Source organism: Chrysemys picta, chromosome 21 (genome assembly GCF_011386835.1).
Source record: "Chrysemys picta bellii isolate R12L10 chromosome 21, ASM1138683v2, whole genome shotgun sequence".
Taxonomy (NCBI): Eukaryota; Metazoa; Chordata; order Testudines; family Emydidae; genus Chrysemys; species Chrysemys picta.
The window spans coordinates 8,106-134,617 of NC_088811.1; the positions used below are offsets into that span (position 1 = coordinate 8,106).

At 46.6% G+C, this 126,512-nt stretch overlaps 1 protein-coding gene and 1 long non-coding RNA gene across 6 annotated transcripts; one reads left to right on the plus strand and one right to left on the minus strand.

The window, feature by feature from the left end:
• Positions 1 to 28,568: 28,568 nt before the first annotated feature.
• Positions 28,569 to 120,537, minus strand: SLC45A1 (solute carrier family 45 member 1). 5 transcript variants are annotated; one of them, XM_065575139.1, is made up of 11 exons: positions 120,480 to 120,537; positions 96,603 to 96,667; positions 95,239 to 95,393; positions 45,596 to 46,003; positions 44,176 to 44,268; positions 41,111 to 41,335; positions 38,454 to 39,163; positions 36,810 to 36,963; positions 35,023 to 35,199; positions 30,690 to 30,895; positions 28,569 to 28,927 (listed from the first exon to the last, which is right to left on the minus strand). In XM_065575139.1, exons 4-11 carry the CDS (start codon positions 45,990 to 45,992, stop codon positions 28,661 to 28,663), a joined length of 2,229 nt encoding a protein of 742 aa, XP_065431211.1. In that variant the 5' UTR covers positions 45,993 to 46,003; positions 95,239 to 95,393; positions 96,603 to 96,667; positions 120,480 to 120,537; the 3' UTR covers positions 28,569 to 28,660. The 5 variants fall into 5 exon arrangements, with proteins under 5 accessions (XP_065431211.1, XP_065431210.1, XP_065431209.1 ...); XM_065575138.1 differs by lacking the exons at positions 95,239 to 95,393; positions 96,603 to 96,667; positions 120,480 to 120,537 and adding an exon at positions 55,535 to 56,030; XM_065575137.1 differs by lacking the exons at positions 95,239 to 95,393; positions 96,603 to 96,667; positions 120,480 to 120,537 and adding an exon at positions 53,937 to 54,070.
• LOC135976963 (uncharacterized) lies at positions 53,934 to 60,909 on the plus strand. Its single transcript, XR_010594243.1, has 2 exons — positions 53,934 to 54,054; positions 59,361 to 60,909. It is a non-coding gene; the product is annotated as an uncharacterized LOC135976963 (long non-coding RNA).
• Positions 120,538 to 126,512: the final 5,975 nt, after the last annotated feature.

The following is a 126,512-nucleotide window of genomic DNA, read 5'->3' on the forward strand; positions in this document are numbered from 1 at the left end:
TTAAGCAAATTTCTATTTGTTCTGACTCCACAGATCACTGTCTGGTTTCCATCTCCCTGGATGGTCTCAGGGTGGCTGCTCCTTTTGCTCTCTGCCACAGGTTGGTCATTCTCTCATCTACCCAAAATCAATAGGAACTGAAAAGAGAGAGAGAGAGAAAACACTTGTAAGTTAGGCAAATACTGGTGCATGGAAGACTTAGACAGACAGACAGACACACACACACACATGTCACCTGGCTGCTGCTCATTGGACCCCCTTCCCTATACCTCTGCAGCCTACCCAGGGCCTAAAATGCTCATCACTCATAAGGAACTATAACCAACCAGGTCTCTCCACACCCTCAGTCCACGACACCCAGGCCTGCCCAGGATGCTCTGGTTCTCTGAAGAAAGGAACGGTTGAGTATGGAACTGGAGAACAATGTGGTCTCCAGTGACTCTCACCAGATGACATGGAAGGACAGACCAGAAACTACAGAACATCTCTACTTGCACGCAGGTCACCCTCCTTCACATTTAGTTATGGGGACAAGGGGGACACTTCTGCTATCTCCCATCATTGGATATGGGCAGGTAGAAATGGGGGATGCAGATTTGGGTGTCAATAGCTCTGTGCCTAGATGGGTCATGTTAGGTATAGATTTACAGGTGGAGAGGCATGAAAGGAAGTGACTTATTGTTGCTGCTGTCTCTAGTCTAGTGAATGCGATCTAGAGCTGACGGGACCTGTCTGCTTCCCTGAAATAATATATTAAGTGCTTGGGTAGTCAGAGCCCTCTGAGAGAGCAGTGAGAGGCCATTCACAGGGAACTGATCCCTGTGTGCAGGCCCTTGCAGGGGGAGGTAGCAGAGGCCTTGCACCTGTGGTGTACCCAACAGTGTAATGGGAAGGGGGATTGTGGTCAAGAGCCTTCACAGCACTGCAAACTCCAATAATAACTTTCATATTTCTGCCTGGGTTGTGTTTAGAACCAAGGGAAAAGAAGTTTGAGGGTCAGAGTCCAGCCCTGTTGTGAAATGGAAAGCACACCTGAGCCATGCTTCATGGGCCCCCCACTGCCTATCAAACTTCTCCATCAATCAGCAGGAGTGAATCTCTTCCTGTCTTGGGTGTGTTGAGTTCACAGAGGTTTTTTTGCTCCCTCGGGGTGGGGTGTGGTCTTTGGCTGAAGGTGACATGGTTTGGTAGCCTTGAGGATGCTATGTTACTCCTGGGGGAATTCTGTGCCACTGTACATGTTCATAATTAATAAGCTGCATATATTTTTTATTTTTTGCTCAGAAAAAAACTTCTGCTGGAAAGTTGCTGCAGTTCCCCCTCTCCCTCCGAGGGCTCTGTGGCACTAGACCAGAGCAGCAGCTTCCAGGAGAAAACTTCTGCAGTTCCACCTTTTGCCCACCAGAGGGCACTGTGGCGCTAGAACACAGTAGCCACTCCAGCCAGCCTTTTTCACAGCACCTGTTGGGGCAGGTCAGGAGACAGGGGCTATGGGGAGACAGACAGACGGTCTCATAAGGGCTAGTGGGGAGGACAGATGGGGGCAGCGGCTGAATGGGAGTGGAGGTGCAGGGCCACATGGGCAGAGGGGGAGGGAAGCGCAGAGCTGAGCTACAGGGGGAAGGGGTGGCTGAGCGGGTGCACAGACACACATGAGGACAGGGGGAGGAGGTGCAGGGCAGATGGGGGAGTGGATGTGAATGGGGGTGAGTGACACATGTGGACAGGGAGTGCAAGGACACATAGGGATGGGCGAGTGGGTGTCTGAGTGGGGGTGCACAGAAACATGGGGTGCAGGGGCAGATCTGCCTCACTGAATGGGAGAGGCTAGGGTCAGCCACAGTCTGCATGGGGGAAGCTCCTAATAGTTTCCCCCCAAAACAAACAAACAAACAAACAAACAAAAAACCAAAAAAACCAAACACACACCCTGTTCCATACTTTTTCCACACATACTCAACATCCCTCCAAGTTCACATCCAGGCTCCTTCCCAGCAATTACTTCCCTCTCCCTCAGCTCCTCCATTACTCCTGACTTCCCTATGCCTTTGCACTGCTTCTGAGGGATGCGGAAATACGGTTCCATATTGTAGTTTTTGTGACGTTATGAGTGTAATATCTCATTGAAAGATGACAGGGCCAGAAAAAGTTAATTACTCACCGACTGACCTGACCCATGGGTGAACTTTAGAGACTTGGCTAGGAAGATAGGTAAATGCATAGAGCTTTGAAATGTAAGTCTGTATTGTTTACAGGTAAAAGGGTAGATGTTTGCTCAGGGCTTGTGATGTAGGCAAACAAGTCTTGTCTATTGCTATAGTTTAATTCAAAGATCAAAAAAGAAATATTAACGTTTATAATGATACTTAAGTAAAATAGAATTATTGTCTATATGTCTCTTTGAAGGTTGTGGTAACCTATATCTAAACTGTTCAATGGATAAATGATCCTGTGCTAATTGCCATGATGTTTAGAAGAAAGAAAGTTGAGCCTATTGTTTTCTCAGGCCAAAAGGCTGCTGGAAATGTATAAAAACCTTGGGACACAATCCTTCTGCATCTCAGATCTGCTTTGGGTTTCAAGAGGGGGAACCTTAAGCCACAAGGATTGAGATCCCCAGTCACTGATTGGAGTCACCCTGAATATAAACATTAAACTATAACCTATGGACTATATCTAAAAGAACTTTTGGCAACTACAAGCTCACCTCTGCTATGTATCTGAACCTCAAGAATTAAATTCAAGTCTGTATGTATATTAATCTTTTAACCAACTCCTTTTTAAAAAAAAAATTAGTTTAGTTAATAAAAATTGGCTATAAGCATGTATTTTGGGTAAGATCTAAGTTATAATTAAACCTGGGTGTGTGGCTGATCCTTTGGGATTGGAAGAACCTTTTCTTTTATATGATAAGCTAAGATTTTCAGGAATTGTCATATCTGACGTGTGTGTCTGGACAGAGTCCTGAGGCTGAGTACTTTAAGGAAACTGCGTTGTTTGAACTTCTAAGTAACCAGTGAAGTACTATAAAAGCTGTTCTGTACTGGCTTGGTAAATCTAAGTATTGAAATATCCACCAGCGTTTGGGGTTTGTCTGCCCCGTTTTGTTTGCAGTTCATCCTGATCAAGTGACCTCAGCTGGCTCCCACCGGCAGCACCGTCACAGTGGCATAGTCATAATCTATGCAAGCAGTTTGCTACAACTGAAGGGTGTAAAAGTAATTTAATCAAGAAAGGTTTCAGAGTAACAGCCGTGTTAGTCTGTATCCGCAAAAAGAAGAACAGGAGTACTTGTGGCACCTTAGAGACTAACAAATTTATTAGAGCATAAGCTTTCGTGGACTACAGCCCACTTCTTCGGATGCATATAGAATGGAACATATATTGAGGAGATATATATACACACATACAGAGAGCATAAACAGGTGGGAGTTGTCTTACCAACTCTGAGAGGCCAATTAATTAAGAGAAAAAAAACTTTTGAAGTGATAATCAAGCTAGCCGAGTACAGACAGTTTGATAATAAGTGTGAGAGTACTTACAAGGGGAGATAGTCAATGTCTGTAATGGCTCAGCCATTCCCAGTCCTTATTCAAACCGGAGTTGATTGTGTCTAGTTTGCATATCAATTCTAGCTCACCAGTCTCTCTTTGGAGTCTGTTTTTGAAGTTTTTCTGTTGTAATATAGCCACCCGCAGGTCTGTCACTGAATGACCAGACAGGTTAAAGTGTTCTCCCACTGGTTTTTGAGTATTTTGATTCCTGATGTCAGATTTGTGTCCATTAATTCTTTTGCGTAGAGACTGTCCGGTTTGGCCAATGTACATGGCAGAGGGGCTTTGCTGGCACATGATGGCATATATCACATTGGTAGATGTGCAGGTGAACGAGCCCCTGATGGTATGGCTGATGTGATTAGGTCCTATGATGATGTCACTTGAATAGATATGTGGACAGAGTTGGCATCGGGGTTTGTTACAAGGATAGGTTCCTGGGTTAGTGGTTTTGTTCAGTGATGTGTGGTTGCTGGTGAGTATTTGCTTTAGGTTGGGGGGTTGTCTGTAAGCGAGGACAGGTCTGTCTCCCAAGATCTGTGAGAGTAAAGGATCATCTTTCAGGATAGGTTGTAGATCTCTGATGATGCGCTGGAGAGGTTTTAGTTGGTGAGCTAGAATTGATATGCAAACTAGACACAATCAACTCCGGTTTGAATAAGGACTGGGAATGGCTGAGCCATTACAGACATTGACTATCTCCCCTTGTAAGTACTCTCACACTTATTATCAAACTGTCTGTACTCGGCTAGCTTGATTATCACTTCAAAAGTTTTTTTTCTCTTAATTAATTGGCCTCTCAGAGTTGGTAAGACAACTCCCACCTGTTTATGCTCTCTGTATGTGTGTATATATATCTCCTCAATATATGTTCCATTCTATATGCATCCGAAGAAGTGGGCTGTAGTCCACGAAAGCTTATGCTCTAATAAATTTGTTAGTCTCTAAGGTGCCACAAGTACTCCTGTTCTTCTTTTTAATCAAGAAAGTATCAGTTCCTAGCAGCCAAAAATTTTCTTTTGTAAATGAATCCACTGACTTTCTTTTTAAAAGATCCAGTGTGGATAGCTTTAAAAAGGTCAGATAAAGTAAAAACTGTTAAGGAATTTAAACAGCCCTATAACCAAGTGGCTGGGTTTGGCCAGCTTGTTGGGAAGACAATGGTGTTGGGACAGGACTGTCTCCATGCTAATTCTTTAAGTAAGCAGTCTGTGCTTCAGGGTCTGAGGACAAACTTGGTTACTGGTGTTTCAAAGCAAAACAGTTTTATGGCTGAATGATTGAGGATGCAGGGGAAAGCAAGCAAACTCTCACCCTCAAACTCTTTGAATTTGTGTGGTATCTCTGTAAGATAGAGTCCAGCCATAAAATGGGTAGCAGCTAAAAATCTAAAAGCTTAGTGTCTGTGTTGATGCAAATTACTTGGATGTCAGGGAGAAAAAAACTTGCTAATAGCTGTTAGCAAAAAGAGCCCACCCCATCAGCCAGTAAATTCTGTTAAGCAAGAGAAATCAAGGTTTAATCCTTCAAAACAAAACAAAAAAACCCCCAAAGTTAATTTTGCAAAGGAAAGCCACAGGTTAACCCTAAAATGCCCAAACTCCAATGGTACTGAACCAAAGGTGTGGCATAACAAACATAACTGTAAATAAATACTTGCAATAAATTTGTTGTTGCTAATAATTTTTGTAACTAATGTGTTGCTATTACCAAAAACTGTAAAAATGTACAATGTGCCTAATCTTTGGAAAATCCCTTAAACATGTTAAAAGTAATACATAAGAACACACCTTATGTTAAAAGGCCTTGTAATGCTAATGTTGCACTGTTAATGCCTGTAAACAGTATTGAAACTTTTCACACACAAAAAACCATTCCAGACTTGATGTGCTGTACAAAAAGGAAAACTGAGGCACAGTACCATATTGCTTTCATGGCTAAATGCCAAAATTCCTGTACTATAAACATTAATATTTACATTAATGTAATGTTAATTGGGTTCCAAACATTTGCCAGAGCTTGTATAAATAAAGTAGCTAGTTTAGGGTTACCATACGTCCTCTTTTTCCCGGACACGTCCGGCTTTTCGGCACTCAAACCCCCGTCCGGGGAGAATTGCCAAAAAGCCGAACATGTCCGGGAAAATGGCGGCTTTGCTCCTCCCCCGACTCTTCGGCTCTGTTTAAGAGCCGAGCTGCCCGAGCGCTACCGGCTTCGGGCAGCCCCCATGCCTCCGGACCCTGCGCCCCCAGCCGGGCACTTCCCCTCCTGGGCTCCGGCGGCGCAGGGTCCGGAGGCATGGGGGCTGCCCGAAGCCGGTAGCGCTTAAACAGAGCCGAAGAGTCAGGGGAGGAGCAGAGCCTCCGGCCGCGGCGGCTCTGCTCCTCCCCGACTCTGTTTAAGAGCCGGGCTGCCCGAGCGCTACCGGCTTTGGGCAGCCCCCTTGCCTCCGGACCCCAGCCGCCTGCCGGGCACTTCCCCTCCCGGGCTCTGGCGGCGCAGGGTCCGGAGGCAGGGGGCCAGGCCGGCTTTAGCAAGAGCGGGGCCTGATTCCTGGGGGCGGGGCTTGCTGCGGGGGGGGGGGGGGGAAGACCCGAGCCGTGCCACGGGGGGGGGGGACGGGGGGAGACCCAAGCCACGCCGCGGGGGGGGACGGGACGGGGGGAGACCCGAGCCGCGCCGCGGGGGGGGGGACGGGGAGAGACCCGAGCCGGAGCCGACCCCAGCCGCAGGGGCCGGGCTGGAGCCAAGCCGGGCCAGAGTCGCTGGGGCCTGCGAGAACGGGCCGCGCCTCCCCGAGCCCTTCTCGCGCCCCCACCACCCCAGCTTACCTTGTGCTGCCGGCCTGCCCCTGCTTCTTTTCAGACTTACCCAGCGCTACCGGCTTCGGGCAGCCCCCATGCCTCCGGACCCTGCGCCGCCGGAGCCCAGGTGGGGAAGTGCCCAGCTGGGGGCGCAGGGTCCAGAGGCACGGGGGCTGCCCGAAGCCGGTAGCGCTCGGGCAGCCCGGCTCTTGAACAGAGCCGAAAAGTCAGGGAGGAGCAGAGCCGCCGCGGCTGGACTCTGCGCCGCTGGAGCCCGGGAGGGGAAGTGCCCGGCTGGGGGAGCAGGGTCCGGAGGCATAGGGGCTGCCCGAAGCCCAAGCGCTACCGGCTTCACGGTTTGCCGGGCAGCCTCCAGACTCTGCGCCCCCGGCTGGGCGCTTCCCCTCCCGGGCTCCAGCTGCGCTGGGGAAGTGCTGGCCGGGGGCGCAGGGTCTGGGGGCTGCCCGGCAAACCGTGAAGCCGGTAGCGCTCGGGCAGCCCTTTCCTCGTGGCTGGGAGTGGGAGGGAGGAGGGGGCGGAGTTAGGGCAGAGAAGGGGCGGGGCTGGGGTGGGGAAATGGGCGGGGCCAGGGCCCAAGGAGGGTCCTCTTTTTTTATTTGCTGGATATGGTAACCCTAAGCTAGTTTTTTTAGCTCTTGGCAAGATCACATCAAATATACAGAAACCATGCTGCAAGAGCAAATCCAATTCACTATGGTGCTAACCAAGTTTTACCTTAAGTTATGTGAGGAGGTTAGAGGGACCCCCCCGGCCAGAGTCTTGCTGCCCAAGGAAGGTGAGACCTGCAGCAGGCTTTGGAGCAGGGGGTTCAGCAGCAAGAAGACCGCATGCTTGTATATCCCTGAGCAGCAGGTTGGGCACTGCATGTAGCACCAGTGAAGCGGTGCGGGGTCAGGTTCTGCTGGGTGGATGGTGCAGGAAACAGGGGCCCGGAGGTGACAGGGCCAGAAGTGGGATAGCTCAGTGGTTGTCCCTTCCCCTTGCCTTTAACCCAAAGAGGTCTGTACCTAAACAGAATACTCACATCCTCTGAAGGAAGCTAGAGTCAGTACAGACAAGGAGCAGAGTGCAATGACTGATTATTCACACCCAGTGCTGTGGAAGGCAGAGAGTTGAGGCCTGAGCATCTCTGATTACAGGCAATTTGCCCTCTTGGAAGATAACCATAATTCAGGAAAACTAATACTTTCCCTTCCCTGGGCCATGACAACTCCCTGAGTGGGAAGCCAGGGCTCCCCCAACCTTCACATGCCCCAGTTAGATTCAAGGACTTTTTTCTCATGGACCCACCCCATGCTAACATGACACGTTTCTCTCCATAGACAAGAGTGTTTGCAGCACTCTTTCAATACTTAGCTTAAGCAAATTTCCATTTGCACCTACTCCACAGCTCGCTGTCTGGTTTCCATTCCTCTGAATGGGCTCAGGGTGGCTGCTTTTTCTCCTGGTCTCTCCTCCAGGTTGGCCATTCTCTCATCTTCCCAATGTCATTAGGAACTGAAAAGAGAACGTAGGCCAGCACTGGCGTGTGGAGGACAGACATGGGCAGGCAGGTCACCTGGCTTCTGCTTCCTGGAGCCCCCTTCCCTAGTTCCCTCCAGCCTAGCCAGTGCTTGAAGTGATCAGCTCTGGTAAGGGACTACAGTCCTGCAGGTCTCTCCCTACCACCATCCCAGCCCATGCCTGGCCAGGATGCTCAGGTCCTCTGAAGGACCAGAAGATGGTTTTCTTTGGCTGTACTCGATATTGTGTCCAGTGACTCACACCCAGTGACTTGGAAGGACAGACAAGAAATAACAGAGCGTCCCGAGTTGCAAGCAGGTTTTCCTCCTTCACATTCAGTCTTGGGGAGCAAGGTGATGCTCCTAGCCCATTAAGAGCCAAATGCAGGGCTCCAACCTCCCCAGGACCCATCCCATGCAAACAAGAATCATCTCTCTGCTCTCAGGGAGGCACCTTGCTACTCAGACACTGGATAGAGAGACATCATTTCAGAAAAATACACAGCTGTTCCTCCTCCATCACCAGACAGAACTCTTGGGCTTCTCAGCTCCTGCCAAGTTGGATGTCTGGGCTGCTCAAGTTCTCTTCTTTCAGCTCCTCATCTGGCTGGGCTGCTCCATTGGCCTGACAAGTCCTCTGCAAGCACAGCAAATAACCCAAGAGCCATCTCTGCCCAAACCTGTGCTGGGGTCTGAGCTTCTTCTTCCCTGTCTCATCCATGCTAGAGCAGACCTAGATTAAGAGAGAGTCAACAATGATTAAGGCTAAGATTATGTCACAGAGATCACAGAATTCATGACTTCCAGAGATCTCAGTGACATTTTCCGCCTCAGCCCTGGGGCAGTGAGACCAGAACTGTCAGCCGGTGGGGACCCCGTAGCTATCAGCCACCGGTGGCAGCAGGAGCCCCTTGCAGCCCCCAGCAGCCATGGGTGATGGGGGAGCTCCCACAGGCCTATGCCACAAAAGATGGAACCCACATCTCCCAGCTACTGTGAGCACTGGGGGCCCCCCAGAGCTCCCAGCCACCACATGTGACAGGGGGACCCTGGAGCTCCCAGCTGCCACAGGCAGCCCTCAGCCGCTGCAGGCAGCTGGGGGACAGGAAGACCCTGGAATTCCCAGCAGCCACGGGTGGCGGGAGGATCCCGTAGTAGACCCATGCCATTGCAGATGCCCCCCGTAGCTCCAGCCACTGCATGTGGCGGAGGGACCCCATTTGCTGGGGGGCGGGGTGCAGCTCCCAGCTGCCACAGCAGGCAGCGGGGGAACCCCGCAGCTCCCAGGCACCACGGGCAGACTCTGGAGTTCCGCAGCCCAGTGCCATTGCAGATGGACCCCATACCTCCCAGCCATCACAGGCGGACCCTAGAGCCCCCATTTGCCACATGTGGCAGAGGGACCCAGGAGCCCCCAGCCACTGTGGGCGGGTACCAAGGCCCCACAGCTTCAGCTGCTGCAGACAGCAGGGGAACCTCACAGCTCCCACAGGAAGACCCTGGGGTGACGGGGGAGCCCCCACAGGCCCACACTACTGCATATGGACCCTGCAGCTCCCAGCTGCTGCAAGTGGATCCCAGAGCTCACTGCCGCTGCGGGTGGACCCAGGAGTTCCAAACAGCCATTGATGGTTTGGGCACCCTGCAGCCCCGCGTCATTACACTAGACCCCGCAGCTTTTCAGACCCTGGAGCTCTCAGCAGCCATGGGTGGCTGGGGAGCCCCCAGAGGGCCATGCCACTGCGGATCGACCCCGCAGCTCCCCGCTGCTGCAGGCAGACCCCAGAGCTCCCAGACGCCACAGGCAGCCCTGAGCCGCTGCAGGCAACAGAGGGAGCCCCCAGCTCCCAGCCACTGCAGGCAGACCCCGGAGTTCCCAGTCACCAGGGGCGGCGGGAAAAGCCGCAGCCTCATGCCATTGCAGATGGACCCCGTAGCTCCCAGCCGCCACGGGCAGACGTCAGAGCTCCCAGCTGCCACATGTGGCATCGGAATGTTGTGAAGGCCAAGACTATAACCAGGGCCGGCTTTAGGCCGATTCAGCCGATTCGACTGAATTGGGCCCTGCGCCGCAGCTCTCCACCCTGTCCCCAGCTCACTTCCCCCTCCTCCCCTCCCCTGAATGCTCCACCCCCTGCTCCTCCCCCTCCCCTGCTTCCCGCGAATCAGAGGTTCGCGGGAAGTCTGAAAGGAAGCAGGGGCGGGCAGGCAGCACCAGATAACCCAGGGTGGTGGGGGGCGCGAGAAGGGCTCCGGGGAGGCACGGCCTAGTCCGGTCCCGGTTCCGGCCGAGGGCGCCGGCCTAACCCGCGGCGTGGCTTTGGCTCCGGCCCCCCGGCCCGGCCTGGCCCCCGCGGTGCGGCTTCGGCTCCGGCCCCCCGGCCCGGCCCCTGCGGCTCGGCTCCGGCCCCCGGCCCGGCCCCCGTGGCGCGGCTTCAGCTCTGGCCCCCGGCCCGGCCCCCGCGGCGCGGCTCCGGGTCCGGCCCCGGCCCGGTGTGGCCCCCGCGGCGTGGCTTCGGGTCCGGCTGCCCGGCCCGGCCCCCGCAGCGCAGCTCTGGCCCCCCGGCCCGGCCCCCGCAGCTCAGCTCGGCTCCGGCCGCCAAGGGGCTCTGGGCCGGACCCAAGCCCGGCGAACGCGGCCGGAGTGCGGCTTGATTCCTGGGGGCGGGGCTTGCAGCAAGCCCCGCCGCCAGGAATCGGGCCCCGCTCTTGCTAAAGCCGGCCCTGACTATAACAGGGTTCAAAAAAGAACTTGATAAATTAATGGAGGATAGGTCCATCAATGGCTATAAGCCAGGATGGGCAGGGATGCTGTCCCTAGCCTGTTTGCCAAAAGCTGGGAATGACTGACAGGGAATGGATCACTTTATGACAGGGGTTCTCAAACTGGGGGTCGAGACCCCTCAGGAAGTCACAAGGTTATTACATGGGGGGTCGTGAGGGGTCAGCCTCCACCCCAAACCCTGCTTTGCCTCCAGCATTTATAATAGTGTTAAATTAAAAACACTTTAAAACATATTTGTAAGGGGGTCGCACTCAGAGGCTTGCTATGTGAAAGGGGTCACCAGTACAAAAGTTTGAGAACCACTGATTTATGATTCCCTGTTCTGTTCATTCCCTTTGGGGCACCTGGCATTGGCCACTGTCAGTAGACAGGATACTGGGCTAGATGGACCTTTGGTCTGACCCAGGAAGTCCATTCCTGTGTTCTTAGGAACCCAGGAGCTCCCAGCCACCATGGGCAGCAGGGGGACCCCACACCTCCCAGCCATCACGGGCAGACCCTGCAGCTCCCAGCAGCCACAGAGGACTCTGGAGCCGCACCCACAGGTGATGGGGGAGCCCAGGAGCCACGGGAGCAGTTGGTAGATGCGCCCTGCTTCCCCATTTTGTCAGTTATTTTTAGTAAAAGTCAGGGACAGGCAGGGCCGTCCCTAGCTATTCTGGGGCCCTACACAAGCCGGTGAGGAGGGGTGAGGGGCCCCAGGCCTCCACGGGGGGTGAGGGGGTGAAGCGGGCCCCAGGCCTCCACGGGGGGGAAGTGGGGCTGGCTTGGGGGGCAGGGGGGAACCACCCCTCGGCACTCACCGGCAGTGCGGCTGGAGCCGGGTCTGCACTTCCCGCTGCTGGTGAGTGCAGGCCCGGCCCTGCTGCAGAGCTCAGAGGAGTGGGGCTGGGGCAGGGGCAGGGGCAGGGCAGAGCAGGGGCAGGGACAAGCCGGGGCTGGAGCAGCATGCAATTTTCATGGTGCCCTACGCAGCTCCGTATTTTGCATATGGGTATGGACAGCCCTGGGGATAGGTCAGGGCTTCCATCAATATTTGTTTAATGTCCCTGACCTGTCCATGACTTTTAATAAAAATAACATGAGAAAAATCTTAGCCTTAACAATGATGGGTCAACTAGCAACCCCCTTTCCCAACATTTTAGCCCCCTGTAGTAAACATGACCCTACCCCCTCTCTAGGGTGCTACTGACACTAAAACGACCTAAAAACCTCTACTTATAAATCACTATTGGTTGACACCCCATTGCCACCCGTACTTCTATGCTGCTGCTGGCCAAACCCTCCCCCCAAAATCTAAATCCCAACCCCAAATTTTAAACACCACCCCCTACCCGGAACCCAACTTGAACCAAAAATTGCTCACCCTTACCCTATAACCTGCTCCCCAACCCTAAACCCCTTAAGCAAAACTGTAGCCCAATCCTCTAACTCCAAAACTCTAGCTCTGAACCCAACCCCTCTACTCCAGACACCGAAGCCCAGTTCCCCACTCCCACACTGTGCAACCCCCACAGGAATCCTGCTTCGTACAGGCCGCCTGGCTACAGGGACTTCGCTCACACACACAGAAACGGATTCTGCAGCTACAAACACTGCGCGCGCGCCCGCCGCAGAGCAGGGAGTTCGGTTCAACCCCCGACTGCAGCACCATTGGCCTGCGGCTGGTTCGCTGCCCGCAGGATCCTCGCGCTTCAGCCTGGTGATTTCCCACCTCCCTTCAGCGACTCCAAACAGTCCCGGGGCTTTGAGATGTTTCTAAGCCGGGGCACTTGCAGCAGCGATCTCCGCCCCCAGGCAGTGACAGCCCATTGGCTGCCACCTTGGTCAGAAAACGTCACCTAGCGACAACCCATTGGCTGCCAAAAACACCAGCGCATGCAAGTGGGCGCGACCTGTGAACACCCCCCTGCGGGTTTTCGCCAGGCAGGATGACAGCACCCGCTGCTGGGGGTCTCCGTTCCTCCACCCAGGCAGCCGGAATCGGTGCCGCTCAGCCTTGTCCTGCTTCTTGCGTGTAGGGTGACCAGATCACCCAGGTCAAATATCGGGACGTGGCGGGGGGGCGTGACAAAAACAAAGGTGGCAGAGCAAAAACAAAAAAAAAACCCTCCTCCACAAGCGCTGGAGGGAGGCCCCGGAGACGCAGGGGGAGCGGGGTGCCGTGAGTGAGAGTCCGGCCTGGCCCCGAGCAGGTAGGACTCAGTCGGGCGGTAGGGAGAGTTGGGGGCGGCCCGCGGGGCCAGGCGGCAGCTGTTCTACCCGCCTGGGCAGTGGGACTCGGGAGCAGCTGCTGCTGCAACTCCCACTGCCGCGGGGGGAGGAAGCGGCCAATGGCCAACCTCAGCGACTGCGGCTCTGGCGTCCGGGCCCGAACCCCCCGAGCCCGAGCCTGCTGTGGCGACCCAGTGCGCACGCTGCGCCCAGCCCCTGGCCAGTCGCATCTGGGCTGCTGCCCAGCTGGTGCAATCCCGTGGCGGACCCGGAGTGGGGGGCAGCAGGCCCTAGCCCCCCCGTCCCGCTCGGGTCCTGCAGGGGAATGAACGGGGCTTGGCTGCCGATGCCTCTGCCCCGGGCCGCCGTGGGATTGCACCAGCTGGGAGAGCCAATGGGGGAAGGAGGGGCCGGAGTCGGGGGGGGGGGTGGGGCGACAAGCACTTCCAGGCTCCGGAGCATTTGCTTGTTTGTCCAGTGTCCCGACCTAACATCGGTCGGGAAGTGGGACAAACAAGCAAATATCGGGACAGTCCTGATAAAATTGGGACGTCTGGTCACCCTACTCGCAGGCGTTCGCTGAGCTCTGACTGGACAAGGCCCTGACAGCTCCGCCCAGCATTGCTTTCAGAAAGCGTCACCTGACAGCCCAATAGGAGATTAGCTCTGTCAGAAAACGTCACTTAGTGAGGGCCCTATTGGAGATCAGCTTTCAGAAAAACCTCACCTCACTAGGCCCAATGGGAGATCAGCTCTTTTAGAAAGCGGCACTTCACCCCTGCCATGTAGCCGCTCTTCTCACACTCACCAGCGGGCACTAAGCGGCCCCACGCTGCCTTCCAATCCAGGCACTGCCGCGCACCTCAACCGCTCTCCCATGTTCTTCCGTCCTGCGGTCAGTCACCCAGAGCCGCAGTCACAATAACGCACATAAGACACGGGCAATAACATCCCTCAACAGCTCATTTAAGACACAGAAGACACAATTTTAAAATAGCCCCAGTCTTGCAAAAACTCTCCTGTCCTGTGGAGTTGAAGAGCTCAGCGCTCCTTCTCCATGTCGGGCAACAGGCTTCCAGGTCAGGGTGACCAGACACCCAGTCAGGGGAACACTCTGCCTAGGCAGGCTCCCAATAAGCTATACTAAAAGTATGGGTCCCAACCCCAAAACTTACTCAAATTTTACCCCAATGTCCCCAAACTGCCGACTTTTAATATGCATATAAGATACTGCCGCGCTCAGTCAACTCCCTTTGCTTTCCAGCAGAAGCCTGCCGCCAGAGAACAATGTTGATATTTAAATGAGTTAGTACGTCGCTCAGTCAAGTCTCTCTGCTCTCCAGCAGGTGACATCAGAGAGCTCCGAGCTTTCTCACTTTCTTGCATCAGTTTAGGCCCCAGGGTTCACAAATGCATAAATCATGTGGGATTCTAGCAGAATATCACTTACTCACTTGGGTTAGCAGTTGAGGAATGTGGTGCTGCTCTGAGGGGACGTACTTGCATACTTGGGATATTATTGCAAAGATACAATTAGAATTTCTGTTAGACAATTTTAAGAGCAATTTATATTTGATAAAAACCTTATTTAGTGAAAGAAATGCTGCAGTGACAGCATGGTTACTGGGGCTACAAAACACTTTCCCTCCTGGGTGAAACAAGAAGTTAGAATTAGAAAATTACATAGTTTGTTCCAAAGCTGGTACAGGTTTAATTTCGCTTATGTGCAGGTTTTTTGACTGTTTTGGTTTTTTGTTTTTGTTTTTAGTTGAAGTGGAGCTTTTAATTGACGTTTGCGGGATTGGAATGTCTGACATGCAATACCGGTTTTGACATAGTTCTGCATATTTTTATACAGATTTGGCCAGTATTCAACTATTCAATTGCTTTATAGGTGGTTTTAATAGTAGGGCTTATTTATTTTGTTATTTTATCATCCTGCTGTAGCACTCTTTTTTGATATTTTATGGCATATGTTATTTTTTGTTTTTTAAAAACAAAATTAGCTTTTCTTAATGTTTGGGTTTTAAATTAAGCATTGGTTGCAGTTTCAAATTTTGCTTTAGATTTTTGGTTTCTGATGGGCTATTTAAGAGGATTTGGGATTTAATACTAAAATTTGGACAGATTTAGATTATTTAGATGGACTTGGAGTAAATCCTGTTTACTATTTTATTTTAATAAAGGTTATATTGCTGTAAACCCTGGCCGGGGGGAGAGGAGATGAGCTGGCCTTTAACAAGGAGCAGAGGCATTGCCACCATGACGGATGGAGCCAGGTCATGAAGAGCTCCCCAATTTTTTTTCTCCAGCCCACCTCACCCCCCACCCACCAAATGGCAAGAGACTGATGCCACACCTGCTGGCCACTCTGCATTACCCTGACTGGCCACTGGGTGCCACTGCTGCTCCAAGGGAGACATAGTCTCTGCATTACCCTGACTGGCCACCGGGTGCCACTGCTGCTCCAAGGGAGACATACTCTCTGCATTACCCTGACTGGCCACCGGGTGTCACTGCTGCTTCATGGGCGATCCACTCTGCATTACCCTGACTGGTTACCAGGTGCCACTGCTGCTCCAAGGCAGACACACACTCTCTGCATTACCCTGACTGGCCACTGGGTGTCACTGCTGCTCAAAGGAAAACACCTTCTGTGCATTACCCAGACTGGCCACCAGGTGTCACTGCTGTGCCATGGGAAACATGCTCTGTGCAAAAACAACAAGGAGTCTGGTGGCACCTTAAAGACTAACAGATGCTCTGTGCATTATCCCGACTGGCCACTGGGTGTCACTGCTGCTCCAAAGAAATGTGCTCAGTGCATTACCCTGACTGATCACCAGGTGTCACTGTCGCTGCAACGGAAAAACACACTGTGCATTACCCCAACTGGCCGCCGGGTGTCACTGCTCCTCCATGGGAGAGACACTTTTCATTAGCCATCCTGGCTAGCTCTCCGGCCGCCCAGCTCTGATGACAGTGCCACCAGCAGCGCAGAAGTCTTCACTGAACTATGCACTGCCCAAAGCAGGCAGAGGGTTCAGGGTGCCCCACAGCAACCCAACAGCCCCACTCTGCCCCAGGCTCCTGGGCCTGCTGCCCGTGGTTGATGCTCCCTGAGGGCTCTGCGAGAGCCAGGTTCCCCCACCCCGGTGGCTCTTGGGGGCTGCAAGCAGTCGAAGGGCGGCGGGAAGCGGAGGGGCAGCCGCAGCCCCAGGGCCAAGAGCAGCAGCAGGAGGAGGAGACAGGGGAGCACCCCAGCTGCCCATACCACGGCACAGCCAGCGCATCAGTCACCCCCCACTGGCCGGCTCCAGCCGCCAACCTGGCCAGGAGGAGGGCAAGTGGGGGGCGGGGCAGGAGGCAGGGCTGGCACTTAAGAGGAGCAGAGCCATAGAGATGGGTGGGGCCTTGAGGCAAGGGTGGGGTGCAGCCCCCCCCAATTTTCTGTCTAGCCCACCTCAGCCCCCCCGCCACTGGAAAGAGGATGGTGCCACCGATTGAGGGGGGAAATTGGGGTTTGAGGGTTTAGGGTTGGGATTACAGGGTCAGGGTCTAGGGGTTGGATTAGGGTGATGGTAAGGGGGAGTTAGGTTTAGGGTGTGGATTAGGTTTGGAAAGGGTTAGGGGTTGAGAGGGAGAGTTAGATTAGGGGAGGGGAGGGGTTAGGTTCTGGGAGGCAGGGTTGAGGGTTGTGTTTAACGCGAGGGTTAGGATTAGCTTTAGGAATTAGGTTGGGTAAGAGTTTGGGTTCAAAGGTGGGTTAGAGTTAAGGGGTTAGGGTTATGGTCAGGGTGGGGGTTATGATATAATAGGGTGATGGTCGGGGATCAGGGTTAGTTGAAGGGTTAGGGTGCAAGGGTCAGGGTTAGGTTGTCTAGGGTGAAGGGAGGGGTCAGGATTTAGGGTTGGGTTGTGGTGTGGGATAGGGTCAAAAGTTAGGGGGAGGAGTTGGGTTAGAGTACTGGGGAATAGGAGTTAGCATTTGGGATTAGGGTTAGCAGGTGAGGGCTCAGGGTTTGTCTGTTTTGCTCTTCTAATTGCTTGAATTGACCATTCTGTGTCATAATTTCCTGCAAATGTAGTTTAATTCCTTTTATTGACTTTTCAAAAACATTAGTTTCATTATTATTATTATAACACCACCTATGTTTTTATTGTGACGCAGTAAATTACAGGGTTTTTTTTAAATACTCAAGGTGTTTTTTTTTAATAATGTCAGAGTATTATTTGTAATCATATCATTTCAATGCTGCCTGATTTCCTTGGTTGCCTCAGCCCTGGTCCAGAAGTAGCAATTTGTGACGGATGGTGTCTGCCCTGTCACAGTTTCCTACCCCCAGGAAATCTCTATATTAAATTTGGACCTCAATAAAACAAATGTTTTCTAACTTAGAAAAATGTATTCACTTAGAAAACTCATTTCATGAGTGTCCCAATTTCAAATAGAGATTTCCCAGAAGTAGCACATTGTGACAAGGCATACCCCATCTGCCACAAATCGCTACTCCTAGACCTAGGGCTGGCAAATTGTGGGGGTGGCAAATTGTGGCAGGACAGCAAAAACGTGCTATGTAGATGTCAGTAATTGCAACTGGTAGGAAATTGGGACAGGGAGCAATTTGTAACAGTACGTCCTGACACTACAGAGGAGATGCTGGGATGTTTCCCCCCACTAGACATCAGGCTCATAGACTCATAGACTTTAAGGTCAGAAGGGACCATTATGATCATCTGGTCTGACCTCCCGCATGATGCAGGCCACAAAGCCGTCCCTACCCTTTTCCCTTGACTCTGCTGTTGAAGTCCCTAAATCCTGTGGCTTAGAGACTTCAATTAGCAGAGAATCCTTCTGCTAGCGGAGGAAGGCGAAAAACCTCCAGGGCCTCTGCCAATCTACCCTTGAGGAAAATTCCTTCCTGACCCCAAATATGGCGATCAGTAAAACCCCGAGCACGTAGGCAAGATTCTCCAGCCTGACCCTCATTAGCCATTATACTATTTACCTGCCATAGCACGCTGTTCCTTTGACTAAAATCACGGTATCCCATTAAACCATTCCCTCCATAAACTTATCTAGCTTAATCTTAAAACCAGACAGGTCCTTCGCCCCCACCGTTTCCCTCGGAAGGCTGTTCCAATATTTCACCCCTCTGACGGTCAGAAACCTTCGTCTAATTTCAAGCCTAAACTTCCCCACGGCCAGTTTATATCCATTCGTTCTCGTGTCCACATTAGTACTGAGCTGGAATAATTCCTCTCCCTCCCTGGTATTTATCCCTCTGATATATTTAAAGAGAGCAATCATATCCCCCCTCAGCCTTCGTTTGGTCAGGCTAAACAACCCAAGCTCCTCTAGTCTCCTTTCATACGACAGGTTTTCCATTCCTCTGATCATTCTAGTGGCCCTTCTCTGTACCCGTTCCAGTTTGAGTTCATCTTTTTTAAACATGGGAGACCAGAACTGCACACAGTACTCCAAATGAGGCCTCACCAGCGCCTTGTACAACGGAAGCAGCACCTCCTTATCCCTACTTGATATACCTCGCCTAATGCATCCCAAGACCGCATTGGCTTTTTTCACCGCCACGTCGCATTGTCGACTCATAGTCATCCTGCGGTCTACAAGGACCCCGAGGTCTTTCTCCTCCTCCGTTACTTCTAACCGATGCGTCCCCAGCTTGTAACTAAAATTGTTGTTAGTCATCCCTAAATGCATCACCTTACACTTTTCACTATTAAATTTCATCCTATTTCTGATACTCCAATTCACAAGGTCATTTAAGTCTCCCTGCAGAATATCCCTATCCTCCTCTGAATTGGCAACGCCTCCCACCTTCGTATCATCCGCAAACTTTATCAGCCCACTCCTACAATCGGTTCCGAGGTCAGTAATAAATAGATTAAATAAAATGGGTCCCAAAACCGAACCTTGAGGAACTCCACTGGTGACCTCCCTCCAACCTGACAGTTCACCCTTCAATACGACCCGCTGCAGTCTCCCCATTAACCAGTTCCTTATCCACCTCTGGATTTTCATATCGATCCCCATCTTTTCCAGTTTAACCAGTAATTCCTCGTGCGGTACAGTATCAAACGCTTTACTGAAATCAAGGTATATTAGGTCCACTGCATTTCCCTTATCTAATAAGTCCGTTACTTTCTCGAAGAAGGAGATCAGATTGGTTTGGCACGATCTGCCTTTGGTAAAACCATGTTGTAATCTGTCGCAATTGCCATTGACCTCAAGGCCCTCAACTACTTTCTCCTTCAGAATTTTCTCCAGGACCTTGCACACTACAGATGTTAAACTGACAGGCCTGTAGTTACGCGGGGTCACTTTTTTCACTCTCTTGAAAATAGGAACCACATTAGCTATTCTCCAGTCTAACGGAACAACCCCCGAGTTTACAGATTCATTAAAAATTATCGCTAAGGGGCCTGCTATTTCTTGCGCCAATTCCTTCAATATTCTCGGATGAAGATCATCCGGTCCGCCCGATTTAGTCCCATTAAGGTGTTCAAGTTTGGTTTCTACCTCGGATACGGTAATCCCCCCTCCTGTATCCCCCTCTGTCACACTGCTAATATTGCTAATCCCTTCATTGGCCTCATTGAAAACTGATGCAAAATATTCGTTTAGATATTGTGCCATGCCTAGATTATCCTTAATCTCCTCTCCAGCTATAGTCTTCAGCGGTCCCACTTCTTCTTTCTTTGCTTTCTTCCTATTTATATGGCTGTAAAACCTCTTACTATTGCTTTTGATTCCCCTCGCAAGGTTCAACTCTACACGGCTTTTGGCCTTTCTCACTCTATTCCTACATGCTCTGACCTCACTAAGGTAAGTTTCCTTACTGATCCCTCCCCTCTTCCACTCTTTGTACGCTTTCTGTTTTTTCCTAATCGCCCCTTTGAGACGGTCGCTCATCCAACTAGGTCTAAATCTCTTGCTTAATAACCTTTTTCCCTTTTTCGGGATACAGGCCTCCGACAGCTCATGCAGCTTTAACTTAAAATAATCCCAGGCTTCTTCTGCCTTTAGATCCATTAATATGTTTGCCCAATCCACTTCCCCTACCAGTTCTCTTAATTTGTTAAAATTAGCCTTTTTAAAATTATAAACCCTAGTCTTTGATTTAATTCTGTTACTCCTTCCATTTAGTTTAAACCGAATTAGCTCATGATCACTGGAGCCCAAGTTGTCCCCTACAACCACTTCCTCAACGAGGTCCTCACTACTCACCAAAACCAAATCCAAAATGGCCTCCCCCCTCGTCGGTTCAGTTACTACTTGATGGAGGAATTGATCAGCAAGCACATCTAGGAACATCTGAGCCCTATTATTGTTACTAGCGTTTGTTCCCCAATCTATATCCGGGAAGTTAAAGTCCCCCATAAAGCTCTTCACATTAGGGTCAGTGGCTACCAGGCCAGCTGAGCCCTGGGCTGGGGCTCCAGCTGGCCCATGTGCTTGTCCGTCCTGAGCAGCTGAGGAGCACAGTGTGCAGCTGGTCCTTGCACCTGCTGTAGCCACTGCTGTAGCGCTGCTCTGTGGCCAGACTCTGCTTGGTGGTGGCTGCAAGAGATGGGTCAGCGTCAGAAACAGCACAGCAAATGGGGAGCCAGGAGTTGCTATGGCAATCAGCCACCAGCCAAACCCACACCTGTCAGCCTGCAGCATCACTCCCGTCCTTAAACACTCTGTCTTTATTCAGGAGGTGTTTACATACGAGTGACACATCACCATACAGATGGTCACAACTTGGGCTAGGTCTACACTACCCGCCTGAATCGGCGGGTAGAAATCGACCTCTCGGGGATCGATTTATCGCGTCCCGTCGGGACGCGACAATCGATCCCCGAATCGACGCTCTTACTCCACCAGCGGAGGTGGGAGTAAGCGCCGTCGACAGGAAGCCGCAGAAGTCGATTTTGCCGCCGTCCTCACAGCGGGGTAAGTCGGCTGCGATACGTCGAATTCAGCTACGCTATTCACGTAGCTGAATTTGCGTATCTTAAATCGACTCCCCCCTGTAGTGTAGATGTAGCCTAAGTCTTCTCTGCTGTTCTGATTGCCTGAATTTGCCACCCTTTCCTGTAATCGCCTGTAAATGTAGTTTCACACCTTTTCATTCTTTACTTTTCAAAAAAAACCTTAGTCTCCTTACTCTTGTAACATTTCCTATGTTTTTATTGTGACTGTCATTTACTATTTTTAACACATTATTAAAAACACTCGATGAAGTCTATTCTTTATGATCATATGTTTTCAATGGTGCCTGAATTGCTGGTTGTCACAGATGGCTACCTCTGGACCGGGGAGGTGCTGAGAGTGACTCCTCCTGTCACAATTGGCTACTCCTCTGAAATCTTTTTTAAATTTGGATACAAGTAAAACAAGATTGTTCTAATTTTAAAAAATGTATTCAATTAGAAAAAATCTAATTTTATGAGTGTCCCAATTTAAAATAAAGATTTCACAGAAGTCGAAATTGTGACAAGGTCCAACCCATCTGCCACAAATCCCTACCCCTAGACCCAGGAATGGGAAATTGTGGGTGTAGCAGATGGTGACAGGACAGCAAAAAAAAAAAAAACAACAAAAAAACACAAAACAAAACAAAACTAGGTGTCAGTAACTGCTAGCGGTAGGAAATTGGTACGTCGAGCAGTTTGTGATGCTACATCCCTGTCCCAGCTTTGCCCACCCCATTGAGTCAGTTTTGTGCCCTGCAGGTATTCACTATGGTGTAACAGTGCCATGGTGCTACAGAGAAGATGGTGGCACATTCCCATTCCTGAGCCACCAGGGTCTCTACGTGTTTGGGTCGCTGGCTGCCAGGCTCAGCTGGGCCCCGGGCTGCGGCTCCAGCTGGAGGCTGGGTCGGGGCAGGGGGGCTTTGCTGGCCTCAGTCTCTGTGCTGAGCAGGCTCTGGCTGCAGGACGTGAGGGGGGATGAGGGACCCCCCCCAGCCAGGGTTTGCTCCTCTACGGCAGGCTTTGGAGGAGGTGGCTCAGCAGCTGGGAGCCTGCATCCTTGTCCATCCCCGAGCAGCAGGTTGTGCAATGGGTGTATGCACTGGAACTAGCACCAGTGTACTGCTGCAGAGCCAGGCTCTGCTGGGTGTGGGCTGCAAGAGTTAGAGGGAGAGGCAGAGATGATGCAGGAAATGGGGGCCAGGAGGTGACGGGCCAGCAGCCATGAGCTGAACCCAACAAGCTGCCGGACTGTGATGTCACCATCCATCCCTTCAGCTGTCTGGCCAACCCTTCAGCCCTCCATGCGTCCCGCTGTATGCCATAAACACCCCTGCACCCATCCGCATGCCTTACACACTCATCTAGCTCCATATGCATCCCTCTGTCTCTCTGATTGTCCGTGCAGTGCCGAGCACAATGAGAACTGGACCCTGAGTGAGGATTTTGGGTGCTGCAGTAAGGGAGCTGTGGGGTGATAGTGCGGGTCTAGGAATCTCTAGTCCCAGCCCCACTTCTTCTGAGCCCAAAGTTATGACCAGGAGTTCATCCTTGTTGATCCCAGACCTCACGGCCCCATAGACAAGCGACTGGCCACTCACACTGTGACCCAGTTACAGCAGTAAAGTCTCCCCAAACTCTCTATGAAGATGGAGGGTGGGCGGAATGGCTCCCTGAGCCTAGCAGGCCATATGGATCCTTTCCAGTATGGCAGGGACCATGGACATAGGCAGATAGATCTTGCTTAGGACATGGGAGACCAAAGGGGGGGGGGGGAGTGCAGGGGAGGAGGCTGCATGCCTCTGAACATGACAGGTGACATGGACCCTCCCCTGGGTGACATGGGGGGCACACAGAGCCTCTCCCAGAGCAGCTAGCTCCTGCCTGGAGCATGGGAGACTGCTTTTTAATTTAAAGAGCCGTTTTAAAGCCTCACATTGGGCATCAGTTAAATATAGGGTAATTATTGTTTGAAATGCATAAACAGAGACCTTTGGCTATTGCTTGAAAACAAGTTTAGTTTGAAAGGTATTTTATAAGCATTATTTGAAGCTTCCCTGAAAGTTTTTATTATTGAGCGGCATGAATATTTACCAATAAAACCCAATCTCTTCATTTTAATGTCAAGTGTTAGTTTCCATATTATTATCCTGATTCATGAGGATTTTTTGGCTGCTTTATATATATTTACTACAAAATAAGTGATTTGATGTTATGTAGCATTTATAAGCCATACCATAGGGATAAAAATTACTGAAATAAAAAATCAAAGCCAGTGAGGCAATGAAATTGCTGTGCACTCCATAAAGTCTCCATCACACACACCACCTACTAGCAAGTGGCTGTCGGAAAAAATCCTGTGCTTGTTTTCCCCACCTGTCATAGGCGCTAAGCGTTATTTTTCCTGGGGTGCTTCAACCCCGCTCCTCCCCAAGACCCTCCCTCCGCCTCTTCCTGGCCCCGGCTCCCAAGGCCACACCCTCACTCCATCTCTTCCCGCCCCAACCCCTCCCCCGAGGCCACTGCTGACCGCCACCCACTGCTCTCCACCCTCCCCCAAGCGCTTCCCCCAGCCGCCGAACAGCTGTGGCTAGTGGGTGCTGAGCACCCACTATTTTTTTCCATTGGTGTTTGGGCCCCGGAGCACCCACAGACTCACTACCCGAAGACACACTCCTTCCTTTGAATCTGTGAATGGAAAGACCTGCCTAGGAGCTAATCAAGCTACTCTGATTATGCTAACACATGACCCCCAGTTTCTCACAAACACCTTTGAAGGCTACTTATCTTGGTGCACTTAGAAGCATCATATATTAATTAGCATTTACTGGAAAATTTGTTTATGCTGCAGACCTTCTGTTCAGCAATTCAAAGAACCTTGATTTATAAAGGAAGAAATCTGACCTTTACACCTGGACCCATAAAGAGTTTGGCCCTGCTCCTGTGAACACATGCAGTCACTGGATGTTTCCAGGCCCAGGACCGGCGTTAAAGCGAGATGTTCACATGGGTACCTGGGGAGAGGCGAGGCAGGCTGCAGCTGGGGTCGGGGGCTAAGGTAACACTCCAGGGAGTGACTCTGGGCTGGAATCTGGAAAACCCAAAATAACCCAGTGCCCCCACTGGAGATCACCAGGAAGGTCACAAGGCACAACAGGGTGGGGACTGGAACACACAGGAGAATGGGACTACACTGCCCATGATGCAACAGGGCCCGTCAGAGCATGGCAGGCAGGACCATATTAATCTTTTGTCTTCACCCTCTCACTGTGAAATCAGTGTCTCCCAGTGCCAGTGCAGCTACGATCTTTGCCTAATAGCAGCACCAACCACTCAGGGCACAGCCTGTCACTGCAATCCCCACTTCCCTTCCTACTGGCCTACGGATTGGGAAACAGTGAGCAGAAGTTAAGTTACCCTAGTAAAAGCTCTAATGGTATTCAACTAGAACAGGGGGAGGTAACCTATGGCACGCGTGCCAAAGGCGGCACGTGAGCTGATTTTCAGTGGCACTCACACTGCCCGGATCCTGGCCACCGATCCAAGGGGCTCTGCATTTTAATGTAATTTTAAATGATGCTTCTTAAATATTTTAAAAACCTTATTTACTTTACATACAACAATAGTTTACTTATATATTATAGACTTATATAAAACCGTTAAAATGTATTACCTTAAATTAGAGTGAATAAATGAAGACTCGGCACACCACTTCTGAAAGGTTGCTGACCACTGAACTAGAACCACTAACAGGAAGTTATTTGTCCTGGTACTCACTGTAATAGTGTCTGACCAGAAACAGTGACTGGAAGCTACTTGCCCCAGTACGCTAACAGCATCCCACGGGGAACAGTGACCGGAAATAATTTACACGGGTGATCTCACCTGAGGTTCTAGGAGGTTGAATGTTACCTAAATTTTACCTGATTTTTTTGCCTCTGTCTTCACGCACAAGGTCAGCTCCCAGATTGCTGCACTGGGCAGTACAGCATGGGGAGAAGGTGATCAACCCTCTGTGGAGAAAGAAGTGGTTCGGGACTATTTAGAAAAACTGGACGTGCACAAGTCCATGGGGCCGGATGCGCTGCATCCGAGGGTGCTAAAGGAGTTGGCGGGTGAGATTGCAGAGCCATTAGCCATTATTTTTGAAAACTCATGGCGATCGGGGGAGGTCCCAGATGACTGAAAAAAGGCTAATGTAGTGCCCATCTTTAAAAAAGGGAAGGAGGAGGATCCGGGGAACTACAGGCCAGTCAGCCTCACCTCAGTCCCTGGAAAAATCATGGAGCAGGTCCTCAGGGAATCAATTCTGAAACACTTAGAGGAGAGGAAAGTGATCAGGAACAGTCAGCATGGATTCACGAAGGGGAAGTCGTGCCTGACTAACCTAATTGCCTTCTATGATGAGATAACTGGCTCTGTGGATGAGGGGAAAGCAGTGGATGTGTTATTCCTTGACTTTAGCAAAGCTTTTGATACGGTCTCCCACAGTATTCTTGCCGCCAAGTTAAAGAAGTATGGGCTGGATGAATGGACTGTAAGGTGGATAGAAAGCTGGCTAGATCGTCGGGCTCAATGGGTAGTGATCAATGGCTCCATGTCTAGTTGGCAGCCGGTTTCAAGCGGAGTGCCCCAAGGGTCCGTCCTGGGGCCGGTTTTGTTTAATATCTTTATTAATGATCTGGAGGATGGTGTGGACTGCACTCTCAGCAAGTTTGCAGATGACACTAAACTAGGAGGCGTGGTAGATACACTAGAGGGTAGGGATCGGATACAGAGGGACCTAGACAAATTAGAGGATTGGGCCGAAAAAAAACTGATGAGGTTCAACAAGGACAAGTGCAGAGTCCTGCACTTAGGACGGAAGAATCCCATGCACTGCTACAGACTAGGGACCGAATGGCTAGATAGCAGTTCTGCAGAAAAAGACCTAGGGGTCACAGTGGACGAGAAGCTGGATATGAGTCAACAGTGTGCTCTTGTTGCCAAGAAGGCTAATGGCATTTTGGGCTGTATAAGTAGGGGCATTGCCAGCAGATCGCGGAACGTGATCGTTCCCCTTTATTCGACATTGGTGAGGCCTCATCTGGAATACTGTGTCCAGTTTTGGGCCCCACACTACAAGAAGGATGTGGAAAAATTGGAAAGAGTCCAGCGGAGGGCAACAAAAATGATTAGGGGTCTGGAGCATATGACTTATGAGGAGAGGCTGAGGGAACTGGGATTGTTTAGTCTCCAGAAGAGAAGAATGAGGGGGGATTTGATAGCAGCCTTCAACTACCTGAAGAGGGGTTCCAAAGAGGATGGAGCTCGGCTGTTCTCAGTGGTGACAGATGACAGAACAAGGAGCAATGGTCTCAAGTTGCAGTGGGGGAGGTCCAGGTTGGATATCAGGAAAAACTATTTCACTAGGAGGGTGGTGAAACACTGGAATGCGTTACCTAGGGAGGTGGTGGAGTCTCCTTCCTTGGAGGTTTTTAAGGCCCGGCTTGACAAAGCCCTGGCTGGGATGATTTAGCTGGGAATTGGTCCTGCTTTGAGCAGGGGGTTGGACTAGATGACCTCTTGAGGTCCCTTCCAACTCTGATATTCTATGATTCTATGATTCTAAATCCCAGACCATAGCTCCTGATCCCCCGGGAAGTATTTTGGTTTTGGGGGCGGGGGCAGGGCAGGCGCAACCCATTAGGCGACCTAGGTGGTTGCCACGATTTGGGGGGCGGCGACCGCAGCGGTACTTCGGTGGCGGGACCTTCCGCTGCCTCTGTGGGGGGGGCGGCATTTCGGGGCAGGACCTTCCGCCGCCTAGGGTATCAGAAAAGTTGACGACGCTCCTGGGCGGGGGGGAATATGCTTTGAAACTTCAGGTCCCAGGATACCCTTGGCCAATGGGGATGGGGGAGGTGTGCAGAGGCTCATGAGAGGGAAAGAATCTACATCTTTTCTGATTTGGGGCAGGGGGTGGTGGAAGAAGTGAGGCAGGTCTTGCAACTAAGCTCCTGTGATTCCCTTGGGGTTTTCAAACTACAACTCTCAGATTCTCATCTCTGTCAACTAAGTCAGGGCCCCACCTTCCACATGCTCTGGAGTTTTAAAGCTAGAGTTATGGGCATATAGCCTTGATAAACTACCCTCTTCCTGGGGCTGCTGTAATGTGTCTCCACCAGTACAAGAGGCTCTGTTCACACAATCCCAGCCCCCTCCAGGGCCTACTCCATGCAGTATTTCGGGACTTGTTGCAATGGGGTGGCCCCTTGCTCTGTTGCTGGGAGTAGCAGGGGATTTATTGATGGTCTTTTGCCTCCTTCAGGTGCTGATAGAGGATACCATGGTACACCTCGGTAAGTGCAGACAGGGCTGGTTAAGTGTTGCACATACACCATGTTGCACTAACAAACCCCTAGTTTCTGCATCCCTCAATCACAGCTAGCGCAGAATACGTAGCCTTCTTTACTGAAGACCCTTAATGATGGTAGAGCAAAACTGACTTAAATAATGTAAATACATTGAGAAGGTCTTACAGCTATGTCATGGCAGAGTACAGACTTCGATTCCATCATAAAGAATCATCTATTGTTGCTGTGTAAGAGCAGGTCACTGCAGTTTTATTAAGTGAAACCAAAACTTTTCCCTGATGCCTTTGGAGTATTTGGCTAGACTTCTAAGCACATCTGAAAACTATTATGACAGGACGGTATGTGCTCTTTCCTTCAGCACATCTGCTCATGAACAATGATCACGGAGGGCATGAAGCTATCTGGCTTGCCTTTGGTGGCTGTGCCACAAACCCTACTTTTGTATAGTGGCTGCATAGAACAAACGAGCAGGGGACAGCAAGTATTTAGAGCAAGTGGGCTGCTATGACCCACTCCCAAACAGCTGCAATTTTTCATTGTTGGTTTGAACACGGAGGGACTCAAACACTGGATTGGTTGGAGCGAGTCACAAACCAGCTGAAAAACTTGTAGGTAACAACCAAGTAGTTTGCACTGAAACACATGTTCTCTGAAAAGACAGCAGGTTTTCTGTTGCGATCCCCAATATCCTTGGAGGACCGAAGCTCCTGTGTTCATGGTATGAATTCTGAAGACCCCCGCCCCGGGGCCACACGCCCGCAGCCGGCGGAGGGACCCAGCGGCGATTCGTGCCGGGCAGCGTCGGGAGCTCAGCCCCATTCTCTGGGCTCCCGCAGACTCACTCGACACCGGCGCCTGCGAAGTGCTACGAGAGGAGCCCGGACACTAGGGGCGGGGCTGGGGGCGGGCACTGCCGAACAGGACAACGGGAGGGAGGCGGAGAGACGGAGTAAGTGCGGCACCCCGCCCCCTTTGAGGGAGGGCTCGCAATCTCAGGAGCCAATCAGAGGTGACGTCACAACACTCTTGGAGTCTTGCATCTGAAGAAGTGAGGTTCTTACCCACGAAAGCTTATGCTCCCAATACTTCTGTTAGTCTCAAAGGTGCCACAGGACCCTCTGTTGCTTTTTACAGATTCAGACTAACACGGCTACCCCTCTGATACTCGGAGTCTATTGGCTACCAGCGAGTAATAGGCGGTGCTAATCAGTCGGGTCCGACGTGGCCTTCTCCCCCGACACCGGGCGACCTCTGGGACAGCCCCGCTCCGCCTCCCCCGCCCGCCTGCGCAGCGCCCCGGCGGGACCGCGGCACCTGCCGCCCGGAGGGATACGGAGGCACAAGCACTGTTCGTCTGAGTTGCTTTTATTGTAACGTGTCTCATACGATTAGTGCCGCTTCCCCGGCCCCCCGGCCCCTCGCTGCCGGCCGATCCTGCCCTTCACGCGCTCCGCACCAACGGCTGCTGCTCCTCCGCCAGCTCCTCGTTGGCTGGGATCTCGTATATGACACACAGGGAGGAAAACAAACAGCCAATGAAAGACACGAGGCTGGCAAAATACATCACCCCGTTAGCGCTGCCCACCATGGAAGTGATGGGTCCCATCACGATGGAAACGAGAAGCTGAGCTAGGAAATACTGGCAGCTCAGGAGAGAGAGATCCACGCCCATCCCCCGCTTGGTACCATCGATAGTCGAGCCTGCGAACTGTTCAAAGGGAAAGAAAACCATAGGAGAAAGAGAGAGAGTAGTTTAGCAAACCAGAGCAAAATACGCAAATTGTTAACGGTAAAGTTTAGTAAAGAGCAAGTTTAGATACCTACAAAGTTAGGCGGCAGCGGAGTAGGAGGTTGTGAATCGCAATTGTGCCTAAATTGTGGTGGAATCTCCATCCTTAGAGGTTTTTAAGGCCTGGCTTGACAAAGCCTTGGCTGGGATGATTTAGTTGGAGTTGCTTCTGTTTTGAGCAGGGGGTTGGACTAGATACCTCCTGAGGTCTCTTGCAACCCTAATATTCTATGATTCTAAAAAGGGGACTCAGGCATCGAAAAACAGGATCTAGGTGCATATGTATCTTTTTTGATCCCACCCTCACTCTTGACTGCTTGTGGTATTTCTAGCTCATCCATTCTGTTGTGCTCAGTGTGGCTTTGGAAATTCAATGTTGATAACTAATGAATGCATATTAGAAAAATAATCCCAACTATACATACAAAATGATGGGATCTAAATTAGCCGTTACTACTCGAGTGCGATCTTGAAGTCATCATGGATAGTTCTTTGAAAACATCTGCTCAATGTGCAGTGGCAGTCAAAAAATCTAACAATATTAGGAACCGTTAGGAAAGGGCTAACTAATCAGACAGAAAATATCTTTATGCCACTATATAAATCCATGGTACGCCCACACCTTGAATACTGTGTGCAGTTCTGGTTGCCCCATCCCAAAAAAGATGTATTATAACTGGAAAAAGTATTGAAAAGGGCAACCAAAATTATTAGGGGTATAGAACAGCTTTCATAAGAGGAGAGATTAAAAAAGTCTGGGACTGTTCAGCATAGAAAAGAGACAACTAAGGCAGGGATCTGATAGAGGTCTATAAAATCATAAGTGGTGAGAAAATGAATAAGGAAGTGTTATTTACCCCTTCACATAACACAAGAACCAGGGTTACCCAATGAAATTAATAGGCAGCAGGTTTAAAACAAACATAAGGAAGTACTTCACACAACGAATCAATAACCTGTGGAACTCCATGCCAAGCAATGTTCTGAAGGCCAAAAGTATAACTGAGTTATAAAAAAGTATTAGATAAGTTCATGGAGGATAGATCCTCAACGGTTGCTAGCCAAGATGGTCATGGATGCAACCCCATGCTCTGGGTGTCCTAAATTCTCTGACTGCCAGAAACTGGGACTGGACAACGGGACAGATCGCTCAATGATTGCCCTGTTCTGTTCATTCCCTCTGGCATCGGCCACTGTCGGAAGACAGGACACTGAGCTAGATGGACCATTGGTCTGACCCAGTATGGCTGTTCTTATGCTTCCTGATCAGATTCTGCCAAACACCAGTAAAGGAGCATTAATAGTGTCCAGGCCAGCACAGACTGAGCTATGAAAAAATAACTTAAAATAAATCTTCAGCTTCTCAGCAATATGCAGCAGAGGGAAAAGGAGAAGGAAAAAGAAGTAAGCATAAAGAGGCTGGGAAGGGGGGGAAGGGCAAAGGAAAATCAATAGAGATGAAGAAGATTCAGTTCCCTTTCTACCCATGGCTGTCCACATAGTAGAAAGAGATTTTTAAAACAAGTTAATTCTAACTGATTGTATGTGCAGCAGAAAAAGAAAAGGAGTGAAAATTTCTAGTTTAACATGATCTGTCTTGGCAGAAGGTTGTCTTAGCTATGGGTACTGTAGAAACTTCTGCACATTATGGTTTAAAAACATGTAGTAGTAGGAAACGTACCTTTTTACTCTGGTAGTAATCACACAACAGAGAATAAGGGAGTGTGCAGAGTGTTGAAAACAGAATACCATAAGTTATGCATAGAGATAAAATCACATAGATATTTCTGGAGAGTGTAGCCAGGCCTGTACCAAGTCCAAAAGCAAGATATGCAATGAAATACAGGGTGCGAATACTGAAGTATTCTTCCAGCTTTTCTAGTGCGGCTGTAAAATAGAATTTAAGAAAATAAATTGCACAGAAATATATAAACAGATGCTGTTTATTTTTTTAACCTTCTGTTGTGATTACATCCCAGTTGCCCTGGTCTTTAACCTTCTCAAAGCATTAGAATTATTGGTTTATTTAATTATGGAAAATAACTTTCCACAAACAATAAAGGAAACTTGTAAGATATTATATTTCTTTTTCTTAATCTGATGTCATAATTTTTATTTTTGCCAATTGTTTTGAAGTCTACTTTAATGCAAATACTTGTAAAGTTAGCATATGTGATACTGTATAAGGCTGGAGTGATCAGCTCCTGGTACGGTCAGCTTTTCAAGTCACGCAGAATAAGACCTTTCACACAGAGCATGTTAAGAAGGTAATTATGAACTGAAGAATGGCCTGTCTATCTTTCCTTTACCCACATTAAGGCTTTTAAGGTGTATATCCCCATGTTTTCTGAATCCTGTTTATTATTAATCTGTGGTTTATGGATACAACTTTAACAGGACTATGACTGAAATGTAAGATCTTTAGTGGAGAAATGATTGATAAATAAGGGCCAGATTCCACCATCTTTCTTCATGCTGAGTAATGCCTTACTTTGCAAGTAGTCCTGTTGAAATCAGTGGCACTTCTTGTGGGGTTAGGTGCTATCACTCCTCAGTTTGAAAAAGGTTGGCAGAATTGGGCTTTAAGAGATTATTTGAGAGGAATTAGTATCATGAATAGCACTTAATTTGAAATGTGCTATGTTGGACTATTTCTACTTGTAATAAGTGATGTACAGATCAATTATCTTATTTAATGGGACTGCGCATATAGGAAAGCTGTCCCAAAGTGTGCTTGGCTTTCCAAGCATGTGAATAACCAAAAAGTATACATATTTCACATGGTAAGTAATTTATAGGGCTAGATTACCCTTACTCAATGTCACAGGGTGGGAAGGCCCCTTTAAGGGAGTATGGACACAGCTCCACCTGTGTCTGGTTTTCCCCTGATGCATGGGACAGAAATGGTAGATGAAATCTAGACCATAGGAAGCATGTAAACAAGGTGAGATCACAGGCCTATGATCAGATGAATACAGATTGAAGTTCACCTGCTTTTTAAAAAGGGGGGGTTGCCTAGTCTTAGTTTAGGTGAGATTCAAGGTCAGGATATGATCTGGAGGGGAGTTCTCCCCATAGCCAGGTGGAAAGTCTGTGAGAGAACCCTAGAAAGAACAGGAAATGCTGGGAGATTTTCTGAGGGCTAGAAGGACAGTGGGAGCCTTGGGATGGGCAGATGGACTGATTTGTGAAACTCGGCTAGCTAGGGAAGGACTGATTGTGCTGTGGGTCGGCCAGTAAAAAGGTTGGTTTGGGCTAAACAAAGCAAACCCCAAGAGGGGAAACATTAACTGAATCACCTATTGTGCAATGGCTGAATAGCTCTGGGCACAGGAAAGGAAACTGTGACATAGTACTGTGTCAAGAGTGGTGAGAGAGCTGTGCCCTGTGACTCATATCAATTAGTAGCCTACACCAAATAGTCCCATTGACTTAAATGATATTACATGTGGTGTAACATACTACTGATTGTGAGAAAAGGATATCCAGCATATCCCATAGGAAATATGAAAGATCATTCACTAACAGTCTTAGGCAGGAAAGCATAATTACCTCCATTTTACAGAGGGGTTACTGAGACACACCAAGATTAAATGATGTGCCCAAAGATTACAGAGTAAATTAGCAGCAGAACCAGGATTGGAATACAGAGTTGCCTGTCTTCCAGTCCTGTGCAAAATCGCTAGATCACACGGCCTCCCACGTATGGACAGTATGAAAATTAATCGTCTTGGCTGATTCAAGCCTGCTGATCTGCCAGTATTGCCAAGTCTTGCAATAATGTAAAGCACTTTGCACATGTAAGACACCATATTAGTACTAGATCTTACCCTAAAAGTATGTGTTCTCATGGGTGAATTGAGAACATTTAATATGTGGCTTTTAGACTCAAGACAAGAGGATAATAAACATGAGTGTATTAAAAGAAACCAGTCTATATTCCTGCTTGCTTGTATATCTGTGGTAATGCAGAAGTGGCAAATCTTTACAAATTTATAAATTCTTCTTTCGTAGTCTTAGGGGTTTGGAACTGCACATTTCTTGAAGGACTGCCACTTCTAGAACAAAATAAGTTGTCATGTGGAAAAAAATGAATATATTTTAGGGGTACTGTATGTTTTCTTCTCAGTGTGTATGCATAACTTGTGCAGTGTTACTATTTGTCAAAAAACAGAATTCTACCCAGAAGAGGCTGCCTGTTAGTGGTGAGTGAAGGAATTGCACTATGGTTGCCTGAGCTTACAAAAGCATTACACTCAACCTGATACCATTTCTATTTGTGTCTGTCTGTCTGTCTGTAGCACAATAACCTTTGAATGCTACAGCTATTCAATTTCAGGAAACATTCAAGGCATCAATGGCCAGAACACTATTGCTTTTTGGGAAAATCAGGAAGCGGAAAGGAGGGAAATAGGGGCCACATGAAGCCCTGCCAGCTCTTTAGTACAGCCATAATTTTAAGCCCCCCAGCAATTGTTTTAGATCAAACAACTGACAGATGGTACCCATTAATGTCTTCCAGCATAACAGTAGTCCTAACTCATCTCTGTCTATCCTACCAATGGATAGAATTGTATAAATGGAGGGCTGGAAGGGACCACAAGAGGTCATCTAGTCCACCTCCCTGTGCTGAGGCAGAACCAAGCATACCTACACCATCTCGGGGAGGTGTTTGTCTAATGGGTCCTTAAAAACCTCTAATGATGGGAATTCCACACCTTCCTTAATAACGTATTCCAGTACTTAACTATCCTTTGTAGTTAAAAAGGTTTTACTAATATCTACTCTAAATCTCCCTTGCTGCAGATTTAACTGATCGCATTTCTTGCTCTACCTTCAGTGGACATTGAGAACAATTGACCACCATCCTCTTTACATATTTGAAAACTATTATTAGGTTCCCCCTCAGTCTTACATAAGGTACTCCTCTTAATGCACCCCACAATTATATTAGCCTATTTCACAACTGCACCACACAGTTGGCTTATATTAAACTTGTGACCTACTATAACTCCTAGGTCCTTTTCTGCAGCACTGCTGTCTAGACGGTTATTCCCAATTTTATATTTGTGCATTTGATATTACTTTCCTAAGTGCAGTAGTTTGCACTTGTTTTACTGAATTTAATCTTGTTGATTTCAGACCAGTTCCCCAATTTGTCATGGTCATTTTGAATTTTAATCTTGTCCTCCAAATTGTTTGCAACTCCTCCCAGCTTGATGTCACCTTGATAAGTATACTCTCCACTTCATTATCTAAGTCATTAATGAAAATATTAAATAGTACTGGACCTAGGACAGACCTCTGTGGAACCCCACTATTAATGTCCTCCCAGTTTGGCAGGAAACCATTGATAACTATTCTGAGTACAGTTTTTCAATCAGTTGTGTACACACGTTACAGTAATTTCATAGCCACATTTCCCACTTTGCATGTGGGACTGTGTCCCTGTGCATATGGGTGGAAGGATGAATTCTCCCTGTACATAGGGTGTGTGGGTGTGTGAATGCAGGGCACACAGAATCCTTAGCAGCTGCAGGGGAGTTACAGGAAGTCTCTGCAATAGAGGCACGTGGGATGGTAGCATACAGGGAGCTTATGTGGGAAAATTGAGGGAGGCAAGGAACCCTTGGTGCGTACAAAATGCTCAGCTTACACAAGCTATGAGGTGTGCAACTCCCCCATACCTCAGTTCACCTACCTCACAAGAGTCTTGTGAAGCTGTGGATTACTTTATGAACAGTGCTATACAATGACAACTTTTTTATTGTGACTAGACTGTTGGATGTCTGTGCTGTCAATGCTAACAAGTATTAACTAACAGAAATAGTATATAGACAGACAAGAACTGCTAATTAAAAAAAAAAAGATTTTAGGGCAGAAAAACCTTCAAGTAGCACACTAATCTGCAATATAAATGCCAAGCTCAAAACAACATTCTATACTGCAGAAGCAGCTTTTCAGAGGCAATTTGTTCTTCTCTCAGCAGTATGGGAGAAAGCTCTGCTTAGTACCTGAATAGAATGCAGCACTGAATGCATAGATACACATTCCCCAACAGCCCATGGTGACCCCAGCATTGTATTTTTGATATTCATCAGAGTTGTGAGGGGCTTTAGGATTGCCTTGAAACACCACTTCTCCCATGAAGTCTGTGTAGAACAGCAACATTCCCTCAAACGAGAGCCAACCTAGAAGAAGCCAGAAGCAATATTTATTTATTTAAATTTGAATGGCATCTTTAAGCTCCCACTCCAAGCTCTGGATGCTCTTCCATATTTTAGAAGTCCCAGCAGTAAACAAACTGTGTAACAGTCTATAATATACTCCACAGGTTGCCCTTATCATCATGGGAGTTACCTGAGACACTGTCTCTCTCTCTCTCTCTCTCTACTGTACTGTAATCTGCATCAAAGTCAGTCAGCATTTTAAAGGTTAAAACCTACCCCTTGAACACCACCTGGAATCACCAAAGGCAGACTGCACTGGTCAGAGCATTGATCAGAGCAAGAGAAACTACAAATGGGTTACAGAATTCTGAACTAGCTTCAGTTTCTGAATGGATTCAAGATGTAGCTTTCACAGAGCACATCATAGTGGTCTAGTCTTGCGATGACAAAGACATCGATTAGTGTAGCAAGGTCTGAGAGAAATGGCTGCACTGATCTTTCCAAAATCAGATGGGAAAAGTGCTTTTAGTTATGGCGACTACCTGGGACTCCAGCAGCATCCTCTGGTTCAATAAAATTCCATAGCAGCGAATGCATGTTGCAAATAGTGGCTGTACTCCCTCACTCAAGGATGCTGATGCAACAGTTAATCTGGTTCCTTCTGCCAATTTATTAATATTAACTCAGTCTTCTCTAAACTGAGCCTGACCCATCAAGCCTTCGACAGTCACTTGGCCACTGCATTAATAGATGGAAGGTGATGGAGGTGTAGAGCTGATTGCCATCAGAATACTGAAAATACCACAGCCCATGTCTCTTACAATCTTTCTTAGGGAGCCTCATGTACACATGGAACAGGAGTAGAAAAAGAGTTGAACCCTGTGTTGACTCACATGAGAGTGTCCCTGGCACAAATAAAAGAAAATATCACCCATCATTATCCTTACAGCATGTCTAAATGAACACACACTGTGTGGTAAGCTAAGGTATAAATCTACAGAGGTCCAGCATACTGCACATTAACAGTCTGTGCGCAGAGTCCACATGAAGAGTTCCCTAGGGAACGGACAGGTAGTGGATAGCACACTGGAGCTCTGAAGATTAACACGCCAGTTTACTGCACAGTGAGTTTCATCTAGAAATGCCCTTAGAGGCCTCTTAGCAGATAAACGCTCATTCAGTAAGAAGTCCAGTACCAGAGGACAATGTCAAAGGAGGCTGATTTGTAAAATAATTTTTAATGATAGAATTTTCAATTTATAAAGTCTGCTCCTAATTCAGTTTCTTGTGTGTCCCAGTACATATACTCACCCTAATCAGAGGTAGGTTTCCTTAGTGCCGATATAAACAAGGAATTATTTTCTTGATAAAAATAAATATGTATTCTTTATTTATGGCAGAAAATAATCTAGTTATAGAAGAAACAGAAGAGACTTTCTGGAGTTTGGAATACTATCAGTCACCTCCGTGGAGAAAATTAAGACCCAGTTAGTCAGTAGTCCTAAGCAAGGGACAACCACAATAGATCAAACACTTCAAAATATTAATCTAAACTGATTCTTAAACCATTTTCTTCTGAAGGAAAATATGATTACTTTCATGGTGAAAACAACATGACACTGCAGATTTACCTAGGAAGTGGTTGATGCAGAGGTTACGCAGAGTCTTGGGCATGTGGCAGATGGTTGAACAAAGAAGTTTCATGGAAAGTGATTGCTCAGACATCTCACCGGATCCATTCAACTCACTCTCATACTTCACACCATTCAGCAAAATATTAGCAACCTGCACCATAAGAACTCCAAATCAGAAAACAATATAAAAACAAAGCTGTGTTATATTACATTTCTTTGAGGTCACTGAGAGTGTTGCCATAAAAAGTAAACATTGAGAATAAAGATGAGTCTAGATTCAGTGGGGATGCAAGCAATGGAGTAAATAAGTTAATCATAAAATGCAAAGTAGTGTTCTGTGCACTGTTCTGGATTTCAGTGGATTTGAAACAAGTATCTTTCACTCTTATGGATTTCTTTGGGAACCAAATTTAATACTGGCATAAGTGGACATGAATCCAATTGAAGTGAATAGGAGCTGTACTCATAACAGGGGTGCATTTGGCCGCAGGAATAGTAGGGGTGGTGCAGACAAAAGGACCTCCTTTAATTTACACACTTATGTTAGTTGCTTTTCCTACTATTCCATACACACATGGGGTGAAATCCTGGCCCCACTGAAGTCAGGGAAGCTAGGATTTTACTCACAGTGGTAAATTACACTCATTTTGCACAGCTACTGAATGTCTAGTTGGTGCATGTTAAAGTACTTCCGATTCCCTCCTGCACCTTTTAAGACCAACTTACACCTAGCATGTAATTTACACCACCATTTATTTCACTCCTGAATTTTGCTAAAAGATTTACATGGGTGTTGCACCTGCTAATATCAGGCTATCTTTGGCTGAGGTTGGCTCATGTTTACAAAGGGCTGCCGAATGCGTTCCCTATACAAAATGAGCTCATTCACAAGCCTGAAAACAGAAATATGATGGCAAAAAATATTTATGTTAAACATGTTTCAAAACACAAAATGTATAAATGGGTAAAAAGACAGCAAAATAAACATACATAACGGGACAGTTGCCTCATTTCTGCTCCCGTTATGTACCAGCATAGAGGTCCCTGGCCTCCTGCAGATTCCCAGGAAACCACTAGGTTTAGGGCCAACCTTTTCCCAGGAGCTGGAAAATCTCATTTTTCCTGATGAGAACATGGGTAGTAGTCTTCATGAGGGGATGCTCACAGCAAAACGCATCCCCACCCACCATTACTTTGATTATCATTTCATGGGCTGTGAAACAATTGTGGCTAACATTATTAACCTCAGAAATGCTGATGCAGATAATTTGCCTCTGCACCTTGTGTTATATTGTCTGAGGGGTGGGAAAAGGCCCACATTATTCCCTGGCAGAGAGTCCAAATCATAAATAATTTCCTGCAATCTCTTACTAATTTTTGTTCTCGAAATCCTCTCCCTCTTATTAATAGACTCATATTATGAGTTCTTATATTGTATTCCCATCATAGCTTTCATAAACAAGCTGTTACAAAGAGCCCTTAATCACAAGTGTGCATAGACAAACAAAAAAAGTCAGTCATTATGATAAAAGTATATATTTAGGCATTTTAAAATAAAAGGTAAAACTATCTAACAAGATTAAATGAATGTTCAAATTACACGGTCATGACATTGTTTCTGGATATATTTTCTCCCCTTACCTGTTGGCTGAAGGTTACGTTTCTTCTCCTGCTACTTTCTGGACAATATCCTGTGACAACATCTGGAATGGCCAAGGTCTGAGGCCTTTTCAGAATCCCTATTGATCGTGGCTTTATTGCATCCAGTGAACCCACCCTTAGTGCATCTCCATCTGGCCCTGGATTTACAGAATTCTCCCCTTGGTCCAGGATTCCATTTTCTTGACAGTAAAAGCCCTCTGGCACCCTGGGAAAGCTGACACTGATTGCCTGTCTCGGCAAGCTAGCTGGGATTGCTAAATAGCCATCATACCCTCCTGTGAAGCAGTCTATGAGTACGCTGTCAATATTTGAGGTCCCAAATGATGATGCAAATTCATTAATTCCTGTCAAGGAGTTGTCTCTGCTGTTAAAACTGCCATATTTAGGTGTGAGTGGGCTCAGAGGGGAAATTGGACTTGTAAAACTGAGATTTTCATTTATACCTTCCTCAAACAAAAGAGGTGGAGAAGGAGGAAGAGGAAGACTTGGACTCTTCATCACTTTTTTCTTCTTGCTAAAAGACTGCAGTGGTCTTTCTGGAATGCTAATTAGAGTCAAGACAGTAGTGATAGTCAATATTATTGCTGTGAAGACATAGATGACACGGAGCTGCCCTCCCACAGCTCTTCCAAAACTGGTTTTATCCCAATTTATTCCTCCAACAACATAACCAAAGCCACCTCCAAGACCTGGTGGGGAAAATAGATTAAGATTACCTTCCCCAGCCAATCCCTAAAGAAAAAAGGCAATGAAACACAGCAACATTTGAATCATGAGTTCTGAGCTACATTCCCAATTCCTAGTTAATCACTTTAAAGATTTCTCTCTCTTAAATACAATACTAAACAATACAATAGCCTGCACCAAAAGCACATTAATGATGACACAGAGAGGGGAAGGGGTGTCATAACTATAAAGGGAAGGGCAACAGCCCTCCTGTGTACAATACTATAAAATCCCTCCTGGCCAGAGACTCCAAAAATCCTTTTACCTGTAAAGGGTTAAGAAGCTCAGGTAACCTGGCTGACACCTGACCCAAAAGATGATTTTTACCTTTTTCTTTAATTAAAAGACTTCTTTTTAAGAACCTGATTGATTTTTCCTTGTTTTTACATCCAAGGGGGTTGGATCTTGATCCACCAGGAGTTGGTGGGAGAAAGGAGGGGAATGGTTAATTTCTCCTTGTTTTAAGATCCAAGGGGTTTGGATCTGTATTCACCAGGGAATTGGTGAAGAGTCTCTCAAGGCTACCCAGGGAAGGGAATTAGCACATTGGGAGTGGTGGCAGCGGACCAGATCTAAGCTGGTAGTTAAGCTTAGAAGTTTTCATGTAGGCCTCCATCTGTACCCTAAAGTTCAGAATGGGGAAGGAGCCTTGACAAGGGGGTTGATGCTGCACAAGTAACTGATATAAAGAACTTGAAGCCAGCTCTAGTCCCAGATTTGCCAGTTCATTTTAGGACAAGTCACTTAACCTTTGTATGTGTCAGAGTCCCCAGCTGTAAAATGACAACAGTGATGCTTACCTGTCTTATGGAATAGCTCTAGGATTAAAGTGCATTTCTCCTCTGAAAAGTGGAGAAGTTAAAATTGATCCTTCATCTCAATAGGAAGCTTTTCCCTGTGTGTATTCAGAGTCAGATTAGCTCAATTTACTGAATAATGAGCTGGATACACATTTGAAGTGGCAACACTGTTTAAAACAAACACTATATAAAATATATAAATTATACAAGCGCCATTCATGTGGTGACAGCCTTAGGCCAATGTCCTTTCTTTCATCACACACATATATAGGGCAATACAGAAGAATGTTTTATAAATCTGTTGAAAGAGGAAAACTAGACTGCAGAGTTTGACAGCTAACAATGAAAATAAGGGTCAGCTGGTTTAGGGCACCCAGCAGGATTTGCCTCCTCCAATAAAGCCAATAAAAATGGTATGTTCGCCTGAGTATTCTCATCTCCTCTCTCTGTGAATATTATTGCTACCACATCTGTTTGAGGGGGGTCTCATGAAGAGCTGCTCAAGAATTTAGTTTATTTCTATTTTTACATTTGTTGTGAAACTCTGACAATAAAACCCAAACTGATAAAGGGCAAAATATCACAAAGTTACTATAATTTATACACTGTTTATTTTTTAAATTACTGAAGTTACCTATTGAGTTATGCTTATAGTAGAGGAAAAGAGACAGTTCCCCAACCCAAAGCTGTATGTATCTTTACAGTTCAAAGACCCATAGTATATACCAGGGGTTGGCAACCTTTCAGAAGTGGTATGCCAAGTCTTCACTCTAATTTAAGGTTTCACGTGCCAGTAATACATTCTAACTTTTTTAGAAGGTCTCTTTCTATAAGTCTATAATATATAACTAAACTATTGTTGTATGTAAAGTAAATAAGCTTTTTAAAATATTTAAGAAGCTTCATTTAAAATTAAATTAAAATGCAGAGCCACCCGGACGGGTGGCCAGGACCCAGGCAGTGTGAGTGCCACTGAAAAATCAGCTCGCGTGCCATAGGTTGCCTACCCCTGGTATATACACACATTTGTGCCATGCTATTCTATATTGAATCTTGTCTGCTCATAGCTAAATGGCTATATACCATGCAAGAATAAATAAAAGCGCATACCTGCTAACAAAGCATGGATGTTAAGCCCCCTGTCTTGATCCACTGGGCTACACACATCCATCATGTAAGCATGACTGGGATTGTCTGCCGAATCTGCACTAACGTCCATTAGGACCACCCCACAGATTGTGAGAATGATCCCCCATTTATGGTTATTCACAGTGTCAGCTAAGGCGCTGCCAATGTCCCTTCCATTCAGCATAAGTGAGAGCCCCAATAATGCTCCTAGGAACAAGGAATTAAATTAGATCAACCGGGAGGAAAAAATTATGAAGGCCCATCCTTCCCTGCTCTCCAACTGTTATTCTACACTAAACTCAGTACAGCAGGTAGCCTCATTCACAGTCAGATCACCACAGACCAGGGGTTCTGTGTGGTTTATGGAAAGATTTTGGATCTCTGTTCCCGACAATGTCCAAACTAACTGAATTATTTGCTCTTCTTAGATCCAACCTCAAAATTTAATGAGCACTTTCCATAGTTTGTTTGTTTGTAGCATTTCCTTTCTGCTGACAGTCCTTCACATAGGCCTAGATCTCTCCAGATCTTTGAGCAGACAGGATGCTTCCATGCATATACATCTCTAGTTGCCCACACAAGAGGCAGTGGGAGAGTGCCCTCTGTCAACACTACAAGCTAGGGGTGTAGTTCCCAGGTAACATACATATACTCACACTAGCTCTCATCAAGCTATTGCAATTATAAATCATAATGTAGCCACAATAGCACAGGCAGTGACAGCATGGCTTAGTTTTACTGAGTACATTCCCACCAATTTCCCACAGGTTTGTACTTAGTATAGCTAAGCCATGCCTCTGCTGCTGTTACCCATGCTACCATGGTTACACTACTATTTAGACTTGTGCTAGCTCAATGAGAACCGGTGCGAGTATGCGTACATGAGTTGGGAATCACACACATAGCTCAAAGATTAGATGTAGCACTGTTCCACCCTCCTTGAAACCCTATAGATACCCCTCTACGGGAGCTCCACATAGAAGGAGCTTCATGGTAGGGTGTGGGGAATAGACTGTCAACACTCAACAGCACCATCCACTGCAAGTGCAGCAGATATAGGAGGGAATGCTGCTTGAAACACTAACTGCCCTTTGCTTCCCCTTCCTGCGGGCTACTGCACAACAGTAGGGAGACTCAGCCAGAGGCAAACTAGAAGACTCCTGCCTCTCTGGATCTGTCAGCCCCAGCAAACTCTAGAGAGCCCCATAACTCTCCCCTGGAGCAGGGAACCTCTCTGGCCCCCTCATGTTGGGGCTTTCACTCTGGTAAAGGCTATATGGGCAATAGTCTATGTATTTCTCTGACCAACTATAAATCCCTTCTGCTTTTGAGGAAACTAAAAGCTGAGGTCAGCAAATGGGATTAAGTGTAAAATTCAACCCAAACACCATTGCACACACACCTCATTTTCAAACACTAACCAGCTAAAGCTCACAGCACCTCTCTTATGGAGAAAAGGAAACTGGTGTAGTGAAGGCCAGAGATTCTACCAGCAGGGATGGCAGGTTTGTAGAAATTTTGGTGGTGCCCAGAACCCGCCCCAACTCCACCCCCCACCTGCCCAAGGCTCTGGGAGGGAGTTTGGGTGGGGGAGGAGATCTGGGGTGCAGGCCCTAGGCAGGGGATTGGGGTGCAGGCTCTGGGAGGGAGTTTGGGGATGGGAGTGGGTGTGGAGGGAGGGGGTGCAGGTTCTGGGAGGGAGTTTGGGGAAGGGAAGGGGTGCAGGGGGAGGGGGTGTGGGGAGAGGGCTGTGGCTGCAGATGAGGGGTTTGGGGTGTGGGAGGGGCTCAGGGCGAGAGTAGGAGTGTGGGGGTGAGGGCTCTGTCTGGGGCTGGGGAGTTTGGGGTGTTAGAGAGGCTCAGGGCTGGGGCAGAGGGTTGGAGTGCAGGGGGATGAGGGCTCTGGCTGGGGCTGGAGATGAGGTGTTTGGGGTATGGGAGGGGCTCAGGCAGAGGGTCAGGGTGTGGAGGGGATGAGGGCTCTGGCTGGGACTGGGGATAAGGTGTTTGGGGTGCTGGAGGGGCTCAGGGCTCAGGCAGAGGATTGAGGGTGCGGTGTGGGGGTGAAAGCTCTGACTAGGGGTGTGGGCTCTGGGGTGGGGTAGGGCTGGGTATGAGTTTGAGTTTGGGGTGCAGGCAGGCTGCTCCGGGACGGGGGCCAGAGAGGAGGACTCCCCACAGCCCTTTCCCTGCCAGTAGCAGCAAGCTCTGGGGGAGGAACCCTCCTTTCCCGCCCCCCCAGCAGGACACTCACCCCCACCACTGTCACTGCATGTGCTCCTAGGGCCCCTCTCGGGTCCAGGAATCTCCCTTGCCTCCCCCGTGGTGGGTGCTGGGGGATACTGCGTGCACCTCCTCCCCAGCTGTTGCCCCTGACTGTAGCCTCATTGGGGGTGAGGGATGGGGCTGCCCCTTGCCCAGCGTGGGGCAGGAGCAGTGACTGCGGGCGGGGGGGGAGGGGAGTCTGTGCTGGTAGAAGGTCTCGCCGGAAAAGGGAAGGGCCTGAGGGGGAAGGGCAGGCTCAGAGTCAGTCTGCCCTGGCAGTAGAGAAAGGGGGGCATTAGGACCCTGCGGCAGCAGTTGCTGCAGGGAGGCAGCATGGAGCTGCATGGGAGAGACAGGGACGCTCTGCTCCAGGGGCTCTGGGAAGGCAAGAGGGGGCCGGGGAACACTCAGGGGAGGCGGCAGGTGGGGCCGGGGGGGGACACCCGGCCCCAAATATTGGTGGAGCTGGGCTCCTGGGCTCTGAATATTGCTGGTGCCCGGGCTGGTGCTGATGTCTACCAGAGCCACATGGCAAGTGTCAGGGCTGGAATTAGAAGTCAAGGTCTTGGACCCCAGTCCTATGCTTTGTTCACCAGCTGTGACACTCACCGCCCTGCACACTTGAGGGGAAGGGGAATGGGGCTTTCCAGGTCAGAGCATTGCACAGGGAGGAGAGGGGAACAAGAGAACACTGCCCGGGAGAAGAGGTTTTTCACTGTCTGTTTTACATATTTTGAGATTTAAAGTTATTTTGCTTTTATATTTAAAAAAAGAAAAACACACCTATTGCCAGGACCAGAATGAAGGGCCGCCTCCTGCCAAATCTTGATGTGCATCTGTCACTCCAGGCCCCCAGCAAAGGCTGCAGCAGGAATCCTGAAACAAAAATGACTCATAAGTAATGGACATTTCTGTAACCATCTTGTTTCACCAAGACTTCATAATGGGAAGTTTAAAAGGCAGGAATTGCATCATTAAGGCAGAGTGTGACCTTCTCGATCAATAGTAGTCATCTATGCCCAGATTTTGAAAAGTATTAGGCATTGCTGTGCTTGGTGTTGCTATGCCTAATTGATTTAGGAACCTAAATCTTATTTTCAAAAGGGACATAGGCACTTGAAATTTTGGCTCCTAAGTGCCTACATGACTTTGGAAATGAGATTTAGGCGCCTTATCAGTTAAGTGTTGCAATGCTGAGTACAGCAAGACCTAAATACCGTAAAAAATCTGGACCCTAGGCTTTTGCACTATTTACTTCTTTGAATTTCCTGGAGTGGAAGCTGTAAACTGTAGTACATTGTGTAATGCTCAGCTGGTACCAGTCTGACACAATACAATCCATACAATCCAATCCACTTCAAAATAACAGTGGAGTTTGACAAAAAGTGTAAAATGAATGGGCAATTATTTTATCCCGTGAAGTGCTCTGTTCTGTATGAACGACTTTACTGCCTTAAACCGGAACTTCCTTATGAGGCTAGCAGTAAGTCAATGTGTAAATCTGAATGTTGCCTGGATTATCCTGGGCCAGGTAGGGATTCAGTGACTGAGGAAAGGAATTATTTCTTCTCTTCTTCTGTAATCAGTTTTAAAAGTACAAAGAGACAGAAGGATGTTACCCAAGTTGTGGAATAATACTTTCTGTTATTCTTCCTTTACAGAAGAATACACCTTTCACCCCATGTCTGTTCAGAGGAATATGCCACAACCCCAACAGAAAGCAAAACTCTGGACTCAAGTAGATTTACTTCATCCCTGGGATGCCTTGTTTAACTCAAAGCTACCCCCACCTTCCCACCCTGCTAGCTGACAGGCCCAGAGAGGTTTAGTCTCCATATTCTCCCCCTCTTTCTGTTGGGTCAATAGAAGTTAGTTCCTTGACTTTTTTTTAAATTAATTTTTAAATATACAAATGGAGTAGCCAAAATTCTGGAAGTATGTTGGCTGCAAATAAAAAATAGACTCAGAAATCAGTAATGAGAAATCCCTCTTTGGTCACATCTCGCCCTCCTTCGCCAGGGCCAGTGAGGTATATTCTCCATTTTGTTCTCTAAAATTATGGGTAGTGGTTCCAACTTCCACATCACATGTGTGAAACCTGTAAAGTAAATTAAATAGCAAAAAAAAAGAAAGAACTCAGTGTCAAACTAATCCCTTGTGAAGTGGAAAAGCAGGAGGGTAAAATTAGCGTAAAAAAAATTACCTAGTATTGGGCTGATAAACCACACCATTCCATACAACTGATCCGGCAGCCCCATCTGAAGCAACACAGGAGTCACATAGGCTGTTTCCATGGCATAGCTGAACTCGATCCCAAAGAGAATACACCCATTAAACAGCAGTTCTAGGAAAGATCTCTGAGGGTGGAGATCCCCAAAGTCAATCAGATCAATAGGGCATGGTGTATTTGGGGGTGGTGGAGGGGAGGGGCGTATGTGTTTTCTCCTCTTTGGGTGTCTTTTAAAGTTGTTGGCACGATGACTGATGTGGCGAGTGACAGATCCGGAATAGCCTGAGATCTGTGACCTCCAGAATTCCTGACAAGACAGGCTGGGGAAAAGCACGTCGCTGGGAGGGGTTGCTGCAGCTGAAGGGATCATCGTGGATATTCCTGGGAGGAAAAAAGCTGAGATTCAGTATTGCTATGAAAGAGAAATGTCACCTGATTTTAGCTGCTGAAGTTCTAGCCCATTTCTGGTCATGGAGCATATTGAATGCCTCAGCCTTTCACAGAACATAAGATTTTAATGTAGAAAATGAATGCTGGTCGATTCAAGAACTTTCTGTGCTAATAACCTAATAGGATACACACTGGCCCCTAGGGGCCTTTCCCTCTCATAATGCCCTTGCAGGTCACTACAGTTCATGGATGACATGGAACCAATATTGTGAGAGGGAAGGAATCTAGAGTGCCAGTGATGAAGGACAAGTTCCCAGTTCGATCACGTGCAGTAGAGCTATTTGCTGTGGTTATCATGAAAGCTAAGAGATTGTTAATTTCCTCCGCCCCGGCATTTTGTGAAGTCTAGGGCAGCAGGCCCACGCTGCTGCCTTCCTTAGATCTCTCTCTCTCTCTCTCTCACATGCTGTTTGAAAGGCCTTTTTATTTTAAATTAAGAAAAACAAAAAGACAGGACAAAAGTAACATTCATCAGAGTCCAGGATCTCTTTTGCCTCAAACTGACAGTGTGATATACAGCTTCAGTACAGAGAAAATAAAATCATAGCAGAAACATAGATAGACCATGGTTTATTAATCTAAGTTTATTTTTGAGATGGGACTATGTGTCGATTATGACAGAATGCACCTGTTCGACATCTCCTCTTCCAGTTCCTCAACTTCATTTTGAGATTCACCTTTTGCAGCAATATTTGAATTTACTTCTTCCACCCAGGAAAGCCCATAATCATATTTTTTTCACATAGTAATTGGCAATCAGCTTCAGTTTCAGCTCTTTGGGTTTCAGTGAGAAGAGGAAGAAAGGGAGAGTGAAGGACCCGCCACCGAATTGCCGCTTAAGACCCTGGAGAGGGCTGTGGCTGGGAAAAACTGGGCTGATTGGGGAAGCAGCCACAGCTGTGGCCAGCTCAATCAGGGCCCAGCTGGCCCTGATAAGAGGGCTATGGGCCAGAAGCTGGGGGAGTCTCTCTCCAGCTCTGGAGGAAGAGGGCCGAGCTGCTGGGGGACACACGGTACCTGAAGTGGAGCAATGCTGCGGAAGAGCAAAGGGAGCTGGGGAGCTCCAGCCTGGTAAACCCACAGGCTGCATGCCTTGCTGAAAGCCTTGGACAGGTACTGGGGCTGCAGAGGGGCAGCCTGGGGATAGGAAAAGGCATCAGGTCCTAACCCCCTTGCCAATGATGAGTGGCCATTACAGACTGCAGTCTGCCCCAGTGAGCAGGGGTTAGATGATGACTGGCAGTAGTCACTGAGGCAAGATGGGGATAGAGGGTTGGGGGTTCCCCTGGGAGGGGAGACCCAGAGTATGGGGGTACTGCTGGGGCAGAACCCTGACGTAAAGGGGCACCGGGGTCTGGGAGGGACATGGGGCCAGCACCAGGTGAGACACTGGCCAGGAGAGGGTGCTCTGGGCTGGACAAGAGCTAATTCCCAGAACAACCAGCAGGAGGCGCTGTGCCAGTGAGTCTTTGCTTTGCTACAGATGTCTTAGCAGGAGTGTTGTAAGCAAGACACAAGAATAGGGTTACCATATCCAGCAAATAAAAAAAGAGGACCCTCCACGGGCCCTGGCCCCGCCCATTTCCCCACCCCATAGCCCCGCCCCTTCCCCACCCTAACTCCGCCCCCTCCTCCCTTCCACTCCCAGCCAGGGGGAAAGGGCTGCCCCAGTGCTACCGGCTTCAGGGTTTGCCGGGCAGCCCCCAGGCCCTGCACCCCCAGCCGGCGCTTCCCCAGCGCAGCTGGAGCCCGGGAGGGGAAGCGCCCAGCCGGGGGCGCAGGGTCTGGAGGCTGCCCAGCAAACCGCGAAGCCGGTAGCGCTCGGGCTTTGGGCAGCCCCTATGCCTCCGGACCCTGCGCCCCCAGCCGGGCACTTCCCCTCCCGGGTTCCGGCGGCTCTGCTCCTCCCCAACTCTTCGGCTCTGTTTAAGAGCCAGGCTGCCCGAGCGCTACCGGCTTCGGCCAGCCCCCTTGCCTCCGGACCACAGCCGCCAGCCGGGCACTTCCCCTCCCGGGCTCCGGCGGCGCAGGGTCTGGAGGCACGGGGCTGCCCGAAGCCGGTAGCGCTCGGGCAGCCCGGCTCTTAAACAGAGCCGAAGAGTTGGAGAGGAGCAGAGCTGCCATTTTCCCGGACATGTTCGGCTTTTTGGCAATTCCCCCCGGACGGGGGTTTGAGTGCCGAAAAGCCTGACATGTCCAGGAAAAAGAGGACTTATGGTAACCCTACACAAGAAGTAATTCTTCTGCTCTACTCCGTGCTGATTAGGCCTCAACTGGAGTATTGTGTCCAGTTCTGGGCACACATTTCAGGAAAGATGTGGACAAATTGGAGAAAGTCCAGAGAAGAGCAACAAAAATTATTAAAGGTCTAGAAAACATGACCTATGAGGGAAGACTGAAAAAATTGGGTTTGTTTAGACTGGAAAAGAAAAGACTCAGAGGGGATATGATAACAGTTTTCCTTGTAACAACCTTTTATGTACTTGAAGAGGGACCAAAATTACTGTTCTTAACCTCTGAGGATAAGACAAGAAGCAATGGGCTTAAATTGCAGCAAGGTAGGTTTAGGTTGGACATTAGGAAAAACTTCCTAACTGTCAGGGTGGTTAAGCACTAGAATAAATTGCCTAGAGAGGTTATGGAATCTCTATCATTGGAGATTTTTTAAGAGCAGGTTAGATAAACACCTTTCAGGGATGGTCTAGATAATACTTCAGTCCCAGCACTCGTGGCAGGACTGACTAGATGACCTCTCGATGTCCCTTCCAGTCCTATGATTCTATGAAGAGATTCCTGTATATAACTCAAAAAATATGTAATGCACTTTGAGATCATTTGGATTGAGAGGTTCTGCATAAGTAGGAGATATTATTGAATTGAGCAGCTTTCATTTTGAGTATACTTTACTTATGGGGTTTGGGAGGTTGAGTCTAAACACTAATAGTAAGATTGCTTTTCCCTAGAGTTTCATCTCAGCTCCACCTCTCAGGGGATAGAACCCATCCTCCTAGCACAGGGGCCCTCCGCTAAATTACAAACTTCCCTAACGTAGCAAATCAGGTAACATCTCCCTGGGAGTTAAACAGTTTGAGGGATAAAACTTACTGTATCTAAAGCAACCAGTATATAACTCAGTTACATTTCACTTTTAATTTAAAGATTTTTTTAAACTGGAAATTTTTTAGTGTTACAAATGTAATAAGTGTTTACCTTTTAGAACCAAGCCATTGTCCTGTCAACCAGGCTCATGAATAGTCAGAAGGATGCATGCATGAACATTATATACCTAAGCTCTTAGTACCCTCATTAACCAAAACGGGATTTTTAAAAAAAATATTAGAAAAAGAAACTTCTCTTGGACTAAGACTTTGAGATTAATTTTCAAAGCACTGAATGTGCAACTAATCTTAATTTTCACATGAAAATGTCAGTCTAGAACTCTGTGCCACGGGCTGAAAATTTCCCTTTGCTTCTAGTTTCAGCCAAGAATTAAATCTACTATCCGTGATCTAGCAATGGAAATGCGGAGAAACCATCACTCTAGTGCAGGAGACTAAGGCAAATGAGTCTAACAGCAGATTTGCCCAGACTTCAGAGTTCATTCATTTTTTTTGTTTATCGTGTGAGACAAGCTTTGAATTGCAAATATAAAATATATAATTTCCCAGCACCTTGTATAAGATATACAAGCGTTCTTGATGCTTTCCCCAAATGTTCTGAAATACAAGGTTTGTTGATCAAAATGTATGAATAAAATCCATTCTGTCACCCTGTCTATTGTCAGGAAGGCAATTTAGAGCCCAGGTGACCTATTCACCAACATGAAGCATTTGAAGCAGAAAACCACAAATCATATCAGCCCTTGTGAAATTTTCACAGTAATGGCCATCCTCCATTTATACTAAATGAAAGTCAGGACATTCTGTCTTCTGAAGGCTCATTCTCTCTGGATTTCCCACAGCAGGAGAAGTATTATCCAAGGAACTGCACAGTGATCTGACTGCTAACTGCAGAAAGAGATGCAACTAAGAACAAAAGGTATCATCCTCTCCCTCCCATCCTCCTCTAAAATGTCACCCCATATACAGTATCTGTAAACCTTCCTGTCAAAGGGCCCCAGAGCAAATGCCCAGAGCGCTAAGAGAATGGATTGGATCCCAGAAAGCATTGCATTTGTTCAGTATGAAATAGTTACCTGTAATTACAGCTGGAGGAACATCCTTTTTTCAAATGCTTATCTATGCCTGGATTATCCGAGGTACAGGTTCCTAGTCACTGCTGCTGTGGCTGAATCCTCCCTCCCCGCATAAGGCGCCTGCCTTCTGGCTGGGGAAGATGGTGATGTCATCACTACTCTCGCTCTCCTTTCTCCCCAGCCTGCTGGGGCTCTGCAGAAAGCATCAGCTTTTCTCTGTACCTCAGCTATTGTTTCTTAAAGCGGCAGGCTACAAGAACAAGCTGCCTGTATTGCATAACAATAGGACAAACTAAGAGGAGAAATACCTGCATTCTCTTATTGTTAAATATTTCCAGTCTTCATAAGAGAACTTTTTTTACCCCACAAAGGGTTTGTAATCAAGTAGGATTGTTTTTACTAGGAGGCTGCTGGTGTGTTAACTGCTGTTTCAATTTAATAGTTTATTATATCAAAGGCTTCTAAAGTAAGAGTTGTATATTTAATAAGAAATCTATATAAACAAAATTACTCACTGCATTAATCACATGGCTTTTTAAGTGTCTCTTTGAAGTTACCCTCTACTTAGATTTACCACCTTGCTGATCAACTGGTTTTAAAATGTCCTAAAAACAAATGACTGGCAATTTTAACTTGTGTGCAACAAGATTTTCAGAAGTGCTGTCCATTTACAGCAGGGGTAGGCAACCTATGGCACGCGTGCCAAAGGCAGCACTCGAGCTGATTTTCAGTGGCACTCACATTGCCCAGGTCCTGGCCACAGGTCCAGGGGGCTCTGCATTTTAATTTAATTTTAAATGAAGCTTCTTATACATTTTAAAAACCTTATTTACTTTACATACAACAATAGTTTAGTTCTGTATTATAGACTTGTAGAAAGAGACCTTCTAAAAACATTAAAATGTATTCCTGGCGGGTGAAACCTTAAATTAGAGTGAATAAACGAAGACTCGGCACACCACTTCTGAAAGGTTGCCGACCCCTGATTTACAGTAATACAGATAAGCTTCCTTTAGCGAGCCTCTCTGAAAATATTTGACACCTAAGACGACCAAGGATGTTTCAGAGGGCACTTGGGTTGTTGTGGTCCTGTGCCTACAGAAGTGTAATTGGTTTCAGAATTTGGCAGATATTGCTATATTCACTAGGTGCCAATAGACAGAGTTTTCCTACACTTCCCTGGATTCCCAGCACTCACCAGGGACTCATGACAGGCCTGTGGAATAAAACCAGGGTTAAGTGGGGAAGAATCTGCAAACACCCCAAAAGCATACAACAGACATCAGATGTTCAAGGGGCTTCGGTGGGAGGGGCAAAAACCTTTCTTCAATTTTAATATAACTACTTATGATTATTGAAGGAAAAAAGTTGTCCAGGAAGGAATGACCCAAGGAAAGGGGCATTCTTTCACCACTTAATCCACCTTTTTATGGAAATGAAATAACACATAAGCAAAAAATGTTTGCCAACATCAACTCAACTCTGACCCTGATCTCAATCCTCAATTGAGGGCACCCAGAATGACAGATTATGGTAAATTAAAACATTTGATCTAAGTGTGGAACATGCGTTAGGAAGGGGAGAAGGAAGAAAAGGGAAGCTCTAAGGAGAAGAAATAGTTGGGCAGAAACAGATGCAACTATAACCAGGGAGGAATATGAATCTTCAACATTACACAGGCCTCCAGAAAGATACTGTGTATGACCAGTCCTAAGCAATACATGCTCTGGAAATTTTTCAAAGTTGGTTTGAAATGTGGTATGGAGGAATTCAAAGATAGTGTCAGTTGCAGCTGACGAGGAGGTGCATGGCTCTTCCAGATATATTGAGAATTTCTGAACAACATTAAGCAGAAATTTATTTCACTCTCTGGGCAGAAATTGATCAGAAGGAAAAATTAGTTATTATAAAACTCTTAACTGTAACAAGCAGGCATAGTACACCCCTATCTGCAGCTGCTAGTAGCTACAAAATGAAGTACTTCTATTTAAATTCAGTATGTCTGCAGTAGAACATGTATGTCATGGGAGGTCTTGTACGCACAGAGACTCCCTCAGGTAACTTGGGCCATTCTCGGGGTGGGCTTTGAAGAGGAGTGAAACCTTGAATCTAACGATTCAAAGGGGAGAGAGGTTTAGCAAAGACAGCAGAACACCATGTTAATGTGTTCTCAGTGGCCTGTCTTTCTGAGCAGACAAGCTGCTATGTTCTGAATGAACTTGAGCTGTTTTTAAGGTTGGCACTTTCATTCTTAGTGTGACAGATATAGCAGTTTCCTGCCACTATCTTTGGGAGATCTTACTGTATTAGTTTAGGTGTAAGCAGTCAGAATGAGCTCTCCCCTGACATCTGGAGGTGAGCTGTGGAAAAGGATTTCAGGGGCTGATCTTGTTTGCATAGGCCCTGCCTAGCATGATGGACTGCTTGCTCAAATGGTCACTTTGGCTGCTGTGGGATCCCCAGTCTTTGTTATTGGGGCAGGAGTAATGGAGGGTTGTTATCCTGGTTATGTGAATAAAGGACAGTAGAACTATACTTGGCATTTTAAGAAGGAGGGACTCGCCCTCAACTAAGTAACACTTGCTAGGCAGGGGACTTGGGTTCCAAGACACAGTAAATTGAGAGGGTAGGGACAGACATGTATAGGGGGTGGGCTGGCTCGCTCTGTCTGAAATATCACTTATCTCCACTGTGCAAGAACAGGGTTAATTTTGACTCCATTAAGAGTCTTAGTGAATTCAGCTTTGCCACATGTAATGATACCTAGATCTAAGCATTAGACCTACTTTGGGCTAATGGTGTACCAGCACTGAGGCTCCCCTACTACCAGCTAAAATCACTGAGAGCTGAAGTTTCTAAGAGCAGAGATTGCTGAGAGCTGTTAAGGAGGGGGCCTGAAGACAAGTTGGTGAGTAGGATGGCTAGTTGAGAGGAGTGGCTAGTGGTGAAGACTGCAGCAGAACCCCATGGAGAGGTGTGGCAATTGTCAACCTGAGCAGCAGAGCTCCCCATACCTCCCCCCACTTCAACCCAGGCTGGGAGGTAAACTCTGCAGAGGAACTTCTGAACTCTGGGGGCAGCATTGACCAAGGTCAGAAACTGTGGGTGGGGTGACTGTGCAGTTGCTGGACTTAAGACCCTGAGGGGGAAAGGACACTGCCAAACTTACTTGGGGATGGGTCTTTTGCTCATGGTTTGTGTTATGAATCCTGTTTGTGGTGGTTCCCCAACATAATGCCACATTGTTTCCCTCCTTTATTAAAAGGCTTTTGCTACACTCAGACTCTGTGCTTGCGAGAGGGGAAGTATTGCCTCCTAGAGGGGCCCAGGGGGGTGGTATGTAATTGTCCCAGGTCACTGGATGGGGGCTTGAGCCGGTTTTGCACTGTTATTGAAATGGAACCCCTAGATACTGAACCCGGCCCTTGTTGCTGCCAACTCTGACAGGCAGAAGGGTTACATGTGTGTCATTGTGGGCTAGGGACGGTACATAATTCTGCGTGGGAGGGTGACCACAGTTCCTCTAGGAACTAAGAACAGTGTGGAGTTGTCCCCACACTTGCCCTGAAAGGGTTAAGGCAGCCAGAGAGGCCAATTAGCCTATTACTTGGCAAGGGTGGGGGGAGGAGATTAAGACTGCAAGAGAAGCTTTAATTAAAAGAAACTCACCAGTGCAGGAACAGGTGGCACATATAGAAGCCAGGAAACTGACACCAGAAGTGCTGGGTTGCTGGGAAAGACTGCAGTCACTCTCTGGGAAGGAGGAGGAGTATTGGAGGCTGTAGAGGTGAGTAGCCTGCAGTTGCTCTCTGGGAGGCGGGAGTGGTGAAGCTGGCAGACCCAGAGAAGCAAGGGCAAGCCAGAAGGTTAGGAAAGATCTGTTTAGGCAGTCTGGCTTGCTGGGAATATCAATGTAGGCAAAGAACTGTGCAGCCTGGAAAAATCCTGGTGAGGTGGGAGGGAGACATGGGTTTCCGCCACACATGCCAACTCCATGGGTGCTCTGGGCCTGGAGTACCCACGGGGGGGGGGGGGGAAATTGGGTGCTCAGCACCCATCAGCGGCCCTCCTGATCAGCTCCTCTCTCTCCCCCCAGCACCTCATGCCTGCCGATGATCAGTGGCATGCAGGAGGTGCAGCAAGGATGGCGTGTACTTGGGGGAGGAATGGGGCAGGAAGAGGCTGGGCAGAGCAGCAATGGGAAAAGGTGGGGTGGGAGTTTGGGCAAAGGGTTGGAGTGGGGTTGGGGTCTGGGTTAGGGTTAGCAACTCAGAATGGCACTCTTCTGCCAAAGAGAAGTGACAGCTGAGGAACCGGAAGCCTAGAGTAGGCATTTTCACTCATGTGGGGTGTGTGATCCACCCACTGGGGGAGGCTAGCCCCCAGGCTGACCCCTTCTGCCCAAGGCTCTGCCCCTCCCCCACTGGAGCCCCGAGGGGGCCCCCCAATACTGGGTGGGCAGCACAGCCCCAGCACCAGGCTGTGCGAGCTCTGACCCGAGCTGCCTCAAGTCCCAACCGCAAGCTGTCCTAATCCCAGTGGGGGGTGGGGGGGGAAGAGCAGTAAGCCAGAGGGGACCTGGGGGCACTACGTGGGCAGGACCACATGGGGCTGTTTGGGGAAGCTTAGCCTCCCCAGGCCTGTGAGATACGCTGCTCTTGCTGGACTACGGAGGGGGACATATACATACAGTTGCCCTGAACTGTGACAGAATTTCCATAATCAAGCCTGGAGGTCTCGCATGCATGGATCATGATGACAGAGTTTGAGGCAGGGTGGGGTACATTATCCTGGCTAGTCATAGATGGAAATGGGCATCTTTCACATTTTTAACTACATGGGTCTCCAGAAGCCCTCATCTGTCCAGGCCAACACAGCCTGTGGGCCAATTTATTGATCTGAGGACAGATGCCATCAGTAGAGGGTCATGTTATGGAGGTAGTAAATTCTTTAAATTGCTTCCTGCTCCTCACCAAAATCACCTTTAAAACCAGGAAAACTTGAGAATGTGTAATTAGAGTGGGAGATTCTTTGGCAAGCCTGTCTCTTAGTCTAATCTGAAGCATCTATGTATATGTCTACTGATGCTTCTAATAATTGTGCACTGTTATACACAAAGATACATTTTTATTTAAGCAACAGCCTTGCTCAGTCTCTCATTCCTCTAGGAATTTGTTTTACATTATTATTATTATTCTCTTAGCTTCTGCATTTCCTTACAGCTCACACTAAACAAAGACTGCCAGGCTGTAGCAATAGGAACTCACCTCTGCAGCACCTCCTGCTGGTCTCTCAGGGAAGTAGCTCAGTTTCCAGCCTGGAGCACCCTCTGCAGGCCAGTGATCTGCCTTACTGCTGGCTCCTGTGTCCCTCCCAGGACCCTGGTGCCCCATCTGTCTGGGGCACTGCACCATGGCAGTAACCCCTCAGTCTTAGGGTCTCCCCTCCCCAGGGAACCCCCAGCCACTATCCCCTCCTCACCTCAGTATAAGGCTACTGCCAGTCATCTCTAGCCCCACACCCTGGGGTAGACTGCAGTATCAGCCTACTCATCACTGGCAAGGTTGGGTTTGGACCTGCTGCCTTGGCCAACCCTCTGCAACACCCAGTTCCCTGTTGGCCTTATACTAGGCCACAGCCTGGGGCTTTCTAGGCTGGAGCTCCCCGGCTCCTCTGCCTTTCCCCAGCCCTGCCCCACTCAGGTACTCTGTCTCTAGCTCCCTGCAGCCAGACCCATCTCTCACTGAATGCAGAGGGAGACTGCCTGGGCTTCTGGCTCACAGCCTCTTATAGGGGCCAGCTGGACCTGATTGGGGCTTGGCCTCAGCTGAGCCTACCTTCCCTAATCAGCCCAGGCTTCTTGCCCCAGCCCCAGCCCTCCCCTGGGCTGTTCTAAGCCCCAAAGAGCAGGAGCGGGTAACCACCCTGCTACACAGGCCCACTGATTGGGGGGGGAGGAAGAATTGCCCAGGGTCCTGGAGCCCCGGGCCTTTTTAAATCGCCCGGGTGGACCACAGGGCAGGGGCTCCTAGGCACACATGGGGTGGTACTGGCAGTGGCGAAGGCAGCCGGGTGGGCATGTGGAAGCCCTGGCCTTGCAGGAAAAGCATGCCTAGCAGCACAGCCAGCATCTTGTGGGGCACCAGCCAGTGCAGGTGCAACACTGCCCAAATGTCAGACGGACCACTTCTGTGCAGGCTGGGGGCCCATTGACTGTTCTGCCCTGGGGCCCGGAATTACTGCCATTGGTTATTTAATTCACCCATAGTAGTTTTTTTTCTTTAATAAAATAAAAAAATATATAGAACTTAATCCAGAATCCTTAATTTTATCTCTAACATTTTGCATTATGTAAATATATATTTACAGAGATGGCTGTAACATCACACTGAACCCTTTGTGCTTGTTATATTACACACATTTAAATTGAAATTTGCCTTTTTGCCAGAACACCTCTCAGTGCCTGGTTTGGTGAACAGTGTGTTTATCGTGAAGATAATATATTTGGTTTGTGATTATGTTTAATGAAGAGTAATCTTTTTCAGTATTTGTTGAAACAGAATGTCTTCACAATATGGAAATCACCAACAAAGGTTTATTTAAATTCTTCTCTATAGAGGTACAACTCATTTGCACACTAGGTGGTGCAACAGTAACACATGAAGATTTTTTTTTTTTTTTTAAACCGAGAACAGTTCAGTGCTGGTGAATTTGTCAGTCTGCAAATTCATATAGAGCCTTAGGACTATGACAGAGCCATATAATCCCTCCAGCACAGACAAGAACAAGCAGCCTTTGAGGTCTCCTGTCACAAGAGGTTGCCTGGCATAAGATCTGGACTTTTTTTTTTTTTTTTTTTTTGTTCTTTATATAAATAAAAGACAACAGATCAACATAAACTAAATTATAAACATACTTAAAATGTTTGTGTGGCCATGACAAGCCAAGACCCCGTTTCTAGTAGTGGTGTTTGTTCATTTAGAGTGCAATTATATTTATTTGCTAGAAGCATGTTTAAAACCAGGCCCAGGTTAAGCAGATCTTGGGGCTCTAGTTTTCTCAAAAAATTCTTCCTTCCATGCTCACACTAAATAGCTTCCCAGAATTGAACTCATGTCTGTGTGTATATTGATCTTTTAACCATACTCTCGCTTTTTTTTTTAAATAAATTTTAGTTAAGAATTGGCTGTATGCATGTATGGAATATTCAAGAACCTGGGAGGTAATATGTCTGATCCTTTGGGATTGGTAGAACCTTTTCTTTTATATGATCAAATAAGATGTTTCAGAAATCTTCATCATATTTGACATGGGTATCTAGATGGAGGCCTGAGGCTAGGTTACTTGAAGAGAACTGTGTTGTTGGCTTCTGGGCGACCAGTGAGGTAATAAAGAAGCTGTTTTATGCTGGCTTGGTAAATCTAAGTATTGAAAATATCTACCAGCTTTGGGGATTATCTACCCCATTCTTTGCAGTTCACTCTAATTGAATGACCGCAACTGGGACCCTGGTCACATCACCATATTAGCTCATGGTTTCAAGCATTTGTGTGCCAAAACCCCAAAAGAACAAAAACAGAAGGGAAGAGAGCCAAGAGGGCCTTGCATTGCACAGTTATGTCTACAGTGCATCGGTCACAGGAGTTTGTCACAAATCAATGAGGAAAGAGCATGAACAAACAGTTCTACCCCCACTACAAGACAAATAAGAACAGGGAATATAAACTTCTCAGAACAGGGATTGAGTTTCTGTGAAATGTAGCATAGACACCTATGATTCTATGTAGTATGTGCAAGCTTACCAAGTGGAAGAAGAGTACAAACTGAAAATAGTTATATGATGATTAAAGCTGGGATTTTCAAAGAAGCCTAATGGAAGTTAGGTGACTTAGAAACATCCTTCCTTAGGCTCTTAATCTCAACCTAAATATGTTTCTTCCAGGTAGCATTTTACATGTCAATAAATCTTGATATTCATGGAAACAAAAGTAATACATAACTGTGTATAATTAATATGTTCTTAGGACCCTGTTCGTAAACTTCTGCACATCAGCCCAGCTGCAAAAATATATGTGGTGTGATGGAGCTTCTCCTCCACCTTGGTGGGTCTTGTGCTTCTGTTTAGTGGTGGGCTAGGGTATTCCTCTTTCCCTCAGAGTTTCCCCCATGCCCCTGGGCTTGCTTCCAATGCCCTGCTGGAGCAGGGTTCTTCCCGGCCTCCTTGAATGGGCAAGATAGCCTATCAGTCTTTGGTAGCCCCTGCGGGCATGATGGCTACAGACCAGACACCTGGTTCAGTCTCTCTCCTCGGGCAGGGTCTCTTCCCTCAGACTCCGGTTGGGCAGATATTCTCCCACCCTTCATCTCTGTACATGCAGGGTTTCTTTCCTGGTGCTTGTCGGCATCTGCACCACCAAGCTCCCCAGTAGCTCACCTTCCTCCCACAGCTCCTAGTGCATGCCCCTATCTGATTGGAGGGGAAGCTTTTAACAGGTTATGGCAGGCCCGTGATTGGCCCCAGGTGTCCTAATTAACCTAGAGTAACCCTGTTCAGCTACAAAGGGAAAAGGGACGTGCTTATCCTGGGGCTAATATACCTCCCTTTGTGCAGAGTGTGCAAGGTACCAGCAGCAGCTGCAGAAGACACCTCCCACCCCCAGCCCAGCAAGATGCTCTCAGTCCGCGTGGCTGCTGCTGCCCTTTCACTGCCCTGGCAGGCCGGCCTGGTTTCCAGAAATGCCCTGGGTGCAACATTTGTTGCTACAAGGAGCGCTCTCCTATAGCCGTCTGGCCTGACCCTGTCGCAGTGGGCACATTACACCCAACAAGAAACCAAGCAGCAGCAGGCTGGGGAATGTTCTAGGCAGAAGCTCTACAGTCAAGCATAGAGAGAAAAATTTGGAATGATATAGTTTTCCTAACTATAGGCAAGCTGGTAGCAATGCCAATAGCTAAGTTTACCTAACACTATCCATTATAAGGCCCTGTTTTCTGTTGCTTATAACTTTGCCAAACTTTAAGCATTCAGGCTGAAATTTTCCATGCGGAGTGCTTGCTCAAGCTGACTTTTTTTTTTTTTTTTAAACATTTCAGCAAAAACTACAAGGCAAGGAAGTGTTTGGAACCTTTGTTACTAATTGGTCCACCTCCTGGACCAAACTGCAATCATAAAGATAGACCTCAATAAAATGCTTAGGAAATTGGAACAATAAAAATGGCCCGCTTAAAGAAGAAACAGTGCAGATTCTGGTCTAAGAGGAGGCCATGACTTATGCCCTCAGCATGGCCTAGAGGTTCACAATCCCATTCTTTCTCAAAGTGAAGGAAGAACTGGATGGGATACTGTAATAAAACATATTACTGAGACAGAGTGATGTGCCATACCCTTCAGTGCCCATTGTGGGGAAAAATTGATCCATCCATATCTGCATAGACCTAAAGAGCATCACTGTAAAATCAGAACGGTACATGCTTTCCAACGTGGAAGTTATTTTTTTCAGCAAATGCAGTTTATAGCTTCTGACAAGATCGGTTCCATTATGACAATGCTAACCCAACAACTTTAAGATGCTGTCCAGAAAATACTGCTTTTTGTCACCTCACATTCAGAATCATAGACATCCCAGGAAACTTCCAGAGGAAAATAAGTGAGATTATGCAAGTTTATGAGAAGTCTGAGGAAGAACATAACATTCTTAAGGCAACTGAGACTGCTGGACTAAAATTATACAAAGAAAAATGAATGCAAAGCTAAATACAACTTCAGCCCTTAGGGCATGTGATCAAGAGAAGATTAAGGCAAATCCAGAAAAAAATCGAAGTTAGAGTTGAAATGCAAGCACTTAAAAATTGTATTAGGTCTGATGCATCTCTAATGCAATACAACTTGGGAGCAAATTAATACCAAAATTATTCCTTTTAAGCAGTTCATAAAGAATTTTGGCTTTTAACAATTTCTATGTGGATCTGGACCAGAGCACAGGAATGTATTTTTGAGAATTTATCTACAGTAGAACCTCAGAGTTACGAACACCTTGGGAATGGAGGTTGTTTGTAGCTCTGAAAAGTTTGTAACTCTGAACAAAATGTTATGGTTGTTCTTCAAAAGTTTATAAGATTGACTTAATACAGCTTTGAAACTTTACTATGCAGATGAAAAATGCTGCTTTTAACCATTTTAATTTAAATGAAACAAGCACAGAAACAGTTTCCTTACCTTGTCAAATATTTTTTAAACTTTCTCTTTTTTATGTAGCTTACATTTAACACAGTACTGTACAGTATTTGTTTTTCCCCCTCTGCTGCTGCCTGATTGCATATTTCCGGTTCCAAATGAGGAGTGTGGTTGACTGGTCAGTTCGTAACTCTGGTGTTCATAACTCTGAGGTTCTACTGTATTTATCATATCACCATTATGGGCACGTTATGGTGTCTCCAACTCTACAGTCATTTAATAAATTCTTTATCCTACAGACGAAGTGATTTGGGATGTGACTTCCAGGATCTATGCTCTAGCCATCTTCTGTTCCATTTCAGCCTACAGAAGATATCTATATACTATGGGGACTTATGAAGATAAGGCAGGGGACAATGATGTTTAGGAGCCACTTACTATCAATAAAGGAAAACAAATTATATGTTCCACCTGGCCCTTAATACTGTGGTCTGTCAGTGTTAAAATATTCTTTCCCAGAAAATCATATGGATGACTGTTGTGTGAGAGTTACCAACTGTGGAGAGATTCAGGACATTAGCCAAAGTAGATACAATTATCCACCCAAGAGGTACCCACCCTTAAGAGTTTTGTGTCATTTAATGTAGCTTGTTTATTTGGGATTGTGGAATAGAAGCCTATATTCCTTCCCAGGGTAATAACAATGGTGAGAATTAACCTGATTCCTGCTATGCATTCTTTCTAGGTCTGGACAGAAGTTACAAATCTCTTCTAATTTCTTTGCTGTAAATGTACACATAAATTGTTAAGATGTGGAGCCTCCAGTTTACTTTGTTCTAGTTTAACTCAACAGAGCTCAAAAGGGTGAGTTTTGGTGATGAATATATATTGCTGTGAATCTCCACTGTTCCCTCCTACCATGATCTTTTCTCTGGGAGAAAGATGTTCTGTATTCATTTAAAACCCTTTGTTTGGTCCTTCTGTGAAACAACTTCTGACAGCGTATTCATCTCTTCCCTCATTTACAGCTTCGTTTTAGGCTCAGTGTTTCACTTGCCAGTAGACAGACACAGCATTATTTGCCTAACTTGGATCAGGACTATTTCTCTGTTTCTTGGAAACCTCTCTCAGGATCTCCATAATCCTTTCTCTGAGAAAAACATTAGCTCCAGCTGAGCAAAATTCCGCTTCAGGCAACAACACAGAATTTATTGTTCTCTTAAAGTTTTTTTTTTAAACTTAATTTAACATGTTTTTCAATTAAGATCAATGGATCTGAGACCTCCATTCATGAGCCACCTGGAAGCAGCAGTTTCTCTTTCAAGCAAAATTAGATTCTTTACTGGGAGACCAAATGTTTGTACTGCCAGCTCCATAGACTGAAAAAATTGTCTAATAGTCAGGTACTGCAGCTACAGAATACTTAGAGGCCAAGCAAAAGACCCTTGTGCAAAGATGAATCTGGATTCAGTGACACAAGCTAGCAGAGGTTCAGTTTGTTACAGAATGACTAGTGTCTGTAGGAGGTGCTGCAGTTTCCTCATGCAGTGCATTCCCTAGTACCTATGAAGCAGCAGTTGTGTGTAATTGTAGAAGCAATTGAGTTTACCTTTCTGCAACAGGAAAGTGCCAAGGATCAGCTGAAGATACCAGGGGCAGATGGAATTTTTGTAAAACTTATTCAGCATGCTTAGTGTAGATGGAGCTATCTATTGTGGAAAAAGCCTAACTCTACAGGTGCCCCACAAGTAGTCTATATGAAGGATGGCCCATGAATACCAATTCTCATCAGCATAGATTGCTTATATGTTACAAGATGGGGGAAAACTAAAACAATTATTGCTATTTGCTGATAGATAAACAGCCTATTGAGCTTTCAATCAGATTGATAAACTGGTAGTTTATATAAATATTGCTTATTATTGGTATCATGGTAGCAGCTAGATGCCCCAACCAAAAATCAGGGTTCCATTACAAAAAGGCACCGTACAAATGCATAGTAACAGACAACCCATGCCCAGAATCATTATCAATCCAAATAAACAAAACTGACAAAGGATGGGTGGGCCAAAGGAAGGATTATTTTCTCCATTTCAGATTTAGCTAAATGAAGCCCAGAGAGGGAGATTAAATTATTTGTCCAAGGTGATATAGGGAGTCTGTGGCCAAGCCAAGAATTTAATTCGAGATCTACTACACTGCCTTCCCTACAGGTACATGCACTAACATATTACCAGAACTGCAGCACAGTACTTTGGACTATATAACCAATTGAAATTATTAATGGTGAACTCTGATAAAGTTGAGGCCTTCTAATTGAACTCTGTAATGTGTATTAATCTGACCATCAAAAAGTGTAACACTTATTCCATGGCAGAAGTGCTAGATGTCTGAAGGGGAAGTACCATATTTTTCACTTCTCGGTCTTGGTCAGTTAATGAGACTGAATATAACAAAATTTATCATTACTTTAGTAGCACCAGCAGCCCAGGCTGATCATGAACACCAAACGTAGCTTTTCAATTCTAAATAATTGCTGCTTTGGTTCTCATGGGAAAGCAGAGAGACTGGTTTAGCTTCCAACTCACTGTTACAGAGGATAACTTAGGATAGCGCTAATCAAAAGTAGACTCTTTTATAATCATGTACGTCTGTCTCAAAACCATCTAGTTGTGCACATAACTGGCCAACGTGAACACTTTCTTACTGCTGTGACTCATCCACACACACACACCCCATTCCTTTCTGTACTTTGTTATTTTGGATTGTGAGGTGTTCAGAGTAGGAACCGTCTTCTATGTGTTTATACAATGCCCCGCACAAAGGGGCCTTCAATCCTGATTGGGGCCTTTGCAGACTACCATCATAAAATTAAATAGTACTAGGGATAATAATCCAACACAAATCAATGAGGATTGTTTTCTAGAAGTCTTTTCAGACTAGAGGACTATTTGAATGGCACCTCTTGGCAGGTATGTCATGAAGTCCTGATACAAAGGTAGGAGGTTAAGGTCACATAGGCACAGGGCTCTGGCTATTTTTGAAGGACTTAGTGGAGCCCCTATACAGAAGGATGAAGGTTTGGACTTGTTTTGTTTACCCTGGAATGGAAGGACTCTTAGTCTGGCTGGAGACTGTACTAGCAGAGGGAAAGTAAGGCACAGAAGCAGGAAAATAAGTACAACAGGGAAACTGAGGCATGGATGATGAATGGCTATGTCAGAATGTTACAAAACTGAATTCTCCTCTCTGCAGGGCTAAAATGAGAACGAAGCCCTCTCTAACCTATTTTCACAGGCCATCAAAGGAGTTAAGGAACTGTGTTTAAACTCCATTTTAAAATGATTCCGGCTAAACTGATTTGTAACATGATATGGTCAGCCAGTGTGAATAGGTTCAAACTGTACTAGAATCCTGTTTCATATGTGTGGTGTAGCCTAGAGAGAGGTAATTTTGATAACAAAGTGGACATGTTTGAAGTACAGAATAAATGAGAGTAGAGTGACAAACCTTGTCTACACTAAGTGTGGTTCAGTTCCATTGGCACTAACCACGTCACAAGCCAGGGTGTATACCAGCCACAGGCTGCTGCTGCTAGTGTTTGAAGCACTGTGACACGCAGATCTGCTCTGACCAGAGTGAGTTGACATTGTGATCAAACCTGATGGCAGCTACTGACCCAATTCTAATTTCAAATGACACCAGTGTAAATTAATGGTCACTCTACTAAAATCAGTTGTCACCACACTCAAAATAGATACATGTAGGAGAAAAATCATGACCTAGGATTCCTGACATTGCTAACGCTGGTGGAGCTGAATCTAGGTGCATCCTCGTTGATGACAGTGTGGCTCTTAAGCACCCACTTCAGGAGATAAGATGGGAGGACCCCTCTCAACAAGGATCTTCTGGCCTCAACTATCAGATAACTTTCTCATCACAAAGGTGCACAAACCTCCCCGCTATGCATAATCTCAAACCACCTTCTCTTAAATTCCAATAAATTCCAATGGGTGGGCATGTTGTCTTGCACCACCATTTTCCCAACCTGGTGCTAGGTTGCCACTCATCCAGGTTTTACATGAACAGTCCAATTTTTGGCTTCTGTGTCCAGGTGCCATAAAATTAGGGTTGCCAGATGCCCAGTTTTTGACCAGAAAGTCCAGTTGAAAATGGCACATGAACTAAAAGCCTGGTTATCATGGGGTTGGGGGAGGCACTGGGTCATTTAACTGCGCCAGCCCCTGCTCAGCCAGGGCTGTGTCCTACCTGCAGGCAGGCTCCTTGAGATAATCCAGTGAGTTACAGGGGCGGGGCCTTTGGGGAGAAGAGAGGGAGCAGGGCCTTGGGGATCCAGTTACCAGCAATTAGAAAGATGGCAACCAGGGCAGACACAATCCCAAACAAAAAGGGTTACTTATTTTTTAAAATATAGCCCTAACAGGCATACCTACTGTTAGAGTTTCGGAGGCTAGGTCTACACTACCCGCCTGAATCGGCGGGTAGAAATCGACCTCTCGGGGATCGATTTATCGCGTCCCATCGGGACGCGACAATCGATCCCCGAATCGGCGCTCTTACTCCACCAGCGGAGGTGGGAGTAAGCGCCGTCGACAGAAAGCCGCAGAAGTCGATTTTGCCGCCGTCCTCACAGCAGGGTAAGTTGGCTGCGATACGTCGAATTCAGCTACGCTATTCACGTAGCTGAATTTGCGTATCTTAAATCGACTCCCCCCTGTAGTGTAGATGTACCCTGAGAAACATCCCCTTCAGGGGGTATTTTTATGATATTGTCTCCATTTTCAAAGGGAAGTAGAACAGCACAACACATGTCAAAAACCAAAAAGGAATCCCACAAAAAGTGGAAACATGGATAAATTACTAAGGATATGTAAAAAGAATGGCACAAGTATGTAGGGACAAAATCAGAAAGGCCGAGGAGCAAAATGAGCTACACCTAATAAGGGACATAAAAAGCAATAAGAAGAGGTTCTACAAATACATTAGGAGCAAGAGAAAGATGAAGGAAAATGTAGGTCCACTATTTAGTGGGAAACCAGACTAATAATGGATGACATCAAGAATACTGAGGTGTTGAATACCTATTTTACTTCAGTCTTTACTAAAAAGGTTAATGGTGACCAGATACTTAACACAATTAATATAGTGTAACTCTTCTGCCCATCTGAGTTCGCAGCAACAAGGGCCGGGTTCAGTATCTAGGGGTTCCGTTTCAATAACGCAATGCAAAACTGGCTCAAGCCCCCACCCAGTGACCTGGGACAATTACATACCACCCCCTGGGCGCCTCTAAGGCTACATCTACACTACAGGGGGGAGTCGATTTAAGATACGCAAATTCAGCTACGTGAATAGCGTAGCTGAATTCGACGTATCGCAGCCGACTTACCCCGCTGTGAGGACGGCGGCAAAATCGACCTCTGCGGCTTCCTGTCGACGGCGCTTACTCCCACCTCCGCTGGTGGAGTAAGAGCGTCGATTCGGGGATCGATTGTCGCGTCCCGTCAATCGATCCCCGAGAGGTCGATTTCTACCCGCCGATTCAGGCGGGTAGTGTAGACCTAGCCTTAGAGGCAATACTTCCCCTCTCACAAGCACGGAGTCTGAGTGTAGCAGAAAATGTTTAATAACATGAGGTCCAAAACCCCAAAAGTCTCTTGAGTCCAGCAACCCAAGAATCACCCAAAACTCTCTGTCCCTGGTCAGTGCAGCCCCAGAGTTCAAAAGTTTATTTGCAGAGTTTCCCCTCGCCCCCAGCCTGGGTGGACGTGGGGTGGGGGGAAGAAAGGGGCACGCAGGGTATTAAGGGGCACCTTACATGGTCTGAGGCCAACTGCCCCACCTCTCCATGGGGTTCAGCCTTCACCACAAGCCAAGCCACTCCACTCCACCAGCTGCTCCACTCCTCCAGCCATCCCGCAAACTGCTCCACTCATCATCCCATGGGCTGCACCAACCATCCCGCAAACTGCTCAGCTCCGCTGGCTGTCCTGTGGGCCACACCAACCGCCCCACAAACTGCACCACTCCACCAGCTGCTTAGAAATAAATCTTTAGGCTCCCCCACTTGTTAACACAGCACTCAGTGATTCCAGCTTGTACGAGGGAGCCCCAGTGCTGGTATACCATTGGCCCAAAGTGAATTCAGCATAGCAGCCTGTAACTAGACTCTTAATGGAATCAAAATTAGCTCTACTATTCAACAGTGGAGAGAAGAGGTAGGTGCAATTGATGTTTTAGACCCTCAAAGGCCACCCATACTATTAAGCACAAATACTATTCCCAGGTCCTCTCTATTTGCTAGGTTTTGGAACCCATGTCCCTTGTCTAGCGAGTGCTACTTAGGTGATGGTGAGATCCTCTGTCATAAAACAGTTTCATTGTCCTTGATTCACATAATCAGGGTAACAACACTTTATTCCTCCTGCCCAATAACAGAGAAACTGGGGATCCCACAACAGCCAAAGTGACCATTTTGTGCTGCCGTGGGCTCATGCTAGGTGGGGTGGGTGTGCCTATGCAAACAAGATCAGCCCCTGAAGTTCTTTTCCACACTCGCCATAATTCACCACCAGATGTCAGGGTACAGCTCATCCTGACTGCTTACATCAGCAACAAGGGGGAAGGAACACAAGCCAAAATAGGGAAAGTACAGGTTAAAGAACATTTAGATAAATTAGATCTAGGTCAGCAGGGCCTGATTAAATGCATCCTGTTAAGGAAATGGCTAGCTAGACTAGGGAGAGAATGCATATAAAATTTGCAGATGACTCCAAATGGCGGGGGAGGCTGGGGGATGGGAGGGAATTGCTAGCACTTTGGAGGACAGGATTAGAATTCCAAACAACCTTCACAAATTGGGGAACTAGTCTGAAATTGCAAGATGAAATTCAGTAAAGATAGGTGAAAAGCACTACACTTAAGAAAGAAAAATCAAATGGGCAAATATAAAATGGGGAAATAGTTTGGTGGTAGTACTTCTGAAAAGGATCTGGGGGTTATAGTGGATCACAAATTGAATGAGTCAACTATGTGATGCAATTGTGAAAAAAGGCTAATAATTCTGAAGTGTATTAACAGGAATGTCGCATGTAAGACATAAGTAAGTGCAGAGACAACAGGGTCATATGCCCCCGCTCCCACTAGATTTCTGCCAGGGTTTATATGCTCTTCCCTGAACTCTGTTGCATACCATCAGAACCTTTAAATTATGCCCCCCTCCCCCGCCAACAGTTACACGTTGTCTCTGGGTAAGCATTTCACTGTACTTGGCACTGGTGAGGCCTCAACTGGTGTACTGTGGCCAGTTCTGGGCTCCACACTTTAAGAAAGATCTGGACAAATTGGAGAGAGTCCAGAGGAGAGCAACTAAAAGGACAAAAGATTTAGAAAATGTGACTGAGGCCTGGTCCCCACTAAGTCCCCACTTCGGACTAAGGTACGCAAATTCAGCTACGTTAATAACGTAGCTGAATTCGAAGTACCTTAGTCCGAACTTACCGCGGTCCAAACGCGGCAGGAAGGCTCCCCCGTCGATGCCGCGTACTCCTCTCGGCGAGCTGGAGTACTGGCGCCGACTGCGAGCACTTCCGGGATCGATCCCAGAACATCGATTGCCTGCCGCCAGACCCTCCGGTAAGTGAAGACAAGGCCTGAGAGAGAGCAAAGGGAGTAAGGGGAAGCAAGGGAGCTGTCCGCAGGAGACTTGAAGCCTGGAGCAGACATGCTAAATAAACTAACCAGAGACACCTGATGTGGGGAGGGAACCTCAAGCAGCTGTCTCCTTATAAGACAGCTGAAGTAATTGTCTGGGAGAACTGACCCTGGGAAGTCTATAAAGAAGTCTTCTCTGAGTAGGCTAGCTGTAAGCTAAAGCCAGGTTCTAAAGTTAGTGCTATGCCTTGGAAAACAGATTTTGGAGTTTCTGAGTTTTGTTTTGGGTTATTGTCTGTATACACCCCCAACTCCCAAAAGAGTGGCAATTGGACAAGCAACTGTGGGGAGTTCCTGTGAAGGAAAGGGGCCTGGAGGCAGGAGAATAGAGGGCAGAGCAGAGGTGCCTTCTACAATGACCTATGAAGAAAAATTAAAACTGGCCATGTTTCTTAGTGAGGAAAAAAAATACTGAGGAGGAAACCTGATATGCCTTCACATATATTAAGGCAGTGGTTCTCAAACTTTTGTACTAGTGACCCCTTTCAAATAGCAAGCCTCTGAGTGTGACCCCCCCTATAAATTAAAAATATGTTTTTTATATATATTTAACACCATTATAAATGCTGGATGCAAAGTGGGGTTTGGGTGGAGGCTGATAGCTCATGACCCCATGTGGGGTCCTGACCCCCAGTTTGAGAACCCCTGTATTAAGGGCTGTTATTAAGAGGATGGTCACTGATTGCTCTATGTGTCCACTGAAGGTAGGATGGGATGTAACCAGCTTAATCTGAAGCAAAGGAAATTTAGGTTAGATATTAGGAAAAGCTTTCTAACTATGAGGGTTTCTAACTAACACGGCTGCTACTCTGAAACCTAACTATGAGGGTAGCTCAGCTCAAGGGTGGTTTTGGAACCCATCTTTGAAGGCTTTTAAGAACAGGCTAAACAAATATGTCAGGGATGGTCTAGGGGTACTTGATGTTGCCTCAGTGCAGGGGGGGCTGGACTAGATGATTTCTTGAGGTCCCTTCCAGTTCTATATTTCTAAGACTCTGTATCAGTTCTTACTCCTTAGGGGCTCAATCCTAGAAGTTTCTGAGCACTATAGTGGCACTATTACACAGGGCCTGCTCCAGGCACCAGCGCAGCAAGCAGGTGCTTGGGGCGGCGAAGAGGAAGGGGCAGCACATCCGGCTCTTTGGCGGCATTTCAGCGGCGGGTCCCTCGGTTTCTCTTGGAGGGAAGGACCTGCCGCCGAAAAAGAAAGCGGGGCGGTGGAGCTGCCGCAGAAGTGCCGCCGATCGCGATTGTGGCTTTTTTGCCCCCCCACACTGCTTGTGGCAAAAACCCTGGAGCAGGCTCTGCTATTACATGTACTTAACATTAATCATGTGCCTAAATGCTTTGTTGGATCAGGGCTAGCGCATGCAGGGCTTTTTAGGATTGAGGCCTATAAAGAGACAACGTGGCTGTATTTTACTAAACTTGACTTAAGAGTTTCTCCACCCCCTTTGTATCAGTTCTGTGATTTTTAAGAAAAGTTATAAAACAATCATTTGTTTGTAAAAAGGCTGTTTGCTCTGTGCAGTTCATTAACCTCTAGAGAGCTGTTAATTATTACTGAAAACATTCCGTCTTTCCATAGTGCTAGGAAACTACATGACAAAACCTTTTCCCAAGGTTAAAGATGTTTACAAGTGCTAAGGTACACGTTGCAATAACTCAGTGTGCTATACGTGCAAAAGAGCAGGTGGCTAACATGAGAATGAGTAACTCTAACCTTCTTCAATTAACTGTTTATAGAGATGGAAGATTTTAGGCCATAGTGGACGGTCTCCTCCAGTTTTAGATTCTAATTTAATATCTCCGTTCAGTTGTCATACTATTTCTGTCTCTTTGCAGTGCCCACTCACTGCGTAATAGCCACACTAACCTCTGAGTGTGTGCCTCAGTTGGTTACTACTTAGAATTACTAAAGTTTAAAAAGTATGCAATGCATATACAGAATGACCAATGCCATGAGCACAAAGCTTCATACAGATAGAACCATTCCTTTACATGGAAGAATAGAACTAGTTTGGTTAATATTGTTCTGAAGTTGTTATGAGAAAAGGTTCTTCGCAATTACAACAACACATTCTTAACTAAATAGGTTTTTGGGGGGATTTTGATGCTGAATTCTTCCTCAGGTGGTGGATTCATCTTCATTGGCTCAGACTTTAAGGTGAGAAGGGACTATTGTGATCCTCTAGTCTGATCTCCTGCACAACACAGGCCACAGAACCTCACCCACCCACTCCTGTAATAGACCCCTAACCTCTGGTTGAGTTACTTAAGTCCTCAAATCATGTTTTAGAGACTTCAAGTTACAGAAAACCCACCAAGACTTAATTTAAAGCAAGAGACAACAATCAGTGATATACAACTTGAGAGTGCCAAGTGATCAGTGGAAACACTGCAGTTTTATTTTTACTTTTGAAACGTTGAAAATGAGAGCTCTTAAAAGTTTTTTGCCTATGGCATATGTTCCAGTGTAACATGCACATCTGAGATGGCTCTGTCAAAATATGGAATGATTGCACTAAGGTATCAGATTCAAAGAAGCCACAACTTGTGGAGATGTCAGAGCACAGACTCTTTTGGACTCTTGCACCTGGCATCAAGCAGACCTTTCTGCATCAAAGGAAGACTTTCTTCAGTGACTTTTTTTTGGGGCGGGGTGGGGGGTAATATTCTTTTCTGCATAATAGTGAGATACTAACATAATCCAAAAGCCAAGAAATTCCGAGTGAAGACTGCTGCCTGTGCTGAAGGGGAGAGGTAACATTTGCCGTGTTAGAAGCATCAGTCACCGGCTCAGCCTGGCAGTCTCAAATTATGACTACTGCAACTTTCACAATAAGCTCATAAAGCTCCAGGAAACTTGCACATTTCAGAATAATATTTTGCCTGTTCCCTCAGTGGCCTGTACCTTTTTGAAAAATATAGCAACCAGAATTTTTCCTTCAGTAATGTAGATTAGTGTAGAACCTTTGAGCTTTCTCTCATGTTCTCCATTATGCAAAATATATTTCATAAAGAATATACATAAAGCCATTGGCCTATCTGCTTTCAAATATCATCGTAAGGTTTGTTTCTACCATGATGCCTAAAGAACACTAACAGCTGATAAGGGCTTAGCAGCTGTCAGGGTAAGACTACTTCTACTGATATGTTTATTGCCTCCTTATTATTCCTTTTGAGCTCTGCCTTCTTTCACAACACACTTTTACAGAGCATGTCCCACAATCTTCTACCTATTAAACCTGAAATTTCACTCTACTTAATATTGCATGTATGTGAACAACCGGTAGGGACCTTAAACATCTATTGAAAATAATTTTTCAGTTTATATTTACAGGCATGCACAGTGCTAATAGAATGTTGATCATTAATTTAATCACTTAACATAATTCCGTGTGTCTGTGCAAAGTACAGTTTTAAATCCCTGTAACTTGGCTAAATCAAATCTGATTTTCAGTGAGCCAATTACAGGCACATCTAACAATGTGAAGTCCCTGTCATATTTCAAGTTTTCCTCACTTGCTGATGAGATGCTAAAGCTATTCAGGAAAAAAAGTTACCAACATTCCTTGTTAGCAGAAAAGCACATCTTTATACCAGGGTTTCTGAAACTGGGGGTTGTGACCCCTCAAAGGGTTGAAAGGTTCTTGCATGGGGTGGGTAGGTGGGAGTCACAAGCTATCAGCCGCCACCGCCAAACCCTACTTCACCTCCAGCATTTATAATGTTATAAATTAAAACCACACTTTTTTTTATTTAAGGTGGGGGAGATCACTCATAGGTTTGCTGTGTGAATAGGGTCGCCAATACAAAAGTTTGAGAACCACTTCTTTGTACAGTCTGTGGTTGAAAGTGGCTCAGCCATTTCTGATGAAAATTGCAGACTGAGAGCAAGTGTGTCAAATTTCAGCCAACAGATAAAACATTAAGAAAGTTATTAACTGAATATGACCCTTTAGAATGGAAACGTTTAGGCAATTGAAACCCTAATTCTCTCGACATACACTGTTTATAATTCCAGAGAAGCAGCTCAGCTCCTCAGCCCCTGAAACAAGAGCATTGCTATCAGATGAACAAAGAATATTTTGCACCCTCAATCTGCTTGGAAAAAATGTAATCTGTCTAGTCTTTGGGAGATTTTAAGGACACTGGAGAGCTGTGGAACTGACCGATCTGGTCAAAAGAAGATCCTAGAGTTGCTTCCTATTAACACCATATTTGCATATAACATTTCTTAAAATATATATGTATATTTTAAATATGGTTTGTTCCATCTCCCATTCATCTTAATAATGGGGCTCTGTCCAACTCAAACTTTCTTTAACCTGCTGCTTATTCACTTGTCTGTTAAGGTATCAGGCAGTGCTAGTACCCAGAGCCGGCTCCAGGCACCAGCTTCTCAAGCAGGTGCTTGGGGCGGCCGCTCCGGAGAGGGGCGGCATGTCCAGGTATTCGGCGGCAATTCGGCGGACGGTCCCTCACTCTGCCTGGGAGTGAAGGACCTCCCGCCAAATTGCCGCCGCAGATCGCGATCGCGGCTTTTTGTTTTGTTTTGTTTTCTTTTGGCTGCTTGGGGCGGCCAAAACCCTGGAGCCGGCCCTGCTAGTACTGCTGCACTTCCTTCCCCAAACACACCACAGACCTAAGTACTGTCAGCAGGACTCTCATTTCTAAGCTACAAGAGGAAATTAAAAGTAGATAAACTATGGCAGATATTAATTAAGTCAGAATTCAAATATGGGGGGGTGGGGGGTGGAGGAAGGTTTTGGGGATGCTGCTGGCCAAGGCCAGCCCCCATGGAGTTGCCAACTTTCTAATTGCACAAAACCAAAGACCCCTGCCTTGCCCCTTCTCGGTGGTCCTACCCCCCCGGCTCACTCCATTTCCCCCCTTTTCCCTCTGTTGCTCACTCCCCCCCATCCTCACTCACTCGCTCTTTTTCACCAGACTGGGGCAGGGGGTTGGGGTGTAGAAGGAGTTGAGGGCTCCAGCTGGGGGTGTGGGCTTTGGGGTGGGTCCAGAAATGAGGGGTTCAGGGTATGGGAGGGAGCTCTGGGTAGGGGTGCAGGCTCTGGGCTGGGGGGTGGAGCCAAGGGGTTTGGAATGTGGGAGGGGGCTTGGGCAGGGCGTTGGGGATGCGGGGGTCTGTGTGGATGGGGTGTAGGCTCCGGGAGGGAGTTTGGGTGTGGTGACATGTCCCTTGGCTCCTAGGCAGATAGGCCAGGCAGCTGTGCATGCTGCCTCTGCCTGCAGGCGCCGCCCCCGCAGCTCCCACTGGCCGCACCTAGAAGCCCAAGGGATATGTTGCAGTTTCTAGGAAATAGGTAGGGAGCTTAGGCTTTCTGGTTGAAAACCGGACATTACCCTGCTCCTGGCCTGGGGCCCTGGCTGCTGGCTCCAGCTTCAGTTTAGTCTAAGTAAACATTGTTTGAGCCCCAAAATTTTTTTGCTTTGAATTAAGGTGTTTAAATGTTTAATTTTGAAAAATAAAATTGAAACAACTTTCCTTTTAAAACTGAAAAAATCTAAACCATTCTACCCATACAATTCAGCAAAACTAACATGAATTTGCAAAACATGTCAATGTCACCCAAACTGCTTTTTGGTCAAAAAGTTTCAGTTAAAACATTTTACCCAGCTATAGATACAAGCAAGTGATAAAGACAATAAGCATCTTGTTTCAAACCATGTAAATGTACCTAATTTCCCCAAGTGGCTGAGGTGTCTAAGCTTCTACTCTATACCTGCAGTATGGGAAGGTATAAGGCTCTTGTACAGACTACATGAAATTAGCTCCTGATCTTACTCAAATTCCTATCTAGGAATTCAAATTACAAAAAAATCTCCCTTATTGGCACACACTGGCACATGTACTGCTGAACCTAACAGTGGCCCAGAGTAGCTGCCCACTGAACTCCTTGATCACGCTCACTATTGGGGGTGAGGCACGCTGGCCAAGAACAATGTGGGAATGGGAAGCTTGCTGTGGCTGTGAGGCTGTACCTGTTCAATGAATACATAATTATGTCCCCTCAAGCAAATAGTTAAGGGGGTGAGGGGTTAAATATATTTTAGAAGGCAGCCTGCCTGCTGAATCACCAGTGGCTAAAGAGACCAATTTAGGGAGACTGCTGAGAAGCTAAATGACCTCTTTCCATCAGTCACCCCAGAGATGGTTGGAGAAATTCCATCCCCAGACCTGCCCTTTTCTAATAAAGATGAGGCAGTAATGGAGATTGAGGTGTCAAAAGAAGAGTTGCTTGAGCAAATTGATAATTTAAAGAGAGTCACTAGGGGCCAGCTTCTCAAAGGATTTTAGGCACCTAAAGATGCAGATAGGTAGTGAGTGGGATTTTCAAAAGCACCTAAGCAGATTAGGCAGTTAACTCTCATTAATATAAATCTTTCAGTTCAGGAAAGGGAGTGACACTATTGTAGACTGTTCAATGAAAACATCTGCTCAGTATAAGCTCCGGTCAAGAAAAGCAAACCAGATGCTAGAATACATAAGAAATGGGATGAAGAATAATGCACAATATATTCTCATGCCATTATATAAATCAATGGTACTGTTTCATCTGTAAAATTGTTTGTTGTACTGAGCACCAAAAAGGATATTGCAGAATTAGAGGGGATTCTGAGAAGGTCAACGAGTGATTAGGGGCCTGCCTGGAAGAACTCTCATATGATAAGTGATTGGGGGGGGGGGGGGGGGAGAATTGGGATACTTCACACAATGAGGGGATTGTATGACAGGATTGCTTGTGAATGTAGGGGGCAGAGTTAGGCAGCCCTGAGGGGATCCCTTTTGGTTTATGTCTTACATTTGTAAAACCTCATGCTTCATGATTTCAGCTGATCACCTGCAGGGGTCAGAAGGGGATTCTCTTCCCCCCCCCCCCCCCATGTACTCTGGATTTATTTATTTTATTTTGTCTCCTTTCTCTCATAGACTCATAGACTTTAAGCTCAGAAGGGACCATTATGATCATCTAGTCTGACCTCCCGCATGATGCAGGCCACAAAAGCTGACCCACACACTTCCCCTTAACTCAGCTGTTGAAGTCCCCAGATCGTGATTTAAAGACTTCAAGTCGCAGAGAATCCTCCAGCTAGTGACCCCTGCCCCATGCTGCGGAGGAAGGCGAAAAACCTCCAGGGCCTCAGCCAATCTACCCTGGAGGAAAATTCCTTCCCAACCCCAAATATGGCGATCAGTAGAACCCCGAGCATGCAGGCAAGATTCTCCAGCCAGACCCTCATTGACCATTGATACTATTTACCAGCGATGGCACGTTATTGACTAATTGACTAAAATCACGTTATCCCATCAAACCATTCCCTCCATAAACTTATCTAGCTTAATCTTAAAGCCAGAGAGGTCCTTCGCCCCCACTGTTTCCCTCGGAAGGCTGTTCCAAAATTTCACCCCTCTGATGGTTAGAAACCTTCATCTAATTTCAAGCCTAAACTTCCCCACAGCCAGTTTATATCCATTCATTCTCGTGTCCACATTAGTACTGAGCTGAAATAATTCCTCTCCCTCCCTGGTATTTATCCCTCTGATATATTTAAAGAGAGCAATCATATCCTCCCTCAGCCTTCTTTTGGTTAGGGTAAACAAACCGAGCTCCTCGAGTCTCCTTTCATACGACAGGTTTTCCATTCCTCGGATCATCCTAGTGGCCCTTCTCTGTACCCGTTCCAGTTTGAGTTCATCCTTTTTAAACATGGGAGACCAGAACTGCACACAGTACTCCAAATGAGGTCTCACCAATGCCTTGTATAACGGAAACAGCACCTCCTTATCCCTACTAGATATACCTCGCCTAATGCATCCCAAGACCGCATTAGCTTTTTTCACGGCCACGTCACATTGCCGACTCATAGTCATCCTGCGGTCAACCAGGACTCCGAGGTCCTCCTCTCCTCCTCTGTTACTTCCAACCGATGCGTCCCCAGCTTATAACTAAAATTCTTGTTAGTCATCCCTAAATGCATCACCTTATACTTTTCACTACTAAATTTCATCCTATTACTATTACTCCAATTTACAAGGTCATCCAAGTCTCCCTGCAGGATATCCCGATCCGTCTCCGAATTGGCAATACCTCCCAACTTTGTGTCATCCGCAAACTTTATCAGCCCACTCCTACATTTGGTTCCGAGGTCAGTAATAAATAGATTAAATAAAATCGGACCCAAAACTGAACATTGAGGAACTCCACTGGTGACCTCCCACCAACCTGACAGTTCACCTTTCAGTATGACCCGCTGCAGTCTCCCCTTTAACCAGTTCTTTATCCACCTCTGGATTTTCATATCGATCCCCATCTTTTCCAATTTAACCAATAATTCCTCGTGCGGTACCGTATCAAACGCTTTACTGAAATCGAGGTATATTAGATCCACCGCATTTCCTTTATCTAAAAAGTCTGTTACTTTCTCAAAGAAGGAGATCAGATTGGTTTGGCACGATCTGCCTTTTGTAAAACCATGTTGTAATTTGTCCCTATTGCTATTGACCTCAAGGTCCTTAACTACTTTCTCCTTCAAAATTTTTTCCAAGACCTTGCATACTACAGATGTTAAACTAACAGGCCTGTAGTTACCCGGGTCACTTTTTTTCCCTTTCTTGAAAATAGGAACCACATTAGCTATTTACCAGTCCAACGGTACCACCCCCAAGTTTACAGATTCATTAAAAATTATCACTAATGGGCTTGCAATTTCTCGTGCCAGTTCCTTCAATATTCTCGGATGAAGATCATCCGGTCCGCCCGATTTAGTCCCGTTAAGCTGTTCAAGTTTGGCTTCTACCTCGGATATGGTAATGTCAATCCCCCCTCCTTTATTCCCCTCTGTCACGCTGCCACTATTCCTAAAGCCTTCATTAGCCTCATTAAAGACCGATGCAAAATATTCGTTTAGATATTGTGCCATGCCTAGATTATCCTTAATCTCCACTCCATCTACAGTCTTCAGCGGTCCCACTTCTTCTTTCTTTGTTTTCTTCCTATTTATATGGCTATAAAACCTCTTACTATTGGTTTTAATTCCCCTCGCAAGGTCCAACTCTACACGGCTTTTGGCCTTTCTCACTCCATCTCTACATGCTCTGACCTCGATAAGGTAGGTTTCCTAGCTGATCCCTCCCCTCTTCCACATCAGAGATGGCATGGCTGGTGAGCTGATGCTCTGAGCTGGCTCTAAAAATTCTCTCTCGTGCTCAGGGTCTAACTCAGTGGTTCTCAACCTATTTACCATTGTGGGTCACATATGCAGCTCTCTGTGTTATGTGGGCTACATCCACCCCCACACACACTCTCTCTCTCTCTCTCTCTCTCAAAAAAAAATACACTACCTGTAGGGCCCTGAGGATGTCACATGGGCCACAGCTGTGTGCTGATTGAGCCACAAGTTGAGAATCACTTATCTAACTGACAGCCATATGTGGAGTTGGGAAGGGATGCCTCTAGATCAGATTGGTAGGAACCTTGGGGAGGGTTTCACCTTCTGCAGCATGTGATGTGGGTCGCTTGTTGGGATCATCTGGGTATCTCTCTCAATTAATTCTGTCCTTGAGGGGCCTCAGGTTCTGGTGCACATCGGCCCCTCCTATTCTTTATCTGTGCCATGTAACAGTTTAGTTTCCTGTGTGCTACAATATTTTGGTTGCTGAATGTAGTGTGAGAGTTCTGGATGGTATTGATGACCTGTGATATATATAGATCACACTAATGCCACAAGGGGCCAGTAGATCATCTGAACTCTTGAGTTTCTGACTCTATGGGCTGGTCTACACTATCGCGATAAATCGATCTAACTTATGCATCGTCAGTTGTGTGAATAACGTAACTGAAGTCGACATTTAATGTGGCAAATTCAAAATTGATAAAAGGAAATACTTTTTCACAATTAGACTATGGAACTCACTGCCACAGGAAATTGCTGAAGCCAAGAATTTAGTGATATTGAAAGAGGAGCTGGACATTCATATGGATAACAAGAATATCCAATATCATAATTAATATTACAAACATTTGAAAGGTACATGAAGCCTGATGCTTCAAGATTTAAGCAAGTCTCCAACTATAAGAGATCAGGATGAGACTTAATTTGGTTGTGGTGGGTAGATTTCTTTCCACATCTGCCTAATGCTGAGTAGTTTTACTTGACTTACTGGGATGTATATTCAGCACCTCACTGCTGCCCAAACTACCATTGGAAATATAATAATTATACTCCAGAAAGCATGCTGGGTACTCTCATCTGGAGCTTAGCATCTCCAGGTAATTAAAAATCAGATTTACTGGTGAACTGGGATATTCACAAATAGAATGGCTATTAATCCTTTTCTGAAATGGGCATATTGTGTATTGTAAAATGAGCTACCGTGCAGTGTCTAGACAGCCTCAATACCAGAACTGGCCTATTATAGTATCTCTTTTCCATTTGCTTTCAGAATATGAATATTGCTAAAATATTGCATTATGTCCCCCACTTGCTTTGGCTTTATGCTGCATAACTGATGAGTCAGATGCTTAGACACCTATATCTTTCTCACTCACACACCACTCAAGCTATGTCTACACTACCAATTTTTGTCGACAAAAGTGACGGTGACATCCAAAAGTCAACATAATAAAAATCAGAATCTCATGTTCACACTTGCTCCCTCTGTTGGCAGATCGCGTCCACAGTGGGGGTTACCATCATTGACAGTGTGAGCATTGCACTGTGGGTACCTATCCCACAGGCCAGCTCGACACACCTTCTGTCGCTAAGTGTTGTGAGAAGGCAGAGCGGATTGCAGCGCATCTTGGGACCTGGCTAAATGTCCCGTGATGCATTGTTTTGTGTCCCAGCAGTCCATGGACTTCCAGCTCTCTTTCACGGCATTTTTGCAACGGCCATTCTCTGCTGTGCACCCCGGCATCTTTGTGGGGAAGGGATGGTTCCTGCACTGCTCTCCTATTCTCTGATAACTGTCATTAAGACATCGCGGATGGCAGTGCAGTTAATCACGAAGTTCCTAACTAAAGAAGACTCCCAGTTGCTTGACATGCTGCTTGATATGGCTAGCAGCAACTTTAGATTGCTTTTGGCATTCATGGAACAGCTGCAGATGGTGGACCGTCACTTTGGGGCTGGGGAAATAAGCACTGAATGGTGGGATCGTATCGTCATGCAGGCGTGGGATGAAGAGCAGTGGTAACAGAACTTTCAGATGCAGAAAGCCATCTTCCTGGAACTATGTGCGGAGCTCGCCCCAGACCTGTGGTACAAGGACTCCAGAGTGAGAGTTGCCCTCTTGGTAAGAAGCACATGGCAATCGTTGTATGGAAGCTCGCAACTCCAGACTACTATGGGTCAGTCGTGAATCTATTTGGAGTGGGGAAGTCCACAGTTGGGGCTGCATTCATGCAAATATGTAGGGCAATAAATTGCATCCTCCTGCTACGAAGGACTGTGACTCTGGGAAATGTGCGTGAAATAGTGGACGGCTTCCCAGAAATGGGGCTCTCTAACTGTGCAGGGGTGATAGATGGCACACACATTCCAATTTTGGCACCAGATCACCTTGCAACAGAGTACATAATAGGAAGGGGTACTTCTCCATGGTGTTGCAGGTGCTTATGGATCACCGAGGGCATTTTACTGACATCAACGCGGGGTGGTCTGGGAAGGTGCATGATGCACACATCTTCAGGAACACCAAAAAGCTGTATAGAAAGCTGCAAGTGGGGACTTTCTTTCCAGACTAGAAGATTACAGGGGGACATGTTGAAATGTTCATAGTGATCCTGGGAGACCTGGCGTATCCCTTACAGCTGAGCTCATGAAACCTTACATGGGACACCTGGACAGCAGTAAGGAGCAGTTCAACAACAGGCCCAGTAGGTGCTGGATGACAGTTGAATGTGCCTTTGGCAGATTAAAGGTGCACTGGCGATATCTTTATGGCAGGCGATACCTTATTGAGGATAATATTCCCATAATCATAGCCGTGTGCTTTACATTGCATAATCTCTGTGAAGCAAAGGGTGAAAGGTTTGCTCAGGGGTGAAGTGCTGAGGTAGACTGCTTGGCCGCTGATTTTGAGCAGCCAGATATCAGGGCTGTCAGAGGAGCCCAGACGGGGCGCAATTCGAATCAGAGAGGCTTTGAGGCAGCCCTTTGACAATGAGCACCCGTAATGTAGATCTTGGACAGAGGTGCTAGTTTTCCTAGGACGCAATGGTGTCATTTTGGGCCTTATGTTCCTGTAAGATAATGATGATAGTGTGTGTGTTGGTAGTGCCTGCAATCTCAATTTGTAGGGAAAAAAATAAAGGTGATTCACCATTAAAGAACTTTTGCTTTTATTGAACAAGAAACAGCATGCACAAACACAGAGATGCCTGATGGGAAAGGCGGAACCAGGGAAGGAGAGACTTTCACAGCTGTGTGTAGGTACAGCTATTGTGAAAGTTGTCCAAGGGGGTGAAGTGAAGGGGAAACCAAGAACTCCCAGAAAGTGGAAAGGAATGTGTGGGCGGAATTTGGGGGGGGTGCATGGACAAGAGTTCTGAATGTGCTGCAGGGGAGGGCGGGATCGGATCCGCTCAGTCTGTGGCACTATTAAGGACTTCATCATCTGTGTTTGCTCCTCCATTACTTTAATCATCCTCTCAGTTGCCTTCTTAACAAACGCTTGATTCTCTTTTATGTCCTGCCATTTGGCTTCCCAGCACTCATTACATTCCCTTTTTTCTGCATTGGAGACTGCAGTACCTCCCGAACATGCCTTCTTTGCTGCATTTTGGGCGCTTTCTTATCTGGCAGGGACGCTCGGCCAGGGTTTGTGGGGTGTTCCTGAAGGCCACAGCCGGTGAAGCACGGGGGACATGCACAGAAGCGTGATTGTTAAATTCACTCACAGCATTGTAACACTTCAGTTAAATACACGTTTTGCAACATTGCAATCACTTTCTCACTGACCCTAGCCAGCCACACATCTCTGCAAACAACCAAAGCATGGTGAGTGTTAGCGGGGGGATTACGCCACATGGGGAGAAGAGCGCACACACTCTGCAATGGTCATGGTGCAGCATTCTCCAGAAAACAACTGAAAATTCTCCCATGCTTTTCCACAGGTGGGGGTCATTCTAGCAAACATCTAGCTGCTAAGGGTAAGCAGAGAAACAAGGGCAAGTTCCCTACCAACAGCAATAACACAGACCAGAAATGGGAGACTTGTTTGAAGAGCAGTACGCTTGAAGGTCTGTGAGGCCTAACAGGCTGCAATTTGCTGGCGGTAAAGGCTGTGTGCCTAGGATGAGTTACATGCTGGGGCCCGATGTTACTAGTAAGTCATAAAACACTTGCACAAAAGACACAACAACAATTCTTAAAAGGAAAAAGGTAGCAACCTGTATAGAACTTGGAAGGAGGCACACAGGTTGCAGGAGAGAAGAGTTCGTAAGAGGCACCAAGAAGTCAGTCTGTTTCCACATGATATGAATGCTAGCTGTAGCTGCAGCCTCTCTTTAAATAGTGATCTCTGTAAGCAGCTAGTTTAGTTTTAGAATATGGAATCCTCGTGTTGTTACTCAGTGTGCAGCACATGAAACACTAGTGACTGTTCTTCCCTGTGCTGACTCATCTGAGGTAAAATGCCAGCCCCTCCTCAACCTCTAGAAAGCAATTGTTCAGGAAAACATGCCAAACTTGTTCTGGTTCCTGTGCAGTCACTTGGGTTCTGGGCAGCAAGAGCCTGCTGCATTGCATTAGATTAGTGTCCAGTTGGCTAGGCTTTGCTTCAGTGCAGTCATTCGACTTCCATGCAATTGCTTGATGTCCACTAAGTGACCCCCATTTAGCTTCATTCAGTATCTGAGAGTGCGCACCCTTTATTTCCCACTGAGAGAAAAATTGATTTGGTCATAAAACTAATTGAAATACAAGATCTAGACTAGGATTAACTGATCAGCTCCTTATATATTGACTACATAGGCAAAGTTTGGGGATTGAAAACAAAATTGCTTCATGTAAAATTAGTCACTAGAGGGCACTAACAGAATCCAGTAAATGCGATGGGAGCATACTGCCATACAGTGTTTTATGTAAGTACTACAGTGTTCAAGGAAAGCATGTTCTTTAATTCATATCCAGTTCCCATAACCACTCTGAAGATCTCACATAAGGGAAATCCAACTTAATTTACTGTCTGTTTTGCTTTAACACAAAGGGAACAAAAGGACAGTTCTCTCTCAAAGCAGCATATCTTCTAGGCTGATATTCCCTGTGAGCTGTTGGAGGGAGAAGCTCTGAACAAATCAACCAAGCAAAGATCTAATGTTTGACACTTTGGTGCAGTGTGGCACCATGAGTGGGGGGCTTGAGGAGTTGATGCACAAAGAGGTAGGAATGTACAAGGCAGGCTGTGGAGCTCTCTGAGATAGAGAATGTCAAATTATTATGATACCCAAAAAGTGTATAGGAGACAGACATGATCTTTGTCCTACAGAGTTTGCAATCTAAATAGTAGACATGCCAAATTAAGTAGAGGTGACAAATAGTATGGAGGGAATGTGGGGAGGAAGGACAAGGGTCACAGCCATTCAATTACATGAACAGTATAGGCATGGACCTATCATTGTTTCAGTTCTTTATTATTAATACAAAGAACAGCACTGTACAGATGTACGGTAATGGCTGTTAACTCATCTGTCAGGGCATCTCAGAAGGTGAGTTCTTGGGAGGGCTTTTAATGAGGAGAGGTGGAAGACTGGAGCTGGTGACAACATTGCAAATGGTAGGAGATTTAGCAACGTCTAAAACAGTAGTGGTGTCATAGATCTGTAGAGGGGTGTTTTTTTTAGGCCAAAAGGGACTATTACAATCATCTACTCTGATCTTCCATATAACACAGGCCAGATAATCTCACTCAGTGGTTCCTGTATCCAGCCCATTAACTCCAGGTTGATCTTGAGCATATAGTTTTACAAAGACATTCAATCTTGATTTTAAAAATTTCAAGAGTCAGAGACTCCATCACACCCTTGATAAACTGTTCCAGGGGTTAATTACCCTCACTGTTAAAGATTTATGCCGCATTTTCAGTATGAATTTGTCTATTTTCCAGCCATTGGCTCTTGCTGGCTAGATTAAAGAGATCGCTGTCAGATGTCTTATAGCCTGTAAGCCAGTCCTCTCCAATCACCTTATTGAATATGAAGTATGGCACCAGGAGGTGGTACCCCATGTGGCTGTAGGCAGGGGTGGTGCGATACGGCACAGGGAGCTGAGTTCACAGAATTGGTTAGTGAAGTGTGGCAGGGAGCAGGGAAGTGGTACCACACATGGTAGTGGGTTTTTGAGAAGCAGTATGGTCAGGACCAGCTCCAGCATTTCTGCTGCCCCAAGCAAAAAAAAAAAAAAAAGCCGCGATCGGCGGCGGCAATTGGGGGGAAAAAAAAAAGCCGCGATCGGCGGCGGCAGTTCAGCAGCAGGTCCTTCGCTCCTAGGGGGAATGAGGGACCTGCCGCCCCCAAATTGCCTCAGGTGCCACCCCTCTCCTTTGGCCGCCCCAAGCACCTGCTTGTTAAGCTGGTGCCTGGAGCCGGCCCTGAGTATGGTAGGTGGAGGAAAGGTGTAGTACTGCACAGGGTGAAACATGTCAGATTGAGGTGCTGACTGGCCACATGGGACATGACTTTGTGTGGGAGCTCATTCAGTTTACTGTTTACCTAAACCCAAACATTTTTAAACAGAAGTGGAATCTCGATTAATAGCCAATTGACCAAAGAAACCTATAGGAAGTACTGTCCCTACCCCGTCTCTAACATAGAAATAAGAAACCACCAAATTCCTGGGCCTAATTATCTCCTTCAAAACCTAGCATTCCCCTGTATTTCTGATTTAGTGCAATATGCGTTTCTGCTCAGATTAACATCTATATCCTATTACAGGATGGGATGCAATAGCACTTGATTTAATTGCAGGGCTCAGACTGCTCCCTCCTCTCCTATACACCAGTCATCAGGAAAAACCTGAAAGTCCATGTCTCTTGTGTTTAACTTTCTCGTCCATTAGTAAAGAGCGTCTTTCAGACAGATGAGGCAGGGGATGTTGGCCCCTCCCTGTCCCAAAGTGTGCAGTGACAAGAGAGTAGCCATAAAGAACAGAGATGTCTATGTGCCATCTCTAACAATTACTTCTCTCTAAGACCGGCAGATGTGGCATGTGGCCGCTTTGTGAAGACATCGCTGTCAACTGGCCATAGACCCGATGTAACTTGACACATGAGGATCATCACCTCAGTGCAGGTGCTCCCCAGTGGACAGAGAGCACAGTGGTTCCTATGCTACCCTTCTCCCTGCTTCTGGCACAAAGGGCCACAGATTAGGTAGAGAAGCTTGCATGGGATACCCTTATGCCCAGCTCATCATGGACTATGGTTTGGCCCCTAGGGTCCTTCAGCAGCTAGAGTCAGAGGAGACTGGCACAGAGCTGGTTCAGGTTTGGGGAAGCACAAGTGAGCACTAGGCCACCTTTCTATCACTCCTGGATTGTGTTGTGTGCATTTTGGCTGAACCCAAGGATTTGGCTCAAACTCTTTTTAGTGAGAGATGCTTCACAGGAAAGCCTTCTACCAGGACAGTCAGTGGAAATCATGTCCGCAAATTCTCCTAAGATGACTGTATCCATTACATTTGTTGGGTTCATCTTATTTAATGCTGAATACAATTGGAAGATTGTAAAATTGGCCATGTTTAACTTTCAGATTGTATGAAATCTGGACACAGAAACCATTTGCCCTAATGAGGGAGTGTTAACTGCAGACTCTTAGATTAATAAACTGATAACAAGGTTTCTGTTTTCATGCATCTTGCCATCCTCCTCCCATCCACCTACCGGACAGAGCAGAAAATCTCTCCCAGGCATCCCCATGTTCTTCTGTGGAAAGATCCTTCACTAACGATGCCAGACTGAACTGCACAGAGGATTGTTGTTGGAAATAGACTGGACACATCACTGCAGATGGTCAAACTTGCATGGTTCTGGTTTCTGACTAACGTCACATGACATCTGATACATTCTAGAATTTAAGCTCATAACAATAACCTGACCGGCCAGTTTTCTTCTTTCCCATGGCTGGATATAAATTGAAACGCCATCCTATGTGCTTATCTCTAGCTTTAGAGCGCATCAGGAAGCACAAATACGTGCAAAGTCTCCTTGGTTTTTACCACTATGAGACTACAGCTTTTAACCACTTAGATTAATGTACCTTAACCCAGCTACCCTACTTCCTAGGGCAGATTTGAACTACTCTCTCCCCAAAGTGTCTTCCATAGGAGCTCTTCTGAGGGCTACTGGCTTACCTGGCATGTGCTTTGTGTCTTTCTTTCCTCCTCTTTCAGAGAGCTCTTTGGCACCAATCTGGCTGCTGTTGAGTGGCAGACAATGGCATTAGGTATCTAATCTTTGTCCCTAAGGATAAGGGTCTGTACATCTGCTCAATGGACACAATGCTGTCAAAATAGGTGTATTTGGTTATAGATTGTCATGAGACCCAGGAGCAAATGGATTGCTAAAGGCATAGATTCCCACCAATAAAGTAAAAATGACTGATCCTGTGAGACTTCTTTTCTTACAGATACAAGTCTGCATTTAGATAATGGTAGTTTATCTTGTGAGTCTAGGTGAATTGCTGCCCAGGCATGGAGAGAGCCATAAATAAGATGTCCATCCCCTCCTAACTCACTGAATAAATCAACACAAGATCTGGGCCTTGTTAATTACCCTGTCAGCTCAGTCATATGTATGAAAACCTGTCCCAGAACCTTCTGCAGGAAGAGCACTTTCTGTGATATTGTTTCTTTATTATTGACTTAACTCAATATAATCAAAATGTAGTAATCACTCTAAAGATCAAATAGACCCTCACCACCCTCCTATGGTGAAAACTCAGGCCTGTGATCCTGCTGCAACAGTAGCTTAAAACATAGCTCAATACAAGCTCCTTCTGCAGACAGAGGGGAGTGGGACCTTCATTGGGTCCGGTGGAAGAGCTGGAGCAAGGTGGTATTCCAGTTGGGGGCAGACAGAGGAGGCAATGAGTGAACTTCTTGACTATGGCCTGTACAACTGAACATGAACCTCACCTTGTCCATTACAAGAGGATAATAGTTTCCATTACCTTGTTCATAAGCTCTTCTTATGCAGCCTAGAATCCTTTGGCATTCACAACTACAACTGAACAGTGCATCTTCATGTTACAGGTACCTGAATGCCTACATCTTGGTCAATAGCAATTCCTTTTACTCAGAAGGGTATATGGTGCCTTAGGATTTTTAAAACCAAAATGCATCACTTTACTTTTCACTTATTTTAAAATCCAGCAGCCACTTCATAGGTTACTACCCTTCTTGAGGACACTTCATTAGCAAACTTTGCCACTCAACCAGCACCACTTGCTCCAGGCCATAAATAAGCAAATGGAGTAACAGTACATACTTGTGCAGTGTTTTATATCTTCAAAGCTTTGCACAAACAGTGCCAAACAATTTGCATTACAGAACATTGATTAATTAGGACACTGCAAAGCCATGGCCTCAGCGCTGACCCAGGGTACCAAAGAGTGAATTCTTTCCACTGCAGTTTTACTGTTTACAATGATTTCTTGCTCCTGCTAGTCTGACCAAATTGGTTGCCTTATGTACACACCTGTGGTCCCTATGAAGGTGACCAGTCTCAGTGTTTATGCAGTTGTTTTCAGGCTGCAATATACTCTACACACTGTTTCACAGAAGTTCAGAGGAGAATTTCAGCCACTAACAGAAATAAACGAAAGTGTTCAAACATGTATTTCCTTTCCCCTGACTCCCTCTACCTAGGTCAGCATGAGATTGTTCTCATGTCTGAGCCACTTTCTGCTCTCCCCAGTAAAACTCTGTCTAGAATCCAGAGTGGAACATGTGAGTAGACAGAGCCACCCGGGAAGGGGGCAGGTGGGACAATTTGCCCCAGGCCTCACAGTGCGCTGTGTCCAGGAGAGGCCCTGGACAGCGCTGCAGCAGCGTGGCCCGGGCGGGGCCTGAGGTCCTCCCGCTCGGAGCCGTGTGGTAAGGGGGCGGGGCTGCGAGCTCCGGCGGGCTGAGCGGCAGGAGCTCCTGGACGCAGCTCACTGAGGCTCTGGGAGAGGGGGGAGGTGGGGGTGAGCGGCATGGTAAGCCTCTCTGAGCCGGGCATCCCCTGACCCCATCCCCGCATAGCCCTGACCCCCAGCTCCAAGCCCAGCGCCTCTGAGCCGGGCACCCCCCGACCCAGAGCCCAGCTCCCCACTCAGCCCTGAGCAACAGTAGCGCCACCCCAAGGCAGCGACAACCCATTGGCACCAACCATCACCCAGCGACAGCCCATATGTAATTGCAAATGTATACATACCATTAAAGCATTTAATGGTTTTAAATAATGTATTTAGTGTATTTTCAAATTATTAAAAATTAATTTTTGAATGTATTTCACTGGTCATTTTTTACATTTCCAAATACATGTTACTATAGTATTGCAACTTTTTTTATGGAAGGGGCCCCTGAAATTGCTTTGCCCCAGGTCCCCTGAATCCTCTGGGCGGCCCTGTGAGTAGATAGTGTTTCTCTAGGGATTGAGTGCATTTTCTTAGAAAAAAGTAATGGGACAGTATGTTCTGTCAAGTAAATATTTGCCAAAGCTCTTGAGTAAGAGGACTGGAACAGGTAACAAACCGTGAACTCATAACCCCAGGTAAACTGCTAGCTAATATAAACAAACAATGCACAAATATCATCTATCCATTGTTTGATAAACACTTATGTGCTGATTTTGATGCTTGGATGTACTAACTGATTTTCCCTGATCAGAACCATGAACTTTGGATGCAAAATATGAGGCCAATCCTGCAGGTGCTATAATTAATCTCAGGAACTAAAATCAGCCTGCTGGATGAGTGAAATTGTTTTTGTGTGGAGAGAATCCACGGGTGTGTAATCAGTTTCTTGGTAGAATCTTCTGTTCTTTAGGAGTAGGGTATGGTCTGTAAAATTATCCCTCCAAATCTGTCTCAGTTCAGTATTGTCTGAAAATCATTACCTCCCTGACAGTGGTTTGGTTTGATCCTATTTGCACAGACACTACCACCGCAATCATCAACCTTGGCAGTCTTAGCACAGAGGTCAAAGAGAGAATAGGCCATGGAATCCCTCCTCTAAATTGTCCCTCCAATCAGGGTGGAGGCACATCAGTGAGACAGGTTAGGAAGGGATGTATGGCTGCAGTCCTTGGCTGTGTAAACAGGGGACTAGGAATTGGGAGGTGATTCTACTTCTATCTGATGAATTGGTGAGGCCGACACTGGAATGCTGCATACAGTTCTGGTGTCGACCTTTTAAAAGTGTTTGAAAAATAATTGTCTATTCTCTGCACCCTAATGATTCAAGAGCTAGAAAAAATGCCTTACAATGGGAAACCTAAAGAGCTCAATATGTTTAGAATAACAAAAAGATCAAGATCATGGTATAGAAGTACTGTCAAAGGGAGGAAAATACCCAGTACTAAAGGCTCTTTAATCTACTGGAGAAAAGCATAACAAGAATCAATGGTTTAGAAGTTAAAGCCAGACAAATTTGTGCCTTATTTCTAATTTGAGTTTTTAATAGTGAGTGTGATTTTAAACATTTGGAACAAATTACTAATGGAAGTGGCAAATTCCCCCATCTCTTGATGTCTTCAAGATTGCATGCCTCTAAGAAAGATATGCTTTAGTCACATACTAGTTATTAGACTCAATACAGGGATAACTTGGTGAAATTCTATGGCTTTTGTTATACAGGTAGTCAGACTAGATCTAATGGCCTCTTCTGGCCTTAAAATCTATGAATGGCTTACCTGTACTAAACCCTTTTGACTGTTTTGCTCTCGAGAGAGAAAGGTAGGCTAGAGCTAAGGAACTCTCAGGAAATACAGGGGAATTATACCCAGCCCAGTTGCACAACCGTATCGAATTTAACCCCCTGCCAAGAAGGGTAAAAAAAATCTAGTAGTCTCTTAATCAGAGGGAAGTAATTTTTGGTTCAATTGGTTTCCTCAAAGGGCTAAGAGGGTCTTAGATCCCCAAACCTCTGTAATGGCCAAGATGCTGAATGACATTCAGGAAATGTTTGCTCTAACCTCTACTTATTTTGGGATAATGGAGGTGTCTTGGGTTCTAAATACGTGATCCAGATGCTTCTGAATTATGAGGGGCTGGCTGCTCAGATATTATTGAGGAATCTTGTGATAACTCATAGTAGCTAGCATTTCTTTCCCAAAACTAACAGATGTACAGACACATTTTAAAGTGATTGTACAACAATTACATTTGCAAATTTCATAGCAATTGTAAACAAATATCCAGTAATTCTGCTAGGAACACTGATAAACCTGCACTACTATAAGGACCAAATGCCTGTCACATCAGAATCCTGGCAATACTCTGTGACTTCAAAGGGACCAGAATATGACCTTAAATTTCTTTTACTGCTGTAAACTTACTTCAAGGTTATAAATGTAATTGGCAATTATACTTTAAATAGATTTAGGAGAAATGGTAGAAGTTGTTTTTATTAATATAGTAGCGGAATGTCCTTGTTTGGTAAAGACATTTTTAAGAGTGTTAAGGTATATATCCCAGACCTTTTTCCGCAGACCATATTCTGTGGTATCTGAGTTCCTGGCTATAGATAACAGATATCTTGGTATTTGAGGTGGTTATAGGATCTGAGAAGATAGGTGGGGTGATGTGTGGGTTTCTTGTTTATGTAAAGTAAAACATGTTTATTAACAAATTCAGTGCCATGTTTGAAGGGAAGGGTGTTTTCACCCCAGTTAAACTAATGAGCTGTGGTGTACTGACTGTTTTAAGAGAGCAGCCAACTTAGTATATTCTGTGTATCCACTGTGGTAGCTGTGCATTGCAAAGAAACTTCGCTGAGACGCTTGCGGGCTGGAGTTCTCTGTTACTTGTCAGGCAAGGTTTGGGCGGGGAGAGCCTTGAGGAGTTTGCTGGTGAGGAAGACAGGTTGGTGTAGCAGTGAGCTGACATCTAATCTGATCTCCAGCAAAACTCGCTCTTGCTGAGTCAGAGAGGTAACACCGTGGCTCACAGCTCTGGGTATCCCAGCAGTGTGTTACACCTGGATATACACATTGCTAAGGTTAAGATTTTGGTACAGGGACTCTTATTAAAATTCACGTGCAGGATGTTGGCAATAAACTATAAATCACAGAAACCCCAGCCCTGCTGCCTGAGGTTGACTGCCAGAGCCCTACTGCTGCATGGAAGGGGGGAGGGCGGGCCTGTCTGACCAACCTGGAAGTCATGGAGGTTTGTTAAAATCATGGAATCCATGATAAAATCATATCATTACACATGGCACTTGAACTCAATGTAATGGAAAACAATTTAGTGCTGTGTCTTTCAAGGGGATCCAGTTATGTACCTACAGGTATTGCTAGCTATTGGTTTGGTAGCTAGACCACAAGAGGATTTTATTCTGCACTGTTTTGTCTGCTTGATCTTATACAGGTAGCGGTTTCGGTTTAATCATTATAAAGGTATTTTTTCAGTCAGCCCCTTTGTACCATTCAGGAAGTTAGTGCTGGCCAAACATGCAGGAAACATGAAGTTGACATAATAAACATACCAATGATAGTGTGATGGATTTAGAAGAAAAGCTCCCATGGACCTGGTTTAAGTTTGGAAGCTGTTTCATACATTTCCAAAGACTATTCAGGGATTGATCTGTGTAGTGCAGCTAACAGTCCCACACCATGCAATGCAAAAGGATCACGTTTTAACTGAATCACAGAAAATGTACAATCCTTAGGAGACAGGTCTCCTCTGGATCCCAAAGTTTTGGAGCAGTCTGTCTCGGTTCTTCGTACCCACCCCTGTTGTATCTCAGTGCCTCACATCTATTAATTAACTTCTCACACCACCCCTGTGAAATAGTGCTATTGCCCCATTTTACAGATCAGGAACAGAGGTACAGAGAGGTCAGTGACTTGTTTGAAATCACACAGGAAAACTATGGAAGAGAAGGGAACTGAATTTCAGATCAAGGGCTGGAGGGAAAAAAATGCCTTACAGTGACAGACTTAAGAGCTCAATCTGTGTAGTTTATCAAAGTGTGATTACAGTGTAGAAGTATCTTCACAGGGAGGAAATGTTGGATTCTAATGGGCCTTTTTAATTGAGCAGGGAAAGACATAACAAGAATCAATGGCTAGACATTCAAGCCAGACTAATTCAAATTAAGTATAAAGCACACATTTTTAACAGTGAGTGTGATTAACTATTGGAACAAACTACCAAGGAAAGAGGTAGTTTGTCTTCAGATTCAGGGTGGATGTCTTTTCTGGAAGGTGCTTTAGCCAAGCAAATTACTAAGCTCAATGCAGGGGCTACTTGGTGAAATTCTATGGCCTGTGATATACAGAAGGTCAAACTAGATGATCTAATAGTCCCTTCTGGCCTTAAAATCTGTGAGTCTTCTATATCCCAGTCCAGTGCCTTAATCACAAGAGCTTTCTTTCTGGGGTTAAGTTTCATCTGGATCTCTGGGGAATTCTAGCCATAAGTTTTAAGTCTGTCTGGATCTCTGATTTATAGTTTTAAGGGGGGCATTTCAAATGGAGCCCTGGGGGTTGGACATAAAGAACCTACATACTGGATGACAGGGATTTTAGACAGATGTCTGCTTTCTAATGAAACACCATTATTACATAATAAAACGGCATCTGAAACCAACACTATTTATATATAATTTTGAAATGTATATACACAAATGATCCCCTCTCTAAGTCTCTTTAGGGCTAAATTTGACCTGGGATATGTGTTGCTTAATTATAATTCTCTAAGCAGTGTTTAAAGCAAATATTTCTAAATTCTAAACTCTAGAGGGTGGGGGTAGGTGCTGCTATCAATGATGTTCTGCAACATTATTCAATTAAAGGGCAGTTTTCAGGACAAATTTATTTTTAGTAAATATAGCCTGTGGTACATAGTGTAGCTTCTAGCTGAGATATTCTATTCTTTATTTGTTCAGTGCTCTAGGCAGGGGATGGATGATACCACATAATTTAATCACTGTAAATCTATGCAAGTTATGAGCAGCTTAATAAATTGCCGCAGCAATAATTTGTTTGCAAGCAGTGTATTAAGTGGTATTGGTGACACTTCTCTCTAGGTCAATACTGAGCTGGTGTCCCAGCATATGCTTCTCAAGATGATCTTTCAGACAGGCATAAAACCAAGGATCTGGCCACTTATTTAAAAATTCCATGGCATTTTCAGCAAGATTAGGAGTTTTAGCCGAGCCCTGGTGTGGTGGCCAAGTTCCCATTTGGGTATTTACATTCTGCCTTCCTAAAGTCCCCAAACAATTTCTATCAGAAATAGCATTCTTTCCACCCTGTCCTAAACTTGTTTGACAGTTGGTTATGTTAAATGGCTACCCTGTTCTATTCCAGAGGAAGCAATTTTTCAGCAATGGGTGAAGTTATTCATGTTTGTGTTGAATATAAAAAATATAGTTTACAAAGCAGTTTGGGGCCCTTCCAAATCTTCTTCTTAGCATATGCACAACATACCTCAGGTTGCACGTGACCAGGAGTCATCACCAAATTTGGCCCACTGGTTGGATCATTAGCTTCCCCGGCTTGGGCCAGGTACTGATGGGGAGTGTGACATGAACGCTGATCCATGCCTCCCCTTCACCACCCTCCAAATGACAAGTACTGTTAATTTAGGTGTGACAGGACAGGTCACAGTCAGGTAGGGGACTGATATTGGCATCTCAAGAAGCCCAAGTAACATACATATGGGCTTTTAAGAGCACAGTCAAAAAAGCAAGCAATCTTCCCACACGGTATTGCCAACTCTTGCGACTCTGGGTCTCACAATATTTGTCACTTTTCTTAAAGCCTCAGCTCCAGGAATTGTGTGAATACATAACTATGTCAGCTTTCATTTAAAAAAAAATAAAGGTTTCTAACCAGCCTGGTTGTGGAGAAAAGTTTGAAAATGTCACCCCAGTGCACAGTTCCAAAACCAGTTGGTAAATAAAAAGAACCCACAATGTATTATTTTTAAATGTCATGATTTTTTTTAAGCCATTCTCTTGAATTTTGAGGGCCTGACTAATGATTTTTTTGGATACTCTTTGGTTTGACAAATATTGAAACTAAGATGTCCTGCAAGGCTCCCTCAGCCTGATTTCTAAACCAAGTAAACTAAAATAGGTTGAGTTGGTGCAGATAATGAGACCAATTTCTTGGTGCCTTCCTGCCTATCTCACCACAAAGAATACTACAATACTTCATCTAAGTCAGCCCCTCTTAGAAATCTTGTCTGAGCATCATGCACATTTGACACACATGCATAGCCACCTGACTTCCTACAGTCATGACATTGTTAGGTAGGAAATGTGCCCACTCCAGCTCTTTGGGCATTTTTACTATGTCAAAGGTGCAAAGCAGTGATGGGTTCAGATGGGCAGTGTGATAAATTTTTTTATTACAGTCAATATAAAAAGTATATAATATACAGGTTAAGGAAATAGTGTCTGTACATCTGGGTATAGTGTTTAAATTATCCCAAAGTACAAAGTTTGGTTTAAAAGTCATACAATAAATTTATTAATCTAAATCTGGATTATTGCTGATTATGTACTATATTTAACTATACAGTTTAGATATTAGCATCCAAATATTTGGGTACACCACTCATGAAAAATTATACAAGAGACCATACATTTTTAACCCAGAAACTCCATCCTTTGTTCCCTCACTGACTTGGCCTCTTAAAAATAATCACAGCTGCATAGGTGCTGGAACTAGGGGAGCTGGGGGTGCTGCCACACCCCTTGGCTTGAAGTGGTTTCCATTATATACAGGGCTTACAGTTTGGTTCAATGGCTTTCACCACCCCCACTATAAAAATTGTTCCAGCACTCCTGTTGATGCAGTCCTGTGCATGGCAGACAAAGGGGCCAAGAATGCTGGTTTACATTTATTGTTTCCAAAGTTACTGACTTGGGGAAGTTTGCCTTGACCCATCAGCACGACTTAACAGTGCTTCTGGAGAGCCTTTATCTTGCATTTCCTCCATCTGAAGTACTGAGTGGGCCTCAAGGTTTTATGGGTTTAGGTAGTACTTGTCATTCTCCACTGAAATGGGTTTGATCTCCCCCATTCCCTCCCTCTCCAAATGTGTGTGGATCCACTAGCACCTTATACCTCCCCATTTTCCTGCACTTTATGGTGAGCAACTTTATATAGGTGAAATGCTACTGACTGAAAAAAAGACTGACACTATAGTCCCTTCTAAATGTCAACAGGATCAGAAGTCAATGCCTAACAGAAAACTCTATTAGGAATGTGGGGGGATTGTCTTTAAAAATGGACTTTCCAAATCTAAACAATAGAGAAGAAACTCCCGTTATCCTTCCTCCAGTGGTCAGCTGACTGAACTCCTGACCCCAGATGCCAGCTAGAGTCTACTTTAGAGTGGTTGATTACATCTTTGTGCCAAACTAAGTGCACCCATGGAGCTATACACGCATGTTACATAATAACAAGTAATAAACAAAAAGGAGCTGGCTAGCAAAATCCATCTAGCTGTGCTGATGAGATTTTTTTTTTTTTTTACTTCCATCACCTGATAACTTAATTGCTCAATTAGCTACACCTCAGTGCTCTGGCTATGGTTTAGGAATGTTCCCTTGCAGGTCACTGTGAATCAGAAAACACAGGAGGTGGGTAAACAATGCAAAAGTAAATGATGATGTATCCTTCCAACAGTACAGAACCACAAGCATTTTATACCATTCAGATTTATTTTCTAATTCTGCATTGATTTGATCCTTTGGGCTGGCAAACACAGACCATGAAACTGCTAGTCAGAACCTAATGTCAGAGGGTTGTGTCTGAAGGTATATTCCCATTGTTTCTTTAGCAGACTTGACCCAGGCTAAGATAATATATTACCTTTGTATTTTGGAAGCCCTGTAATATATCTGGTTCTTTAGGGATCAGTAGGATTGTGTCCTTGTTGCTACGGATTCTGGTGCTATTGTTGAGTCGCTGGATGTTATGTTGTGCTCATGGTTCTGCCAAGAGGTGTGTCATGTCTAGTAAATAACCTGAAACAGGATGAAGTAATGATCTAGGAGGCTTGATTTCTCTCTTTCCCCCCGCCCCCAGAATATGATTTATTGGTGTACAGCTAGAAAAACAGAAACTTCTACTAAGTATTCAGAAAAAACTAAGATGTGGATAAAAGTGAAAACCCTTTCTCCCTGGGCCCCCACCCCACCTCTTCCCCCAAAGACCTGCTCCCATATCGACTCTTCCCCCTAGACCCTGCCCCCCACTCGCTCCTCTGTGCCCCCTCCTGCCCGTCACTTACCCTTACCTCCAGTAAAAAGTGGGGGGCCATGGCCCCTTAGGCCCCCCCCGTTCTTGCACCCTAGAGACAGGTCTATACCAGTGGCTTTCAAACTTTTTTTTTTCTGGTGACCCAGTTGAAGAAAATTGTTGATGTCCATGACCCAATGGAGCTGGGGATGAGGGGTTTGTGGTGTGGGAGGGGCTCAGGACTGGAGTGTGGGGGTAAGGGTTGTAGGATGGGGCTAGGAATGAGGGGTTCAGGGTGTAGGCTGGGGCAGGGGGTTGGAGTATGGGAGGGGGTCAGGACTCTGGGCTGGAGGTGCAGGCTTTGGGGTGGGGATGAGGGGTTTGGAGAGCAGAGGGGGCTCAGGGCTGTGGCAGAGAGTTGGGGTGCAGGAGGGAGCTCTGGGTTTTGGGGGGCTCAGGGCAGGGGATTGGGGCACAGGCTTACCTTGGGCAGCTCCAGGTAGGCTTCCTGCCTGTCCTGACACCGCAGACTGTTCCATGCCCTGGAAGCAGCCAGCAGCAGGTCCGGCTCCTAAGCGGAGGCTCGCAAACAGCTCCACGCAGCTTCACCCACAGGTGCTGCCTCCCCCCAGCTCCCATTGACCAGTTCCCAACCAATGGGACTGCGGAGCTGGTGCTCAGGGCGGGGGCAGCACACCGAGTCTCTTGGGGGGCCCCCCCCGCCTAGGAGCCAGACCTGCTGCTGGCGCAGCGCAGTGGCACAACAGGTAGGGACTAGCCTGCCTTAGCCGGGCAGCACCACCAATGGGACTTTTAACGACCCGGTTGGCAGTGCTGACCAGAGCCGCTGTGACCCAGTGCCTTACATTTCGCGACCCATGGTTTGAAAACCACTGGTCTATACTATGCTCATCACCATAGTATCGGAGCACCTACCTCTGCCCATCCTACAACTTCCCACTGATCTTCCCTCAGTATTTAAATTTTTGACTCACCTTCACTGTAGCTTTCCCCCTCCAACAAGCAGCCACTGATCCTGCCCCCAGGTAACTTAGGAAATCTAAGTGAAGAATGTTATTTTTAGTTTTGTGCATCTGCACCACACTGGTCTCAGGCTGCAATATCACAGTCCATATATAATTATAGGAATGGGAAGTAATTTCACAGATTTAGAGTTTAGAAAAACTGCATTCATCCACCCATCATGATGGTCTGGCCTTGGTATTCATTTGTGAACAATATGATCAAATATATCTTCACACGCTATGGTCAGGCGCTATTCTCTTTGAAGTACATATTTAATATTTGCCTTGCTGCAAACCAGCACCCTAATCTGTGGGTTAGTGTATTGTTTGGGTCTAATTTAAACTATTGTTTTATTGGGGCAGGGACCATGTCAATAGATACTAAATAATAAATGTTATTTTCCTAAAGGATCTGTTCACAAAACCAACATGAGTAAAGATGAGGAAAAATACATTAAAATAAGCTGAGGTTCTTCGGAGTCTGAAGTCTTTGGGAATCAATTCAGAGAAAAGAGCAAGCATCATTATCACATTCCCATGCCTGCAGTTCCCCCACCCTCTTCCTAATAAGTGCGCACATACACACAAATAGTCATCCTTTCATCTGGTAACCTACACATAAAACATCAGTCAGACTGGCAGTAGTCAAATCCATAATGCTCCCACTCAAGGTGTTTTGCAGCAACCCTGTTGAGGAGGAGGATTGAGGTTCTCCTGTACAGTTTAATGACACAAAGTGTTCATCTGTAATCAAGCCACTCACCACCCACAAACCCATTTTCTTTAAAAAACAAACAAACAAAAAAAGTATTTATGTTCTGTTTTCTCCCTTAGGCTTCATGTCCAGCTGACTGAGTTGAGGAAAACTGTGGTGTTCCAGAACATGTAAAATAAATTCAAGAGACCATGATTCATGAGGGAGATTAAAACTGTCTGTTCTGGCCAAACACAGACAAGCCAGGCTCTGTTTACTCCACAGCTGTGCTCTGCTTGGCCTTGAGTGAATTAAATGTTGTGTGTGCAACACGCTGCCTAATGAGTCAGGGATATTGGATACTGATACTCTGCTTAGATCTCAAATACAGTAACTGGGGAGCAGACTCTGCACAAGGGAGAGAACAGACTGTGACAATTACCCATAATTATCTGCTGGGTTCTCGGTCAAAAAGGAAAGAGTTGTGTTAAAGCAACTCCATCCACTTGTTAGGGCCTCATTAGCTTTCCCTAAAACAGTAGGTTTGACACAGGTCAATAGTTTACAAGATCATCAATATCCAACAAGGATTTGAACATAGGCCAGTGCTTGCTTTCAGAACCTCTAGTGCCCTGCTCCTCCCACATGGTGATACTGAGAATCTCAACCATTCATGGCTTCAATGTCTCCCCACTGTCTGTAACCAACTGGGAAGGACATGGGTCTAATAGGTGCTGGCTTTAGTGTAACTGACCAAAACTCAAGCAATGAAAGTTGTATGTGTCCCCATGAGTAGGGCCCTACCAATTTCACAGATCGTGAAATAAGCCCTGCCCTGTGAAATCTGATCGCCCCCAAATCAGCTGGACTTCTCCTTCCCCTGCATGGCTGTTATGGGGAGAGATCAGACCCACCTCCATAGGCAGTGCAGAAGTGAGGGTAATGGGGCTAGGGTGACCAGATGTCCCAATTTTATAGGGACAGTCCCGATTTTTGGGTCTTTTTCTTATATAGGCTCCTAATACCCCCCACCCTCGTCCCGATTTTTCACATTTGCTGTCTGGTCACCCTATTTGGGGCTGCCACCCCCCGTAGCTCCTGCCTGGGCTCAGGGACCTGGGCTGGGGGCTGCCATTCCCTGCAGCTCCTGGCCAGACCCCAGGGGCCAGGCTCGGGGCTGCAGCCCTACTCCATGGCTCAAGACAGGGATTTGGGTGCCTGGTTTCAGGGCTGCTGTCCCCAACGGCTCCTGCCAGTGCCTGAGCTCTGGGCCACCCAGGCTCGGGGCTTCCCCCCACCCCTCCTGGCTCCTGCCTGGGCTGGGGCACCCATTTTTCAAATTGTTCAGGATCCCTTGCATGGGCCCATGCGTTAATCCACCACTGGCCCTGACTAGCAGCTAGGAGCCCCCCAGCTGGGGCGCTTCCAGCAGCACTGGGGAGACTGGACCTGCCTCCTCCAGCTGCAGTAAACTCAGCTGGGCTCTGAAGGCAGCACAGAAGTGAGTATGGCAATCCTGCAACCCCCACGGTTTTAGGACACTCCCCACAATCCCCTTTTGGATCAGGACCCCCACGGTTACAACACTGAAATTTCAGATGTAAGCATCTGAAATAGAGAAATTGACCAATTTTAAGACTTGGTGGCCATGAAATTGACCAAAGTGAACCCTGAATTTAGTAGGGCCCTACCCATGAGATATTGGTCGGGTCCCAAGGAAGTAGAAAGTTCAGTTTGGGTCAGATTTTATCCACAAAGTAAACTGAAAATTCCCCACACCAAGACACTCAGTTCTGTAACTAAATGGCAGCAGTTTAGATCAACCCTGTTTTAATTTGTCCTTTGCACAGCCATGGTATACAGCAGGGGTAGGCAACCTATGGCACGTGCGCCAAAGGCGGCACGTGAGCTGATTTTTAGTGGCACTCACACTGCCCAGGTCCTGGCCACCGGTCCGGGGGGCTCTGCATTTTAATTTAATTTTGAATGAAGCGTCTTAAACATTTAAAAAATCTTATTTACTTTACATACAACAATAGTTTAGTTATATATTACAGGCTTATAGAAAGAGACCTTTTAAAACATTAAAATGTATTACTGGCACGCGAAACCTTAAATTAGAGTGAATTAATGAAGACTCGGCACACCACTTCTGAAAGGCTGCCGACCCCTGGTATACAGGCTTAAAAGTTTTATATAGGCTGTAATCAGTCACCTATCATGAGACCCACTGCTGGCACTCTAGCTGTGTTCTTGATTTGCTGCAGGTTAAATGTTAGCAACAGTGCTTGGACAAAAGGTCATTATAGTTGCCCACTGAACTATTGATAGAGTGGTCTGTTAGCATCACAATATCTTCCCTCACAGCTTTCTGAAACCTATTGCATTTATGACAAGTTTCAGAGTGGTAGCCGTGTTAGTCTGTATCAGCAAAAACAACGAGGCGACCTTGTGGCACCTGAGAGACTAACAAATTTATTTGGGCATAAGCTTTCGTGGGCTAAAACCCACTTCATCAGTTGCATGGAGTGAAAAATACAGTAAGCAGTAGATATATCACAGCACGTGAAATGATGGGAGTTGCCTTACCAAGTGGGGAGTCAGTGCTAAGGGGGCCAATTCAATTCATCGCCCGTTTCCAACAGTTGACAAGAAGGGGTGAGTATCAGCAGAGGGAAAATTACTTTTTGTAGTGACCCATCCATTCCCAGTCTTTATTAATTAATTCCAGTTCTGCAGTTTCTCATTGAGTGTCCAGGGAGATTGAACACTCAATGAGAAACTGAGGAACTGGAATTAATTTGCAAACTGGACACCATCAAATTAGGCCTGAATAAAGACTGGGAGTGGATGGGTCACTACAAAAAGTAATTTTCCCTCTGCTGATACTCACCCCTTCTTGTCAACTGTTGAGAATAGGCCACTTCCACCATAATTGAATTGGCCTTGTTAGCACTGACCCCTCCCCCCCCCACACACATAGTAAGGGAACTCTCATCTTTTCATGTGGTGTGTGTGTGTGTATATAATATTGCTTACTGTATTTTTCACTCCATACATCTGATGAGGTGGGTCTTAGCCCACGAAAGCTTATGTCTAAATAAATGTTACTCTAAGGTGCCACAAGGGCTCCTTGTTTTTTTTGCATTTATGTTCACATACTCTGACAATTACCAATTATCTGTCTGAATATCTCACTGAAACAACAGAGTTGTATGCACTCATCACCTCCCAAAGTCAGGCTGCATATCCATGAAATTAACTATTCTTAGTTTATGGTGTATTGAAAATTAACTGTCACATATATATTTGTGAAACTTTGTGGTGACTGACTGTCAAAATGGAAGGAAATACAGAAGCAGTCAATGGGTTAGAGCCTGTGTCATCCCCAATGTGTCAGGAATCCTGATCAATACAGTTCTGCATGTGACATGGCACAATCATCCTGACAGAAACAGAGTAATGAAAATTATTCATCTTTTTAATTAAAAATAAGATACATGTCTCCTATGGGCTTGTCTCTGGACACTTTGGTGCTGCACTCATGAACAGGACAATTTTAAACTAACTTAGTGTAGGTTCAGAAATTGTGGTAGTTTTTATTTTAGAAAAGACGGTTACTCACCGTTGTAACTGTTGTTCTTCGAGATGTGTTGCTCATATCCATTCCAATAAGGTGTGCACGCGCCGCGTGCACGATCGTCGGAGAATTTTCTACCCTAGCAACACCGGTGGGTTGGCTGTGGAGCCCCCTAGAGTGGCGCCTTCATGGCACTGGATATATACCCCAGCCGACCCGGCGCCCGCTCAGTTCCTTCTTGCCGGCTACTCCGACAGTGGGGACGGGGGGCGGGTTTGGAATGGATATGAGCAACACATCTCGAAGAACAACAGTTACAACGGTGAGTAACCGTCTTTTCTTCTTCGAGTGCTTGCTCATATCGATTCCAATTAGGTGACTCCCAAGCCCAACTTAGGTGGTGGGGTCGGAGTGAGACATTGCTGTGTGCAAAACCGCTGATCCGAAAGCAGCATCGTCCCTGGACTGCTGCACTAGTGCATAGTGAGCTGTAAATGTGTGGACTGATGACCAAACTGCCGCTCTACAAATGTCCTGGATTGGAACTTGCGCCAGGAAAGCAGTGGAGGAAGCTTGGGCCCTCGTGGAGTGAGCGGTGAAGTGTGGTGTTGAGACACCTGCCAGGTCATAGCAAGTCCGGATGCAAGACGTAATCCAGGAGGATAGGCGTTGTGAGGAGACCGGTAAGCCTTTCATTCGGTCGGCCACCGCAACGAAGAGTTGCGTCGTCTTTCTAAAGTGTCTTGTGCGGTCGATATAGAAAGCCAGGGCCCTGCGTACGTCCAGAGAATGCAAACGTTGATCCTGGCGAGTAGCATGTGGTTTAGGATGAAAGACCGGGAGAAATATATCCTGATTGATGTGAAATGGAGAAACCACCTTAGGGAGAAAGGCAGGATGTGGACGAAGCTGCACTTTATCCTTATGGAAAACTGTGTAAGGGGGCTCGGATGTAAGCGCCCTGAGTTCAGAAACGCGCCTTGCTGAGGTAATGGCTACGAGGAAGGCTGTCTTCCAGGATAGGTACAGAAGTGAACAGGTGGCCAGTGGCTCGAATGAAGGACCTGTGAGCTTGGAGAGAACCAGGTTGAGATCCCACGTCGGAACGGGCTGACGCTGTTGTGGGTACATCCGGTCTAAGCCCTTGAGGAACCTAACGACCATCGGGTTAGAGAATACCGAGGACGCGAGTTCCCCTGGGTGAAAGGCCGATATAGCGGCCAGGTGAACTCTAATTGAAGATATCGCCAAACCCTGCTGTTTTAGGGAGAGGAGATATTCCAATATGAGAGGAATCGGTGTCTGTAACGGGGACATGGCTCGTCGTTCGCACCAACAGGAGAACCGCTTCCACTTGGCCAAGTACGTGGCTCGTGTTGAAGGCTTCCTACTGCTCAACAGAATCTGTTGGACCGAGAGTGAGCATTGTTGCTCTGCCTGGGTGAACCATGGAGCAACCACGCCGTGAGGTGAAGCAATTGCAGGTCGGGGTGACGCAGCCGGCCGTGGTCCTGAGAGATGAGATCTGGACATAATGGAAGCGGGATCGGTGTCTGAACCGAGAGTTCCAACAGTGTGGTGTACCAGTGTTGTCTCGGCCACGCTGGAGCGACCAGAATTATCTGTGCCTGGTCTCTGCGCAATTTGAACAGTACCTTGTGGACCAGAGGAAATGGAGGGAAGGCATAAAACAGGTGGTCTTTCCAGGGAAGGAGAAACGCATCCGAGAGGGAGCCCGGAGCTCGACCTTGCAGGGAGCAGAACACGTGGCACTTTCTGTTGTCTCGAGATGCAAACAGGTCTATCTGGGGAAACCCTCACTTCTGGAAAACGGAATATATGATGTCCGGACGGATAGACCACTCGTGCGTCTGAAAGGACCTGCTGAGTCGGTCCGCTAACGTGTTCTGGACTCCAGGGAGGAACGATGCCGTGAGATGGATTGAGTGGGCGATGCAGAAGTCCCATAGGCGAATCGCCTCTTGGCATAGAGTTGACGAACGTGCTCCTCCTTGCCTGTTGATGTAAAACATGGCCGTGGTGTTGTCGATGAGAACTAAGACACAGCGGCCACGTAGGAGATTGAGAAATGCTTGGCACGCCAAGCGCACCGCCATCAATTCCCGAACATTGATGTGTAGGGACAGCTGGGGTGCAGTCCACAGGCCCTGGGTATGGTGTTCGTTGAGATGGGCACCCCAACCCAGCGATGATGCGTCTGTGACCAGGTGCAGAGAGGGTTGTGGTGCATGAAATGGCATCCCCTCGCAAACCGCATTGCGATCTAGCCACCAGGTGAGGGAGGTCAGGACCGAGTTCGGGACCGTGACCACCATGTTTAGGCTGTCCCGATATGGGCGGTATACCGATGACACCCAGGTCTGGAGTGGGCGAAGCCGAAGTCTGGCATGTCTGGTTACGTACGTGCAAGAAGCCATGTGACCCAGCAGGGTGAGGCACGACCTCACCGTGGTAGTTGGGAAGGCCCTGAGCCCTTGAATGAGGCTCGTGATGGTCCGAAAGCGATTGTCTGGTAGGATAGCTTGTGCACGTCCGGAGTCTAGGACTGCGCCGATGAATTCTATCCTCTGGGTAGGCTCTAGAGTGGATTTGTCCTTGTTGAGTAGGATGCCCAACTTGTTGAATGTGTGCACTATTATATGGACGTGGGCTCGAACTTGCTCTTTGGTGCGGCTGCGTACCAGCCAGTCGTCTAGGTACGGAAACACCTGTATCCCTTGTCGACGAAGGTATGCTGCCACGACAGCCATACATTTCGTAAACACTCTTGGGGCCGAGGATAGGCCGAAGGGAAGGACTGCAAATTGATAGTGCACCTTGCTTACCACGAATCGCAGGAAGCGCCTGTGAGGCGGGTAAATTGCAATATGAAAGTATGCGTCTTTCATGTCGAGGGCGGCGAACCAGTCTCCAGGATCGAGGGAAGGGATAATGGCCCCTAAAGAGACCATGCGGAACTTCAACTTTACTATAAACTTGTTGAGTCCGCGCAAGTCTAAGATGGGTCTCAGACCCCCTTTGGACTTGGGGATCAGGAAGTAGCGGGAATAAAATCCCCTGCCCCTTAACTCCACTGGAACCTCCTCTATAGCCCCCAGAGAAAGGAGCGTGGAGACCTCCTGTATAAGAAGTTGCTCGTGAGAAGGGTCCCTGAAGAGGGACGGGGAAGGGGGGTGGGAGGGAGGGAATGAAGAAAACTGGATAGCGTATCCCCTCTCCACTGTGCGAAGGACCCAACGGTCCGAGGTTATAAGGGACCAAGCACGGTGGAAGTGGGAGAGGCGATCCCGAAAGGAGGGGGCTGGATCCTGGGGGATGACTGGGGCGCCGTCCTCGACCGCACCTTCAAAAGTTCTGCCTGGGGCCTGAGGGTGGCCTTGGTGGCCCTTGGTTTTGACCGGGTTGAGGGCCGGTCCACCTTCTTCTACCACCTCGCCCCCGCCTCCGGGCAGAGTCCTGTCTCTGACGAGGTGGGGGGGGGGGTAGAAACGCTGAGGCTGGGGCCTAAATGGTCTGCGCTGAGGACCCGCAACGTGCATCCCCAGGGAGCGCATGATTGTTCTGGAGTCCTTGAGGCTCTGCAGGCGAGAGTCCGTCTTATCGGAGAACAACCCATGTCCCTCAAAGGGCAAATCCTGCAGGGTTTGTTGTAACTCAGGGGGCAAACCCGAAACTTGGAGCCAGGAGGTCCTTCGCATAGCGATACCTGACGCCAGGGTTCTCGCAGCCGAGTCCGCTATATCCAAGGAGGCCTGTAAGGAGGTCCGAGCCACCTTCTTACCTTCCTCGACTAAGGCCCCGAACTCTTCCCTGGAGTCTTGAGGAATCAATTCCTTGAACTTCCCCATAGAGTTCCAGGAATTAAAGCTATAACGGCTCAGGAGCGCCTGTTGGTTAGCCGCTCTGAGTTGTAATCCTCCGGCTGAATAAACTTTACGGCCAAACAAATCGAGGCGCTTAGCCTCCTTCGATTTGGGCGCTGCGGCCTGTTGACCATGGCGCTCCCTTGCATTCACCGATGACACCACCAGTGAACACGGCTGTGGATGAGTATACAGGTACTCATAGTCCTTTGAGGGGACAAAGTACTTTCTCTCCACCCCTCTGGCTGTGGGTGGGATAGAGGCAGGAGTTTGCCATATCGTAGTGGCGTTAGCCTGGATCGTGCGGATCAGGGGCAACGCCACTCTGGATGGGGCATCCGCTGAGAGGATATTTACAATGGGGTCCTGCACCTCCACTATCTCCTCCGCCTGTAGGTCCATATTACGGGCCACCCTACGTAATAGGTCCTGGTGAGCCCGAAGATCTATCGGGGGTGGACCTGTGCACGACGTGCCCGCCACTGGCTCATCTGGAGAGGAAGAGGAAGATGCCTCAGGTGGTAAGGGATCCAAGGGTGGGTCCTGGTCTCCCTGTTCCTGGGACGGAGCATCACCTGCCCCTGGGTCCAGGACGTCAGGCGGTGCGGGCACGGAAGCCTCCATGCCCCCTGGAGGAGGGCGAGAAATGGTGGACTCTGGGGCCCTTCTCTCAGAGTGTCCCAAGCGAGAGGCTGAAGTTGGTGGAGCCCCTTGAGATTGGTGGTACGCCCACGGGGTCCAGAATGACCAGTGAGAGGGGCCGCTAACTCCTGCCAGTGGCCCATATCTTGTTCCTCGGCTTGCCCCTGAGGGGGGTATGCCGATCTCGATGCGCCATCAGAGGAGCGAGACACCGATCTCGATGGCCATAGCGGTGCCGACTGCGCCGAGATGAGCTCCGTGGGATACGGTGCCGCACGGTGCCGGTCTGGAGATGCTCTATCTCTGTGCGGTGCCAGCGATCGGTGCCGAGATCGTGATCGGTACTGATGACCGCGTCGGTGCCGGGAGTCGGACCTGGACCTGGACGGCGACCTCGAGTAGGCCCGGTGCCGGGAGCGACCTCTCGACGTTGAGCGTCGATCGTAACGGTGCCGAGAGCTACGTCTCGATGTCGACCGGTACCGACGATCATAGCGGTGCCGGGACGTAGAACGGTGCCGCGACGATGATCTTAGCCGCGAGTACGACCGGTGCCGAGGTGATATACGGCGCCGGGACTGCGAGCGGCGTGGGGACCTGCTTCAGGACCTGGAACGGTGCCGTGGTTCCAGTCCCTGCGATGGAGGGCGCATCAAGGCAGGTTTCCCCCCGGACTGAACCGGACGAGTCAACGGTGCCGACGGTGCCGGTGGTTGGGGCGGTGCCGGCTCCGTGAGAGCGATCAAGTCTCTCGCCGTCGCGAAGGTCTCTGGGGTCGACGGGAGGCACTGTATCACCGCCGGTCGCGGTGGTGATCCTGTCTGCACCGGACTCAACGGCTTCGGAGCCGGAGTCGACGGTGCCGGAGGCACCTGTTTTTGGTGCTCCACAGGCGGACGCGGCTCTACCCCCGGCACCGGGGGGGCCGGCGTCTTCGGTACGGCAGTCTCCTTCGCCTTATGGGATTTTTTATGTCCCGGTGATGATGATCGGCGCCGAGGCACTTGCTGTGGGTGCGGTGCCGACGGGGTCCGGTGCCGTGGAGGCTTGTCCGACACCACTCGCGGAGTCGGAATAGTCGGTGCCGCCGGGGCACTGCGCACCGAGGCGCTTGGTGCTGGGGCTTGACGCGCCGATGGAGCGTCCGGGCTAAGTGCCGCCTCCATAAGGAGTTGCCGAAGCCGAAAGTCCCGCTCCTTCTTGGTTCTCGGTCTGAAGGCCTTACAGATCTTACACTTATCTGTCTGATGGGACTCCCCCAGGCACTTCAGACACGAGTCGTGCGGGTCACTTGTTGGCATAGGCTTAGCGCAGGACGCGCACTGTTTAAAGCCGGGAGCCTTGGGCATGAGCCCGGCCACGCGCCGGGGGAAAAAGGGGGGAGAACAACCCCCTTAATCCCCTTTAACTATACAACAACTATTAATAAAGTGATTTAAACAACTCTCTAACTATCTACAACTAGAACTATAACTCTAACTATCAATAAACGGAATAAGCTAGGGAGAGTGGAGAACAGCTACGCCGCGCTCCACAGTTCCAACGACCGTCAGGGGCGGTAAGAAGGAACTGAGGGGGCGCCAGGTCGGCTGGGGTATATATCCAGCGCCATGAAGGCGCCACTCTAGGGGGCTCCACAGCCGACCCGCCGGTGTTGCTAGGGTAGAAAATTCTCCGACGATCGTGCACGCGGCGCGCACACACCTAATTGGAATCGATATGAGCAAGCACTTGAAGAAGAATGAATACTACAATATTTAGAATATTTATTTATATTATTACAAACATCAGTGTGCATTGAACTTGCTAATTTTGCTACCTGTGGTCTTCTCCATGTGGTCAGACTTCATTGCTAATGGGCTCTGATCACAGGCTGAGTGAAGAAAAATGTCTAAAAATAAGTTGGTTTTCTTTTGTTTGTTTTGGGATTTTTTTCCTTAACAGTTTAAAGTATGAGAACTCCAGCCCATTGTAGTAATTCACCTCCCTACAGAATGAAGGCTTTCGCATGGAGCCATCATGAATACCTGTGGAGTCAGACTCAACCAATTGGGCATTGCACAGGAAGTCTGATAATCTCTCAACTGTGCTACTGTCTATGCATAAACTGGCCTTCTTACAAGTCTCTGTCACTCTGTTTCCTTAAAGCTTCAAAACATTATTTCCTGTCCTTCTAATTATATGTTAATGTGACTGGTTACATGGTAAATGCACTTATTTTTAGCCACATGCAAACAGAGCCCAAATATTTCAGCAACTTCAGAAAAGCAGTAACTCTCTAAGAGGTATTTTATACTTGGATACTTGTCATTGTCTATTACTTTATACAGAGAGACAAATTTCAGGTGTGAAGTAGCAAATATATACAGGTTATAAATAACTGTGGAGGTCTCTAAAGTGCAAGACAGGCACAAGGAAATGCTCAAGTAGCACAAGTGCTCACTTGAAAGAAAAAAAAATCTAAATGCATAAAAATACAATTGATGAGTGCATGTTGAAGGCCAGATCACCAGAAAGGAATTGAAATCGGATCTTGAGGAAAAGTCCATGACACCGGCTTTACTGAATCCACTTCCTGTATGACTGTTTCCACTGATTCATGCTCTCACTGCCTTGCCTGCTCTGAATGTCAGCAAAGAGGGGGTGGGAAAGGCTGAAGTTAACACCCACTGCTACATGCTACTAATTAAAATACTCAGCTCCATTTCACTCATTGATGTCGCTGTATCTTAAAAGGGCAATCAATGGCTCATTCCAATAGAATTAGTCAGTGTAATGTGAAACAAGACCCTGGTGTCCAACAGTTGAGGTGAATTTACAAAAGCTGACACTTCTCATTTTGCACCCAAAGGCCCTACCAGAATTTCCTAGATGGCATCTGAAGATTAATCTTTCAAGCTGTCCTTGTCATGGATAAGTATATGTGAATGAAGAAACACGTACATTCCAGAGTCTTTTGGAGGATGCGTGAGGATATAAAACTATAATTAATTTACTGTAAAAATTATTAAATTGGCTACATTCAACAGGAATAAATCACCAGTCATGCAGCCCAGTAGCTGTACTTTGTATAATTTATAGGACAGGATCCTTGTCGTCTGGAGGGTGCTCCTTTGCCAGCCAACCAGACAGATGGAGTTCAGTCTGAAGGAAAAAACAAAAGGAATTTTCTGTACAGACCAAGAGTCACTATCATCCGCATAGTGGAAGATGTTTTTTGAGAGATTTAAAAGTGGAGAGGATGTCAATAAATATCCAATGGCACTTTTAACAAAAATAGGAATGCTAATCCTATTGTCTTGGCCAAATTTTTATTGGGATAAATACATTCTGCCTCCCTGCATTATCCTGAAGTTTCAGCTTGATGCAGGAGTCTTCTTTACTCCTATTTTAAACTGTTGTATGGTGTCATTGTGCAATACTGGAGAGCTGCCATGTTCCTTCCCAGAGGTAGCTGTATTTCAGTTGTAGATTAAGCTAATCACGTATGTAGAGTAAAGTATTCTGGGATCCCCCTGAGATGAAAGGTGCTGCCAGAATGATAGAATATAGAGGGGAAAGGCCTATTATATTATAGCTACATATGGGTAAGGTATTTTTACTATTGAGGTTAAAATACTAGAGGGAGATAGTCCTTTACATTTCCCAAGTGTGGAACAGATTCCACATCCCTTTCAGATTAAGAGTAACACATGCTTTATCTGAGTAAGTGGCCTTCACATGAGTAAAGGTTAGAGAATTTAGCCCTGTATTAATATATGATGTCTGACTCAAATCTACTAAGTTTCAGGATTACACATAGATTTTTCTGGAAATAGTAAAACCGTAAAATCAGTGCATGGCACTGGAAAGTGTCTATATTGTGTGTTACATTTCAAGGTAATCTGCGATTGTTTGGGGGGGCAGGGGAGATGTCGGATGAGTATAAGTAAAGTTCACAAGACATTATGTATCCCAAATTAAATATATAATCTGAACAAGGATTTAAAAAAAGATTTCTATACACTTATTCTAAATTCACTAAGCTTTTTACAGCAAAATTAGGACCCCAAAATGAGATGTAGGACAACGTAGTGACACCACAATTGAATCCAAACACAACAACAAAATGGATGTTTTCACAATGCTGCATGAGGTTTTGCCCCATCAGCCCCACTGATGGGAGTTGCTCCACTACAATCTTGTATAACACTCCTCGGTTCTGTCAAATTGTGTATTGCAGGAATTTTGCTATGATACAACGGTGCTAAATCTTAAATCAACCCACTTTGTCACACCAATGCAACACATCAGAAATTGTTCCACAGCCCCTACTCCCCAGTGGTGGAGACAGACTAGTGAAATCTATGCTTGAAATTACCTTTTCCAGTTTGTAAAGTACAAACTTTTGTACCTTTTTATTATGACTGTTTTATTGATCATATATTGAAAAACTGGTTAAATCTCTCTTAACATGAATATTTCTAGAATGGAGCCATAAACAAAGTCCAAGTATTCTTAGAAAATAAGATTTTAATCTTAAACTGTGGAATTGGTTAATAATCACACAATGACCACTGGATAATTTATTCAAGATTAGAATGCAACTGAATTTATCTCTGGGAAAATTACAGGATCAGTAGCTCAAGAATAGGGGAGCTGGAGGGTTCACAGGAATTTGGGGGCATCTGTTTATAGTGGGTATATAGAAGCAGCAGACAATTCAGATCTCGTCCATCTTTTATCATGAGAGTTTTGGTCTGTAGAGGAGGATAGATAAGGAATTTATATTTGCCCTGGCTTATAGTACAAGAGCATGGACAGTCAATTAAAATTTATTTGAAAGGTGGCAAATTCAACACTGATGGAATGAAATACTTTTTCACACTGTGGACTATTAGAGAGTGGAACTCATTGCTGCTAGATAAAGGACATTTATTTAACAGGATTCAAAAAGTGATTAGACATTTTCCAGTGCCTAACTATCCTGTGCTGCTGGACTGTTTACACCAAAAATCTCCCGGTTTGTCTGCAGTAGCCTCTGGGAGATAAGGCTTGATTCCAGCAAAACCAGGAGGGTTGGCACCTTAAACGGATTAGACAAACACCTGTCAGGGATGGTCTAGATAATACTTAGTCCTGCCATGAGTTCAGGGGACTGGACTAAGTGATCTACTGAGGTCCCTTCCAGTCCTACATGTCTGTGATTTATATGGATAACAAGAATATCAAGAATTATAACTGTAAATATTAAAAATTAAACAATTTTGAAAAGGATCTAAAACCAGCTGCTTAAAAGTATGAGCCAACCTCTAAGTATTGGGGGTTAGAAGCTACTCCATTTTCTCATTTCCTAGCTGCCTACTGCAGGGCTTCTTCCTCTGAAGCAGCTGGTGCTAATGACTGTTGGAGTCTGGATACTGGACTCGATGGCCCCACTGGTTTAGCAATTTCTGTCTGAACGAGTGACTCTGACAGCTTATAATGACACCAGAAAGTTGCTCTAGGTGGAGGCTGTGTCCTAAAAACAGATGCCAAATGGCAATTTCTTGTGAGGTCACTAGGTAGAATTTCCCTGTGAGATGTATGGAAATTAAGTTGGGGGAAGTCTGAGAGGAAGTGCCCTTGATTGCTGTAGTGGATGCCTTGCAATAAAGTAGTGTTGGTTAAAGTTAATCCATTGCAATCTGTCTGTCTTTATTTTGCTAATCCACTTATTTGGACTCTGCACATGTCATTAGGTAATCTTTCTGCGGTGCGCATTAAGGAGGCATCCACCATACATTCCATTGCCACTGGTTTTCTGCATTTTTGTGGTGACGCACAAGTGCTCTTTGGCAAGTGTATAATTCATTTATTGGGTGTTCTGAGGCATTCACTGCTATAATGAACAAGCAGACCTCGTTCACTAGAAAAAGAGGAGAAGGGGATCCTCCATGGCCCTTTGAGCCCCACACCCATTTGCCCTATATTAAGCTTCTCACCACAGTCACTGTTTAGTCCCCATGTTGTGAACTCCATTTACACTGTATTAACACTTATAACATTTTAATTACCTATGAATAAAACTCAACACAATAAACAAACGTCAGACATTGCAAGCTGCGACTCTATGCCATGCAGTTGACTGCAATTTGGTACATATATCACATCAGGTAACCCAAACATTTTGGGCTGAAATCTATTCAGTTACAATACTGTAAATCTGGAGTAGTCACTGACTTTAATGGAGTAACTCCAGATGTCAAGTGGTATAAATGAGAGCTGAACTTGGTCCTCTGAATCTTTAAGAAGGGGGTATTTGTGAGTTTCCCATTTTGTGGGGAGACGAGTCCTTCTACAATATATCATCTAGTTATAGTAAACCATATAGCCAGCTGAGCAAATACTATTGATTATTTGGGGTGGGTTGATTCTTTAGTGGCTTTCAGTAGCCATAGTTTTGGTGCCACTGACAGTCGGGAGGGGATCAGGTCAAAGGGGCCCTCAGTCATTTACAGAAGAACGAAGACCAGAAAATCGTAAACAGCACAGTAAATGTTTCAACTTTCAAACTGTACAATATAAAAATTCAAACTTACAAAAAATACAATTTTAATTTTCTAATTTAATTGTGTTGATGCCCAAAGGTTTGAGATCTCTGTGCTGCTACAGGCACTAATGGGATACTTACCATAGCCATAAAGAGACTATACAGTAATTATAGTGTTAAGAGGATTGAATTAAATTCAGATCTCTTTAAACTAATAGTAGAAACTTTAAAATTGATTGTAAGGAAAAATGACCTTTCAGCCAAAAAAACTATAGTCAACAGGGGCTTAAGCTGCAGGAAGCCTGTATAAATACTCAAAGAGCTGACTGAGGAGATATATGAGCTGTTAGCGATTATCTTGAAAAGTCATGGAAGATGGGAGAGATTCCAGACAACTGGAAAAGGACAAATATAGTGCCAATCTATAAAAAGGGAAATAAGGACAACCCGAGGAATTACAGACCAGTCAGCTTAACTTCTGTACCCACAAAGATAATGGAGCAAATAATTATGCAATCAATTTGCAAACATCTAGAAGATAAAGTGATAAGTAACAGTCAGCATAGATTTGTCAAAAACAAATCATGTCAAACCAACCTGCTAGCTTTCTTTGACAGGATAACAAGCCTTGTGGATAGGAGGGAAGCGGTAGGCATGATATATCTTGACATTAGTAAGGCCTTTGATATTGTCTTGCATGACCTTCTCATAAACAAACTAGGGAAATGCAACCTAGATAGAGCTACTCTAAGGTGGATGCATAACTGGTTGGAAAACCGTTCCCAGGGAGTAGTTATCAGTGGTTCACAGTCATGCTGGAAGGGCATAATGAGTGGGCTCCCACAGGGATCAGATCTGGGTCCTGTTCTGTTCAATATCTTCATCAGTGATTTAGATAATGGCATAGAGAATACACTTAAAAGGTTTGTGGACAATACCAAGCTGGTAGGGGTTGCAAGTGCTTTGGAGGATAGGATTATAACTCAAAATGGTCTGGACAAACTGGAGAAATGGTCTGAAGTAAATAGGATGAAATTCAATAAGGACAAATGCAAAGTACTCCACTTGGGAAGGAACAATCAGTTGCACACATACAAAATGGGAAATGAATGCCTAGGAAGGAGTACCACGGAAAGAGATGTGGGGGTCATGGTGGACCACAGCTAAATATGAATCAACCGTGTAACACTGTTGCAAAAAATACAAACATCATTCCGGAATGTCTTAGCAGGAGTGTTGTAAGCAAGACACGAAAAGCAGTTCTTCCATTCTACTCCACTCTGATTAGGCCTCCACTAGAGTATTGCATCCAGTTCTGGGTGCCACATTTCAGGAAAAATGTGGACAAATTGGAGAAAGTCCAGAGAAGAGCAACAAAAATTATTAAAGGTCTAGAAAACATGACCAATGAGGGAAGATTGAAAAAATTGGGTTTGTCTAGTCTGGAAAAGAGAAGACACAGAGGGGACATGATAATAGTTTTCCAGTACATAAAAGGTTGTTACAAGGAGGAGGGAGAAAAAAAATTCTTCTTAACCTCTGAGGATAGGACAAGAAGCAATGGGCTTAAATTGCAGCAAGGGAGGTTCAGGTTGGACATTCGGAAAAACTTTCTAACTGTCAGGGTGGTTAAGCACTGGAATAAATTGCCTAGGGAGGTTGTGGAATCTCCATCATTGAAGATTTTAAAGAACAGTTTAGACCAGGGGTGTGTGGGGGGGTGTAGGGCAGAGGGCTGGAGGGTGTGTGGGGGGTGCAGGGCAGAGGGATGGGTGTGTGGGGGGTGCAGGGCAGAGGGATGGGTGTGTGTTGGGGTGGGGAGGTGCAGGGCAGAAGGCTTGGGGGTGCAGGGCAGAAGGCTGGGTGTGGGGGGGTGTAGGGCAGGGGGGTGGGGTGGGGGGTGCAGGGCAGAAGGCTGGGTGTTGGCGGGAGGTCAGGGCAGAAGGCTGGGTGTGGGGGGGTGTAGGGCAGAGGGCTGGAGGGTGTGTGGGGGGTGCTGGGCAGAGGGATGGGTGTGTGTTGGGGTGGGGAGGTGTAGGGCAGAAGGCTGGGTGTGGGGGGGTGTAGGGCAGAGGGCTGGGGCGGGTGTGTGAAGGTGCAGGGCAGAAGGCTGGGTATGGGGGGGTGTAGGGCAGAAGGCCGGGGGAGTGCAGGGCAGAGGGATGGGTGTGTGTTGGGGTGGGGAGGTGTAGGGCAGAAGGCGAGTGTGTGGGGGGTGTAGGGCAGAGGGCTGGGGGTGTGTGGAGGTGCAGGGCAGAGGGATGGGTGTGTGTTGGGGTGGGGAGGTGTAGGGCAGAAGGCGGGTGTGGGGGGTGTAGGGCAGAGGGCTGGAGGTGCAGGGCAGAAGGCTGGGTATGGGGGGGTGTAGGGCAGAGCGCTGGGGGGTGGGGGGGGTGCAGGGCAGAAGGCTGGGGGTGGGGCAGAGGGGTGTAGGGCAGAGGGCTGGGGGGTGCAGGGCAGAAGGCTAGGTGTTGGTGGGAGGTCAGGGCAGAAGGCTGGGTGTGGGGGGGGTGTAGGGCAGAGGGCTGGAGGGGTGCAGGGCAGAAGGCTGGGTGTGTGTTGGGGTGGGGAGGTGCAGGGCAGAAGGCTGGGGTGATCGGCTCGTGGGGGTGCTCCCAGCCCCCTGCCCTGAGCCGCTCAGGGCAGGGAGGGATATGCCCTGTTCCACCCCCTTCCCCCAGGCCCGTCCCTACCTCTCTCTGCCGGCTCTACGGAGCAGCGAGCACGCTGCGCTCGGCTCGGCTCCCGCTCGCAAGGGCCGTCGCCGGCAGGGGAGGAGGGGCCGGAATGCACCATGTTGTGGTAAGAAACGGGGGAGGTGGGAAGCTTGGCTGCCGCAGGACCAAGCTTCTGCCTCCTGCCCCCGCAGGGGAGAGCGGTGGGCAGGGGGGCCTGAGTGTGGTGGGGGGCCGGGACCCCCCCACTCCACTCCCCCCTGCAGGGGCAGGAGGCAGAAGCTTGATCCTGCGGCAGCCAAGTTTCCCTCTTCCCCCGCTTCTTCCCCCAGTGTGGTGCATTCCGGACCCTCCTCCTCCTCACCGGGCAGGCAGCGTGCCACTCAGAATCGGCTCACGTGCCGTGTTTGGCACACGTGCCGTAGGTTGCCGACCCCTGGTTTAGACAAACAGCTGTTAGGGATGGTCTAGATAATACTTAGTCCTGCCTTGAGTCAGGGCACTGGATTAGATGACCTCTCGAGGTCCCTTCCAGTCCTATGAATCATAGAATCATAGAATATCAGAGTTGGAAGGGACCTCAAGAGGTCATCTAGTCCAACCCCCTGCTCAAAGCAGGATCAATTCCCAGCTTTCCCAGAATCATATGATTCTATGCTTTGGGGCATTTGGAAGGGAGACCCTAACCCCTTACTTCTCATTGCCCATTGCAAGGTGCTGTCTGGATTAACTCTGCATTCGCAGTCAGGATTGAAAACATTCTTCAATTTTCCACAGCTTGATGCCATCTTGAAGGCTGTGGGGCTGATCTGTAATAATTCTTGAAAACCATGTTTAATCTGGTTTTGGGGCTAGTTACTGTATGGCTATCTTGGATTATTGTGATGTTTATTGTATGCATATATTGGTTTAGTTAAATAGCTGGTTGTTTGAAAACAAAACACCTCTGAGTAAACACTTGAAGAGAACTAAGAGACTATGACTAGTTTTATGTTCTTAATACCTCGGGCATTAAGAACAGTCATACTGGGTCAGACCAAAGGTCCATCTAGCCCAGTACCCTGTCTTCAGACAATGGCTAATGCCAGGTGCTTCAGAGGGAATGAACAGAACAGGTAATCAAGTGATCCATCCCCATTACCCAGTCCCAGCTTCTGGCAAACAGAGCCTAGGGACACCATCCCTGCCCATCCTGGCTAATAGCCATTGATGGACCTATCCTCCATGAATTTATCTAGTATTGGCCTTCACAACATCCTCTGGCAAGGAGTTCCAAAGATTGACAGTGCATTGTATGAAGATATATTTCCTTTTGTTTGTTTTAAACCTGCTGCCTATTAATTTCATTTGGTGACCCCTAGTTCTTGTGTTATGAGAAGGAGTAAATAACACTTCCTTATTTACTTTCTCCATACCAGTCATGATTTTATAGACCTCTATCATATCTCCCCTTCGTAATCTCTTTTCCAAGCTGAAAAGTCCCAGTTTTATTAATCTCTTCTCATATGGAAGTTGTTCCAGACCCCTAATAATTTTTGTTGCCCTTTTCTGTACCTTTTCTAATTCTAATATATCTTTTTTGGAGATGGGGTGACCATCTTTGCATGCGGTATTCAAGGTGTGGGCGTACCATAGATTTAGGTAGTGGCAACATGATATTTTCTGTCTTCTTATCAACCCCTTTCTTAATGATTCCCAACGTTCTGTTAACTTTTTTGATGGCCGCTGCACATTGAGTGGATGTTTTCAGAAAACTACCCACAATGACTCCAAGATCTTTCTTGAGTGGTAAGAGCTAATTTAGACCCCACCATATATATAGTTGGGATTATGTTTTCCAATGTGCATTTATCAACATTGAATTTCATCTGCCATTTTGTTGCTCAGTCACCCAGTTGTGTGAGATCCCTTTGTAACTCTTCGCAGTCTGCTTTGGATTTAACTATCTTGAATAGTTTTGTATCATCTGCAAATTTTCCAGCTCACTGTTTACCCCTTTTTCCAGATCATTTATGAATATGTTGAATAGGACTGGTCCCAGCACAGACCCCTTGGGAACACCACTATTTACCTCTCTCCATTCTGAAAACTGACCATTCCTACCCTTTGTTTCCAGAGTTTATGCTCCTTTCTATTTTCCTCTATAGGATTTAACTTCCACTTTTAAAAGGATGCCTTTTTGTGTCTCATTGCTTCTTTTACTTAATTGTTTAGCCACGGTGGCACTTTTTTGGTTTCCTTCCTATGTTTTTTTTTAAATTTGGGGTAAACGTTTAAGTTGAGCGTCTATTATGGTGTCTTTAAAAAGTTTCCATGCTTGCAGGGATTTCACTTTTGGCGCTGTGCCTTTTAATTTCTGTTTTACTAACTTCCTCATTGTTGTGTAGATCCCCTTTCTGTAATTTAAATGCTGCCATGTTAGGCGGCTATGGTGTTTTCTTCACCAGAGGGATATTAAATATAATTATATTATGGTCACTATTACCAAGCGGTTCAGCTATATTCACCTCTTGGACCAGATCCACTTAGGACTAGATCTAGAATTGCCTCTCTGCTTGTGGGTTCCAGGACTAGCTGCTCCAAGAAGCAGTCATTTGTTAACTGTGAAGATCAAGCTTTAACTTGGCTGGGACATGTTTTTGCTAGTGCTGGGAATTGAACAGATCAAAAGGACAGTGAAGAATTAGAAAGGCTCTCTCTGACCAGAGGTCAGGCAGTTGTCAGGAAGTTGTTTGCAGAGAACAGTCTGACACATGCTTGAGAATCTGAAAAAGTGAGGCCTTCTTAAGCAGCCTGGGGGTATGGCAAGCCTTAGGTAAGGAAGATATGTGTATAGACCTTTTATAGTTTTTTTAAATACATAAGAGAATTTATGTAATGCTTTGTACCTAATTTTAAAGTCTAGATCTAGACAATACTTTGTTTTAAGAAGTCTGTTCTGCGTCACTGTGTTTACCACTGGTCACCAGTTCCCAAATAAATAAATTAATGGAGATATCCTATCTCCTAGAACTGGAAGGGACCTTGGAAGGTCATTGAGTGCAGCCCCCTGCCTTCACTAGCAGGACCAAGTACTGATTTTGCCCCAGATCCCTAAGTGGCCCCCTCAAGGATTGAACTCACAACCCTGGATTTAGTAGGCCAATGCTCAAACCACTGAGCTATCCCTCCCCATCAAAGAGGAGAACTGCAGGTGCTGAACCCATTCACACCTGCCGGGTAAGCATGGTGCATGCATAGTGCACTGCAGGCCCAGGGCCTGGCCTAAGAGTGGAAGAAGTGCAGGATTCCACAGAGAGGTGAAGGCTCAGGGCTTGGAACTTGAGGGTGTGAGCTCAGAGAGCCCAGATGAGTAATAGAGGTGCAGCTAACCTTGTAACTGGGACAAATACGTAGAAGCATTTTGTTCAAGATTGCCATTGCTGAAGGAGTAGCCTAAAAGTGATTTCCTGACTTCTTGCTGCGTAATTACAAAACCATATTGAATGAATTGTGACTTCGGTCTTCTGTCAAAAACATATTGAATGGAGATTTTAAAAATTCTTGAACTGCATCTACCTGACCAATTTCCAGTGAAATATTCATCCTAAAACTCTAATCCAGGGGTAGGAAACCTTTCAGAAGTGGTGTGCCGAGTCTTCATTTATTCACTTTAATTTAAGGTTTCGCGTGCTGGTAATACGTGTTAACGTTTTTTAGAAGGTCTCGCTCTATAAATCTATATTATATAACTAAACTATTGTTGTATGTAAAGTAAACAAGGTTTTCAAAATGTTTAAGAAGCTTCCTTTAAAATTAAATTAAAATGTTGATCTTACGCCACCAGCCTGCTCAGCCCGCTTCCAGCCTGGGGTTCTGTTCACCTAGGCCTGCAGCGGGCTGAGTGGGGCGACTTGAGGTCAGGGCAGAGGGCTGGGGGGTGTGTGGAGGTGCAGGGCAGAAGGCTGGATGTTGGGGGAAGGTCAGGGCAGAGGGCTGGGGTGTGTGTGGGGGGTGCAGGGCAGAGGGATGGGTGTGTGTTGGGGTGGGGAGGTGTAGGGCAGAAGGCTGGGTGTGTGGGGGGGTGTAGGGCAGAGGGCTGGGACGTGTGTTGTGGGGAGGTCAGGGCAGAAGGCTGGTGTTGTGGGGACGTCAGGGCAGAGGGCTGGGAGGTGTGTGGAGGTGCAGGGCAGAAGGCTGGGTGTTGGGGGGAGGTCAGGGCAGAGGGCTGGGGTGTGTGTGAGGGGTGCAGGGCAGAGGGATGGGTGTGTGTTGGGGTGGGGAGGTGTAGGGCAGAAGGCTGGGTGTGGGGGGGGGTGTAGGGCAGAGGGCTGGGAGGTGTGTTGCGGGGAGGTCAGGGCAGAAGGCTGGGTGTTGGGGGGAGGTCAGGGCGGAGGGCTGGGGGTGTGTGGAGATGCAGGGCAGAAGGCTGGGTGTTGGGGAAGGTCAGGGCAGAGGGCTGGGGTGTGTGTGAGGGGTGCAGGGCAGAGGGATGGGTGTGTGTTGGGGTGGGGAGGTGTAGGGCAGAAGGCTGGGAGGTGTGTTGCGGGGAGGTGCAGGGCAGAAGGCTGGGTGTTGGGGGGAGGTCAGGGCGGAGGGCTGGGGGTGTGTGGAGGTGCAGGGCAGAAAGGTGGGTGTTGGGGGGAGGTCAGGGCGGAGGGCTGGGTGTGTGTGGAGGTGCAGGGCAGAAGGCTGGGTGTTGGGGGGAGGTCAGGGCGGAGGGCTGGGGGTGTGTGGAGGTGCAGGGCAGAAGGCTGGGTGTTGGGGGGAGGTCAGGGCGGAGGGCTGGGGGTGTGTGGAGGTGCAGGGCAGAAGGCTGGGTGTTGGGGGGAGGTCAGGGCGGAGGGCTGGGGGGGGTGGGGAGTGCAGGGCAGAGGGATGGGTGTGGGGGAGGTCAGGGCAGAGGGCTGGGGTGTGTGTGGAGGTGCAGGGCAGAAGGCTGGGTGTTGGGGGAAGGTCAGGGCAGAGGGCTGGGGTGTGTGGGGGGTGCAGGGCAGAGGGATGGGTGTTTGTTGGGGTGGGGAGGTGTAGGGCAGAAGGATGGGTGTGGGGGGGTGTAGGGCAGAGGGCTGGGGGTGTGTGGAGGTGTAGGGCAGAAGGCTGGGTGTTGGGGTGGGGAGGTCAGGGCGGAGGGCTGGGGGGGTGGGGGGTGCAGGGCAGAGGGATGGGTGTGTGTTGGGGTGGGGAGGTGCAGGGCAGAAGGCTGGGTGTTGGAGGGAGGTCAGGGCGGAGGGCTGGGGGGGTGGGGAGGTGCAGGGCAGAAGGCTGGGTGTTGGGGTGGGGAGGTCAGGGCGGAGGGCTGGGGGTGTGTGGAGGTGTAGGGCAGAAGGCTGGGTGTTGGGGGGAGGTCAGGGCGGAGGGCTGGGGGGGTGGGGAGGTGCAGGGCAGAAGGCTGGGTGTTGGGGTGGGGAGGTCAGGGCGGAGGGCTGGGGGTGTGTGGAGGTGCAGGGCAGAAGGCTGGGTGTTGGGGGGAGGTCAGGGCGGAGGGCTGGGGGGGTGGGGAGGTGCAGGGCAGAAGGCTGGGTGTTGGGGTGGGGAGGTCAGGGCGGAGGGCTGGGGGTGTGTGGAGGTGTAGGGCAGAAGGCTGGGTGTTGGGGGGAGGTCAGGGCGGAGGGCTGGGGGTGTGTGGAGGTGCAGGGCAGAAGGCTAGGTGTTGGTGGGAGGTCAGGGCAGAAGGCTGGGTGTGGGGGGGGTGTAGGGCAGAGGGCTGGAGGGGTGCAGGGCAGAAGGCTGGGTGTGTGTTGGGGTGGGGGGGTGCAGGGCAGAAGGCTGGGGTGCTCAGCTCGTGGGAGTGCTCCCAGCCCCCTGACCTGAGCGGCTCAGGGCAGGGGGCTGGGAGGGATATGCCCTGTTCCACCCCCTTCCCCCAGGCCCGTCCCTACCTCTCTCTGCCGGCTCTACGGAGCAGCGAGCACGCTGCGCTCGGCTCGGCTCCCGCTCGCAAGGGCCGTCGCCGGCAGGGGGAGGAGGGGCCGGAATGCACCATGTTGTGGTAAGAAACGGGGGAGGTGGGAAGCTTGGCTGCCGCAGGACCAAGCTTCTGCCTCCTGCCCCCGCAGGGGAGAGCGGTGGGCAGGGGGGCCTGAGTGTGGTGGGGGGCCAGGACCCCCCCACACCGCTCTCCCCTGCGGGGGCAGGAGGCAAAAGCTTGGTCCGGCGGCAGCCAAGTTTCCCTCCTCCCCCACTTCTTCCCCCAGCGTGGTGCATTCCAGCTCCTCCTCCTCCTCCTCACCGGGCAGGCAGCGTGCCACTCAGAATCGGCCGTAGGTTGCCGACCCCTGCTCTAATCTATAGAGATATGTATGTGATATGGAAATGAAGGCCTTTTAACTCTTAGAATCACATGTGTATAAGAACATAACAGCCATACTAGGTCAGACCAAACGTCCATCTAGCCCAGTATCCTGTCTTCCAGGTGCCCCAGAGGGAATGAACAGACCAGGTAATCATCAAGTGATCCATTCCCTGTCGCTCCTTCCCAGTTTCTGGTAAACAGAGGCTAGGGACAACATTCCTGCCCATCCTGGCTAATAGCCATTGATGGACCTATCCTCCATGAATTTATCTAGCTCTTTTTTGAACCCTGTTATGGTCTTGGCTTTCACAACATCCTCTGGCAAGGAGTTCCACAGGTTGGCTGTGCATTGTGTGAAGAAATGCTTCCTTTTGTTTGTTTTTACACCTGCTGCCTATTAATTTCATTGGTGACCTATAGTTCTTGTGTTATGAGAAGTAGTAAACAGCACTTCCTTATCTACTTTCTCTACACCAGTCATGATTTTATAGACCTCAATCATATCTCCCCTTAGCAGTCTCTTTTCCAAGCTGAAAAGTTCCAGTCTTATTAATCTTTCCTCATATGGAAGCTGTTCCATATCCCTAATAATTTTTGTTGTCCTTTTCTGAATCTTTTCCAATTCCAATATATCTTTTTTGAGATGGGGTGACCACATCTGCACACAATATTCAAGATGTGGGCGTACCAGGGATTTATATAGAGGCAACATGATATTTTCTGTCCTATTTTCTATCCCCTTATTAATTATTCCTAGCATTCGGTTCACTTTTTTGACTGCCGCTGCACATTGAGTGGATGTTTTCAGAGAACTATCCACAACGACTCCAAGATCTTTCTTGAGTGGTAACAGCTAATTTAGACCCCATCATTTTATATGTATAGTTGGGATTATGCTTTCCAATGTGCATTACTTTGCATTTATCAACATTAAATTTCATCTGACATTTTGTTGCCCAGTTACCCAGTTTTGAGAGATCCTTTTGTAGCTCTTCGCAGTCTGCCTGGGTCTTTAGTAATTTTGTATCATCTGCAAATTTTGCCACCTCACTGTTTATCCTTTTTCCAGATCCTTTATGAATATGTTGAATAGGACCGGTCCCAGAACAGACCCCTGGTGGACACCACTATTTACTTATCTCCATTCTGAAAACTGACCATTTATACCTACCCTAGCTTTTAATCAGTTACCAATCCATGAGAGCACCTTCCCTCTTATCTCGGGGCAGCTTACTTTGCCTAAGAGCCTTTGGTGAGCATGCGCAGAAAGTAGCATGTGCAGAAACTGTGTTAGGAAATGAGTTCTCTGATTAGTTTCTACATAAGTATCAGTTTTGGGGAAATACATCTCAAAAAAAAAAGAAATTTTAGAGTGGGGGAAAAAATCCCCTTCTGGCAGTAAGGGATTTGCTTATAAATTAAAGTTTTAAGGAAAACAGCCAGTATATAAATGAGAAAAGCTGCCTGAAAAGGCTGATGCCTTATTTACTACTGATTCATTTTCTGAAAAAAAGGTTCTTTTGTTTTAGAAATCACTGGTAAATAGGAACAGATGACTGATATAGGAAAATATTTTGATTGCACATGTGACTTTTCTTTGGTTCGATATGTCTGTGTCTTAACTTGGAATGAATAGGTTAGAAAAGCACAAGTTCATGTCTCTGTCAGTGAGATTGACAAACTGGATAATGGAATAGGTCACTGCCTGCCTCAGGCTTGTATGCTGTAAAGTGAGTGTACCTCAGACAAGTCACTTCACTCTGCAGAGACATGGGCTAATTGTGTCATTTACATAACATCACTGACAACCTGACCCATTGGAGCATAACAGCAACAGCTTCATACACAGCTGGTGCCTCCTCATCTGACTTTCATCCCAGCAGCTTCCTTCTGGCCAAGAAGATAAAGAGAGGAAACAATGAAGGCTGCATGGGAGTGAGTGTGTTCCTTGAGCTCTGTTCCTAAAATGTGTCTCATTCAAGTAAATCTGTGCTGTCCTGTCACCACTGAGGTATACAACAGGATCAGGAAGAAAGTTATTTTAGGTTGGGGTTTTACAAGGTTATTTACCATTATTACCCTCCCAGGAACACATAATCATGGTTGAAGGGTGGTTCATTGTACGTAGGGTGACCAGATGTCCCGATTTTTATAGGGACAGTCCCGATATTTGGTTTTTTTTTAATATATGGGTTCATATTACCCCCTCCTACCCACTGTCCCAATTTTTCACTCTTGCTATCTGGTCATCCTAATCATACTGCTGACCTGCAGTTGATCCATGACAGGGTAGTTTGGTTTGGAGGGAGAAGCAGCTGACTGAGAGATCAAACCAGAAAATTTGTATTCACATTATGTGAATGCCAAAGAAAAACTAGTCAGATATTGAGAAAGAACACATGATCTTGCTATGAAGTCCTGTCCATCATGTTTAGAATTGGCAGTCTTAGGCTTTTTTTAAAAAAGAAAATGAAAACAATTTGCTGTCTAGAAGTGTAACTGCGCTAAATCCAACGAGGTCAATGGCAGCCAGAGGGTTTTGCTTTATCTTACTAGTCACCTGTCTCCTACAATCCCATCAGCACAATTGCCTTGAATCTATGGCTTTGTGCTTCATACAAATTCTATTTTCAGTTCCACTGGTTAGATCAGAGTAATCTTTTTGATTTAGTGGAGTTATTCTGGATTGGAATCAGTATCACATAGAAGAATTCAGGATGTAGTTTTCACTGCAAGGAGAAAGAGAGTGAGATGCCTAAGTGTTTTGGGAAAACATAATAAAAAGTAAAAGCCAGAATGTTTGGCTTATCCCAAATGTCAAAAAGATAAAATATATTTGTGTGTGAATAGCTTTGCACAGATTAGTGTAAGAGCTCAACAGCCTTAAGAATGTCAAATTATGACCCTATAGGGCAAGGTTAGATATCCCTTGGAATCTGGCTTTTAATTTTCTGAGTAATGGGAGAAGCTATACAAAAATAAAATAGTAGAAAAGCATCAATACACTTTAAAGTAAGTATAATAATGTTGAGCTATTGTCTGTGTTCCCACTGGGTAACGATGTGGTGTGCATAGATGGCTTTATTGTGTCTGCACCCAATGGGCTCTATGGGAAAAGGCCTGCCACTTCCTCTAATAGATTTTTTTGTGTGTGTGTGAGTGCCAAAAGGCAAAGCCTCCCGCAGTTGTCCTATGTGTTCATTAGCACTGCAAGGCAGCACGAAAAAATGTAAGCAGGCAGTGTCTAGATTTTCTTTTAATAAATTTAGAATCCTGTTTAAAGAAATGACTTGGGAAACACTTACATGCCCTCCCATGTAAACAGCTCCTGCCTCATTCTTTGAGATTTCATCATGTGAGCCATGGAGAAGAAACAGTGATGTAATGTTTCAGCAGGCTAAAGTCACCTGAACTAACCACACCGAATTTGGGCAGAAAACTTGTGCCATATTTGCTTAGGGAAATGTTCTGACATCTCTCATCAGTTCACATCTAATCTATGCCCCTGGTTAGTAAATAGGTCACAGAGAGTTTCTATTTGCAGTTTTGTTGTGAAACTTTCTGCGAATTTTCTCATAAAGGTTACATGCAGCACAGTTTCTAGGGCAATTGACTCCATGGAATCATGATTTGCCTCCCTGTTATGGGTCTGCTATGAATTGCCTTTGATGTGTGCTTTTGACAGTTTTTTTGGGAGGAGGGAAGTGACAGTAATTAAATGTTCTAGCCAAGGCTAAAAAATACACTCCCCAAATTTCTATTGCATAGATGTTCAGTTTCTTTTCAGGTCAGTATAGAATATTCCATCCTTTCAAAATTCAGGGCTGCTGTTAAACAACTTGCTGTTCTCTGTTTTGTTCATTAACATTCACCCAGTTCAATCAATAATCACTTTTCTGGAGCTGAACAAGAATATCTAATTATTGGCCCCAGCTCTAAATTTTGCCCTAATTTTTCTGACACAAGCCCTATCATGTTCTGCATAACATGTTCTGGCCATTTTTAACCACTTCACAGCTAAAGCCTTAGTTGTATAGATTCTCTGTCTGTCCTTGTCATGCATTGCAGCGGGGAGTTGCCATTATTTATTTTTGTTCAGTATTAATAGTTTATTTGGGACTGTATGAAACAGAAATCTGGAGACCTTAATCTAAAACACAGACAATACAGTCCAAATACAGTCCTACATACGAGGGACACTGGTGAAGGGCAAAATTCATGCAGCAGTGAATTATTTTTAAAAGTAAATTCTGTGTTCTGGGCTTGATGCTTTATTACTGGGTAGTCTCTAGGAGTCAGTTTTAGGAAGGTATTTGAATGGGGTAAAGGAGGTCACTTGGTAGCCACTATACTGCAGAAGAATTTTTTTGTATATTTAAACATCTTTATATTCTCTAATTTCCTCCTCACAGTGTGTAGAAATATGTGTTCTGGGCTGTTCCAGGGAGTCCATTTATTGTTGTTTTAATTATTTATTGTAAAACATCACATTTAAATCTCAGGAATAGTATTTAAACTCTGCTTTAATGTTGCAAACTCTTGAGATTCATAAGGCATTTCCAGTATTTATGAAACAGGTTAGCTGAACTAACACAAATATGTAAACAGAAGGCTTCAGGAAACTGAAAAACCGATAATTACTTGAAATTGAATACCAGATTACACATATAGACAGTACAATAGGCTGATGAAATGAAGCCATTCATTACATGTTCCACTTTCAGAGCTATTTGCTGGCTGGAAAGTTAACAAGCTTTTGCTCTGAGCTGCAGCTGCTCACTAGGTTGACCTGCTGCTGGGTAGGAAGTTATTCAAATAATAATCATGTTGCCACCCCTGCTTTCCTGGTTCTGCAGCTTATGATTAATGCTGTTAACTCACTCACAACATTTCTGGGGCAGGCACTTCATTTGGAGCTTTGATACATGCTGCTCAATAGAAAAATATCTTCTAATCCAAAACAATGCAATCCCCCAAGTGCCTTAGAAAATCCCTGCTCCTCTAGTTAGATATTTTAGTTAGTGAAGAAGGATGGGGAAATACCTTCCAGTTTGGAGTCAGCAAGAAATAGGGTGCTATGTGCCAACTAACAGCAAGGAAAGGGAAGACAGCTAGTGGTGTCTGAGGGACAAGCACTGGTATTGGCAGCAAGCTGCAGTCTCAAATAGCAGCACCTTTGCTATTCAGGACTTATCTACACTAACAAGTTTCTGCGCAGTAAAGCAGCTTTTTGCGTTCAAACTGCAGACGTGTCCACACTGCCAAGCCACTCTGTGCACAGAAACTCCTCAGTTGCAGCGCTGCAAAAAACCACCTTGACGAGAGTCGTAAGGCTATTTGTGCAGAGGCTCCAGCACTCTCTTGTCAGTGTGAACACTTGGTTGCTTTCTGCACTGTAATTGGCCTCCGGAGCTGTCCCATAATGCCTCAAATGAGTGCTCTGGTCATTGTTTTGAACTCAGCTGCCCTGGAGACATGCACCTCTTCCCTTTCAAAGCACCTTTTCTGACAGCTGTTGGGTGCTGTGCTGATCTGCTCGGGGACATACAGCAAACCATTAATGTGGAATGCTCATGCTGTTGAACACAGAGGCAGGTGTAGGGATGTGGGTGTGGGTGTG

Coding starts and splice junctions, on each gene's coding strand:
- SLC45A1 (XM_065575139.1), bottom strand. CDS start 45,992: ATGATCCCTTCAGCTGCAGCAACCCCTCCCAGCGACGTGCTTTTCCCC. Junction 36,964..38,453: donor ACGTAACCTTCAGCCAACAG/GTAAGGGGAGAA, acceptor CTTATGGTGCAG/GTTGCTAATATTTTGCTGAA. Junction 35,200..36,809: donor CTGCATCAACCACTTCCTAG/GTAAATCTGCAG, acceptor GGCTTCTTCTAG/GTTGGCTCTCGTTTGAGGGA.